The 139,146-nt window shown below is 49.9% G+C and overlaps 7 protein-coding genes across 20 annotated transcripts in view; 6 read left to right on the top strand and 1 right to left on the bottom strand.

The window, feature by feature from the left end:
- Positions 1 to 9,694: 9,694 nt before the first annotated feature.
- Positions 9,695 to 51,896, top strand: Acsf2 (acyl-CoA synthetase family member 2). Its single transcript, XM_032912820.1, has 16 exons — positions 9,695 to 9,958; positions 36,846 to 37,041; positions 37,303 to 37,431; positions 37,657 to 37,710; positions 38,439 to 38,557; positions 38,679 to 38,844; positions 39,417 to 39,512; positions 39,656 to 39,813; positions 40,073 to 40,164; positions 41,287 to 41,363; positions 47,382 to 47,489; positions 48,641 to 48,792; positions 50,329 to 50,470; positions 51,051 to 51,161; positions 51,307 to 51,375; positions 51,734 to 51,896. Exons 1-16 carry the CDS (start codon positions 9,831 to 9,833, stop codon positions 51,782 to 51,784), a joined length of 1,848 nt encoding a protein of 615 aa, XP_032768711.1. The 5' UTR covers positions 9,695 to 9,830; the 3' UTR covers positions 51,785 to 51,896.
- Chad (chondroadherin) lies at positions 41,556 to 45,407 on the bottom strand. The gene is made up of 4 exons (XM_032912821.1): positions 44,497 to 45,407; positions 42,696 to 42,859; positions 42,313 to 42,458; positions 41,556 to 42,085 (listed from the first exon to the last, which is right to left on the bottom strand). The coding sequence occupies exons 1-3, from the start codon at positions 45,394 to 45,396 to the stop codon at positions 42,317 to 42,319; spliced, it is 1,206 nt and encodes a 401-aa protein (XP_032768712.1). The 5' UTR covers positions 45,397 to 45,407; the 3' UTR covers positions 41,556 to 42,085; positions 42,313 to 42,316.
- A 6,055-nt stretch (positions 51,897 to 57,951) lies between the features above and the next one.
- Positions 57,952 to 65,180, top strand: Rsad1 (radical S-adenosyl methionine domain containing 1). 2 transcript variants are annotated; one of them, XM_032913332.1, is made up of 9 exons: positions 57,952 to 58,177; positions 58,564 to 58,697; positions 58,802 to 59,006; positions 61,970 to 62,335; positions 62,576 to 62,639; positions 63,050 to 63,197; positions 63,400 to 63,454; positions 64,069 to 64,172; positions 64,406 to 65,180. In XM_032913332.1, the coding sequence occupies exons 1-9, from the start codon at positions 58,043 to 58,045 to the stop codon at positions 64,521 to 64,523; spliced, it is 1,329 nt and encodes a 442-aa protein (XP_032769223.1). In that variant the 5' UTR covers positions 57,952 to 58,042; the 3' UTR covers positions 64,524 to 65,180. The 2 variants fall into 2 exon arrangements, with proteins under 2 accessions (XP_032769223.1, XP_032769222.1); XM_032913331.1 differs by lacking the exons at positions 64,069 to 64,172; positions 64,406 to 65,180 and adding an exon at positions 63,628 to 63,859 and having other exon boundaries at positions 63,400 to 63,494.
- Positions 65,181 to 85,580: 20,400 nt separating this feature from the next.
- On the top strand, positions 85,581 to 106,137 carry Mycbpap (MYCBP associated protein). Its single transcript, XM_032913956.1, is given in 20 exon segments — positions 85,581 to 85,660; positions 92,428 to 92,525; positions 92,527 to 92,556; positions 93,158 to 93,317; positions 93,425 to 93,528; positions 94,113 to 94,296; positions 94,530 to 94,645; positions 95,064 to 95,205; positions 96,764 to 96,879; positions 96,965 to 97,080; positions 97,475 to 97,586; positions 98,517 to 98,706; positions 99,054 to 99,241; positions 100,273 to 100,419; positions 101,047 to 101,433; positions 101,858 to 101,979; positions 103,300 to 103,412; positions 103,854 to 103,999; positions 104,180 to 104,350; positions 105,961 to 106,137. Coding segments are annotated over 20 exon segments (2,787 nt in total). The 5' UTR covers positions 85,581 to 85,617; the 3' UTR covers positions 106,063 to 106,137.
- A 1,261-nt stretch (positions 106,138 to 107,398) lies between these two features.
- Positions 107,399 to 117,492, top strand: Epn3 (epsin 3). Its single transcript, XM_032913315.1, has 10 exons — positions 107,399 to 107,687; positions 110,665 to 111,344; positions 112,196 to 112,314; positions 113,031 to 113,111; positions 113,304 to 113,432; positions 114,226 to 114,313; positions 114,732 to 115,001; positions 115,127 to 115,243; positions 115,336 to 115,569; positions 115,660 to 117,492. Exons 2-10 carry the CDS (start codon positions 110,804 to 110,806, stop codon positions 115,986 to 115,988), a joined length of 1,908 nt encoding a protein of 635 aa, XP_032769206.1. The 5' UTR covers positions 107,399 to 107,687; positions 110,665 to 110,803; the 3' UTR covers positions 115,989 to 117,492.
- A 4,911-nt stretch (positions 117,493 to 122,403) lies between these two features.
- Positions 122,404 to 129,118, top strand: Spata20 (spermatogenesis associated 20). The gene is made up of 15 exons (XM_032912507.1): positions 122,404 to 122,594; positions 122,694 to 122,758; positions 122,869 to 123,023; positions 123,098 to 123,241; positions 123,355 to 123,556; positions 123,923 to 124,053; positions 124,141 to 124,245; positions 124,461 to 124,535; positions 124,626 to 124,835; positions 124,918 to 125,110; positions 125,328 to 125,496; positions 125,751 to 125,962; positions 126,975 to 127,174; positions 128,544 to 128,624; positions 128,797 to 129,118. Exons 1-15 carry the CDS (start codon positions 122,470 to 122,472, stop codon positions 128,965 to 128,967), a joined length of 2,238 nt encoding a protein of 745 aa, XP_032768398.1. The 5' UTR covers positions 122,404 to 122,469; the 3' UTR covers positions 128,968 to 129,118.
- Positions 129,119 to 133,829: 4,711 nt separating this feature from the next.
- The window catches only part of Cacna1g (calcium voltage-gated channel subunit alpha1 G), a 67,941-nt gene continuing 62,624 nt past the window's right edge, over positions 133,830 to 139,146 (top strand). For 10 of the 13 annotated variants that reach the window (XM_032913258.1, XM_032913261.1, XM_032913260.1 and 7 more), the window contains exon 1: positions 133,831 to 134,578. In XM_032913258.1, coding sequence (XP_032769149.1) covers positions 134,337 to 134,578 — 242 coding nt within the window. In that variant the 5' untranslated portion in view covers positions 133,831 to 134,336. Of the gene's footprint in view, positions 134,579 to 139,146 lie in introns of all 13 variants that reach the window. The other 3 variants (XM_032913255.1, XM_032913254.1, XM_032913256.1) reach the window with 1 other exon arrangement.

A 139,146-nucleotide genomic window follows, 5' to 3' on the forward strand; every position in this document is an offset into this window, starting at 1 on the left:
ACTGATGCTCTGGTTACTGGCCATAGGACCTGGGTGAGATAAGGCCAACCAGACCAGTCAACGTTCTGGCAGGCAGCACACATCCGGCTCCGTGAATTACGTGAATTACGATAAAGGAAAAACAAAGGAGAGGACAGGAAGATGGGAGGGGATACCAGGAAGGGAGGGGATGTCCTGGGAGAGTGGGAGGGAAAACAAGGGCGAGTAGGACTCAGATACAGTGTAAACATGCGTGAAATTATCAAAGAAGAAAGACAAAATTTTTAAGAAAAAAAAAGAAGCGGAGAGAAAACCAGATGCTTGACCGTGACCTTTGGCCCGCCCACTTCTATGTGCATGTGCACATATATGAACATACACACACCACGCAAACACAAAACACCAGCCTGGGAGAGCTTGTGTTTTCTTCAGCTGTCAAGGAAAACGAGACTTCGCAAGTGGCTGCCAACAGAACCACTACTCCCTGGGAGTTCATTGCTATTGAACGAACTGTGATTCAAATGAATTCTGATTGTGAAAAAACCCAGATGTGTCTGTTTTCTGGCAGAACACGTGAACAGCAGTGGCTCACATATGAGATCCTAGCAGCCTGGAGGCTGGGGTGAGCTGTGAATTTGAGGTTAGGTCACGCTGCGTAGTAAACCAAACCAACTGGGGCTTCACAAAAACCTGTCTCAAAGAAACTGAACAAAAAAACAAAAACCAGGGCTGGAGCAATGGCTCAGGGCTTAAGCATCCTGACTGCTTTTCCAGAAAACCTGGGTTTGATTCCCAGCACCCAGATGGTGGCTCTTGACCACTTCCAGGGGATCTGCCCTCTTCTGGCCTCCAGGGCACCAAGCACTCACAAAATACTGGCACAGATAAAAATAAAATAATAAAAAAATAAAATAAAAGCAAAAACACCCCACATTGAACCAAACTGAACGTTCTTCATCTTTCCAATCAGCAACCTTATAAACAACATTCCACCCAGCCCCATCCCTCGCCAATAACAAGTTTTCTCTACCTGATCATAAGATCTGGGCAGACTGACTGGTTGTGGAGAGTTGGAGAGGGGAGATTAGTGGGGTTTATTGCAATTGTGGTTGTTTGTTTGTTTGTTTGTTTTGAGACAGGTTTTTTGTAGCCCAGGCTACCCTCCAACACTGTAGCCGAGGATGTCCTTAAACTGATCCTCTTGCCTTCATCTTCCAAGTGCTAGGTTTACAGGCCAAACATCATGGAGAGTCATGTGTTGCAGATCTGTTGTGCTATCTTTTGCTCTTTTAATAACCGTTTGGGACCAGGCATGATGGCACCCGCCCTTGATCTCAGCATTTGGGATGCAGAGGCAGGTGGACCTCTGTGAGTTTGAGATTTACATAGTGAAGTCTAGGTGAACCAAGGCTACATAGTAAGACCCTGTCTTAGAAAAAAAAAGACAAAACAAAACAAAACCCAAGCAGCACAACAAACAAACAATTAAAAAATGTATTTTGTTGCCTGCCTCTGAGTCTGATCTAACATCCTTTAAACTTTCCAGAAAAATCTTTGAAATGAATTCAGACCACTCCTACCTCTCATTACCCCAGAAGTTAAGAAAAATCTCTGAAACCCATAGCTGTTCCCAGTCCTGTGCTGTAACCTGCTGTTCCCACTAATGCCTGTGGCGATGCCCTAATTTATAATTTCCACTTACTCAGTGTCTGCACTTTGCTGTAACCCCCATCACGCCCCTTCAAAGGATGTGCCAAAAGCCTTAAACCTTTATTTATGACCTTCTGTTTGGTAACATATATTTGGTTTATTTTTGAGATAGTATTCTATAGCTTGATATATAACTGAGACTGGCCCTGAACTCACAGAGACACTCCTGCCTCTGCCTCAGAGGTATGCACCACCCCCCTCAGCAAAATGTTATTCCAAGCAACCCCGAATCCATGCTCCCAGGCCATGGTAACTCGAGTTTGGCTCAGAATAAACTCTCTCTTATTCCCCATGAGGTAAGAGCTGAGCTTTTATATAAACGGGTTCTAAGATTTTTACTATGCCAGGTTCTTTTTAACTTTTTTTTTTCGGAGCTGGGGACCGAACCCAGGGCCTTGTGCTTGCTAGGCAAGTACTCTACCACTGAGCTAAATCCCCAACCCCTCAGGTTCTTTTTAAAAACAGGCTAATTCACTTTCGTTTTTTCCCTCATATAAAAATCCCGCGTTGTTGCAGGATATTTGATCACACTGTGAACCCCGAGATTGTTTATTTACTGAAGAAAAAAAAACAACTTTCTGGCTGTGGTGTGGCTTGGCCCCTAGCACACTCTTTAATCCCTCTGGCTGGAATGCAGACACACCCTTAGTCCACCATTAATCCCAAACAATGAGGGTAAAGTTAGTTTGTAGATGAAAGCAGCCCTGTTTGAAAGTGATGTCTAACTGAGCAGCAAATAAAGTTAGACATCAAATTAGAGAAAGATTTGGCAGAATAGGATCTGCCCGGCTCTCAGGGGAAGAGGGGAAAGGGAGCTACTTGAGGGGCAGTGCAGAGAGGTGGGGGAAGGGAGAAAGGAGGTAGATTTACTGGGACAGTTATAGAGAGACAGGTTGCAGAGAAAGTACAAGCTAGACACAGGTGAAGACAGAACAAGCCAGAGAACGAGAAGGACCCAGATGATTAGAACACATTGTCAGAGTTAGTTTGAGGCCAAGCAGAGCAATTCAGAGAGGCCAAGAGAGGCCAGATTGAATCAGTTAGAGGAGAGAGGAGTTTTGAACTATAACAGCGGAGTTGAACAAGCCAGCCAGAGATCAGAAAGAACAAGACGCTTATTCAGCAGTAAGTCTCATACTCTAAAAGCATTCTAGGTCTAGATAAGATTGTATGGAGGCTAGAGTCACTTCCAGGACTAGGCCTAGGTTAGCAATCTGAGGTAGTAAACCTCAGAGACAACAATTACATCAGGTGAATAAAAGTTACATATAGGGCTGGAGAGATGGCTCAGTGGTTAAGAGCACTGACTGCTCTTCCAGAGGTCCTGAGTTCAATTCCCAGCAACTACATGGTGGCTCACAACCAACTGTAATGAGATCTGATGCCCTCTTCTGGTGTGTCTGAAGACAGCTACAGTGTATCTATATATAATAAATAAATAAATCTTTTTTAAAAAAAGTTACATATATACTATATGGGCCCGGTGCTGGTGGCACATGCCTTTAATCCCAGCACTGGGGAGCAGAGGCAGGTGGGTCTCTGTGAGTTCAAGGCCAGCCTGAACTCAAATCAAGTTCTAGAATAGCCGGGGCTACACAGAAGAATCCTGCTTTGGAAAACAAAACAAAAAATCCTATGTAGTGTCCATAGCTAGAGCCTGGGTCCTCTGCACAGAGGCTCTGGTGTGGGTTTTCACATCATGGTTGGCTATTTCCTAAGAGGGAGACTTAGTGAACAGAGTATTTTCCCAGAGGTCAGGGGTCAAATAGCTGTAGGTTTCAGAGATGCATCAAAGGTGGCCTTGGTGAAGTTACCCAGGGTAGCCCTGCATCCCTGGCTGATGTGTAGCCATCATCAACACCAGCCAGTGGGAGCAGCTTCCTAGTTGGTATCTTAGTTAGGGTTTCTATTGCTCCGGAGAGATACCCATTCTCATAAAGGAAAACATTTAATTGGGGCTGGCTTACTGTTCAGGGGTTTAGTCACTATCATCACGGCAGGAAGCATGACAGCGTCCAGGTGCTGGCCCAGTAGCAGAGCATCTGGACCCACGAGATGCAGAAAGTTACTGAGACGCACCTACTCCGACAGGAACACACCTGCTAATAGCATCACTCCTTATGAGCCCATGGGGACCATTTCCTTTCAAACCACCACAGTGGGCATGGGGGCAATGACAATGTCCATGCCTTACCTCTGAGAGCAGGGATGTGGCACACCAGCACAGAACCAGAGCAGCCTGTCACTTTTGCATGGGGCAGCATGGAGTTTGCCAATCTTGTTCCCCAAGTTGCTTCTCTACAGTGGAAAGGTTGGCAAGAAAATAGCGTGGCAGTGGCTACCTCCTTGGAGCACTTTTTTTTTTTTTTAAGATTTATTTATTTATTTATTTTATTTATGAATACACTGTAGCTGTCCTCAGGCACACCAGAAGAGGGCATCAGATCCCCATTACAGATGGTTGTGAGCCACCATGTGGTTGCTGGGAACTGAACTCAGGACCTCTGGAAAAGCAGTCAGTGCTCTTAACGTCTCAGCCATCTTTCAAGCCCCTAGAAGCTCATTCTCAAGGGATGAAACCTGGAAAAAGTCCAAAACCTCAGATTCCTGGATGGTCAGGAATCTCCTCCAGGGATTCGATCTTCGTGTCCTTAACCAGGAACCTTGACTGGTGAGGGGGTCCAGCCCTTAACCTTTCATACAGTATCTGTCCTTTCATGCCTGCTTTACTTCAGCTAGCATTTCTTCAAGGTTTTCCTGCACTTTAGAAAGTGTCAGAATGTCCTCTCCTTTCTTTTCTTTCTTATTTATTTATTCATTTATTTATTTGAGACAGGGCCTCTCTACAGAGCCCTGGCTGTCTTGGAACTATGTAGACCAGGCTGGCCTTGAACTCACAGAGATCCATCTACCTCTGCCTTCTGAGTGCTGGATTAAATGTGTACACCACTACATCCAGCCTGTCCTTTCTTTTTAAGGCTGGATAGTATTGTATATGACTAATAAAATAGCACGTGATTATTTCACCTTTTATAAGCTCCTGCCTTTGCTATTGTGAGTAACTCTGTGAGGAACCTTAGTATTCGGAGTGTAGGTCTGAGCCACTATTCTTGGCTTCATCTAAACTGTTTTGTTTTTTTTTAAATTTCTCTTTATTGTGTGTGTCATTTGATTTGTATGTGAGTATAGCCATTTGTACTCATGTGATAGTCAGAGGACCATTTCCAGGTGGTTCTCACTCTCCGCTTTATTGAGTTCCTAATTGCCCTAATTGCAGACTTGTGCCTGAGGTACTAGCCTGTACAGCTCTGGGCTAGGTTAGCTGGTGGAAACTCTGTTCTGGCACTGGGATCCCACTCCAGGCCAGCTGGCTGAGCTTCTGGGAGAATCTCCTTCCTTCACCTTCTCTCTTGCCTTAGGAGTGCTGTGGTTACTGATATATGCCACCACCTCTTACCCTCTCCCCTAAACCCCAACCCCTTTGGATTTTTGAAGACAAGATTTCTCTGTGTAGCTCGTGTTGACCTGGAGCTCACTCTGTAGACTAGGCTGGCTTTGAACTCGGAGATCTGCCTGCCGCTGTCTCCCCAGTGTTAGGATTAAAGGTGTGTGCCCCCACCTGCCTGGTCTGCATCTTACTTTTTCCGTGTGGTTTCCTGGATGGTCCCTGGTCTAACATCAGGCTTTGCCCAGGAAGTGGGTTTTTTTAATGTTTAGAGCTATCTTTTTTACCTCATCAGAAATTTTATTTGAGATATGGCAAGTTTCAGGCTGGCTAAGTATACACAGAGAACACTGTCTCAAAGCTTACTGTGTAGGCCAGCCTGCATCTGCCTGAGTTGGGTCTTTTTGATTTTGGTTTTCTGAGACAGGATTTCTCAGTGTAACCAGCCTTCCCTGACTGTCCAGAACTTTGTAGACCAGGCTGACTTTGAACTCACAAAGATTCTCCTTTCCCTTTCTACTGCTGGGATTAAAGACATGAGCCTCCATGCTCTGCCCATTTGAATGATTTTAATACCTTGGCTTCATCTCTATTTAATCTGAGTGTTTATTTTTTAAAAAAGGTTTATTTATTTCATGGATGTGAGTACACTCTCACTTTCTTCAGACACACCAGAAGAGGGCATCAGATCCCATTACAGATGGTTGTAAGCCACCATGTGGTTGCTGGGAATTGAACTCAGGACCTCTGGAAGAGCAGTCAGCGCTCTTAACCACTGAGCCATCTCTCAAGTAAATTCTACTTCTTAGTGGGTCTTTTGTTACCAATAGGTTTGTCCCTAGAGAAATATAAATGCCTACCCCTCTCCTTTTAAGGTTCTAATCCTTCTTGGATTGGGTTCCTTCAAAGTCTGCATTAGAGGACCAATAACTTTATTGAACTGTCTTACAAGCAAGGATGAGGGGGTGCTTGTGGAAAGATGAGTGACTCCCCCTCAAAGTTATCAGGATACAGAGTCTCCACTCAACTTGCACAGAGCTCCTACCAGTTAACCGACAGTCTGGCACCTCAGACACATGACTGCAATTCAAGCAAGATTCCACATAAATGGAGGAGTGGGTGGAATCTAAGTGGGGATCTTATGACTCTCTACACCCATCCCTTCTCTTTGGCAAACTCCAGAGTCTCATGTCAAAAAGTCTGATCTGATGAAGGTGGTGCCTCTTTACTCAGAAGGCTGCGCCCTGCAGCACCCTCTACTAATACCTTTGTCGTCGTTGTCATTGTTGTTGTTGTCATTGTCATCGTCATTGTTGTTGTTTTAACATTCCAGCTGGGTGGTGGCGGCACTTACCTTTAATCCCAACACTTGGAAAGTGGAGGCAGGAGGATCTCTATGAGTTCGACGCCAGTCTGGTTTATAAATCCAGTTCCAGGACAGCAAGGGCTCCACAGAGAAACCCTGTGTCAAAAAGAACCAAAACCCAAAACAAATCCAAGTCTAAAGCCACATTCTTTTCCTTTATGCACTATGACCTGCAGATGGGATCCATTCATTTATTTATTCATTTATTTATGAGACAGGGTCTCATCGTGTGGCCCTTGCTGGCCTGAGACTCACTATGTAGACCATGCTGGCCTGGAACTCACAGAGATCTGCCTGCCTCTGCCTCTAGGAGCGAGATGACAGATATGCGCCACCACACCCAGCCTTATTTATCTACTGAAACTAAGTCTTAGAATGTACTCCAGGTTGGCCTGGAACTGGCAAGGGATTCTGCCTATATGTGCAGCCGATGTCTTAGTTCATTCTATTTTACTTATCGTTATAGTTTAGCTGTTTTTTTTTTTTTTACTATTATCATTATTAATGTTGCTGTGTGTGTATGTACGGTGCTGGGCATTGAACATAGGGCTTTCAAGATGCCAGACTAGTCCTCTATCATTTTCACTCCCCCCCGCCCTCAGTTTTTCAAGGCATGATTTCTCTGTGTAGACCAGTCTGGCCTTGAACTCAGAGACCTGCCTGAAAGGTGGGTGCCGCCATGTCCAGCTAACCTTTTATTTTGAGACAGCATCTTTCTAAATTGACTGGGCAGGCCTTGACATTTTAACCTTCATGCTTCAATCTCTCTAGAGTAGCTGGTATTATCTATACCACCAGGCCCACAACACACAATTTATAAGAATATTGGCCTCTACCTCCTTCCTTCTCCTCCTCCACCGTCCCCTTTATCATTTCAACTAATCCAGCAGACCAATTCAACTAATCAGTCAATTTCCAAGGCCAGTAGCACTATACTCATTTCACTGTGATTATAATTTTTGGACACAGGAGAGCATGTTGGTAGACTTATAATCTCAACACTTTGGAGCAGGAGGCAGGAGGATCAGGTGCTCAAGACCAACAATAGGGGTTGGAGAGATGGCTCAGTGGTTAAGAGCACTGACTGCTCTTCCAGAGGTCCTGAGTTCAATTCCCAGCAACCACATGGTGGTTCATAACCATCTGTCATGGCGATCTGATGCCCTCTTCTGGTGTGTCTGAAGACAGCAAGGGTGTACTCACATAAAATAAATAAATAAATCTTAAAAAAAAAAAAAAGAAAGAGGGTTGGGGATTTAGCTCAGTGGTAGAGCGCTTGACAAGCAAACTATTGTTACTAAGTAACAATAGTTACTTAGTAAGTTTGAAGCCAGCATGATACCTTGTCTCAAGACAATAGCAACAGTAGGAGCCCTGGAGACGGCTCAGAGGGTAAAGGTGCTTCCTGATGGCCTGAGTTTAATCCCTGGACCCACAGTGGAGGGAGGTATCGACTTCAACAAGTTGCCTTCTGATCCCCATGTGTGCATGTACAGTGTGCATGGGCTAATCACATAAAATTGGCTGTGGTGATGCAATTTTGTAATTCCACAAGACAAAAAGAAGGCAGGAGGATCACAGTTCAAGGTCATCCTCCGATTTATTTCAGGTCAGCCTGAGCTATATGAGACCCTGTCTCAAAAAAAAAAAAAATGCTACTGATGTTGACATTAACAGCCCCTTTCTCTGTCTGCCTCTTTTTCTCCTCAGGCTGGTCACAGACTCCCTGTCCTGGTTGGGATCACAGGTATTTGACACCATGCCTGCCTATGAGTCCATTTCTGAATCAGAGAAACAAGGGGAAGGGGATAAGGCTTCCCCAGACTAGCCTATAGTACAGGCAGAATGACTCATCTTCCCCCTCCCTAGAAACTCACTAGTCAGGAAGAAGAAGGGTCCTGGGGACCAGAATGTGCCCTTCATTTTGCCAGGGCAATTATTTATCCAGAAGGGGTCAATGATTTGTCCAGGGTCATCTACCAAGCTTTCCAGGCAGGGTTTGGATCCTGAACTTGGTAAACCAATCAGCACCCCTCATCCCCTGGGCCTGGCCTTCTCAAACCGCTCTATAAATTTGATTTGATGGCATCATGCCATCTCCAGGCCAGCTTTTCAAAGTCTCTCCTCTTGCTCTCCAACGGAACACAGATTCTCTCCAAAAAGCTACCAGAGAGATCTCTGGTCACTCCGGAGATCAAAGAGGGAGTAGCTTGCATTACTCCTGACCCTAGCTGAACCAGAATAAGGCAAAGGTTCACTAGGCCAACCTCCACCCTCGGCCAACTGATCCTCCCGCCTGGCTTTATTCATTCTGAGGCAAGAGGGAGGGGCGGGGGAGGGGGGGCAGCCACTCTGCCACAGCCTTTCTTCTCTTCTTGCCCAGGACCACAGATCGTTCAGGACAACGTGGAACTAGAAGGTGCCAATCTTTGGTTACCCAGGGCTCAGACCTAGAAATGAGCAGTCACCTCTTCTAGATCCTCCTTGAATTACTTACTAAATACATTCCAGAAGGCACAGCTAGAGGGTCGAGTCACAAAGTCTGGGTCCTTTGGAGCCTAGGGGAGCAACTGAGGAAATTGTGTTTTCAGGCCCCAAGCTAGGGCAGAAAGAAGGAAGGTAGAATATCACCTTATGTTGTCTACCTGGTACTCTTCTCGGAGTGTGGGGAAAGATGCCGCAGGAGACGTGAGGTTGAGCTAAAGCTGACTCTTAGCCTCTGGCCGAACTAGCTCCTCGGTCCTCCGCCCCTGAGTACAGAGAGGCTCATCCATCAGACTCGTAGGTCCTTACTGCCTCTCCTCTCCCCAGAGGCTCTCTGTTCCAGCTGGCAGGCCTCAGGGGCGCTAGGGGCCAGTTCCTTTGGCCTGTAGCTCACCACCGGGGACAATTCCCACGTGACTTAAGCGCTTCTGGGCACGTGGGACCAACCAGTCCCGGCATTGTCATCTGGCTCTATGTAGATTGTTGATTGGTTTCCCGTTTATGAAACTCCTAGGCCCTCCAAACTTAAGAGTGATGGTTGCAGGAAAACCCTATATTGTGCTGCAGAACGGGTTTTGGGAGCCCCGGTTGGGGGGAGGGAGGACGGGGCGGTACTTCGAGGGCGGGCTCGAAGGGCTGCGGTTCCCACGCAAAGGTGGCCAGGACCGAGTCGCCACTTCCCGGCCTCTTCTCGCCCCGCCCCGCCCCGCCCCGCCCCGCGGGGACCCAGTCCTCCTCACCCCATAGGCAGAGCGACCCTCCCGCCTCCCTGCCCGCTTCTTCTTCGCCCCCGCCCGTTCGCTTTCAAAGTTTACTCCGGGTTGGGACCCGCGGCGGAAGCGAACCATGGCTGTCTACCTCGGGATGCTGCGTCTCGGGAGGCTGTGTGTCGCGAGCCTGGGGGCGCGGGGGCCCCGGACGCCGCTCTCTCGACCTTGGCCGAACTTGAAGTTGCAGGGTGTCCGCGCTCTCAGGTACTCCGAGCTGCTCTCCGAAAAGAGAGGGGGCTGGGCAGTCCGGAGAAGGGAACTTGGGAGTTGTGCAGAGTTTGGCAGGGACTGACCCCACTCTGGGTGGCCCTCACACAATCTACCCTACCACCTAGGCAAAGGGAAAAGCCCGGCCTGCCTGAGGTCTGGGGCTGCTGCTGGTAGCTACAGCCTGAGTTCAACTTCTAGTTCAGAATTCTGTATGCGTCCCATGTGGTGTACAGGGCCAGGAGTGTAGGCTTTTAACAGTGCACCCGAGGAATAGAGCTCAAGACTGCTGGTACACTCTCTCAGCTGTATTCACTTCCGTGGAAAAACTTGGGGACTGTTTGGGGGTCTTCAGGGCACTGAGTATAGCAGATCCTTCCCCCCTTTGTTTCCTTTTTCCTTCCTTCCTTCCTTCCTTCCTTCCTTCCTTCCTTCCTTCCCTCCTTCCTTCCTCCCGCTTCTCCTGAGTCTCCTTCTCCTCCCCTTCTATTTTTTGAGACAGGGTTCTTTTTGTGTAGCTGTGGCTGTCCTGAAAATCGCTCTGTACACCAGGCTGCCCTTGAAATCACAGAGATCCGCCTGCCTCTGCCTTCTGAGTGCTGGGACTAAAGGCTCGCACCACCACCTCCCGGCTTCCCTGGGCCGGTTTTCATCTGTCTTCAGCGCAAGGTCTGGGGAGGGGGTTGGCAGGAGAGAGTTGACTGAATACAGATAATATGGCCAGACACTGAGGGAACTGCTGGTGATTGCTGTGGAAAGGCCAAGCTGGGAGAGCTGGCTGTGCAAACAGGTGAATGGTGGTGTCACCCGCGGGATAAACATCGCACATCCTGCTCTACCACACAGTGTGGCAAGCTACTAAGCCTGTTGTCCATGTTATGCGGGCAGGCTGGGGGTGTGGAAAGGAGTGGTGGAGGCACAGTGGAAAGAGGAATATAGCTCTGAAAACCAGGTTTAAAAGATACTGCTAAAGCCAACCGTGGTGCTGCGTACCTTCAAGACAGAGGCAGGGTCTCTGAGTTCAAGGCCAGCCTGAACTATGGAGTAAGCCAGGGCTACACAGAGAAACCCTGTGCAGCCAATAAAAAGACACCCCTGAGAAGAAGTTGGACAGGCAAGTTGGCAAGTTGGAAGATGTCTTTTTGGCTGGAACTCTGAGATTACAGCCTTCTGAAAACTAGGAAACAATCGTATGTGTGTGTGTGTGTGTGTGTGTGTGTGTGTGTGTGTGTGTGTGTGACAGAGACAGAGAGAAAATCTTGCTGAATTAGCATTCTAGCACTGATACACGTGCTCAACCCCTGTGAAGTGCTTTAACATCCCTTTTCCTCATTTCCTGAGGAGACCTAGGGGCTCATGGCTGGGTGTCCACGCATTAGTGTTTTGAGCGCAGGTGAAGGCAACTGGTAAATGTGTTTTCCTCCATCTATCTCTACCTTACTAGTTTGAGGTAGGGTCTTTGACTGAACCTGGGGCCCATTGATGCTGTTAGGATGCCTAGCCAGTGAGTTCTAGAGATCTCTCTTCTCTGTCCCCCAACCCCTAGCACTGAGAAGTTACAGGTGGCTGAGCCACTGTGCCTGCCCTTTGTGTGAGTGCAGGGGATTCGAACTCTGTCCCTTCTCACTGTACAGCAGTCCCTTTACTGATTGAGCCATCTCCCAAGCCCCAACATTCTTTTTTTTTTTTTTTTTTTTTTTTGGAGCTGGGGACCGAACCCAGGGCCTTACACTTGCTAGGCAATCGCTCTACCACTGAGCTAAATCCCCACCCCCCCCCCAACATTCTTGATCTTTGACATTTTCCTGTGTAAACAAAGCAGGTCACTTACTTGCCTCAGGCCTGTGACCTCTGAGGGTTTCAGTGTCAGGCCTCAGAGAAACTGTCCAGGAGAGACCCATTTATCAAGAGAAAAAAAAACTTCTTCCCATTCCTCTTCTGTTTACATCCTTCCTTGCTGACTTTCATCCTTCCAAACTAAGTATCTGGTTTGTCCCCTAGTCTCCCCTGCAGCAGCCTCCCTCTCAGGCATCTCAAATATTCAGCACACATCTCTGAGGACATTGACTGTGTCAAGCACCTAGGCCCATAGGACTCAGACCTGAACTGGTGGGAGGATGCAGGGAATCAAGGGGGAGCACTTGATGGTGCTCCAGGCATGGTGGTGTGGGAAGCTGATGTCCTCCACTCTCTCTGACTAGCTTACAGGCAGGCTTTGCTGCTGCCCACACCCCAGGTCCATATTTGAGTTTTCCTTATGTTTGTGAGGTCTCGGTGTGCAACCCAGGCTGACCTGCCACTTGAAGCTATCAATCTTCCTGTCTCAGCCTCTGAAGCCATGAAATTACAGGCGTGTATCGCCATGCCTGGCTCAGGTTGCTGTTTTTGCTGAACAGGAAAGAACAAGAACTTGAAGCTAGCTTGTCTTGAGATACAACCCTGGCTCCTCTACACCGACTTGATGACCAAGGGGCATGTTACCTAATCTCTGAGTGTGGTTACTTTGTTGCTAATGAATTCTTACCTGGTAGCTTTCTGTGGGTGGAGAGGCAGAAGCTATTAGCTGGTTCCGTTTGAGGAAGGGCTGACCCCATTTAGCGAAGATTTAGACTTGATCTGAGCCTTAGCAATCCCATCAAAGGGCGGTTGTATTGAACCAGCGCCCATTCCTGACTCCAACCCCAACTACTGACAACTGGGTCTCTGTACAATGGCTTCAACAGGGAGCCTGCAGCATGGGTACCTGAACCCTAAGTATTTCAGACTTTAGAAATGTCTCCCATTAGCTGGGGGGGGGGCAGCAGTAGTGGTGGTGAGGGGGTTGGCATGTGTCTTTCAGTCCATCACTCGGAAGGCAGAGGCAGATGGATCTTTGAGTTCAAGGCCAGCCTAGTCTACAGAGCAAGTTCCAGGACAGCCAGGGCTGTTACTCATTGAAAGCCTGTCTCGAAAAAAGAATAAAACCCACCACCACCACCACCACCACCAAAATAATAACAACAAAAAAAAGAAGAAAAAAAAAAGAAAGAAAGAAAGGTCTCCCACCAACAACTTCCTCATTATCTCCCTTCTCTCCTTCTCTTCTTTCTTTCTCTCCTTTTTTATTTCTTTGGTGGTACCAGGAATCAAACTCAGAATCTTGTTATGCAAATGACCCCCTCTGCTCAATTGTTGTGTAGGAAGAGTTTGTTACACTCAACTAGAAACCCCCATGTGCCTTCTCTTTGTACTCACAAAGGCACATCTGCCCGCCATTCCCTTTGGATGCCAAAAGTGGGCGTTGCACCAACGGAGTCCTGAGCTCAAACTCTTTATATGGCGGTTCTTATGTCTAAGTCATTCTTTGTAGTTTGTTTCCTTCATGGGCCGTAGGTTCGTCCCTTCAGGGAGGTTATATTGAGTGATCATAGGACTTTATGGTGTAATTACACATGGAAATTGCACAGATCTTAAATGTATTGCTAAGTGAGTTTTAATGGCTTGTTCTGCATTGCTATAACCGAACGCCAGAGAACAGAACAATTTGTAGGCTTCCCTTTGGAGTTCATTTGACTGGAAGTTCTGAAGCGTAGGAGTCCAAGGGCACAGTGCCAGCATGTGCTTGGCACTGGAGAGGGCCGTCCTGCCGGGTCATGACATGGCTCAGAGCGTCATGTGGTAAGACCTAGAAAACATGCCAGGGAGAGCTATTCCAAAGCAGAGTTAGCCCTCTATCACCTATTACTCCACAAAATCATGGATGGGTCACTCCATTCCCAAGTACAGAGGTCTCACGATCCAAAGGTTTCATTCACATTAATATGTGAATTCAGAGAGTTATTTAAACCATACACACTTAATCTCATCACTCAGTTTCCAAAGTTACTTTTTTTCCCCCTCAAGACTTTTTTCTTTCTTTCTTTTTTTTCTTTTCTTTTTCTTCGGAGCTGGGGACCGAACCCAGGGCCTTGCGCTTGCTAGGCAAGTGCTCTACCACTGAGCTAAATCCCCAACCCCAAGACTTTTTTCTTTCTCCCTCCTTTTCATCTTCTTTTCCTTCCTTTCTTTGTGGTCTTATTTATTTTATTTAATAATTTCTAAAAATTAACTTTTATGCACAGGGATATCTTTCCTTTCTGTATACCTGTGCACCGCAGGCTTGCCTGGTGTCCTCAGAGGCTAGAAGGCATCACATCCTCTGGAACTAGAATTCAAGATGGTTGTGAGCCATGGCGTGGGTGCTGGGAACTGAACCCAAGTCTTCTGGAAGAGCAGTCAGTGCTTTTAACTGTTCCAACCTCTCTTTAGCTCCTTGTTATTTTAGTTTTTGAGATGGTATCTCAATATGTTGCCCAGAGAGACCTCAGACACAGCAATCCTCCAGTCTCAACCCCCCCAATGCTGGCATCACAGTATGGGCTGCCACACCCAACTCTATCTTTTATTTCTTCCTTCTTGTTTATATGGGTTCCTTTTCTTTACTTAAATACTTGACAAGAACAGTTTAAGGGAGATTGATGTTGGCTCATGGTTTGAGGTCAAAGTCCATCATCACAGGGAAGGCCTGGTGGCAAGATGACTGGCTCTGATGACCGACCGGAGTATAAGGCATCATACGTGAGGTTGGTGTAATATGACAAGTTGTCGTATTGTGTTCACAGTCAGGAGAAAAATGAACGCCACCCTCAGAGCGTTTGCTCCTTTCTGTGCAGTCTGGAACCCCAGCCTGTGGGATGGTGCCACTCCCGTTCGAGTAGCTTTTCTTCCCTCCAAACCTCTTTGAAAACACCTTCGAAAATGCACTCAAGTCTGTGATTCTAAATCCAGTAGAGGGTACCATGATGAACTATCATAGTGTGTGTGTGAGAGAGAGACACACAGAGAGAGAGAGAGACAGACAGACAGACAGAGAGAGAGAGACAGAGGGGGGGGAGAGAAAGAGAGAGAGACAGAGACAGAGAGACTGAGAGAGAGAGACAGAGACAGAGACAGACAGAGAGAGAGAGAATGTGTGTGCGACAGAAAGAGAGAGAGACTGAGAGGGAGAGAATGAGAATGTGTGTGTGACAGAGAGAGAGAGAGAGAGAGAGAGAGAGAGAGAGCTTGCACACGTCACACAAGTATTCAGCCTCAGGTCTAAGTTGTTTTTGTTTTTGTTTTTTTTCCTTTTAAACATTTTCAGAAATATTTACTTGTGTGCATTTGTCCATACAACTTCTTACAATCTTCCACCATGTGGGTCCCAGGGATTGAACCCCGGTCCTCCTCAGGCTTGGCCTAAAGGACCATAAGCTGCTGAGTCACCTCACTGGCACCACCACCGAGGACTAATTTTAGGGAGAAGGGGTTGTACTGGTTTGTTTAATTTCTTTACTGAGGCAGGGCCTCCTTCTGTAGCCCAGGATAGTCTCAAACTCATAACACTCCCCCTGCCTCAGCTCAAATGCTGAATTTAATATGAATTATCACGGTGACAAGGGTTTTGGGGTAGTCAAGGTCTCACTCTGTAGCAAGGCTGGTCAAGAACTCTGTAGACCAGGTTATCCTAACACTTATGACACTCATCCTGCCCCACTGTGAGTTTGAGGTTAACCTCGGCTACATATTAAGTGTAGTGGGATTTTACATGTACAACACCACACTTGCTCTCTGAGGTCCTTTTAAAAACATCACGTTAGCCTGGTGGTTGTGGCTGTGGTGCACACCTTTAATTCCAGGACTTGGGAGGCAGGGGCAAGTGGATCTCTGAGTGTGAGGCCAGCCTGATCTACAGAGCAAGTTCTAGGACAGCCAGGACTACACTAAGAAACCCTGTCTCAAAAAAAAAAAAAAAAAAAAAGCCAACAAAGTAAAAATACCATGTTATCTCTGTGCTCTTAATGACCGCTGTTTAAATGGCTGTGGGTTAAGAAAATGACCACTTATTAATGCTTTTATTTTAGATTTTATTTGTCACAAGCACATACTGGCTTTTTGGAATAGTAATTGTAGCTGGTGCCAGTGAATCACCATATGTGCAGAAGATAAACAGCAGAGCTTTGTGGCTGGGGATGTAGCCCAATGGTTAGTGCTCATCAAGGCTGCTCGAGGCCCTGGGTTCTGTCCCCAGCACATAATAATAAAACTAAGATTGTAACTTTGCTTCAGGATAAGGCAGGTGATATGCACTACCAAATTAGTATGAGAAAAAGCCACGCATTGGCAGAACATGCTGCAGTTCCAACGATTGGGATATGGAGGCGAGAAGTCTGTGTAACAGTGGGTTTGCAAGTTCAATCCCAGTGTCCAGGGTTATTCCTTCCTGCCGACCTACTACATAGGCAATCACTAGTGTCTAAAAGTTAGAGCCACAAGCCTCCCAAGGGTGCAGATGGCTGGTGGCAGATAGGCTGAGGGAGTGATGTCTTGGGACAATATATCTCAGGGTGGTTTGCAAGGGAGACGGGAGGGAAGAGGCTGACCTTGAGTGCCTTGACCGTGTCAGCAAGATTCCCCATCTTTTCATTACTTTAGGTACCCTAATAAGAAGGCATTAAGCCTTTTTTAAGACTTTTTTTCTTTTTTGAGGCAGGGTCTGACTAGCCCAGGCTGACCCAGAACTTATCATGTAGCCCAGGTTAGCCCCAAACTCACAGTGATCTTCTTCCCTCCACCTGCTGAGAACAGGAGTCACAGGCAGGAGCAACCATACTTTGCTTTAGTACTTTTTTAAAAAAAAATTCTTTGTTTCTTTTTTCCCCCCTTTGACTCTTTGTTTGTTCATTATAACTCACCCTTCTCTCACTCCACTAGTCCAGGTCACTTACAGCTGCCTTCCTTTTTCACTCCGCAAGCCCAACTCATAGGGTCGGGCAGTTCTAACCACTAAGAATCCTTAAAGGGCCAGGCGCACCAGATAAATCACACTGCACACACACTTAAGATTAAAATAAATATCTTAAAAAAAAAAAAAAAGCAGGCTAGTTGCTGGAGAGATGCTCAGTAGTTAAGAGCACTTGCTGCTTTTACAGAGGACCCAGGTTTAGTTCCCAGCACCTACATGGTGGCTCCCATCCATATGTAACTCCGGGTGCAGGGGCATCCAAAGCCTTCTCTGGCCTCCATGGGCACATGGGCACACACGGTACACATACACATGGTACACATATTAAGGCGACCTGCTCAGATCCACTATTTTAGCTTTGCTCTGTTTTGTTTTCTCCCTGCAATATTTTTATTTTGTTAAAATGTAGGGCATCAAGTTGTCATTTTCACATCTTTAATGTTTTCAGGGCACGTGTTAACTACACACAATAACTGGGTTTCGTTATGGTGTTTCCATACATGGGCACATGTCAATCGCATACGCCCCACAGTACCTCTCATCCTCCTCGCACTCCCAAGAGTGGGAGTGCATCATGGGGTACACGGGGAGAGGGTTGCACTTGGATGAATTACGTTAGGGTTGTAATCACAGGAGCATAGACACCTTGCCAGTGGCTATACCACTATAGAAAGTGCTTCCCCCATCAACTGTTAACTTTGCGTAAGTCTCCGGGCGTGGGGGGAGTGTTCATGAGCCCCTCCTCTGCCTACCACGGGATGTGCTGGAATCATAGCTGCTGTGAGCCCTGGGAACTGAGCATTTCCTATGCCTTCTCTGTCTTCCCAGCAGTCTTCCCACCTCTGCACCTGAGATGGTTCCTGAACCTTGAACGGATGTTCCATCCGCTGTCACTTATCCCCTGCACTTTGACCAGTTATAAATCTCCACACTCTGCTGACCACGGCAGGAAGAGGCTTCTGTGACCAAAGCTGTTGGCGCAGCCCACTGTCCTGTAGTTATTCAGAAGGCACATAATGATCTGGGTTTCATGGAGACAGGCTCTCACTGTAACCCAGGGTGGCCTCAAATTCACTCTGTAGTTGAGGATGACCTTGAACACCGGACGCTCCCACCTCCCTTCCCAAATGCTGAGTTTTCGGGCGTGAGCCACCATGCCTGGTACTTGCTGGCCTTTATCCTAGCTATGGTTTACATTTTCCTTTTCTTTTTTCCTTTTGATACTTTACTTTTAATTATGCACTCGGGGGCTGGGGGGGCGGGGAGGTTCATGTGTGCAAGCACAGGCTCCCTCCACAGCCAGAAGAGGACGCTGGGTTGGATGGAACTGGAATTACCAGCAGCTATGAGCTCCTTGATATCGGTGCCGAGAACCAAATTCCGTTAGAGCCGTATTTGCTCTTAACCATCGAGCCATCTCTGACAGCCCTGTGATGCATTAGGGGATTATTGCTGTTCAAATCACCCTGGCGGCTGTACGTGTTTCTTGCTACCTGCTCCAATGTTCTTAGTTCCCAAATGAAAGACGCATACACGCAGCCTTCTATTTTAATGTGCCCTGAGCAGCTCAATGGTGAGGCCCTTCCCAAACCTACATGTGACTAGCATACTCTCCCTTCTGATATTCCTGAATTATTTCTTATTAAAACCTATTCCACCCTGGCCACCCCAGACCCAGGCTTGCGACCTTCCTGGGTCACCATCCCCAACTCTTACCTGTTGGCTGTCTGTCTGTCCTGAATTTCTCAGCCTTGGCCCTTCTCCTTTCCATCATGGGTCTCCTTCTTCCTCGGTCCCCTTGCCCGAGAATTCAAAAGTCCCGCCTCTGCCTTTCTGTCCAGCTATTAACCGCTGGCAACTTTATTTACCAATCAGAAGCAACTAGAGACAGGAACCGTCGGTGTCTTACGCACAGATTCGCGTGCAATTTAGGGAACTGGCAGCCCTGTGTGTTTCTTATTTAAGAAACAAACAAAAGTCAGCTGATTGGTGGTGTCATACTCCTTTTAAATCAAGCACTTGGGAAGCAGAGGCAGGTGCCCCAAACTGAAAAATCGCAGAAGCATCATCTTCTAAACTTAAGTCAACTATTGGAAAGCATCGCGCCGGCCTCCAGCAAAGTTTTTAAAATGCAATTGAAAGCAATTCAAGTTTGAGGCCAGCCTGGTCTACAGAGCTAGTTCCAGACAGCCAGGGCTGCCACACAGAGAAACCCTGTCAAAGCCCTCCCCGATCATATTTATGCTGGTTGTGATAGTGCATGCTTTTAGTCCCAGCACTTGGGAGGCAGAAGCAGGCAGATCTGAGTTCGAGGCTAGCCTAGTTTACATAGAGAGTTCCAGCATTGCCAGGGCTACGTACGTAGTGTGACGCTGTCTCAAAAAGTGGATTAATTAGTAACTAAAAATAAGTTAATCACGTTTGTGATGTATGTGCCTTGTCATGAATGTGGAGGTCAGAGGGCAACGTGTGGGAGTTGGTTTTATCTGTGTTTAGGGATCGATCTCAGGTCTCAGGCCTGAGCTAGCTAGTTCACTGGCCTAGCAACAGATACCAGTGAAGAGAAGGGACAAAGGTCAGTGTTAGTTCATGACTTGGGTTTCATTGGCAATTTCTTTTGATTGCTGGCATCTGGTGTGATACTTTCCAATAGTTGACTTAAGTTTGGGAGACACTTCTGCGATTCTTAGGTTTTGGGTACCTGGCATCAGCCCTGCCCATCTTGCCTCTCTAGTGTTTCTGAAAAGATTAAGAGGCCTGGCCCAGGGTCTGGGGCACTTCAAGCTTCCCAACAGGGTCCATCTGCTGACCTCTGGTTCAACTTCCAAGAACCATAGCCAATAAATACCTTTTCGGGAAGCAAAACAAGAGGCTTCTCCTCATGGGCCCGCTCGCTTGGACCTTATCAACATCCCTGCTCCGTGGCTTCACCGAGCCCAGTTCTGCTGTGGTTGTGTCTGACCCAGACAAAACAGTAATCCTGCAGGCATCAGTGGATAAGATGGCTGCTCTTCCTAAGGACCCTGGTTCAATTCCCAGTACCCATCTTCAGGGAGATCACAGGATCTCTGGCACTTCTAGTCTCTGACAGGCACATATCCACATAGCTATATGTAATTAAAACTAAAACAGGAAGTCGCCAGAAAATGGCTTCTGTGCCTGTGTTCTTACAGAAATTTATTTATTTTATTTAAATATTTATTAATTTATTTTATGTATATGCGTACACTGTCTCTGTCTTCAGACACACCAGAAGAGGGCATCAGATCCCATTACAGATGGTTGGGAGCCACCATGTGGTTGCTGGGAATTGAACTCAGGACCTCTGGGAGAGCAGTCAGTGCTCTTAACCGCTGAGCCATCTCTCCAGCCCCCTATTTATTTATTTTAAAAAAGAGGAATCCTGGGGTTGGGGATTTAGCTCAGTGGTAGAGCACTTGCCTAGGAAGCGCAAGGCCTTGGGTTCGGTCCCCAGCTCCAAAAAAAAAGAACCAAAAAAAAAAAAAAAAAAAAAAAAAGGAGGAATCCTTTGTGTTGAAGGTGATGATTGCTAGCCCTACCTTTAGCTGCCCTCTCCAAAATGTGATGAAGCCGCAGAACCTGGAGCTGGGAGCTGTAAAGACAGATTGCAAAGGTGGGAGGGAGAAGGTGAGCTGGCACGGGAGGACAGGAGAGTGAGCTGAGACACTGAGTCAAGTGGCCACAAGCGGATGAAAGGACTTATGTGCTTGAGGGCAGACAGGTTCCCTATGGGGGAGCGCTATGGGGAACTCCTGCGGGGAGGTCTTTAAGGTGGAGGTTTCCACCCTTTCAAGGGGCTCTATCTATAGCTAGGCCCCTAGGGGAGGCTGTGGATGAGCTGCAGCAGAGAGCAATCTTCCAGAAGCAAGCCTCTTACTGGTTTTTGCTTTTAAACATAGGGATAAGGTTCCATTTAAGAGGTTTTAAATATAATTTTGGCATTACACTTACCTGCAAATTCACACATGGGCTCCACGGCACCTGTCTGAAGGTCAGAGGACACCTTGTGGAAATCAGTTCTTTCCTTCCACTATTTGGGTCCTGGGGCTCTAACACAGGCATAACAGTAAGCACCACACACATGCTGAGCCATCTCACTGTCCCCTAATATAATATATGGAGGATATAAGACAGAATACATGCATGCACACGTGTGTGTGTGTGTGTGTGTTTGTGCTTGTGCATGCATGCACACACACACACACACACACACACGCATGATGCATGCATGTCTATATATCATGTGTTTGTCTGGTGCTTTGGAGGCCAGAAGAGAGCATCAGATCTCCAGGGACTGCAGTTACATGTGGTTACAAGCCACACAGAGCTGTCTCTCCAACCCCCCACCCCCAAGATATATTTTTATAATTATTTATTGAATTTATTTTATTTAATGTGTGAGCACTTTACTGCATGTACACTCACATGCCAGAAGAGGGCATAAGATGGCCTTATAGATGGTTGGGAGCCACCATGTGGTTGCTGGGACTTGAACTCAGGACCTTTGGAAGAGCAGCCAGTGCTTTTAACCTCTGAACCATCTCTCCAACACACACACACACACACACACACACACACACACACACACACAGAGAGACAAGATATTTACTACAAACTTTAAGCACAAGAGTTAAGAGAGAGGAGCTCAGAAGGGAAGCAAGACACACCCTAGAGTATTGGAGTGAACTTCTCAAAGAATTACTTTGTTGCCGTTTGAGATAGTGTATCAGATAGCATTGGCTGACCTCAAACTCACTGTGTCTTCGAGGATAGTCTTGAACTCCTAATCTTGGTGTCTGCACTTCTCTTTTTATTTCCAAAGAGTGTTCCTTTATGTAGCCCAGGCATGACCTCAAACTTCCTCATTCTCTTGCCTCTGCCTCCTGAATGCTGGGATTACTGGCACGTGCAGCTCAGTGCTTCTTGATCAGCAGTTCACTTCCCTTCTCTAATTCCCAGGAGCTCTCAGTGCTAGGGCAGAGGGATGCTAAAGGGGCATTTCACAGTCCGCATGGCTCCTGCACCCATTGTCTTCTGGAATTCTACCAATCTGCGCTCCGCTCCATTCTCTGCAGCCCAGCCACTGCTCTGCACCATCCAGTGTTCTCGATCGTGTGTTTTCTTTAGAATGTTTTAGAATATTTTATGTGCATTGCTGTTTTGACTGCATGTATATCTGTGTGAGGGGCTTGGATCTCCTGGAACAGGAGTTACAGATGGTTGTGAGCTGCCATGTGGGTGCTGGGAATTGAACTCAGGTACTCGAGAAGAGCGGTCAGTGCTCTTAACCGCTGAGCCGTCCCTCCAGCCCTGTCAGTCTTGGTTTTATTAATTAATTTTATTAATCTTCTAGTGGGGGAGCTTTGTTTAGGCTTTTTTTTTTTTACCCACCCCTGTGCTAAGCGCGAAAGCCTAGCAGGAGCTCCACCCCTGCCCTCCATCCTAAGACTTCTGTCTTTACTGTTGCTTTTTGCTTTGTTCTATTTTTATTTTGTGAGTGTTTTGCTTACATGTGTGTATATGCGGGACTTACATGCCTAGGGAAGCTAGAAAGGCATGTCATGTCAGCAGGAACTGGATTTACAGAGGGTTGTCAGCTGCCTTGTGGGTATTGAGAACCGAACTTCGGCCCTCTGTGGGAGAACAGTAAGTGCCATTAACACCCGAACCATTCCTCTGTCCTGGAACTCACTCTGTAGACCAGGCTGGCTTCGAACTTAGAGATCTACCTGCCTCTGCCTCCCAAGGGCTGGGATTGTTTGTTTGTTTGTCTGTCTGTCTGTCTGCTTGTTTGTTTTGAGGCAGGGTCTCAGAACCAGAACCATCCCCACCCCCAACCCTGGTTGACCTTGAACTCAATATGGAGTCAAGGATGACCTAGAACTTCTGATGTTTCCTCTACCTTCCAAGTGCTGGGATTAGAGATGTGGACCCACCGCCAGCAATAAAACACAGGGCTTCATGCTTGGCAAGCGCACCATCAACTGAGCCATGCTAATGAGCTCTTGAGGGTTTAGCCAATAAGCTTCCCTCCCCAGACATTCCTCCCTGCTAAAGGTGTTTAGTCTCCGCCCTGAGAAATTGGTACACTATGCATCGATTTCCATGATGAACAACCAATAAACAGTCTGGAACCCAGGTCTGTATCTTTCATCTACCACTGCCATGGGGAGCATGGTGCAGGTCTCCGCCTACAGAGCCAGCCGCTGCTTAATTCTCCCATAGCAGGCCTCTCTGCGCTCCCAGCCAAGCTAAGGACCCTCATCAGTGAGCTAAGCTAGAGCCCCCTCCCCAGCCCCCGAGGGCCTGTGAACCCTTGACACAGCAGTGACTGGGGGCCTGGAAGCCAGGAAATACCAGCTTCTGCTTTCTCAAGTCTCAGACTGTGCTTTCCCCATCCTCCCCTCCCCCACCCCCCCTCCACCCCCTCCATCCATCCCCCCACCCCCACCCCACCCCCCCCCCGAACAGTGTCTCGGCACTTCCTTGAAGCCCAGCACCCACCTGGTGTTGCGGGATAAACACAGTCAAGCTCCCCGAGTTTAGCCTCCTGATTGGCCAGGCAGAACGCAGATTCACTGTAGTCCGTCTCTGATCTATTTTGGGATGAGCCAGCCATCTTACTGATTGCTCACGGTCAGAAGGAACACGCTGATACTGGGACCTAAATCAGTGTGTTCACGCTATCAGTAAGATGGCTGGCTTGTCCACTTGAACTGCTGTGAACTCTCTATTACAAGAATGCTTTTAAAAAAAAAAGATTTATTTTATTTTATATGTATGAGCGTTTTGATCCCGTGTACGTATGTCTATGTGTGTACCATGCGGATACTTGGTGCCTGAGGTCAGAAGAGGAAATCACATTCCCTGGAACTGGAGTTATGGGTGGGTGGTCGTGAACCAACACCTGGGTGCTGGGAACTGAATCCAGGCAGGGTGCAAGGAAAGTGCTTTTTAAAAAGTGACTTATTTATTTTTATTTTATGCGCATTAGTATTTTGCCTGTGCATGTGTATCTGCTTGAGGGTGTCAGATCCCCTGGAAATGGAATTACAAACAGTTGTGAGCTGCCATGTGGGTGCTGGGAACTGAACTCAGGACCTCTGGAAGAGCAACCAGTGCTCTTAACCACTGAGCCATCTCTCAAACCCTATGTGTGGCTGCTTGCAGAGGCCAGAAGAGGGTGTCAGAACCGGGAGCTGTCTGAAATGGATGCTGGGAAGCAAACTCCAGTCCTTTGGGAGGGCAGCAAGTGCTCTCTACCAGCAGAGCAAGATCCCCAGTCTCCCGCTTATCACTTTTCATTAAGGGGAATCATTTATTCCTCAAGTTGCCTTCAAGTCTCTCTATTGACTTTCTTAGAAATTGCATCATGAAGCTGGTCATCTGGGTGGATTCTCATTTCTCTCTGGAGTGTTGTTCTAGTCTTACGTTTGGGACTAAGGCTTGGTATCTGGGAAACCTTATCCTAACAACAAGCAGTGTGTCCCGGGCTGTTCTCAGTCCTCTTCCTGCAGAATGCATATCTGTATATGACACTGCAGGGTGAAGTCACCCTGCAGAGAGCACACAAACTTCTGTCTCTTATCGGAACCTCTGGAAGCAGACAATTAATATGTTTAGAAAAGGACTTCTTTTGTAAAGGAATTTCTAATTTATTTTTTTCAGGACAGGGTTTCTTTGTGTAGCCCTGGCTGTCCTGGAACTCGCTCTGTAGACCAAGCTGGCCTCCAATTTGCAGAGATCCACCTGCCTCTGCCTTCCAAATGCTGGGACTAAAGGCGTGGGACATCACCACCCTGCCTTGGATCCTCTAATCTAGAAATCACTAACAGACGGTGTTTTCCTGGCTTACTTGGCACTGTTTACTGATGTGTATACATACTTTACACAAAAGTAATGCTTGCTGCTTTAAAGATATACTTAATTATTTTATATATATGAGTACACTGTAGCTGCCTTCACACACCAGAAGGGGGCATTGGATCCCATTACAGATGGTTGTGAGCCGTCCGTGTGGTTGCTGGGAATTGAACTCAGGACCTCTGGAAGAGCAGTCAGTGCTCTTAACCACTGAGACGTCTCTCCAGCCCCTGCTTACTGCCTTAAAAAAAAAAAAAAAAAAGCAAATAGACCCAGCAACGTGCTGTCTAGTTTACTGGTTATGACCGTATCAGCAGTAGCTTCATCCTTACAAGTTTTGTTCTTTTTTTGGTTTGGTTTGGTTTGGTTTGGTTTCCGAGACAGGGTTTCTCTGTGTAGTCTTGGCTGTCTTGGAACTCTCTTTGTAGACCAGGCTGGCCTCAAACGCAGAGATCCTCCTGCCTCTGCCTCCTGAATGCTGGAAGGACCTCATGGGCCACCACTGCCCAGCTTCTACAAGAATTTTTTTTTTAAGAACTTTATATTAAAGTATACCAAAGACCTAGAAAAGTATGCTTTTAAATGTTTTTTTCATTTATTATCTCTGTGTGGAGGGGGCCATCTGAGTGCCAGGTCACATGTGTGGTGGTCAGAAGACAGCTTTGTGGTACTGGTTCTCTCCTACCTTTAAGTGGGTTTGGGGTATTGAATTCAGGATTGTCAGGCTTCTAGAGGCTTCTAGAGGAGTGCTCTTACCCACTGAGCCGTCCTGCTGGCCCCAGAGTTTGGGTTTTTTTGTTTTTTGTTTTTTTATGTGCTTATTGGAGACCAAGCGGGGCCTTGCACATGTAGGCAAGTGCTGCACTGTCATTCCTTCTGTGGCCCTTTACATTTTTCTCCCATTTTTGTTGTTGTTGCTGTTGTTATTGTTTTGAGATAGGATATCATATAGTCAAGGCTGGCCTCAAACTCACTGGGCAGCCAAGGATGGCCTTGAACCCCTGATCCTCCTATCTCTGGTGTCTCTATATGGACTACACAGGAGTTTCAGGCCATCCTGAGTTAGGTTGAAAGACCAAGAAAGGGAGAGAGGGAGAGATAGAAGAAAAGAAGGAGGGAGTCAGAGAGGGAGGGAGGGAGGGAGGGAGAACTGGTCGGGAACTTCAGCTCTCCTGCCTCAGGCTCTCAAATAATTGGAACTTTTAGGATAGAAACACTAGCTCGAGTCACTCTGACAGGCTATGTTCACGTGGCCGTCTTTGTTGGGACATGAGGGCTGGGATGGTGAGCGAATGTCTTGGCCATCTTTGGAGTTGGGACATGAGGGTTGGGACGGTGAGCGGTGTCTTGGTGACTAAGCATTCCTGGCCGTGGTGCTGCTCTGCTCTTCACCCACAGCCCTAGGAGGAAGCAAAATGGACTGTGGATAGCAAGAGAGAACCCATCTGATTTCTACAAAGCAGTAGGTTGATAGCGCATGCAAAAGCCGGATGGACTGCATGCTTTGCCTTCAGACAAGATGGGAAGGAAAGGCCGACACCCAAAGGCTGTCCTCTGATCTCCACAGGTCACATGTGCACTGTAACACAAGCATCTGTAGAGCCGTGTGTGCAAGTGCACGAGCGTGCACACACACAAAAACACACACATTTTGTAGCCTCTCTCTCTCTCTCTCTCTCTCTCTCTCTCACTCTCACACACACACACACACACACACACACACACACACACATTTTGTAGCCTCTCTACCTTTGAAACAGTATCTTGTCTGTGACTTGTCCTGCCTCAGGCCCTGGGCTTCTGTAGGTACTGAGGTAAGCAAGCGCCAGGAAGAGAAGGAGGCAGGCGCCAAGTGAAAGTGCCAGGCTTCCCTGTAGGCTGAAGTCAATGGGCTTTACCAAAAGTGACTTCTAAATACCTCTTACCAGATGATAGGTGTGTACCACCACTACCACACTGTCCCCACCCCTGTCTTTCACCCGTCCTTCTTTCCTAACCTCCTCTTCCTTTTAAACCCCAGCCCTCTGCAGGAACAGGAAACACTCTTAACTCCTGAGACATCTCTCCAGCATTTCTTTGTATTTAATTTTACTTGCCTTTGTTTTTAATTTTGTTCGTGTGGAGATGGGATCTTGTTGTGTAGCCCAGGGTGGCCTCAAACTCTAGATGCCTTCAGTATATTGGAATTACAGCCTCACCATGCCTTAGTGAATATCTGTCTGTCTGTCTGTCTATCTACCTACCCATCTGTGAGGTGCTGGGGCTCAAACCTAGACCTTTGCACACGTACTAAGCCAGTGCTTTACCACTGAGTTAAAACACAAGTCTTTGTTTTTGTTTCTTGAGTACAGGGTTGGACTATGAACCCCAGGTTGTCCCTGAATTCACTATGTAGCCCAGGCTGGCCGAGAGCTCAAGTTAGGCCCTGAGTTATGTTTATTAAAGAGACTTTGTGGGCTGGAGAGGTGGCTCCATGGTTAAGAGCACTGACTGTTCTCCCAGAGGTCCTGAGTTCAATTCCCAGCATCCACATGGTGGCTCACAACCATCTGTAATGGGAATACGATGCCCTGGTGTGTCTGAAGACAGCAACAGTGTCTGTTATACAATAAATAAATAAGTTTTTTTTTTTTTAAAGAGAGATTTTGTGACAGAGTCTCTTGTATCAAATTTGGTGCATAGCTGAGGATGACCTTGAACCCCTGGCTTCTACTTCCTGGGTGCTGGGATTGCAGGCAGGCACCACCACGCCCAGCTAGGTTTTGGTGACTTCTGAATTCCGTTGTTCAAAGGGTTTCTAAGGAATTTTTTCACTAAATGAGGTCAGAGGGTGGCTCCATAGATCACAGAATCTATGGGTTCCTTGCTATACAAGATCACAAGAGAGTCTTTTTTACGCGTTTTTACTGCTAACAAGGTAATAACCTTGTTTGCTAGAGCCATGGAGAGCAATCTACAGCAGCCACGACAGAGATAAGGTTACATTCAAAGGTCGCACTTCCTTTCATTCCGTGCATGGATTTTGTTGCCTTACCATTCTTACTTCAAATATCTCTACAAAAAACTGAATATTTTCTTCACACGAGCTATCTACACTATACCATCCCCCACTCCACCCCCACCCCCAAGACAGAGTTTCTCCACGTAGCTTTGGCTATCCTGGACTGCTCTGTAGACCAGATTGTAATGTTTTGTTAACTGTGCTGAAAATGTCAGCTTCTAGCCAGGGAGAGTTTTCAGCCACACTCCTGGATGCCATGCCCCCTTTTCTTCCCATGATCCTTTCTTTTCCCAGTCTTCCCAGCCTGCCTCACTCCCTTCCACCTCCCGAGTTCTGAGACTAAGACACACTGCTACACCTGATTCGGAAGTCTCTTGTTTATCATTATCTTTTATAAGATTCATTCAGATTATCTGGTTTGGTCATTCTGTTCTTTGCTGTCCTCCCTATGTGAGCAATAAGTCACCACAGATCTTTTTTTTTTCACTGTTAAATGATCATTTGGACAGTTCCATTCTGGAGGTGGCACAGCTATCAATCTTCAGTGTAGGGATTGACAGAGCCCAGTAGCTTGGCCATCATTTCCAGTGTCAAGATGTCTGTGAGCTCAGACTTAGGCATATTTCCAGGCCAGTGGTTAAGTCCAATGAGTCACTAAGGAAGACTTGAAGGAAACAGAACATGCGGAGACGGAAGTACAGGCTGTGTTCTTAACCACAGTCAAAGTCTGCCACCCATGTAGCAATTCACAGCAAATTAATTACTCAATAAGCATTCACCCTTCCCTCCCGTTCTGGGGAGCTAACCCCAGTCTTCATGAAAGTCAGGCAAATACTCTACAGTAAGCCACATCTTCTTTGGTAATTGTTAGAATACTTAATGTATCAGTGTTTCTTCCTCTTCTTTTGCTTTTGAGATTTTATTTAATTTTACTTTATGCATTTAGATACCTCACCTGCATAGATATGCGTGCACCATCAGAGGCCAGAAGAGAGCATTCGATGCTTTGGGCTGGTGTTGTAGACAGATAGTTATCAGCCACTCTGTCGGGGCTGGGAATTGAACCTGAGGACTCTGTGCTCTTGTCAGTAAGCCATTTCTACAACCCCTTGTTTCTGTTTTTTTTAGAAGTTTCTGGAATTTTTTTTCAAATGCTATTTATTTATTTATTTATTTATTTATTTATTTATTTATTTATTTATTTTGTGACACACACAGCCCTGGCTGTCCTGGAACTTGCTTTCAAGACCAGTCTGGACTGGAACTCACGGAGATCGATTGGCCTGCCTCTCTGCCTCTGCTGGGATTAAAGACATTCCACCCGAAGTCAGTTTTGAGAGTCAGTTTTTTGTTTTGTTTGTTTGAGATGGGATCTCATTCTGTAGGCCAGGTTGGCACGGTAATCCTCCTGCCTCCGCTTCCTCCCAAGTGCCAGGATTCCAGCGTAGTCCCATCGCTCCCAGCCTTCTCAAGTGTTTTTTTTTTTCTTTTCTCCCCCCCCACCCCGGGCTGAGGGCAACCCAGGGCCTTGCGCTTCCCTAGGCAAACGCTCTACCACTGAGCTAAATCCCCAACCCCTCTCAAGTGTTTTCTGTCTGCAGTTGGTTGGTTGGTTCTTCAGTGAAGAGGCCAAGGTCACAAAGAGCTGGCTGTCGCTTCCCTGAAGGCATGCACCACACCATGTAGTCTGACGACACACGTCCTGTGTTCACACCTCATCTTGCCCAAACATGACAGTTCTGTTTGGACCAAGCTCCAAGATCATTTCTACAGGAACTTAGAGAAATTCCTCTAAGCTCTTGGCTCCTTCCCTCCTTCCCTCCCCCATCCCCTCCGCCGTCCTTCTCTCACGTCCTCCTCCCTTCCTTCCTTCTTTCTTTTTTCCCTCCTTCCCTCCTTCCTACACTTGGGTTTGAACTTAGGGCCTTACACATGCTAGGCAAATGCTCTACCAATGAACTGCATCTCCCCACCTCTCGCCTTTCTTCTTCCTGCCAGGAAGACCTCCCCAGCCTACCTCACACCGGTCCTCTGGAAGAGCAGCCTGTGCTCTTAATTGCGGAACCATCTTTCTAGCCTTCTCTCTCTTTCCTCCTCCTTCTAATAGGATCCCACATAGCTCTCCCGTGCTGGCTTCAAACTCACTAAGTAGCCAAGGACTCTTGTGCTTCCCCCTCCTGGGTTCATGTCACTATGCCTGGATTATACGGTGCTGGAGATTGAACTCGGGATTTTGTGTCTGCTGAGCAATTACTCTCCCAACTGAGCCACAGCCCCCCTGCCCCATAGTTCTTTACTTTTGCGGCCATATAGCATTCTGGTGCATAGAAGGAGCACCACACTTTGCTCAGCTGTTCCTCTGTTGCTGAGTAATTGGTAGAAGCAGCCTGACTATTGTGAGTAATACAGCCATAAATTGTTCATGTCTAAGTTTTCACTCTGTCAAAGAACCAAGGTAGGGACGGAGGAAGGCTCAGCAGTTAAGATCACTTACTGTTGTGGCAGACCTGGGTTCGACTCCCAGCACCCACATGGCAGCTCACAGCCATCTGTAACTCTAGTTTCAGGGGATCTGACGCCCTCTTCTGGCTTCCTTGGGTACTGAGCATACACGTGGTGTCCATGTAGATATCCATTGTTCCATTTTACCAATAAAGACTTGGGAGCCAGATATGGGGTGTATGTAAGCCTGCTAGCTCAGAGAGGCAGAGAACGCATCCATCTGACCTTCCCCCTCAGCTGACTTCCCAGAACAAATCCCCTCTCATTGGCACAAAAAACTATCCTTCAAACTGAATGTCCCTCCCTTCTACTTCCTGTGTGTCTTTCTACCCATACTCCTGACTCCTCCTTACCCTGCATATTTTTTTTTTCTTAATCTCACATTCACTTCCTGCCAACTGGTTGCCTGCTCAGCTTCTTACCCTATGGGTGACTTTATTTAATCCTGTCTACAGTATCCAAGCAGAGAGCTCTTGCATTAAAGGTGTGTCCTAAGCTGAGCCATACTACAACTAAAAACAGATTTTTCCAGGAAATAACCCAGTGAGATCAAATATCCTGCCACACTCAGATACTTTTTCAAAAAAGTAAAAAATAACAAAAAAAAAAAACCATTATAGCAATGTTGTTTTAATATCTTTTTCTTTTAAATGAACGGGGCAGGATCTCACGAAGCCTAGGAAAGCCTTGACTTCTGAACCTCTGCTTTTATCTCCTCGGTTCTGGGATTATAGGCCTGAGCCACCAGGTCCTGTTTCTGTGATCTCTGCTGATCAAACCCCGGGTTTCGAGCCTGTTGAGCAAATATTTCACCCACAGGGCCACATCCTTAGCTCTGTGGCTTAAACTTCTCAACAACCTGTTTTCATTCCTAAGATGCTGTTAAATGAGTGGCAGGCTGGGTAGAGGAGGCTGGCTGGGTAAACAGAGAGGGGCTACCCAAGGGAGAACAGAGAACAAAAAGCTAACCGAGCATTCCCAAGTGGACCGGAGTGGAACTGTGGAAAGAGATTAGTTAACACTGGGTTATGCGAGGTTACTCTCCACTCCCACCCTTAGGAATCAAACTCAAAGCCTTCTACATGCAAACTCTCATACTATGGCACTTCCTGCACACTGCCTCAAAGGTCACCTGTGTGTTTGTGTGCGTGCGTGTGTGTGTGTGTGTGTGTGTGTGTGTGTGTGTGTGCGTGTGTGGTGTGTTTATAAGGATGAAGACAGGTGGGCTTCATTATGATTCAGACTGAAACAGACCTGTTTAGGAAATAGGCTATTATCTCATTTTTTTTTCTGGCTTTTTAATTTTCCAGGCAAACAGTTGAGTTTTATTTGATAAGTGAAAGCTTTAGACAGGTTCTCCTGCAATTTCTCATGGGGGTGGGGTAGGGCGGGGTGTGAGTGCCTGTTGGGGTTTATGCCTGTGGTGGGAGGTCAACTTAAGTGTCTTAAATTGCTTTCTACCTTATTGTGTGTGTGTGTGTGTGTGTGTGTGTGTGTGAACAAAGCTTGTGGGAGTCATCTCTCCTTCCAACTCAGGTCATAGGGCTTGGGAGCAAGAGCCTTTACCTCCTGAGCCATCTCCTCTTTACGGAATCTGGGGCTTGTGGGTTTGGCTCGCTGGACCGACTCCTTTCCCTGAGAGCTGCAGGCATCGGCCACAGCGCCAGCTTTTGACATGGGTACCAAAGACCAAATCCAGGTCCTCACGGTTGACTGGCAAGGACCTCATCGATAGCAGTCTCCACCATCCCAACCTCCTGTCATTTTTACTGAGCAATCTCAGCACTTGATTTGAGGGTTGGAGGTGGGGGAGGAATTTACAAGTAGAACTATTAGGTCACGTGATGATTCTATATGCATCACCTTTGGAAGGACAACACACAATTTTCCACAATGGTGGAACAAAAGCTTTTACACTCTTGCCAGAAATGGAGGAGGATTCCAATTTCTGCATAGCCTCATGACCCTTAGGGTCACTTACTCCGATTCTGTGTTTTCCCTTCTATCCTCTTAGTACAAATGGACTAGTACCTCATCATAATAGCATGCATATGTTTACATGCCCACACAGACGAACATGTTTATGCTGTAGGTTTATACTTGATCATATGTACATATATACATACATACACACACACATATATATACACATATATATATACACATATATATATGTGTATATATATGTGCATGTAGTGGCCAGATGACCTCAAGTATCATTCCCCCCAGCTCTAGCTGCTTTGGCTTTTAAGACAGAGCCTTTCATTGGCCTGCTTGCTGTTCTCTGGCTAGTAGTGAGTCAGGAATCCTCCTGCCCCACACCCCCACACCCCCTCTAGAATAATGTTTTTCTGGTTTTGTTTTGCTTCGTTACTATTGGCTTTGGTTATTTTGAGACAAGTTCCTCTGTATATCCTTGGCTGTACTGGAACTCAATCTGTAGACCAGGCTGGCCTTGAACTCACAACCAGCCAGCCACCTGTGTCTGCCTCCTGGGTGCTGGATTAAAGGCATGCACCAGCCTTTTACATAGGTTCTAAGGCTCAAACTGGGGTCGTCATGCTTGTGTGGTAACCAGTTTTCTGATCGAGCGGTCTTCCTAGCCCCTCAAAGAGAGTAGTAGTTTTAATTTGCATGTTATATGCCTGTTGAAAAGATGTGTGTTTAGATGCTTTGCTTTGCTCCCACCCCCCCTCCAGTGCTGAGAATTGAACCTGGGGCCTTACATATATCAAGCAAATGGTTTTCCACTGAGCTGGGGCCCTAGGCCCCGATGTCTATGTTCAGTTGGTTGTTTGCTGGGGTATTTCCTATGTTCCAGACACTTAGTCTACACATGAAGTGTGAATGCATGAGTTGCCAACATGGAGAAAAGTCAAGAGAATGTTGTTTTTTCTTTAGCTTCCTTGTTCTCTTATGAAAACACCGACTCTCTAAGGGCACCTTTAGTAGAGGCTTGGCTTTGTCTCTTGATCCTTCACAGCACCTACTTGGCTCCAGTCCCACCTGACTGCAGAGAGCCTTGGGTCTTGCACTCCCCAACTGAAGCGACATTGTTACTTTTCTTATTATTTGAGATAGATTGATGGGCAGTCCTCCGACTCTATCAGCTTCTCCCATCCTCATTAGGAAAGACACATTTCTATTAAGAGCCACCCCCGCCACACACACACACATTCTTCTAAAGAACATAAAAAGAAAGAACCAGTTGCGCTTTGGGGCCAGGTGTTCAGGGTGTGTGCAGAGAAGTAAAATTGCTCAGGCCCTTGACTTGTCTAAATGACTGGGGTGGTTCCTCTCTTTATGAGCAAATTATACTGGTATGAGTTTCTAGAACTCTTTTTTAAAAAACATTTTATTTATTTATTATGTTGTATGAGCTTTTTTTTTTTTTTTTTGGTCTGTGCTTAACCTCTTTGTACCACATGCATGCAATTCTTGCAGCGGCCAGAAGAGGGCGTTTTTTTTTTTTTTTTTTTTCCCCTCTGGAACTGGAGATAATCTGTTATGCGCAGAGTTGCAAATTGAACCCTGGAACTTCGGAAAGGGCAGCCACATGCTTTTAAATGCTGAGCCATCTCTCCGGCCCTGAGTTTCTAGAACTCTTAACGCTGGAGAAACTGCTTTTTTTTTTTTTTTTTTTTTTTTGTAACTTGAGTATTTCTTATTTACATTTCGAGTGTTATTCCCTTTCCCGGTTTCTGGGTAAACATCCCCCTAATCCCCCGCCCCTTCTTTATAGGTGTTCCCCTCCCCATCCTCCCCCATTGCCGCCCTCCCCGAAACAATCTAGTTCACTGGGGTTCAGTCTTAGCAGGACCCAGGGCTTCCCTTCCACTGGTGCTCTTACTAGGATATTCATTGCTACCTATGAGGTCAGAGTCCAGGGTCAGTCCATGTATAGTCTTTAGGTAGTGGCTTAGTCCCTGGAAGCTCTGGTTGCTTGGCATTGTTGTTCATAAGGGTCTCTTTGAGCCCTTGAGCTCTTCCAGTTCTTTCTCTGATTCCTTCAACGGGGTCCTATTCTCAGTTCAGTGGTTTGCTGCTGGCATTCGCCTCTGTATTTGCTGTATTCTGGCTGTGTCTCTCAGGAGAGATCTACATCCGGCTCCTGTCGGCCTGCACTTCTTTTTGCTTCATTCATCTTGTCTAATTGGGTGGCTGTATATGTATGGGCCACATGTGGGGCAGGCTCTGAATGGGTGTTCCTTCTTTGTCTGTTTTAATCTTTGCCTCTCTATTCCCTGCCAAGGGTATTCTTGTTCCCCTTTTAAAGAAGGAGTGAAGCATTCACATTTTGATCATCCGTCTTGAGTTTCATTTGTTCTAAGCATCTAGGGTAATTCAAGCATTTGGGCTAATAGCCACTTATCAATGAGTGCATACCATGTGTGTTTTTTTCTGTGATTGGGTTACCTCACTCAGGATGATATTTTCCAGTTCCAACCATTTGCCCTACAATTTCATAAAGTCATTGTTTTTGATAGCTGAGTAATATTCCATTGTGTAGATGTACCACATTTTCTGTATCCATTCCTCTGTTGAAGGGCATCTGGGTTCTTTCCAGCTTCTGGCTATTATAAATAAGGCTGCGATGAACATAGTGGAGCACGTGACTTTTTTATATGTTGGGGCATCTTTTGGGTATATGCCCAAGAGAGGTATAGCTGGATCCTCAGGCAGTTCAATGTCCAATTTTCTGAGGAATCTCCAGACTGATTTCCAGAATGGTTGTACCAGTCTGCAATCCCACCAACAATGGAGGAGTGTTCCTCTTTCTCCACATCCTCGCCAGCATTTGTTGTCACCTGAGTTTTTGATCTTAGCCATTCTCACTGGTGTGAGGTGACTCTTCTTAACACTGCCCTACCTTCCTGTGTCACTTGGTAGAAGTACATAGATCGGACTTGAGATGAATACAAAGAAAGGGCAGGCAGGGGGTTGGGGATTTAGCTCAGTGGTAGAGCGCTTGCCTAGGAAGCGCAAGGCCCTGGGTTTGGTCCCCAGCTCCGAAAAAAAAAAAAAAAAAAAAAAAAAAAAAAAAAAAAAAAAGGGCAGGCAGAGCAGGCCTGACAGTAACACTCGGCAGTTGTGCTGGCTTCCACTAACAACTTAGGTGTTCCCCGTCCTTTCTGGCCCTTGGTATCTCTGCTAATCACCTTGAGAATGGGGGATCATGATTCTTACCTGTCTTGCATGGTCGTCTTGTTACATAGTAACTGGAGCTGGCCACATGTAGCTCAGGCTGGCCTTCTCTCCTCAGCCTTCCAGCTGCTGAGATTGCAGGTGCGTGCCAAAAGAAACCGTTTCCTGAGGGTGATGGAAAGGAGGTGGAGTTTCTTTTCCAGGGATAGTCTGAGTTGGCATAAGACATCCTGACTGGGGCACCAGCTGCTCTTCTGCCATCGTATGGTGCTTGAGGTCACCATACCGTCTAAGTACTGTGGTCCTTTCTGGACGCAGTAGCCTCTGCTTTGCCACAGCATCTTAAAGTGAAGGCCTGGGGCTCTGCCAGTGGAGTGTGGGACTCTCTTCCAGGCACATAGTTGTGGTTTTTTTTTTAAAAACATTTATTCATTTTATTTATATGAGCACACAATAGCTGTCTTCAGACACACCGGAACAAGGTATTGGATCCCATTACGGATGGTTGTGAGCCACCATGTGGTTGCGGGGAACTGAACTCAGGACCTCTGGAAGAGCAGTCAGTGCTCCTAACCACTGAGCCATCTCTCCAGCCCCGAGGCACACAGTTCTTACTCAGACCTTTCAGCAGTCTTCCCTAGTGCCACCATCTGGTCCCTAAACCTCTTGCCTAGTATGTCTTTGGACTTCTGACCCAGAAGAGATCAACTGGCCCACCGGGAAGCTGAGAAACCCAAAACCCTGGACCCAGCTCTGGGTCCAACCATGGGCTTCACTGGTTTCCTAGGAAGAACCACAGCAATTGTCAGCCTCAGGGAGGCAGGGGCTGGGGCACAGGGGCGGTGTCTCTGCATCGGCTTCTCCAGTCACCTCTGGGCACCTCATCATTTCCAGGAAGGTGCAGGAGGCCCCTTGGCCCCAGCTTAGGATGGCCTTGTCCCCAGCCTGCTGCTTGAGGGTTAAGGTCGTGATTAGGAAAGGAGTGTAGGGCTGGAGAGATGGCTCAGTGGTTAAGAGCACTGACTGCTCTTCCAGAGGTCCTGAGTTCAAATCCCAGCAACCACATGGTGGCTCACAACCATCTGTAATGAGATCTGATGCCCTCTTCTGGTGCGTCTGAAGACAGCTACAGTGTACTTACATATAATAAATAAATAAATCTTTAAAAAAAAAAAAAGGAAAGGAGTGTAAGAGAGGACAGTCTAAGTTGACAAGATCTGGGGAGATCAGGCTCCAGCAGAGGATGAAACTGGATGTGCTGGTGCATGCCTGTCACCCTAGAGGGTCAGGGACATCCCTGCTAAATCATAGTGAATTCAAGACCAGCCTGCTGGTGTACAGTAGAAGTCTCTCTCTCTCTCTCTCTCTCTCTCTCTCTCTCTCTCTCTCTCTCTCTCACACACACACACACACACACACACACACACCTAAAGAAAACCTGTCAGTCCTCAACTACCAACGTATTGTAAACAACTGGACTCCTAATTAGCCAAGTTGGCCAGTTGTTGGTACCAGGCTGGGCAGTCCATGGTTCCTCTCTCTCTCCACAGTTCTGGAATGGTGGACTGTACCAACCCCTTGCCCATCGGCGGCCTCAGCTACATCCAGGGCCACACTGACTCCCATCTTGTGAACAAAACTGTGGGCGAATGCCTTGACGCCACGGCGCAGAGGTTCCCCAACAGAGAGGCTTTGGTTATCCTCCATGAAAACATCAGGCTGAACTTTGCACAGCTCAAGGAGGAGGTGAGTACTGACCCTGAACCTTCAAAGAGCGACTGCTGGTTCCTGGATGCTGTAGTTGAGTAGAGCTGGGACCCCATCGTGGGCATTAGGAGACAGAGGCAGAAGCAATCTGCATACCTCCCGTCCCAGTACTTCCTGGAATATGTGTTTACTGTGTCCCCACGTTCACTGCACTGAATCCACCAAGGCCTGGCAATCTTTGTTCCTGGTCCCTCCCTGCTTCTCTTTACCTCACCCGCCGTCCCCTTATGTTTGTACCAGGTGGACAGAGCCGCTTCTGGTCTTCTGAGTATTGGTCTCCGAAAAGGTGACCGGCTGGGTATGTGGGGACCCAACTCCTATGCGTGGGTGCTCATTCAGCTGGCCACTGCCCAAGCAGGCATCATCCTGGTAAGAAGGGGTTTACCTGGCAGGACTGGGTATGGGGAGGGGTGTCATTCAAGGGGAACCTTTTCCATATAGAACTAAACCAGTTCTGTCTGGCTTTGGGCTTGGTGGTGCCGTCGTCCCTGGCTCACCAAAGAGCCCTAGCTACACTCAGTAGGCACTCGTACTGCCTCACCCCTTCTGAGGGGAGTTGTAAGAGTGTAGAGCATATTCTCTCTGTTCCCCTAGGTGTCTGTGAACCCAGCCTACCAGGCCTCAGAACTGGAATATGTCCTCAGAAAGGTACCACTTGCTCCTGGCGGATTTCTTTCTTTGTTTTGTTTTTTTAAAGATATATATGAGTAGACTGTAGCTGTCTTCAGACACACCAGAAGATGGCATCAGATCCCATTACAGATGGTTGGGAGCCACCATGTGGTTGCTGGGATTTGAACTCAGGACCTCTGGAGGAGCAGTCGGTGCTCTTAACCACTGAGCCATCTTTCCAGCCGGGAGAGGGTCATTTCAGATGCTGTTTTATGGAGGTTAATTGGATGAGAAAGGGCCTGCTCAGGGGGTAGCATTGTGGAATGTCTTTCCTCAAGCTTCGTATGTTTGGAAGGAGGTCTTAGCTCCAGAGAGGGTCAGTCATAGGCTGATATGAGTGTCGTGGGTGGAGTGTGTATGTCAGGATAGTTTGTGTGTGTATGAATATATGTGTCTAGGAGTGTGTGTGTGTGTGTGTGCGTGTGTGTGTGTGTGCGTGTGTGTGTGTGTGTGTGTGATTATATGTGTCTAGAGGTATGGTGTATATGTTTTTAGACTGGTGTGTGTGTGTGTGTGTGTGTGTGTGTGTGTGCGTTGGATGGGGTGCACGTGAGTGCATCGGAGGCAGTGGTGTGTGTTGTGTTGCTACGTGGGTGTGTCAGGATAGCTATTCAGATATGTAAGAAAGAAAACAGCGGACTACTGAGGGCTTCTAAGTCTGGGGCTTCCTGCTGACCACAGGGAGGGGACGTCTTCTCTCACAGGTAGGCTGCAAAGGTATTGTGTTCCCTAAACAATTCAAGACCCAGCAGTACTACAACATCCTGAAGCAGGTCTGTCCTGAGCTAGAAAAGGCCCAGCCAGGGGCCTTGAAGAGTGAGAGGTAAGTCTTGGTTTGGTGGAATATCATGTGACATCTCAGACTCTCGCCTCCTTTCCGGGGTGGAGCTGATGTCTTCCTGGGCTGTCCTTTAGACATTCGTCACCGTCTTTCTGTCACCTAGGCTCCCAGACCTGACTACAGTCATCTCAGTGGATGCTCCTTTGCCGGGGACCCTGCTCCTGGATGAAGTGGTGGCAGCCGGTGGCAAGGAACAGAACCTAGCCCAGCTGCGGTACCACCAGGAGTTCTTGTCCTGTTATGACCCCATCAACATCCAGTTTACCTCGGTAGGACAACAGTCTCCAGTTCCAACCTGTACCTTGCCATGAGGCCCCTCCCAGGGATGAGGGAGATGGCAGAAAGATGAGAGCAGCCCTCTCTCCTCACTGCTGACCTGGAGCCCTCCTTCTGCCTCAGAAAATTAGCAAAATTAGCGGCTGGTGTGTTGGGGTTTCTTGTTTGGTTTTGTTTGGTGTGGTCACATCTCCCATCTAGGTCCTCATAGAAAGCTCACTAATAAGAATAGAGAGAGAGAGAGAGAGAGAGAGAGAGAGAGAGAGAGAGAGAGAGAGAGACAGATCCTAAACCCAGTCAGTGGTAGAGCCCTTTGTGCCAGCTTATATGACATGTAAACCGGATGAAGAAGGTATTGTGCTCTCTTCTGGATGCTAACATGTGGCCCTGCACAGCTCATTGTGCATAAACAAAAGGAGGAAATGGATTCAGGACAACCATATCCTACTCTTCTGACTCCGCCCCCAGCACCGCCCCCACCCACCCACCCCAGCCCGGAGTGTGGCCAAGGATGGAAAGGAAACACGGAGAAAAAGGACAAGCTGGCACTTACTTATTTTCTTAGGGGACAACTGGAAACCCCAAGGGGGCCACTCTTTCCCACCACAACATCGTAAACAACTCCAACCTGATTGGCCAGCGTCTGAAGATGCCCGCGAAGGTGAGGTTGGGATGGGCCCTCGTGAGGTTTCTATAGGCTGCGGGGGAACAGCTGGGCAAGGACTGAGACAGCTTGCCGGGCTCCCCCTGCTGGCTGGGAGAACTGTCTCCACGATAGACGCAGACTCCTGTCTCCATCTCTAGACTGCAGAGGAGTTGCGCGTGGTCCTGCCCTGCCCCCTGTACCACTGCCTGGGCTCCGTGGGGGGCACAATGGTGTCTGTGGTGCATGGTGCCACCCTCCTCCTGTCTTCTCCAAGCTTCAATGGCAAGAAGGCACTGGAAGCCATCAGCAGAGAGAAGTGGGCATTGGTGCACAAGCCACCTGTGGGCTGATAAAACCCTTCAAATCCTCACTCCCGGACCCACCCTCCTTTTCTGAGATGCTTCCTTCCTCCAGCCAGGAGACCTGGGGTGGGTGGGAGTGGGTTCTAGAGGATCAGGTCCCCCCCTTGAGCTTCTGTTCCCCACAATTTTGGCCCTCACTGAGAGTTCATAAGGGGTGGGAAGAAAGGGGTCCTTTCACTTCTACACCTAATTTTGTGTCCTTCTTTTGTGCAGAGGCACCCTCCTATACGGCACACCCACAATGTTTGTGGATATTCTGAATCAGCCAGACTTCTCCAGTTACGATTTCACGACCATACGTGGAGGTGAGGTTCCGTCAAAGGCAGAAAGGCTTGGGGAAGGTCGGTTTCCACAGCCCCGGTGAAGCCAGGTTTTTATAGAGGAGGTAGGAAAGACACTGTAGAAATATAGGTGGGAGGGACAATTCTCAGGTGTCCCCTAATGCTGGGCCAATCTCAGCTTTTATGTGTTTTACCAGTGCACAGGGTCTCTCCCCTTTGCATGAGTCTAAGTGAAATGGGTCTAGCAACCCTTAGGAATAGAGAAATGTGTTAACTTCTCTCTCTCTCTCTCTCTCTCTCTCTCTCTCTCTCTCTCTCTCTCTCTCTCTCTCCCCTGTGTCCCTCTGTCTCTCTGCCTTTCTCTGTCTCTCTCTGTGTGTCTGTCTCTATCTCTGTCCTTCTTTCTGTCTCTGTGTCTCTGGCTGGCTGTCTGGCTGTCTCTCTCTTCCCCCCTCTCTGTGTCTCTGTCTGTCTGCCTTTATCTATCTCTCTCTGTGTCTCTGTCTCTATCTCTGTCCTTCTTTCTGTCTCTGTGTCTCTGTCTGGCTGGCTCTCTCTTCCCCCCTCTCTGTGTCTCTGTCTGTCTGCCTTTCTTTTTTTCCGGAGCTGGGGACCCGAACCCAGGGCCTTGATGCTTCCTAGGCAGCGCTCTACCACTGAGCTAAATCCCCAACCCTGTCTGCCTTTCTCTATCTCTTTCTGTGTCTCTGTCTCTATCTCTGTCCCTCTCTGTGTCTGTCTCTGTGTCTGTCTCTGTCTATCTGTCTGTCTCTTCCCCCTCTCTGTGTCCCTCTGTCTCTGTGTCTCTGTCTGCCTTTCTCTGTCTGTCTGTGTCTGTCTCTGTCTGTCTGTCTGTCTGTCTGTCTGTCTCTCTCTCTCTGTGTGTGTGTGTGTGTGTGTGTGTGTGTGTGTGTGTGTGTGTGTGTGGTACTGAGGATTGAACCTAGAGCCTCCTGAATGTTAGGCAAGTGTCCCCAGCCTTCCTGTTTTTGAGACAGGCTCTCACTCAGCTATCCAAGTTGTCCTGGAACTCACTCTGTATCCCAGTCAGACTTTGAACTTGTAATCCTTCCTACCTCAGCCTCCCAAATAGCTGGCATTACAGGCTTCTACCATCAATCCCATCAGCCCCTCTTCCTGATCCAGGTGTGATTGCTGGGTCCCTGGCACCCCCGGAATTGATTCGAGCCATCATCAGCAAGATGAACATGAAGGAGCTGGTGGTGAGTGGTCATTAGGGCCCCACGGTCCAGCTGGGAACTCGCCAGGCCGGTAGTGAGTAGGGACTGACAAGCCAGGCCAAAGGGGAACCTCTAGCTCACTCTCTGCTCCAGGAAGCAGAGGTAAATCAAGATGGTGTGAGTTATTACCTAACACATGCTGCAGGGGTAGGGAGAGGTGAGAGGAGAACGATGTACACACAGACATTTATGTTTATAGAAATCCGGGACAGAAATACAGCATGGAAAGGTATGCAGCCAAGTACTACTGGTATCCTGTTAGCACGCCCTGGCAGGCAGGGATTGGCACAGTTGGGGCATGAGCCTGAAATTCTTTCTGGCAATCAGGGTGGGTCAAGGGCTTGATGTTTGTTTCCAAATGGCAGGGGAGCAGGGAATTGAGGAAGGTGGTAATAATGTGGTCATCCCGATGACCACTGGTTAGCTCCGATGGAAAGATGGACAGAGGTTCTATAATAGCTTCTCTGAGAGGAGCCATGGCAGATCCCAGGCACAGTGGCTGGGGAGGAGTTCTGTATCCTCCCTAGGACCCCACTGGGTGGAACCGGGGTGGCTATAGGGAGTCCAGTGCCCCCTGCCAGGATGTACCTAGATGTGGGGTAGCTCTGCATCCACAGAGGCTGTAGGAGAAGGTGCGGATGGTAGGGGGAATGTCAGTAGTCTCTCCAGCGGAAAGCAGTCACCAGGACTGGCTGGATCAGGACCTGCAGTGAGGAAAGATGGGGATTAGGACTCCAATTACCCAGAGGCATCAAAGGGAACCAGGGACATCCTAGGCCAAGCCCTTGGAGAGGACACCCAGTCCTCCCTTCCTTTTCTTGTAAGAGGCTCCGATTGCCCCTCCAGAGGTGGTGTCATAGGGTCTAGCACCCCATCTGGAAATGGGGCAGCACCAAAGGCAGACGGTGGTGGCCTCCCTACCCGGCCCTACCTGTTTAATGGCGGCCAGCTTTCTTGGACCTCTTGGTGGGGGATTTGCAGCTGCGGAGGGCATCCGTGTCACGAATACGCTGACCCTTGAACTTGGCTGGTGAAGAGCAGGTAGCATCCGGTCGAGAAGTCTTGGCTTCCAACCACCTACAGAGACAAAGAGTTGCTGGGCTTGGAGAAGCTGGGTGGGAGGGCTTGGGAAAGGGACAATGACCAGGATGGATAGACTATTGGCCCTAGAAGAATCTGGAGTTGTGAGAGAATGGAGCCACTCAGTACCTGCCTGACCTGCTAGGTAGCTGACTAGGATGTATGTCCAGGCTGTTTATCGCAGGACCATCATGTGGAGGACAAACTGGGGGTTATATGGAGGAATAGTCTCACCGTCGAAGGCCACGGAGCTGGCATGTGCATTTCCATGGGTTGTTGGTGAGAGTGAGGGTCTCCAGGTTGTCAAAGGGGAAGGTGGAGGGCAATTGGTTCAGGCGACTGTTCTCCAGATGGACATGCTTCAGTGTGGTCACACCCGCGAAGGCAGCATCTGAGAACTGGAGGGGGGGAAGGGAGGCAGAAGTGAGCACCTCAATCCCAGTCTCCAGGCTCTCCTGGCTCTCTTCTCAGACGACCAGGATCTTTCCCTGGACACAAGCACCAGCTTTGTTGAGGAGCCACAATTTTCCAAGCAGTTTTCTGAATGATGTAATCCACAACACCTCTTTTGAGAGGGAAGGGGTCCTTTCCAATGTGTAAATGGAAAAAGTTCAGTCCTTTGGCCAGGGTCACCTCGCTTGTAAACAGTAGCTGCAAACCGCACCCTGTCCCCCACCTCCTAGGCAGCACCCTCCCTGCACAAACACTGGGTCTGGGGAGCAGCCAGAGCTTGGCTCTGAGAGCCCAGGCAGGCACACAGTAAACCTGGTCAGTGTTTGGTGGGATGGCCAGTGGATACAGACTCCCCACATCCCCAGGGTCTCAGGATTTCCCCCAATCCTGTCTTCATTGCTCTTCTGCCCTCTGCTAGATGCTATTTGTGGAGCCACCTCGGTGGGGACTTTGGCCAGGATGGAAGGCTCCAGAGGAAATGTATTGGTGCCTTCACCTGAGCCCTGGTGTCAGTGTCTCTGGCCCCCTCATTCTAATGCTGTTCTACTGCCCACAATTTTGGCACCAGGGTGGTCCACTTTCAGCTTGAGTGAGGCCAGGCTAAAGAAGATCCACCCAGAAGTCTCCATCTACCCAGACAGAGGTTGGCCTCTGCCCTAGGTTCCATATCTGTGACCTCTCTCAGACCAGATCGGTAGGGATGTGACGTTCTCTACAAACAAAACTGTACTCCACCTTGCTATGGTCTCTGCTCAAACCTTCTGGCTGAAACTGTGTACCGGGGTGATTTTCTAGTTCCCAGAAAAGGATTCTGCTCCCGTACAGCCCCCACCAGGCTAGACTGGGCACCCCAGGGGAGGAAGGACTGAGGGGTTGGGGATCTGGTGACTGGGGAAAGCAAGAGTCAACAAACTATCTGAGACAGTCAGTCTGTGCCCAGAGGAGACACTTGGGGGCTGTGCCAAGGATCACATGTGTTCATTCACGGGCTGCACGAGCACCAAGCCAGCAATTTGGTGAAGCCTTTGGTCTCCGCGTCTTGGTTTCCCTACTCATAAAGTTGAGTGTGTTTGGACCCACAGAGGGAATGGGGGAGGGGCATCCATCAGGGTCTCCGAGGGCGTGGAAGAATTCTCCTTAAGGTACTTGCTCCCCAACTCTTCCTCCAGCCCCTCATTTTACCTTAGCGCCACAGGCCAGCACCCACCGGGAACAGGGTCTCTTTGTGTTCTCTCAGCTTCTGGAAGGTGCCTCAGTAGACAAACCTTCCTTTATGGGATGGCAGGCTTAATGGAGACTGGGGAAATGGCAAAGGAGGGGTGGGAACCCCAGCAGGAAGAGGTATCTGCTGTTCACTGTGGGGTTTGGGGCAGATGCCTCCCAGAGGCCATTTGCGGGCCCAGAACAGTCCATCTCTTATAAGGAGAGAGCACTGCTGAGAAGCAACCACCAGGTGAGGGTGGGAGGGATGGGGAGGAGGTGTGTCAAAAGCAAGGAGTCCAGGAGGAGGGAATGCTGTCCCTATGTGGTACTAGTATGGCAACCCAGAAGGAGCCGTGAGAACTGCCGCCAGGGCACCTACCTTCTCCAGGTTGGTGTTATCCAGCCAGAGGGTCTCCAGGTATCTGCCAAAGGACTGGAAGGCATTGTCGGGGATGCTCTTCAGAGGGTTGTGGGACAGCTTCAGCTCCTCCACCACCCGAAGTTTGCTCAGGGCCGCTGAGGGGTAGCTAGACAGCTGGTTCCTGTCCAGGTGAAACTTGGCTAGGTTCTCCACATCATCCAGGGACCCAGGGTGCAGGGAAGTGAGGGCATTTTCTGACAGGTAGAGCCAGCGCAGGTCCTTGGCACCCTGGAAGGCTCCTGCACGCAGCTCTCGGATTTTGTTGTTGTTGAGCTGCAAGATGAAGAGGTTGACCAGAGGGGAGAGCAGCCCCCGGGGCAGTTCCGACACCTTGTTGTGGTCTAGATAGAGGTAAGTGAGTTCAGTCAGGTCATCGAAGGCTCCAGCGCGCAGCACCCGGATGTCATTGTGGGACAGGTACAGGTAGATGAGCTGCTTCAGGCCTCGGAAGGCGCCAGCGGCCACCTCGCGGATGTTACAGTGCTGCAGGTGCAGCGAGACCAGGTTCGGCACGGTCCGGAACGAGTTGGCAGCCAGCACCGGGAAGTTGTTGCGCTGCAGGTTGAGCAGTTTGGTAGTCTCTGATACCTTGGGGATCTTCTGCAGCCCCACCTTGTCACAGATGACATGCTGCAGATCACCGTGGCAGTGACAGTTTTGGGGGCAGGCGGCCAGCGCAGGCAGGAGGATAGCAAGGAAGACCAGACTGAGTAAGAGTACTCGGGCCATGATCAGGACGCCTTGAGCCGGGGCTGGGGGGCTAAGGCAGCGACAAGTCCTGACTCTCGGGTCTCCCGGCCCATTTATAGGGCAGCCTTGACCGCAGTTGGCAGCGGAGCCAGCTACTACGTGGAGCATCGAAGCCACTGATTTAACCCCCTCCCGCCCGGAGATGCGCCCCTGTCCTTGATGGCTGGGGGGCTCTTTTCACAGCAGGCGACCATATGTAGAGTTGAGGACCCTTCCCCTGAACCCCAACCCCTTCACTCCGGTTTGCAAACGTTATGCTGCACCTTTCCCTACCCTCCTCTATCTGGGCCAACACCCCGAGGTGGGGGGGAACGATGATAGGTGTGTCGAAGGGCCTCTGAATTTCCACTGGGCAGAGGGAGGTGTTCCCAGAACTTATTTATTTGCTCAACTTTGAGTCTCTACGTCCTCCTCCCCCACACGCCCTTGGCAGACAGGTCACCCTGGACTCCAGGAGGGAGGAAGTGGGGCCCGACGGCCGGATGCGTCTCACCGCGGTTGGCCAGCCGGCGGCGCTTTAATGGGGCTGTTGTGCCGCGCAGGCGGAGCGTGAGAGCTGCTGTGGGTTGGGCTCCCGCTTTTGGGTAAACCTTCCTGGGTTCATCCCAAGGAGGTGGGGGGAGGGGGCTGGTTGATGATGCTAGCTGACAGTTGCCTCTAACCCTTCTCCTAGCCCGTGGCGCCAAGCCTTTAAGAGGTCCTGGTTGTGGGCTTATCCACGACCCCTCTCTTAGCTCTGGGCTTCTATTCCGTCCTTTGCACTCTCGTTCCCTTTTCTAGGGCTGAAGGCTACACAGAAATGAGGGAACTGTTGTGTGTAGGGAGTGAACCACAGGGCTGGCAACACACCTGGAGACCACAGGCCGCTGAACAAGTCTGGTTGCGCAGTCTCCTTAATCTCCCCCAAATATCCTCATCTCCGGATCCTCCCCTCACCAGTGGTTAGGACCCACCCCTAAGAGGGGGGTCTCAGAGTGGCAGCCTAGTGGCGCCAATGTGTACTTGGCAGAGGCCAAGCTGGGCAAGGACCCCAGGACTGTGTGAGCTAGTGGGAGGTGGGGTGCTGGCTACAGGCGACCAGCCCTGGGTAGCCAGATGCTGGGTTATGGGCAGCCCCGCCCTAGTAGACCGGGCTTACATTTACTCACCAGCCAGCCATAGTGTCTGGAGTTCTGTGGAGAAGGGAGGGTGAGCAGGCAGGTTACAGCTTTGGCCCAGGATGAGTTCTGGGTTGCCTCAACTATGCCAGAACCACACCACTTGATGGTGTGCAGGAATGGAGGCCACCAACAGAGACCTGGTAGAGGACAAGATATCAACCTTCTCATGACACCCAATACATAGTTGTGGGGTTTGGTCTTCAAGCCTGTACTTTTCTAAGCCCCCCTTACTCCTCGCCTCTAGAATGGGGTTTGTGGGGGTCATTCTTGGCCTAGAATATTCTCTGGTGGTATTTAGGCTGGCTGTTAGTTTTTCTGTTGCACAGGATGTTCTAACCACTGAGGTTGCAGGTGTGTGTGTGTGTGTGTGTGTGTGTGTGTGTGTGTGCACACGCGTGTTCATGGGCCTTTTAAATCCATGCTGTGGCTGTATTTTTGTTTTGATGAAAATAAACGCACAGGAAAGTCTCCAGAGCTTGCGGGGCGCCCACCCTAAGGCCAGGCACTTGTCCCAGGTTGGAGGGGAGTGGTGTCTGTGTGTCTGTACCACTCCCAGCTCCATCGTAAGCCAGGCTGCCTTTCTCATCAAGTTTATGGGGCCTTTGGCTAGGAAGAGAGGGACGGAGGCTGTTGTGGCCTGAAATCAAGAAGGTAGGACCTGGAGGTGGAGAGAAGAGCTCTGGGTGCAAGTGATGCCAGAAGCCACGGGCTTCACAGGGGAGCGTCGGAACCCTGGGCAGGAGAGAGTGGCTTCTATTTTCGATTTTGTTCCAGACCAGGGGTCCCCCGCAGAGAGCTGCACTTCTGGCTTCTGACCTCTGGCTCTTGTCCCCTCGCTTACCTCAGTTCTCACCGTTCAGCTACCTAGGGTGGGTCACCACAGCCCTTCTCTGTCCCCTGCTTCCCTCCAAGCCGTCTTTTTGGCCCCTCTAGGTTGTTTATGGAACCACAGAGAACAGTCCCGTGACCTTCATGAACTTTCCCGAGGACACCCTGGAGCAGAAGGCTGGAAGTGTAGGCAGAATTATGCCTCACACGGAGGTGAGCCCCTGACGGATGCCCTCAGAGCCCCCTCTCACCACGTGAGGGCTTTCCGGCAGACATCCAAACAGCTCACTCAGATATAGAGGGCCCCAGCGATGGGGGCTTGCTGGACCTGGCCCGGCTCTGTGGGCTGAAGCAGGAAGAGCCGGAGAGGGAGCGCTGGGACAGCAGCTCTGAGCAGCCGCCAGCCGAACCTCTCCGTAGCCACCCTTCCTGTCTGAGGTGTGTTTTTGCCAAGCCCACTGTCTGTCTTGGGCAGCCAGACCAGTCTCAAAAAGGAGCCAGAACAGACGGAGGTTTTTTTCCCCTGATGTAGCTTTCTTCCTGCAGGCCTCTGCCTCTCACTCTTCTTTTGTCTGAGCATGACCTCCTCTTTTCCCAAGATGTGTGTCCCTTGAAGGTCCCTTACACTTCAAACGCCTCAGTCTCAGGCTCCTAGCTGTGACTCCTCTCTGGCCCCGACCATGTAACTTTATTCAGATATCACTGAGTTTCCCTGCCTCTCGGGGGTACCTTGGAGAATGCCCACACACTGGTTCTCCACTGCTTCTCAGCCACCCTCTTTGAGATGCACCCTGAGGTTTGTCCGGGAGACATCCTTCTTCCCATCCCCCCATGGAAGTACCCAGACCCATCCTCCCTTGGCACATTGGTCGTGGCTCTTCGTCTGCTAGAATTTCGGGTTCTCCCTCTCCTGATCACGTGGCACCGCCATGCGGTCATCTTCAGGTTCTACATTGCCTTATGGGAAAAGAGGGGAGACGGTGGCCTTCCCTTCTACATGGCTTATAATTCAGCATGTGGCATGCCCCTCTTCAGGCCTCCTTCAAGGAGGCTCACTACCCGGCCCTGTCCTCAGTACCCTGTGTAAAAGTACAGCCAGGGCAGGAATTTAAAAGGCAAGCAGCGCCCCCTCCATATACCCTCCCCGTGGTTCAGACCCAGTGTGGGTCTCTTCTTGACAACGGATCTGCTCTAGCCTCCCTTTCCTTTCCCGGGACTGAGATGAGTAGAACCAGCGGCTTCATTTCGTTAGAGGGTGAGGGGAAGAAAGAAAAGCAACCCCTCCGCCCCACCCCGATCTCCAAGGAACCTGTTCCCCAAAGCAAGAGAGCAGGAGGCTCAAGCTGAACACTGACCTGTCCCAGGCCCAGATCGTGAACATGGAGACCGGGGAGCTGACCAAGCTGAACATGCCTGGAGAGCTGTGCATCCGAGGGTACTGCGTCATGCAGGGCTACTGGGGCGAGCCACAGAAGACCTTCGAAACGGTTGGGCAAGACAGATGGTATCGGACAGGGTGAGCTACCGAGATGATGTGGACGCTGGCTACCAAGTGGGGACGGGGTTCTAAGGCTGAGTTAGGAAAACTCAACTAGCACATGGAGGAAGTGAGAGCTCACAGGATCCCTCCCTCTCCCCTCAACTCCCCCTACTAAAGACTTGGTTTCCAAAATTTGCTTGGAGGTGAGGCTTAGTAGTGGATCTAGATTTTGGGTGCCACATGGGGAACCATAGAGCCAATCCCCAGTGCCGGGACAGGGCGGGGAGCACCTCCAAGGCTCTCTGGAGATGTATCTTAGTTTCTAGTTCCTGGTCTACTGTGCATGAAGTACTGGGTTCAGTCTTCAGCACCACATAAACTGTATGTGCCTGAATGTATACTGAATGTGCCTGTCACCCCAGCACGTGGTAGAGAGGAGTTGAAGGATCAGGGGTTCAAGGTTATCTTTACCTGTATAGTGAGCTGAGAGCTAACCTGAGCTACGAGAGACCTTGTGTCCAATAATGGGGATAAATGGATTGTAGCTGCAGCTCGGTGGGTAGAGCACTGCTTGTCTAACATGCACGCAGCCCTGGGTTCTATCCCTAGGGTCTCATAGCCCTGGGGCATGGTGGTGCATGTGTTTGTAGTCACAGGGCTTGGGTGGAAGCAGGGTATTCCATGTCCAAGGTCACTTTCCTGAGACTGTCTCAAAACAAGCACCACCAACAAAATTTCCCTGAGTCAAAATGTGTGTCATGGGGGTGAACCTACTTCTCTCAGAGATAAGATTCCAGGGCAGCACACAGCATTTGCATCCCCAGAATCCGAACGGGTTTTCAGTGTGTTGTTTACTAATGAAAGCACCAGGACAGGACCGGCCAGAGCTCTTACCCTCTGAGTCAGTCAGCTCTCTGGTCCATACTTTACTTTTCTTTTCTTTTCTTTTCTTTTCTTTTCTTTCCTTTTCTCTTCTCCTTCCCACTCCCAGCTCAGAGCTGAGGACTGAACCCAAGGCCTTGTGCTTGCTAGGCAAGTGCTCAACCACTGAGCCAACCTCCGACCCATACCCGAGTCCTTGTGCACCTGCTGTGTGCCGTTGCGGTTTAGCTGAGGAAGGGCTTGCTTCTCCTTCCCACGTGTCTGGTGGAAGGAAACAGAATCTCAGACATCAAAAAAATCAAATGGGGTCACAGGAGAGGAAGTGGCTGTGGTGGAGAGAAAGGATTTTCTTAGTCCAGGGTCAGAGAAGGTCTCTGGAAACATCTGAACTGAGACCTAAATGATTCAAAAAGGAAGCCAGCCATAAAGGGGAGCCAATATATAAATAAGAAGACAGAGAGGATGTGACAGGTGCTACACTGATTTGTTTTTTTTTTTTTTTTCATCCTTCCAGTCTGCCATGTAGGCTCCAGAGGTATTTTTGTTCCTATTGGGACTCCTAGAGTCTAGAGCAGTGGGTGGCACATAATAGATGCTCAATAAACGATTCTGTGAGTGCGTGAACAAGAAAGCGAGTGGACTAGCCCAATAAAGCAGAGGTAGAAGCCACACCTGGCTTTCTTGTTACAGGGACATTGCCTCCATGGATGAGCAGGGCTTCTGCAGGATCGTGGGCCGATCGAAGGACATGATCATCCGCGGTGGTGAGAACATCTACCCTGCAGAGCTGGAGGACTTCTTCCACAAGCACCCACAGGTGCAGGAAGCACAGGTGAGGCCCCGAGAATCCAGTGATGCTCTAGCTTAGCTGAAGGGGTCTGCTGTGGTAAAACACCATGACGAAAAGCAACTTGGGGAGGAAAGGGTTTATTTCATCTCACACTTCTGCATCATAGTCCATCATCAAAGGGAAGTCGGGGCTGGAATTTAAGGCAGGAATCTGGAAGCAGGAACCAAAGGAGTGATTGAATACTGTCTTCTCCATAGTTTGCTTAGCCTGCTTTTTAAAATAACCCCCAGGACCACTAGCCCAGCACCACCCATAGTGAGCTATCTCTTCTCACATAAATCATCAATCAAGAAAATGTAGGCTTGCCCAAAGGCCAACCTGGTCGGGACATTTTCTCAGTTGAGGTTCTCTCTGTCCCAAATGACTTCAGCCTGTGTCTAGTTGACATTAAAAACTAGCCAGGCCAGCTTTTTTTTTTTTTTTTTTTTTTTTGGTTCTTTTTTTTTGGAGCTGGGATCGAACCAGGGCCTTGCTTCCTAGGCAAGCGCTCTACCACTGAGCTAAATCCCCAACCCCGCCAGGCCAGCTTTGATGTGTGGTATCTGTCTCTGACCTTGGATAGGTGGTTGGGGTGAAGGACGATCGGATGGGGGAGGAAGTCTGCGCTTGCATTCGGCTGAAGAGTGGAGAGACCACCACGGAGGAGGAGATCAAAGCTTTCTGCAAAGGAAAGGTGGGAACCCCAGGCGCCCTCATTCACTCACCTACCTCTCCCTGCCAGTCATCCTGGGTTGTGCTGCCCTGATGGATCCAACTCCCCAGCCAGGGGGAGCACTCTTTCTTTGCCCAGCCTCACGCTTTCCCTCTCTGGTCTGCAGATTTCCCATTTTAAGATTCCCCGATACATCGTGTTTGTGGAAGGCTATCCTCTCACTGTCTCAGGAAAGGTGTGTGAAGGGAGGAGACTGGGGAGGGGCAGGGCAGAGTGGGCGGGACAGTGTGGGGGCGGGGCGGGGCAGTGTGGGGAAGGGAGGGGTAGTGTGGGGAGGGGAGGGGAGGGGAGGGCAGTGTGGGGTCCTGTGGAGCTGGGTGCAGAAAGGCTAGGTGGTCCCACCAGTGTCTTCCTTAATGAGACAAAGAGCCTAGCAATAGGAGGACCCGGAAGTCACTTCTTCCTGATTTGCCCTGGGCTTTCTTAGGTTTAGTACTTGTCCCCCTCCCCCACTGTCCTTACCAGGCAAACCAAGGATGGTTAGTTACCATAGCACCACAGCGCAGACTCTCTCTCTCTCCTCTTTCTTCTAGGTCCAGAAATTCAAACTCCGAGAGCAGATGGAACAACATCTAAAACTGTGAAGCAAAGGAGGGTCCTCCCAGCCCTCCCAGAGCCCCTCAGTCCTCCCACACAAAGGAGGATCCTCCCAGACTTTCCCAGCCCTCTAACACAAAGGAGAGCCGTCCTAGCCCTCCCACACAAAGGATCCTCCCATACCCTTCCCAGCCCTCCCAGAACCTCTCTGTCCTTCCACACAAAGGAGGGTCCTGGGTCCTCCTCATGCCGCTTGTCATCTTTGCGACTTGGCATAAAGAATGTTCCCTGTTTGGCCAGTGTCTGGCTGCTGTGCTCTCTCTGTAGCTCCTGTGGGGATAGAGAAGGGAAGAGATAGGAGGACAGCCAGCTCCTTCACACCTAATCTCACAGCGTTTTGCTGTGCATTAATTACTTAATCTAAGCCCCACTCTGTCCTCTTGAAATTCCAAGCCACCCCCATTTTCTGTCTGCCTTTCTCTCTCTCTCTCTCTCTCTCTCTCTCTCTCTCTCTCTCTCTCTCTCTCTCTTTCTCTCTCTCTCTTTCTTTCTTTCTGTTTTTTGTTGTCTTCCCGTGAGACAGGACCTCACTCTGTACCCCTGGTTGTACAGGGTAGATCAGGCTGGTTTTGAACTCACAGAGTTCTCATTGCCTCTGCCTCTGGAGTGCTGGGATCAGTCCTTTGTGCTACCGTGCCTGGTGTTTGCATGCTTTACTCATTTGATCATTTTTTCTTCAAATCGTTGCGACAGATCAGTCCTGAAATAAGTGTTCGGTCTTGCTTCTTTGTTTCCCGAGGCTGGGAATCTGAAAGCCCCTCATGAATAGATAAGGACCTTCTCACTGGCCTACACTCCCGGCCCAATAATTATTGATTTTTTTTTTTAAATAACAGTTTTGAGTGCTGGAGAGGGGGCTCGGTGGTTGAGAGGACTGGCTGCTCTTCCAGAGGATTCGAGTTGGATTCTCAGCACTCTTTTTGGCAGCTCACAACTACCTTTGAGTCCACCCCCAGGGGATTGACGATCTCTTCTGGCCTTCGAGACCCCTCCCCCCAGCACGTGGTATATTCTTACATAGACGTATGCAAATAAATACAAATAAATCCGTAAACTAGCAGCCTTGTTGGACTGTAACTCACATCCTATCCAGTGCACCCATTTTAAAGTACATTCCCCACAGCACTTTAATTCGCATATATGTATAACAAGGACCAAAGCCAACTTTAATCATTGTCATCAATGCTGTCGCAGTCAGGTGGTGGTGGCCCACACCTTGAATCCCCAGCACTCAGGAGGAAGAGTTGGGAGGATCCCTGAGTTTGAGGCCAGCGTGGTCTACAGAGTGAATTCCAGGACAACCAGGGCTACACAAAGAAACCCTTTCTTGAAAACCAACAACAAAAACAAAACAAAAAATTGCCATCACCTCCTAAAGAGACGCTGAAGGGGCTGGAGAGATGGATCGGCGTCAAGAGCCTGCTCTTGGAGAGCTTGCTTCCCAGCACCCATATGGTGTTTCACAACCATCCATAATTCCAGTTCCAGGAGGTCCTGCTCCCTCTTCTGGCCTCTGGGGGTCACCTGATGTGTGCGCGCACACACCACACACACACACATACCACGCACGCACACGCACATGCACACGCATGCACGTGCACACACACAGAGGCAAAATACTGTATACATTAAACTATTCTTGTGTTTTGTTATGAGACAGTTTTAAATATTTCCCTGTGTAGCCCTGGCTATCCTGGAACTCACTCTGTAGACCAGGATGGTCTCAAACTCAGAGATCCACCTACCTCTGCCTCCTGATCACTGGGATAAAATGTGTGTAGACCTTCACCCAGCTCCTTTAAACTTTTTTTTTTTTTAAAGATTTATTTATTTTATGTGTATGGATGTTCTGCCTGAACATATGTTCATGCACCTCATGCCTGCCAGGCGCTCTCAGAGGTTAAAAGGAAGTGGTAGATATTCTGGAATGGTTCTGGACTACCATGTAGGTGCTGGAAATCAGGTCCTCCTACAAAAGAGCGATAAGTACTCTTAATCACTTGAAAAAGAAGAAAAGAAAAGAAGAGAGAGAGAGAGAGAAGAGAGAGAGAAAGACAGGATTGTTCATACCTTCGAACCTAGTACTTGGGAGGCAGAGGCAGATGGGTCTCTGAATTTGAGGCCAGCCTTCATTGTCTACACAGCAATTCCAGGACAGCAAGGGCTACACAGGGAAACCTGTCTCAAAACCCAACGAAGCAAACAACAAACAACAGAACTAAACAAAGAACCCATAAAACAACAACAAAACCAACTCTGTGGTCTTGCTGGGTACAGTAGCGTCCAGCTCGTACTTCACTACTTGAAGACAGAAGCAAAGTGATCGCTGCAAGTTCAGGGCTAGCCTAGGCTACATAACTACTGGCGGTTTGAATATGCTTTACCCAGGAAGTGGCACTATTAGGAAGGTGTGGCCTTGTTAGAGTAGGTGTGGCTTTGTTGGAGGAGGTGTGTCACTATGGGGGCGGTCAATGAGACCCTCCTTTGAACCACATGGGAGCCAGTCTTCTCCTGGCTGCCCTTGCATGAAGATGTAGAACTCTCAGCTCCTCCTACACCAGGCCTGCCTGGATGCTACCATGCTCCCACCTTGATGATAATGGACTGAACCTCTGAACCCGTGAGCCAGCACCAGTTAAACATTGTTGTTTATAAGAGTTGCCTTGGTCATGGTGTCTTCTCACAGCAGTAAAACCCTAAGACAATGACCTTGTCTCAAAAAAAAAAAAAAAAAAAAAAAAAAAAAAAAAAAGATGACAAACGTCCAAAAAACAACAACCAACAAATGAAACCTTCTGTTTGTCACTCTCCATGTTTTTCAACCAATCCACTTTTTATTTTCTATAAGTTTTGATCAGTCAATCTTGGATTTCTCTAAGGAACAGGCCTTGCATCAAAAACAAAACAAAACTAAAACAAAAACAAAAACAAAACAAAAAACCCACAGCAATACAAAAGCAGAATGAGGGGCTGGAGAGATGGCTCAGTGGTTAAGAGCACTGACTGCTCTTCCAGAGGTCCTGAGTTCAATTCCCAGTGACCACATGGTGGCTCACAACCATCTGTAATGCCCTTTCCTGGTGTGTCTGACAGCGCGACAGTATACTCATATACATAGAATAAATAAATCTTTTTTAAAGAATAAATAAATCTTTTTTTAAAAAAGCAGAATGATTTAGGACATGGGAAGACTGGGTGAAGGTCGGTGCCTGCCAGTGAGTAGCCAATCTTCATGGCTCGTGACGGGTCACTTGTTCAAAAAGAATGGTGGCATTTGCATGATCTCAGGGTACAGCGTTCTGTCCTCTGATGCCCAGAAGTCAGCCGCTGGATACTTGACCAGGCCAAAATAGAGTCAAAGGCAAACTCCAGGCCCCAGGGAAATAACATTGACAACAGTGATCTCAGTTCATCGTGCCCACTACAGCAAACTGAGTAGTAGTAATAATATCAGTCATGGCCGGCATGGCGCAGGGAGAGCTGAGAGTTCTACATCTTTATTTGAAGGCTGCTATGAGGAGACTGGCTTCCAGGCAGCTAGGATGAGGTTCTTATAGCCCACACCCACAGTGACACAGCTACTCCCTGGGCCGAGCATATACAAAGCATCACACTTAGTGTCTACCTCTCTGTGGTTTGCACTCCTTTCTGCTTTAGAAGAATGCATAAAAAGAGAGCGGTGAGAGGGGTCAGAGGGTATAAGACATTTGTCATCAAGCTCGATGCCATGACTTTGATCTTTGGAACCCTCAAAGTAGAGGCAAGGAACTGAATCCTTTAGTTTGTCCTCCGATCTTCACATAAGCCCTGTAGTATGAGTGCCCATACACATGCACACACGTGTACACACAAATAAACAAATGAAAAAAATGCAAAAAACAAACCTCACAAATATTGGTAATAGCAAGCTGGTAGCTAAGGGATTTTTGACCTGCCATTTCTCAAGCCAGTTTTCCTCTCCCAACACTCTGTCTCCTGAGCCATGAGATCATTGGCAGGAGATGTAAGTCTCTTAGATCCAGCTGTCTGAAGTAGGTTTAGTTCGCACTGGCCTTCGTGGTCAGAGCATTCAGGAGTGTTATGTGAAGCATGTGTATTACTTACAGGCAGCAAGGAAGAGAAGGCCAGGATGCACTGAGGCTGCTGCCCTAGGCTTGGGAGAGCTGCCTGGTGTAGACTAAGTCTGCCTCACTCCAAGTGCAGCTGAAGGACAGGAAAATACCACTCCCTAAGTCGTATGCTTTAGGGCCACATACAAATGGGCTAACACACTGAAAAAATATCCTGCTTCTAGAGGGAACTAGAGGAGAGAGAGAGAGAGAGAGAGAGAGAGAGAGAGAGAGAGAGAGAGAGAGAGAGAGAGAGAGAGAGAGAGAGAGAGAGAGCGAGCGCTGGTTCCTCCTGAGTGCTGTATTCCCAACACCTTACTTTCTTGAGGAAGAACTGCTTTCCGACGACACCGTGTGACTCCCAAGCCCATGATCTTTCCCTTCTGAGGGACAGTTGCTCCAAGCCTCTCACATGTGTCCTGCCTCTCCTGCACACACCAGGTCTGCCACCTCTCTCTTCCATCGCATGCCAGGGACCGGCCTGACTCAGAGACCACACAGCCCACTCTCCCTGCCAAGCCAATCCCCAGTGGAATTCTTTTCTTTTTTTCTCTTTTCCCTCCCTTCCTTCCCTTTAAAAAATATTTATTTTATTTCATGTGTTTTGACTGCATATGTCTGCGCACCACGTGCATGCTGGAGGAAGTCGGGAGCTCTTACAGATGGTTGCGTGTGGGTGCTGGGCTCTCTGCAAGAGCAGACGGAGCTCTTACTGCTGAGCCATCTCTCTGCTCCCTCTTCCTTTTCCTTCTTGAAACACTGTCTCATGCAGTCAGGCCTGGATTACACGGCTGTTCTGCCACACGTGGCTTTTTTTTTTCTTTTTTTAAACAAAGTTTTATTTATATTTAAGTTTTTAGTTTGTAAACGTATGTGTTGTTCTGTCTGCCTGTACCCCTGCAGGCCAGAAGAGGGCATTAGATTGCTTTATAGATGGATGTGAGCCACCGTGTGGTTTCTGGGAGTTGAACTCAGGACCTCTGGAAGAGCAGTCAGTGCTCTTAACCACTGAGCCATCCCTCCAGCTTTAGGTTTTGCTGCTTCTTCTTCTTCTTCTTCTTCTTCTTCTTCTTCTTCTTCTTCTTCTTCTTCTTCTTCTTCTTCTTCTTCTTCTTCTTCTTCCTCTCTCTTCCTCTTCCTCTTCCTCTTCCTCTTCCTCTTCCTCTTCCTCTCTTCCTCTTCTTCTTCTTCTTCTTCTTCTTCTTCTTCTTCTTCTTCTTTTGTTTGTTTAAATGTAATTGGGTATTTTGCCTGCATGCATGTCTGTGCATTTAAGCCACAATTGTTTATTTTATTATTGTGTCTGTGTGTATTATGTGCACACATGAGTTGTCTAGGAGCCACCCATGGTGGCCAAGGGACCACTATGTGGAGCAAGGTTCTCTCCCACTACATAGTGGCTGTCCAGGGACCATTGAGCTTTGTCCAATCCTTGCTGAGCCATCATGTCTTCCCCCTCCTTTTGTTTCTTTGGGATAGGTTCTCACACTGTAGCCCAGGCTGGCTTGGAACTCCCACAATCCTCCTGTCTAGCCTCTGGAGTTCTAGTATGACAGGTGTGAGCCCCTGCCCCTGGCTTCCAACGATTTTCTGCTACTCTAATACCCAACCCATGAGCTTCCTTCCCGCTGACTCGCACTCTTCTATAGCCCCACCATCTCACAGCCAGTTAACTAATACCAAACTAACTGAATTAACTCTTGACTTGGTTAGTGTCTCCTCACCCAGTTAGACTGTGACCTGATTTTAGGCACCTACGTCGGCCTGGCTTTCAGATCTGAGCCAGATATACAACAATGTAAGCAACGGACTGAAAGAACTAAAAATTCTTGATGGGTCAAGAAAGTCGCTCTGGCACAGGTAGCTTATTGGCCGGGTCCGCCACACCATGTCCTTGGCAAAGGACAGACAGGCTGTGTCCTTGGGAACGAATAAACTGTGGGTGCAAAAGTGACCAGCAGGTGGCGCCGCAGACCCGAGGCCCAGGGCTCTCTAGCCACTCTGGGAGAGGCAATACGAGGTCACGCAGCCCCTCTGACTTCCGCCGGGGCGACCCACGCGGTCCAGCCCGGGGCACACCCTTGCTGGGCGCGCTGTTGAGGTCTCGCATCCCTACTTTCTGCCGCCTTGCACGTCATGGTTCCCTCCGGGGTCCGGACCCGTAGATGGGTAGCAGCGGCCAGGGCCGCCCAGAGGCGCCCCCGTGTGGATAGCCTGGGACAGCCTCCGAGTCCTGAGTCCGCGAGCACGCGCGCGGCGCTTTACGTGCACGTGAGTGGGCAGGGGAGCGCAGAAGGAAGCGGTGGCCGTGGCTGACATTTGTTCCGCTGATAGTCCACCTACACTGTATCCGTGCCCCAACATCACATCTGGCATAACATCTGTTCAGGTCCTAACCCACCGGAATAAGTGTTGGGCCAAAGACCTTGAGCCTGGAGCTCACTAGCTGGGTTATCCTTTGGAATCTGTTTTGTCTCACTGAAGTGGGCATAGTAATCTCTTCGCCATCTGCCCATGGGACGCAGAGTGGCTTAGTTGTCGCAGCCGCCCTCTGACCAACCTCAGAATGGGAACGGGGATGTGTGAGATAAACCCTGGAAGTGGCCTGGGCAGCCCAGAGCCCCGCCTTAGCTCATACACGCATCCCCTGTCCCCAGTGGCCTTATTGCGAGAAACGCTGCAGCTACTGCAACTTCAATAAGTACATCCCCCGCGGCGTGGACGAGGGGGCCGTGCGGAATTGCCTGGTGACTGAGGCAAGGACGCTGCTGCGGCTCAGCGGGGTGCAGAGGTCAGTACTGGGACAGTAGACAAGGTCTTGGGGTGAGAGGACACCACAGGAGAACGTCCCTGGGGGCTTTCCCCGGGTTTTATGTCTCTGTCCTCTTCCTCCAGGGTGGAGTCTGTGTTCTTTGGTGGGGGAACCCCGAGTCTGGCCAGTCCCCACACTGTAGCTGCTATCCTGGAGGCCGTGGCACAGGAAGTCTACCTGCCTGCAGATTCGGAAGTCACGTTGGAGGCCAACCCCACTTCAGCCCCAGGTCCCAGGCTGGCAGCTTTTGGAGCAGCAGGAGTGAACAGGTTGTCCATTGGTTTACAGGTGACCTATCTGACCCACCGTACCCCAGGGCTCCCAGATCCTAGGGTGGTATTGCGTCATTGGGGAAACATTTCTGGGTACAGGGTCTAGTAACACTTTTCTTTCTGTTTGTCTCTTGATATATTGGCCCATACACTTCCTGTGGCAGGCTTTGGCATTATTAATATTAATATTATTATTATTACCTTTGTTATTTTGAGGCAGGGTGCCCTATAGCTCAGGCTAGCCTCAGATTTGATATGCAGTCAAGGATGACCTTGAGCTCCTGACCCTTCTGCCTCCACCTTTAGGGTTTCAGGCATGTGCCACTGTGCCCAGTTTATACGGTAATAGAGATCAACCCCCAGGCATGTAGGCAAGCATTTCACTAATTGTTGTTGTTGTTGTTGTTGTTGTTATTCTGACTTTGAGACAGTAATTCACACTGTAGCTCAGACTGGCCTCATACTCATAGTAATCTCCCTGCCTCAGCCTTTCAACTCCTGGAATTACAAGCACAAGGCTAAGCTAGTTTAACCTTCTACAGTCCAGCCATTTAACGTAGGACCTGCCCCATAGGTGTGGATGGGGAGAGGGCAGTGGTTAAAGTGCTTACTGGGCAAGTGTTGAACTGACCGTTGGATCCTCAGCTCCCACACAAATGCTGTCTGGGTATGGCGGCCTGCCTGGAATCCCAGCACTTAGAGGCACAGAAAAAGGAATCCTCCCCTCACCTTGCTTAATGCTAGCTAGCCAGACTTAACCAATATCAACTGTGGTTTTGACCCAAGTGAGTAAAGTAGCAAGAATTTATGGAAGATGGGCTAGAGACCTGGCTCAGTGGTTAAGAGCACTGGCTGCTCTTCCAGAGGTTCTGAGTTCAATTTCCAGCAACCACATGGTGGCTCACAACAGTCTGTAATGGGATCTGGTACAGGAATGTATGCAGGCTGAATACTGTATATTTAATAAATAAATAAATCTATAAAAATTGAAGAAGATCCCCAATATCGACCTTGGGCTTCCACAAACACACATGTACTCATTCCCTCCTTCACACACACAGGAACACATATGCACACAGGCACACTTCACCTATTTAGACATGGAAGAAAGGAAGGAAAACAAACGGGGTGGGGCTTGTTCTATGATTGGAGACATGAAGCAGGCCGGCAGCGGGGCCATGGCATGGTAAATGCTACCTCTAGAGGAACCTACGAAGGCTTAGAGTACCGAGGGGAGCCCAGCCTGATGAAATCCTGGAAGCCTTCCTGGAGGAAATGATGTATGAGTGAGACAGAGCAGGTGTTTACCAGGTAAGGGGGTGTGGGAGGAAAAGGGCACAGGATGTGGAAGAACTTTGCATGTTTGGAAGAGAAACCGTGTGACTGGAGAGGCTGGAGACAAGGCTGCCAAACAGGACAAAAGCTGTCAGCTCCTGTGGGAGTTTGGGGTTCTCTCCATTGGCCATCCTCTGAAGGTGTGTTTATGAGTCAGGAGAACTCTAGGTTGACCTCTGTTGACCTCTGTTTCCTGATCCTGGATTGCCACCCCTGCCACCCCCATTCACCACAGTGCTTAGGGAGGAGCACTCCACCTAGGCTTTAGGATCCTAGAGTAGCACGCCTGGGTGTTCTTGCTCAAAACACTTCCTTTAAATCCCCACCTACCCTGTTTGGTTTTTTGAGACAGGGTTTCTCTGTGTAGGCCTGGCTGTCCTAGAACTCACTCTGTAGACTGGGCTGGCCTCGAACTCAGAGATCCATCTGCCTCTAACATCCCGAGTACTGGGAGTAAAGGCCTCATGGGACACCACCACCCAGCTTCTCTCTCTTTTTTATGACAAGGTCTTACCATCCACTCTGGCCTGAAACTGGTTATGTACTTCGAACATAAGGCAGCTTCGAACTCCTGATCCTCCTGCTTCCACCTCCCCAGATAATGGGATTACAGATGTGCACTACCACACCTGGCTTCTACTTATGAGGAAACATCAGATAACACTAAATGAAGAGACCTTTGGGTCTGGATGTGGTGGGCACACAGTTGTTCTCTCACTAGCTCAGGAGGCTGAGGCAGGAGGTTGACCATGAGTTCCAAACTGGCCTGAGCTCTTTACTGAGACCCTGTCTCAGAAGGAAGCAAGCAAGCCAGCCCTTGGGGAAACTGGCGGCTAGGCTTTGTTATACATAGGAAGGGACCCTTACCGAGCTTATAAGCTTGAGCTAATAAAAATGTTAAAAGGTAATTTAAAAAGATGGCTTCTTCGATAAAGGGACTTGCTGCCCAGCCTGATGACCTGAGTTCTATTCCCTGTCACAGCTTACATGATGGAAGGAAAGCGCCAACGCCTCCAACTTAACCTTTGACCTCTATATAATCGCCGTCGTGCACCCTCAATAATTAATAAAAATATACTATAAACATAATAAACACAAAATATGTTTGATTTTATAATAAATATTAAATATTTGCCTTTATAATAGATATAGTAAAATATTTTGTAATACATAAAATATTATAAATATGTTTATAATAAATATAAAATTATTAGCGAGGAAAAAGCCTGTTGGATTTAGAATCACCCACTTCTAAATTCCTGGTGTGACACTGCAGTTACTTACTGTCTCGGAACCTTAGCTTTCTCATCTGTCAATCTGATGGCTGAGCATTGTGGCACACGTCTCTCCTCCCAGCACTCAGCAGGCAGAGGCAGGATAACCCACAAGTTTGAGGCCAACCTGGGCTACTTGGTGAGTTCCAGTCTAGTCAACACTATAGTAAGACCCTGTCTCAAGAGGAAAGAAAACAAAAGAGAAGGTTTTAAGGGTTAAACGCACCCTTCGTTGAGGGGTAGCTCTCTGGGTCTGCCTGGACTCACTCCCCTCTGCCTGTTGTGTGTCCCTCACATCTGTGCCCTAAATAAGGCTGAATGTTGCCGCGTCCCTCTGGGACAGCATTTACACCAGACCCTCTCTCTCTAGTCCCTGGATGATGCGGAACTGCAGCTGCTGGGCCGGACTCACTCAGCTCTCGAAGCTTTGCAGACCCTGACGGAGGCCAGGCACCTTTTCCCTGGCAGAGTGTCGGTGGATTTGATGCTGGGGTTACCGGCACAAAAGGTGGAGCCATGGCTTCAACAGCTTCAGAAACTGCTGCGCCACTGTGACGACCACCTCTCCCTCTACCAGCTGACCCTGGAACGGGGCACCTCACTCTTTGCCCAGGTGCAGCAGGGTACCCTCCCGGCCCCCGACCCGGACTTGGCTGCTGAGATGTACCAGGAGGGCAGGACAGTCCTTCGTGATGCTGGCTTTCGCCAGTATGAGGTCTCCAACTTTGCACGGAATGTGAGTGCAGGGCTGATGACAGGCCGGGGTGGGGGGGGGTGGGCGGTGGAGTGGCATGGGGATGGTATACAGAATAAGAGGGCTGAGATATGACCAAGGAACTGAGGCCCTTTGAAGAGAAGGGTTCCTTTTGGGTGCTCTGAGACCTGAGGTGGTGAGAAATTTTAATCGGATGCCCAGGACCTAAACAGAAGCCAAAATCACCTACTTCTGTGCCGACGATTCCCATCTTCCCCACAGGGGGCGCTCAGTAATCACAACTGGACGTACTGGCAGTGCGGTCAGTACCTTGGCATTGGGCCTGGTGAGTCGATCGTGAACAACCGAAAGCATGATTCAGGAGAGGAACATTCTGGTTGTGTGAACTTGGGCTGCCCATTTAGCCACTCAGAGCCTGCATTTCCTCCTGCAAAATACACACGACCTCTCTGTAGAACTGTGGAATGCGAATTTTCAGGCCTTTGCAGCTGGGTGCCATGCTTCTTTCTGAGTCTGGCATGGGTGAGAAGCCCCTCGGGGACTTGTTACGACCCAGAGTGCTGGACCCTACCTCCAGGACTTCTTATGGGCAGGGCTGGAGTGGGACCTGAGGATTTACATTTAAAGTAGTTGCTTCAGGGACCACCCTTGGAAAGATCCCTGCTTTCAATCTGGTAATTCACCACCTTAGCTTCTATTAACGCGTGTGTGGTGGTTGTTTACTGCTATCCTCAGGAGCCCACGGACAATTTGTGCCCCAGGGAGCTGGAGGCCATACCCGGGAAGCACGGATCCAGACACTGGAGCCTGACAACTGGATGAAAGAGGTGATGCTCTTTGGTCATGGCACCCGGAAGTGCATCCCCCTGAGCGAGCTGGAGCTGTGAGTACCTGAGTACACAGGCTTCTTCCCCAGGGTCGCCAGCATCCTGGAAGCTCCTCCGTGTTCTTGTATCCTTGTTACCTGCTTTGCCCCTCCCTCTTTGTCCCCACCATGTGAGTTCTAAGCACACTATTACCCCCCAGCATTGGGTTTAAAGAATGTGAGGTCTCGTCTCTGAGGTCCCATGGTGATTCTCTTTCAGGCTGGAGGAGATTTTGGCTATGGGGCTGCGCACTGATGTGGGGGTCACTCACCAGGTAAGGGGCTGGGGGTTCTCAGATACTATTAGCTCCCCCTAAGAATTAATCAGTCGGGTTGGGGATTTAGCTCAGTGGTAGAGCGCTTGCCTAGGAAGCGCAAGGCCCTGGGTTGGTCCCCAGCTCCGGAAAAAAAAAAAAAAAAAAGAAAGAAACTTTAAAAAAAAAAAAAAAAGAATTAATCAGTCACTTCCCAGATCCCACGCCCTCCATCCTCTGGGTTGGCAGCTGGAAGGTAGACCTGACCAGCTGAAGTCTGGTGACAGAGGCAGTGGGCAGTGTTGTATAATGGTTAAAGATTGCACCTAGAGTTTCATGGTGCTCTATGCTGGACAGGTGCTCTACCGCTGAGCTATTATTCACCATGAAATCCAAATATGTGTGTGTGTGTGTGTGTGTGTGTGTGTGTGTGTGTGTGTGTGTGTGTGTGTGTGTGTGTGTGTGTGTGTGTGTGTGTGTGTGTACATGTGTGTGTGTGTGTTTTTGTGTGTGTGTGTGTGTGTGTGTGTGTGTGTGTGTGTGTGTGTGTGTGTGTGTGTGGTGCGTTTGGCCACTTCTGTATCCAGCTGCATGGCCCTCCACCAGCTCATTCCCCTGACTTTGCTGTTTCCTAGCATTGGCAGCAGTTTGAGCCCCAGATGACCCTGTGGGACGTGTTTGGAGCAAGCAGGGAGGTGGAGGAGCTGCTCGCACAGGGTTTGTTGCTGCTGGACCACAGGTATGTTGGGAGTATTGTGCAGAGGAGTCTTCCCAGTCCCTGAGGGTTCTTGACTACAGACTGGGGTACCAGAGGACAGCCATAATGTGTGTGCCACAATTAAGTGTGCCCCTCCTCTTCAAAGTGGTAGAAACAAGAAAGACTGGTACAGAAGGATGTGGGGTGCCAGCGGTGGGTAGGAATGGGCCTTCATGGTAAAGCGAGAGTCACATCCAGACCTCTCCGTTTTCTAGGGGTCTCCGGTGTTCCTGGGAGGGTCTAGCTGTGCTGGACTCCTTGTTATTGACCCTCCTGCCTCAACTCCAAGAGGCCTGGCAGCACAGGACTCCCTCACCTGAGTCAGGAGGATGACCAGACATTCCTGTATCATGGGACAACACCAGTGGACTCGGAGGGCTGGACCAGCATGATGGCATCAGCCTGTAGGTGCCGTCTCTGCTTTGAGGTGTTATTGCTTGCTTCTGTCACGCCCATGGGGATGGATGCGGTCAGTTGGGTGGAAGGCTATCAGTTCTGGGTACCGGTATTCCTCACGGCATCCCAGGAGTCATGGACTGTGTGTTCCCTGACTGGGATGTACTTACCACCACCCCCACTGGCTTTTGTCGGCTTTTTTGGACACCAAATAACAGAAAATCTTTCTACAGGGGATTGTACCTATCCCCCATTCTAAAGCAAAGCCCCAAGTTAGCTTCTATGATTCAGTAGAATTAAATCCCCTCCAGATCTCTTAAACAAGAGGAAACATAGGAACAAGATGTTTACAGAACCATTTGAGGGGCTAGAGAGATAGCTCAGTGGTGAGAACACTGTTTGCTCTTCAACAGGACCAGGGTTCAATTCCCAGCAGCCATGTGGCAGCTCACAGCCATCTGTAACTCCCATTCCAGAGGATCTGGTGCCCTCTTTTGACCTCTGTGTGTAACAGACACATATGTGGTGCATGGCTATTCATCCAGGCAAAATACATATACAATAAAAATAAATTAATCTAAAGAAAGATTCTTATTCAAGGCCATTTGTTGCACAGAAATGTATCCTGTACTCTGGGTATGCCTCATGGTTTCCTAAGGGTTGAATTCAGGATCAAAGTCTTAAAAATTATTTTAATTTTTATTATTTATTTGGTTTTTCAAGACAGGGTTTCTCTGTGTGACCTTGGCTGTCCTGGAACTCACTCTGTAGACTGGGCTGGTCTAGAACTCACAGAGATCTGCCTGCCTTTGCCTTTCCCGTGCAGGGATTAAAGGCTTGCACCAACACTACCCAGCTTTTAATTTTTAAAAGTGTGTGCGTGTGTGCGTGTGCGTGTGTGTGTGTGTGTGTGTGTGTGTGTGTGTGTTGGGACACGTGTGCATGGGGGCCAGAGGAGAGTGTTGGATCCTCTGGAGATGGAGTTAGAGGAATTCGAGCCATCTTATCTGAGCACCACACTCTGGTCCTCTGGAAGAGCAGGGAGCACTCTCAACTGCTAAGCTATTTCTCCAGCTCCTATTATTTTATTTCTGAGACAGTGCCATATGTGCCCGAGACTGCACACTCACTCTGTAGCTGAAGATAATGCTTAGCCTGTGATCCCTCTGCCGCCGTCCCCCAAGTTCTCCCAAGTGCTGAGGTCAGACGCATGCACCACACCCATTTTTCTGTGGCTCTGCACGTCATGCTCTGAGGCAAACATCACCAACTACATCTCCAGACCTATTAGGTTCAGTAATTTTTTAAAATTTAGCTGTATCTATTTTACTATATAAGTTTAAGTATTTTGTGTGCATCCTTGGTTGTACACAGCGTGTGTGTGCCTGATGGATTGCCTGGAACTGCAGTTGTAGATGTTTGTGAGCCATGATGTGGGTGCTGGGTATTGAATGTGGGTCCTCTGTCAGATCAAACAAGCGCCCTTAACTGTTGCGCCATCTCCAGCCCCGAGGGTTCAATACTGCACAGCTGCATTTCTGCACAGCTGCGCTTCTGCACAGCTGTTTCTGCACAGCTGCATCTTTCCTTTGAAATTAAGGAGCTCATCACCTGTGGCATGATACCTCGAGACCCAATGTCCCATCACCTGATAATCATTTGACTAGTGATTTAAGCACTTACTAGTGATTCTTTGCCAAATCACTTTTTAAATTTACATATGTATTTAAAGACTTATATATACAGTTGCTCTCTCTGCAAGTACACCTGCATGCTGGAAGAGGGCATCAGATCACCCTATAGATGGTCATGAGCCATCATGTGGGTGCTGGGAATTGAACTTTGGACTTCTGGAGGAGTAGACAGTGTTCTTGACCACTAAGCCATCTATCTCCCCAGCCTCAAACTTATGTATTTTATGCATATGAGTACCTTCTTGTATGTATGCCTGCATGACAAAAGAAGACGAAATCAGATTATAAATGGTTGTGAGCTGCCGTGAGGTTGCTGGGAATTGAACTCAGGATCTATAGAAGAGCAGTCAGTGCTCTTAACTGCTGATCCATCTCTCCGGCACAGCCAAATCATTTCTTAAATTGAGGATTTCAAAGTATTGGTTTCTGATTCGATTATTTCTTCCAAATCAATTACTTTCCATTTCCCTTATAAAAAAGAACTTTCCTCTGTTATTGTTACAATGCTAAGAATCAGACATATGGCCTTGCTCAAGCCAGACAACCTCCTTCTATGATAACAATCACAAACCTGTAAACCCCTAATCCTGTAACAGCACATCCCATCCCATAGTCCTTAGGCTGTCAGACTTCCTGGACATGGGAGGGCGGCTGTAATGAATACATCTCGACTAGCCGTGCCCCTGCTCTTCAAAGTGACATATTTCTTCCCAATAATGCAAGACCTTCCTTCTCCTCTCCTGCTACCTGTAGGGGACTCACAGACCTATAGGAAGGGACCCCCGCTCTACCTTGGGGAACTTGAATTCTCCTCAGATCCCCAGTCATGTTCTCTATGTGTCTGTGACACTGAGGGCTGAACACTCATCAGAGTCCACACTAAGCTGCTGCACGCTTGTGTGTCTGTAGCATTGACATTTCTTTTAAGAAATCCCTTTCCCCAAAAAGACAAACGAACGTATCTCCTCCTTGGGCCTCTTCCAGCCTTTCATTCTTGACTTGGAAATTGTAGGCCACACGTGCATGTGGGCGTGTTTACACGCTCCTCTGTGCTGGTGGTTTGTTTCATCGTGGTACGGCCTGCAACTCAGGACCTCCTGATGTAAGCAACCCTATGTCTCTGAGCTACATCCTCAGCCTAAAGCTCCTTAACTAATTCCTTATCTCGGCAAAGGGTGCCACGGTGCCAGAAGTGACTTAGTAACCCTGCACGTGGAAGCATGTTGGCTTCTAGTGGATGATGAAAGGTGGGGATCCCCCCACTGCTTAAGAGTAAGCGGATATACTTCCCATGTGCTGATGGGTGTGAATGCCAGTCCTTCTCTGACCCTGTGGTAATGTGGTAACTGTTACTTTATTCATGAACTAGTCATCTAGCACCAGTGGTCTGCGGGGCACCACGCTGGGCATGAACAGGGGAATAAGAACTGTCTGTGCCTTAGAGAGCTTGATGCCATGTTGACAGATGTTCAGAGAGATAAAGCGTTGTTGGTTAAGGTGTTACAGACCGCGATGGGAGTCTGGAGGGCACTAGATTTTGAGGGACTGAGAGGAAGAAAGAAGAGGAAATGTGTTTTTCTTACCAATTCTTGTACCCCTAGAGCTCTGGTGAGCCTAGGTTTGAGCAGCTGGTGGGTGGCTGGTGATGCCCCAGGGTACCCCTGCCCCAGCCTTTCCCTGATCTTGATATTCAAGAAGCTAGCACAGGGCTAGGGGAGGGGCTCTATCAGATAAACCTTGGCCACTCAGGTTTCTCCTAACTGCCAGGGCTTGTGCCACTTGAGATGTCTGGGCACTCCCTGCTGAGGCACCTTAGGGAGCCTGTGTAGGGGCTGGATGGGAGCCAGGGCCAGATCAGGGTGGCCCCAGTCACCTTCCTTGACTCAGCCTGGTCCCACCCTTTCCAAATGAATCAGAACCTCCTGGAGGTGGGGCCCAGGAACCTAGCCATTGACTGCTTCCTCAAGGCTCCAAAACCAGGCCCAATTTGGAAAGCCCTGAAGATCGTCTCTCCCCACCTTCCATTCTGGAGTGGAGACGAGAGGCCTAGAGCTACTTCCCGACACGGCAGTATGGGAGTGGGATCCTTCCACGGCTCGTTCACCAAACGGGTGATCTTCCATTTTGGGACATTGGTCTGTGTTTTTAGATGGGGTTTCATGTAACCCGGCCTTGAGTTCTGTGTAACTGAAGGTAACCTTAAACTTCTGATTCTGTTGCCTCCCAAGGGCTAGGATTTACAGTCATGTCCTACCATGCCTCGTCTCATACACTTAAAATAACTCTAGGCTCCATGTCATGCCTAATACACAATGAGTCTGTGTAAATAGGGCTGTGGAGATGGCTCAGTGGTGTATGCCATCAAGCCTGACCATCCTAGCCTGGTGCTCAGGACCTACAGGGTAGGAGAGAGCTGACTCCCGAAAATTGTTCTCTAACTTCCTCAAGAGTGCCATGGCGTGTGCAAATGCCCCCAGATAAATACGTGTAATTTTTAGAAGAGGGAGTGGCTGGGGCGGTGGCTCATGGGTGAAGAGCAGTTGCTACTTTTTTTTTTTTCTTTTTTTCTTTCTTTTTTTTTTTTTTTTTTTTTTGGAGCTGGGGACCAACCCAGGGCTTTGCGCTTGCTGGGCAAGTGCTCTACCGCTGAGCTAAATCCCCAACCCCACTAGTTGCTACTTTTACAGAGGACTTGGATTATGTTCCCAGCACTCACGCCATGGCTCCCTCCCCAAGTTCCAGGGATCTGACACTCTCTCCTGGCCTCTGCAGGCACCAGGCATGTATCTGGTACACATACAAGCAAGCAAGCACTCACACACATAAACTTTTTTTAAAGATAATTCTTTAAGTAATGATCAGGAAGAAACTATGTAGGTATTCAATACAGAAGCAATTCCCTACCCCTGAAAATTCCCCAGTGGGAATTTGTTAAGTCTGCAGATAATGGACCCACACAGATATACCACTCAAGCTCCTCACCTTTGAGCAGCTCTAATGATGAAATCTATTTAACTCCGGCCTCGCTCTGTGGCACCATTCATTTCCTGGGATAGAAACACATTTTCCTTGGCTTGATTCAGCCAAGAAAGCCATAGAGTGAAATGCCGGCCTTTCATAGCTACTCAGTGTTTGCTACGACTCCTTGGAGTATGGGGGAACCATAGAGAGCTGTGAAGGGGCATGAGACATGCCCAGCCCCAGTTGTACGAAGTGATGGGTGAACTACTGACCGTGTGTCTGTCTGCCGCAGGAACCTGCACAGATCACACAGACAGGCTGTTGTGACAATCTGGTCTCAGAGTGGAGCCACCGATGGGCAGAGGAGCTCAGCATGGGGATGGGCAGAAAGAGATTAACATTTGCTGTGCAGCTAGCATACTTTTCACATCGTGCAGCAAAATTGAGACTAAGTGGTCAGGTATAGTCTGTGGTGCAAACATTCAAAGATTAGCCATTTCTAGGCTGGGTGTGGTTGTGTGGCTCAATGGTAGCGTGCTTACCTAGCATGCACCATCCCCGAATCCCACATCCAGTACTGAGAGAAAGATTTACCACTGTTACGATGCTCTAGACAGGATGTAGCACAGGCATCAGAGGCTTGCAGGGCACTGATGTGATTGATCCCCCGGCACTGGTGAGCCTGCCAGGTGTCTAATGCCTGCAGTCCTTGCACTCAGGAAACGAAGGTGGAGTTCAAGGTCAGCTTCATCGACACAGTATTTTGGAGGACAGCCTGGGCTACGTGGGACCAAAACTCCAAAGTAAAACAGAACTGACTTTGTGACAATGTTGGATCTTCCTAAACTCTGGGCATCGGTCTCTCCATCGATTGGACTCTCTGATTTCCTTAACCAGAGTTATAGTGTGCCTTATATAAATAGTACACACACATAGTCTGTTTCCTAGAACCCAGCAGAAGACTCCCAGATCTCCAGATCTCCGGTCTTTTCTTTCTTCTCTTCCTATCTTCTTTTCCCTGAGGGGAATTTTTAAAGCCAACTTTTAAACCACTGTAGACAAGCAACACTGGAAACATTAGGCAGGATCGTAAATGGGGGATAAAAAACGCCACGGTAATGTTCACACCGTTTTTATCGCTCATGTTTCCTTCCTGTGCGTGTCCAGCACAAGCCATGGTTTTGCTGAGAACCCAGGCGCTGGTCTAATTTTGTACTGTGTCTCTTTCCGTTCTCATTTTTCACGAGCCGTCCCTCCCACTGAGCACCACAGTCCTCATCTTTCTCTTAATTGTTGAACAGTGCTTCAGTGAGTGGATTGTCTAATAATCATCGCCCTAATGTGAGTTGCTCATGTGGCCAGTCATGACGAGTAATGCCGTGACGTGTGTTTTTATGGCTGTCTGTGCTTCCTTCATGTGGAGTGTCTCCTCAGGTCGGTGCCACAGAAGGAGATAGCGGGGTTAAAGGGCATAAATGCTTTAACGACCATTGGTATGAATCACTATATTGTTTTCCAAAAAAAAAAAAAAAAAAACCCTTCTGCTAAAAAAAACCCCACACATCTCTTTTTCAACCACATAAAAGAAAAAAAAAATTGTACTACAGAAATTTCCACAACATCCGGACAGCAATCGTTTCAGACAGCTCGTGATGCATACATATAGATGTAGATGGAGAGATAAAAATAATTTCTTCACAAAAGGGATCATATTTCTATGCCAGTTTTGCACCCTGGTGTTTTTCTTTTCTTTTTTAAAACTCAACCTGTTCTGGGGGTTTCTCACTGGTTCTTTGCCTAGGTGCGTCTGGGTGCTGGAATGGCGGAGTGGGGTCGTTGCTGTAAGCCTGAAGCTGTACCGAGGCGTTTTATCTGAGTTCAGTCTGTTGAGGTGCAACAAGACCCAGTGAGAGACTGTGCCTCTTTCACAGAGTCACAGACTCTAAGAAACTGCCCAAGGTCACACGGCTAACCGGTGGTGGGGACTGCCGCTCCAGCCAGATTCCTTGTAGCCCTAAACAGATGCTCAGACTGAGTAGTGCAAGAACATATTTTAAGATGTTTGGTTCTTTTTAATTAGCTCTTTTATTGTGTCTTTTTTCTTTTTAAGTGAGAATCCTTTACTGGCCTTGCTTCTGAGTGCCTACAAGAGCCAGGACGGGAGGAGGAGGAGGAGAGCCAGGGAGGGGTGGTTTCCACAGCATCGACTTACACGAAGAACTGAACAGACAAGCACCAGGTCATCGTCGAGCTTCGGTGACAGCCTAGGACAAGGAAGGACAGATGGCGGGGAGTAGGGCATCATTAAAAAATGCATCCACCCCGAGCTGGGGGTCTTGGGGGGAAAAGGTCAGCTCCAAACCAAGAGGAATTGGAAGACAATTGGAAGGTGGACTCGACAGCAACTGGGATGAAAGGATCGCCCCCAAATCCCCTGTAGGATCCCCGTCCCCAGCCTCTCTGATTTGGTGGAAGGGGGCAGGTCTGGGGCTACCAATACTCAGACAGGGGCGGAGGCAATGCACAGGGGCGGATTCATGCTTGAGCCTTGTGTGTTGTTGTTGACTGCTACCTTTATCACCGCTTCCTCCTCCTCCTCCTCTTCCTCCTCTCTCTTCCTCCTCTCCTCCTCTTCCTCCTCCTCTCCCTCCTCCTCCTCTCCTCCTCCTCCTCCTCTTCCTCCTCCTCTTCCTCCTCCTCTTCCTCCTCCTCTTCCTTCTCCTCCTCTTCATTTTTCTTTATGTTTCTTTTCAATTATGTACATGTGTACATGTACATGTGTACGTGTATATGTGTACTGTATATGTGTACGTGTATGTGTGTACGTGTATATGAGTATGTACTCCTGATGCCCTTGGAGGACAGAAGCCTTAGATCTCCGGAGCTGGAGTTACAGGTAGCTGTGAGCCACCTGTTATGCGAGCTGGGAACCGAACTTGGGTCCTCAGCAAGAACAGCGTTTGCTCTTAACCGCCCGCCTCTGAAGCCTCCCGTCAGTTCCTTTTTGACGGTGTCCTTTTTGGCCTTAAGGAGTGCATCCTCAGGGAGTCCGAAAGGTGAACACCAAGTCCTCTTCCTTGTCCTTAATCTTGAAGGTTGCGTCGTGGAGAGCATGGCGGCAGACTGGTCTGCATCTTGACAAAGGTGTTTGGGGGTTATCCACAGTCTACCTTGTGCTGTCTGTTGAGTCTCCAGGCCATCCTACAGGACGGTGCTCTTGTTCCGCCTCAGTAAGAACACTTCTCTCTTACGTCTCTTCACTCTCCTCTGCTACTGAGGGCTTGTCCCTCATTGCCTCACTGAACACCTCGACGACACACATCGGAGACAGCCGCGTGAGTGGCTGTGTTTCTGGAAGTGAAAGAAAGGCGAAGAGAACGACAGAAGACCTGGGCCTTGGCAGCGGCTACTGGGATTGGATGTTTGGGGCTGTTGGTTTTGAGACAGGGTCTCATGCATTGGTTGTTGGTCTCGTGTATCCGGGTGTAGCATCCAACTAGCTGTGTGGCTGAGGATGGTCTTGGGTTTCTGATTCTTCTGTTCCCACCTCCCCAGTGCTGGGGTTATAGGCGTGGCCACCGTGCCTGATTTATGTGGTGCTACAGATCATCGGAACCCCAAGGCTGTGTATGCGCTAGACAAGCACACCATCTACTCAACTCCACCCTCAGCCCTAAGCTGTGCTTTCTTGATGAAGCTGGGCAGACAATGGCAGGCAGATAGATAATTGCAATTATATTAACTCTGCCTTGCTTGTCGGAAGTAGCGCTTCCAATATGCGACCAATATTGTGTTTGTTTGTTTAGAGGCAGAGCCTCACTGTGTTGCTTAGGCTGACATTAAACTCAAAATCCTCCCGCTTCTGCCTCCCATGAGCTGGAATTTATAGTCCTGCTCGTCTTGCTCAATGCCACCTTTTTATTCCTCATGCATTTTTACTCTTTTGGAAGGGAGTTTTCTAGAAATTTCAGCTATATTTATATAGTCAAGTCCATCTGTTGTTTCCTTGTGACTTTTTCTGCTAGGCTCAGGCCCATATGTCCACTCCAGCTCCCGCGGTATAGCAGTGTATAAGTGTCTCTGTCCTCCCAGGAAAGGCTACCGCTGATGGGTAGGTTCCCCTTGGGTCTGAATTCCCTTCTGTCTCCCACCTTTTTGACTGGGGAGGACTCTGTACTCTCTGCATTCTGGGTTTCCTAGCTGGTGAAGGCGTTTGACCAGCTTCACCACCCCCAACCCCCCAACCCCGTTCTCCAATTTGTCTATGCACATGGCGTGCACATAAGATGCACTTTCCTGCTGCTCCATCAGACCGCAAGACTCCAGCTCTCCAAATCTAGGAACATGGTTCTCTGCCGCTTCCCCACCCCACCCCACCCCTGAGAGCTCTGCTTAGACCTGATTCAGGGTCACAGGAAGCCAAGATCTTCAGTGGCTCCCAGAACCAGGCTAGTAGTAGTGAGGTCCATCAGCAGCCATGACTCCTGGGCTCCAGGAGCTTCTACCCTGTATCTTCTTGGTCAAAGCCAAGCACTCCAAATGGAGCAGCACTCCAGATCACTGCCTCCTTGGCAGTCCTGGCGGCGGGCACAGCCACACTCCTGGGAGGAGGCCAGTTACTTAGCAGCTGGGTCCTCTCAGTGAAGCTACTCATCTCGTCAGTCTGGATGTGCTCACCGCTGAAAGCAGGGATAGGGCCTTCCCACAAAGCTGTTGTGAGGATGACAATGATGGATGCGTGGGCCCAAAGAGCACAGAGCTGTTCCTTGTGTCAGCAGGCACGGCTCACGTGCGGAGGACATCGCTGTCAGTGCTTTCCTTGTTGGTACAGCTGTAAGGGAGAAAAGGGTTTACCTCTGCTGCCCTGAGGTTTGTGGGCTGGGGCTGGGAATTAAACTGCCATACGGTGGATTATTAGAAGGAATGCAAAGGAATCGCAGCTGAGTGTAGCGCAGGAGAATGCATAAGGACCTGGAGGCCGGAAGACACAGCATTGAACTGGACAAACAAAAGTAAATCAGGAAAATGTCCCAAGGCAAAGGGGCATGGGTTGGAAGGATGAGCTGGGTGGGGTTAGGACGGCGAGCTGGAGGAGGTTTGTACAAGTTTCCTTGGGCCTCACAGTCCCATCCTAGACAGTGAGAATGGCGCTGCCCTTCTGGAACAAAGGGGACATTTTTCAAATAAGATTATCCTTTAAAGATAAGGTCTCATTATATAGCCTTGAGTGGCCTTGAAGGTTCCATCCCCCTGCCTCAGTCTCTAGAGTTGGGATTGCAGGTCTGTGTCTCTATACCTGGCTCACACAGGACTCCCATGTGCTGAGGCCGAGCCTCAGGACGCATGCGTGCAAGCTAGACAAACATTCTACCACTGAGCGACCTCCCCTAAGCCCTCACCTGCGACTTTTAAGAACAGGGAAGGTCAAAGTGCTCTTCTTGCACCTGCTGTTTCTCAAAGGCCTTTAGATTAAAATAGTCAAGATGCCAGAGCAGTAGATTTGGGGCAGCATGGTAATAACTTATTCACTGTACAGTGAGCGTGCTAGTCCTCGGGAATGCGGCCCTACTGCTGGGATTCCTGACGTCTGACAACACACAGTTCTGACAACACGCGGTTCCCTGTCGCCAGGGAGCCCAGGGCTCCTGGAAAATTTTTCTTCCTGGCTCGGTGGAGAACTTGTTGTCTCCTGGGTAGCTAAGAGGGCGTGTGCTACCAGGTGACCTGCAGGCCTAGGGCACCCGCCTGTGTGACTGACTCCTCATGTGCAAACTCCTTCCCTTCCCCCAACAGGTCTGACAGAAATGGCCCGATTTTTCAAGTGGCAGATCTAGCCAGTCAGGAACCACCCCCATCTGCCTCCCAGACCCCTGATACCTAAGGTGCCCTAGGACATACCTTTCCTTTACCCAAACCTCTGCATTTTCTCTGTTCTGGTTCCCTTCTGAGACTTCAGGTCATTCTAACTCAGCCTGGGGCTGCCCTCAAACCTGACCAACTTACACATAGGCCTCAAGTGCTTTGCTGAACTTTCTTGTAATTGAGACCCCAGGGAGAAGCCAGAATCCTGAGGCTTGGCAGCACTGAGGTGGGTGTGGTCTCAGCTTTTGGTCATTAAGGAAGTCACCATGGAAACTCCCCCTTTTCCAGCCTCCTTCAGATTAATAATAATGTACAGTAGGGACCGGAGAGATGGCTGTGTCAAGAGTACGTACTGCTCTTCCAGAGGGCCTGAGTTCTTCTGTTCCCAGCATCCACATCAGGTAACTCACAACTGCCTGTAAGTCCAGCTCCAGGGAAATCTGACACACTCTCCTGGACTCTATAGGTACCTGCACTCACATGCACACGCCCCACTCCAAAACATCATTTAAGACAAATAAAAAGGAGGTGACCAAGATAGGTAGGAGTTTGAGGCAGCTTAGACTACATGGAGAATACCAGGACAGTCAGGGCAGCACAGGGAAACCTTGTCCTGAAAACAAAAACAGAAGCAAGGGTTGTGGCTATAGCTTAGAACACAGCCATGTATGGAAACACAGAATAAATGCTCGAGGGAACATGAGGAAACCAGACCTGACACATGCTACTGGACAAGGCACCATGGAGTGGCTGCCATGGGGAGCAGTCTTGCAGGTCCTTGGAGAGTTAAGTGTAAGGCTAGGGATGTGGCTCAGTTCACAGAATACAAACCTATTATGCCTGGAGCCCTGGGTTCAAACTCCGGCACCTGTAATCCAAACTCTGGGGAGGTGCAGACAGAAGGAGCAGACGTTCAAGGTCATTTATAGCCACATAATGAGTTCAAGGCCAGCCTATGCTACGTTTGAGAACTTATCTCAAAATGAATGAATGAATGAATGAATGAATGAATGAATGAGAGAGTGAAGTCAAACTTATAGTTACCATACAAACTAGCAATTTTATTTCTGGTTGTATACCCAAGAGGAAGAAAACATAGGTTCACACAATGGCTTGTGTACAAATGTTCACAGCAGTATTAATAGCCACGCTCATCAACAGATGACTGGGTAAATAATAAAATGTAGTGTATTCATACAATGGAATACCGTTCAACAGTAAAGAGAGATTTAAAAGGGAGGAAGAGAGGATGAGTCAGCCAGGAGAAGCACTTGCCACCAAGCCTGATAACCCGAGTTCAAACCTCGGTAGAAGAGAAAACTAGCTCCTGCAAGTTGTCCTTTCACCTCCTCATGTGGCTGTGGAGTGTATACACACACACACAAACACACACACACACACCCACATACACACAAACACACATACACACAATACACACACAAACACACACACACAACACACACACACACATACACACAAACACACATACACACATACACACACACACAAACACACACACACACACACACACACACAAACACATACACACAAACACACATACACACACATACACACACACACACATACACACATACACACACAAACACACAAACACACATACACACACACACACACACACACACATACACACACACACACACACACACATACACACACACACACACACACACACACACATACACACATACACACTCACATACACACACATACACACACACAAACACACACACACACACATGCACACACACACACACTCTCACCCTAAATGCAATTTAAAAATAGAAACATGAGGTACATACTTTGGGGAAGGACCTTGAGCACATCACAAATACATAAAAGGTTACACATTGTGCAATTTCATACATGTCCAGAATAGCCATATTTGCAGAGCCAAAAAGCGTGGTGGCAGGAATAGGGAATGACTAACAGGTATAAGGTTTCTTCTAAGGTGATGGGAATGTTCTAGGATTGGACAGTGGTAAGGATTGTACAGCCTTGTGAATGAACTTAAAAAACACCAAACCATACATTAAAAATGATGCGTTCTATGTCATATAAAAGGTAAACATCAATCTGACAGGGTATGGCCCTGAGATATTATTTTATCATTTTTAAACGTACTTATATGTTTTATGTGTATGGGTGTTTTGCCTGCATATATGTCTATGCTGCAGGTGCACCTGATGCCCTTGGAAGCCAGAAGAGGGTGTCAGATTCCCTGGAACTGGATAAAGATGGTGTAAGTTGCCATGTTGGTGCTGGGAATTGAACCTGGGTCCTTTGGAAGAGCAGCCAGTGCTCTTAACCACTGAGCCATCTCTCCAGCCCCTTATTATTTTTTTAAAGATCTATTCACTTTTGATTTTTATGTGCATGTGTGAGCCTGCATGAGCTGTGTGCTGTGTGTGTGCAGGAGCAGAGGAAGCCAGGGGGAGGACTCCGATCCCCTGGAAGTGAAGTTACAGGCTGTTGTGAGCTGTCACGAGGTTGCTGGGCACCAGGTCCTCTGTAACACCAGTCTGTGCTCTTAAATGCTGAGCCATCTCTCCAAGCCTTAGATTATTTTATCTTATTTATCTGGAGACAGGGGCCATGTGGCCCAAGCTGGCCTCAAACTGGTTATGTAGTTAAGAATGACCGTGAAATCCTGATTCTTCTGTCGACACCTTCCAGATTCAGAGCTCACAGGCCCAGTTTCTTATGATAGTTCTTTTTTTTTTTTTTTTTTTTGGTTCTTTTTTTTTTTTGTCCGCTGGGGACCTAACCCAGGGCCTTGCGGTCTGGAGTGGTTACCAAATTGTCCCCAAAGCCCCCTTATGATAGTTCCCGTTACTCCATAGGAAGAACCTATTGTGCCTCACCTAACAACCAGAGGTCAGAGGTCTGGAGTGGTTAACGCAAATTGTCGACAAAGTCGTGTTCCTCCCAGGGGCTCTAGGAAGAACCTATTGTAGCCTATTTCAACCTCAATCTGTGGCTTTTTCTGGCTCTGGGCCGTGACAGTGTTCTGGCCTCGCCCTAGGACCCTCTCTGACCCTGGCTCTTCTCCCACCCTCTTTAGTGAGTTTCTGCTTAAAGGGGTCAATGGATAATCTGAGATAATCTTCAGATCTCAAGATTCTTAATCATATCCGACAAGTCCCTTTGACCATATAAGGGACACATTTCACAGTTTCCTGTAATTACAACCGGCACATCTCTGGGACGTCTACCAAGCTGCTTAAAAGAGAAGTTATCTAGTGGATTTGAGTGTTCTGGGCCTTCACTGTAATCCCTTTCATCTGCCCAGGCTTTAGATCCTTCTGTATGACACTTTTTTTCCTCCTTGAATTGATCCTGGAAAATCGATGTAGAAAGTACTGAGCCCACACGGTAAGAGATAGTGTAGCACTCAGAAGAGGCACTGAGTCAGGCGCACAGACAGGAAGAGACTCGCGTCTAACGCTTTTATTGTTTTGATTTTTTATTAATATTTACTTATTTATTTTGAAACAGGGTCTCACTATGTAGGTCAGGCCGGCCTGGAACTCACAGAGATCCACCTGCCTCTACCTTCCAGGTTACTGGGATTACAGGTGGATGGCTCTATGCCTGGCTAATTTTTTTTTTTAATTTCTGAAAAATACATTTTATAAATTACATTTAGTGTGTGTGTGTATGTGTGTGTGTGGGTATATATGAGTGTGTATGAGTGTGTGTGTGGTGTGTATATGTGTATGTGTGTGTATGAGTGTATGTGTGTGTATGTGTGTATATGTGTGTGTATGAGTGTATGTGTGTGTGGTGTGAATGAGTATATATGTGTATGCGTGTGTATATTGCGTGCATGCATGCGTGTATGTATGTGTGTGTGAGTGTGTATGAGTGTGTGTGTGTGGTGTGTGTATGTGTGCGTGTGTAGTGTGTGTGTGTGTGTGTGTGTATGAGTGTGTGTGAGTGTGTGTATGTGTGTGAGTGTGTGTGTGTGGTATGAATGAGTGTATATGTGTATGTGTGTATGTATGTGTGTGTGCACGCATGCGTGTGTGTGTGTGTGCATGGGTGTGTGTGTATGTGTGTGGTGTGAATGAGTGTATATGTGTATGTGTGGTATGTGTGTACATGCATGCATGTGTGTGTGTGTGTCGTGACTTTACCCACTAAGCCATCTCAGGTTTTTTATTTATTTACTCTTGAGACAGGGTCTCATGTAGCCCAGGCCAGTCGCAAGCTCAGTACATAGCAGAGAATGACGACACTGAGATTACAGGCACACCAGCTTTACAGGGCGTTGGGAGTGGAGCCAGGACTTCATGCGTTCTGGGCAAGCATTCCACCAACCCCCAGCCCCAAATTAATGATGCCTCTTTTTATTTTCCTTTCAGTACTGGAGATAGAACTTAGAGCCTAGTGCATGCTACGCAAACACTCTAACCTAGAAGGATTTCAGAGATTTTCATTCAGTTCCTCCTCCCACAGTAAACCCAGCCTTTCACTTCCAGAAAAATGTGCTCCTGGTACATCCAGGAGTCTCTTCAGGTACCTGATAACCTAGAGGATAGAGCCCCCAAGAGGAGCCTGCTCCCACAGCCTGGATGTGTCCTCAGCACACAGTCCTGTGACTAGAACCGGAGGGTGGGAGGTGGGACAGAAAGGCTGTTTTTTGGTGTTTTTTTGTTTGTTTGTTTTTTGTGGATACCCTTGGCACAGAGCCCCAGAACTTGGTGTCCACTCGTCTGGGCCATGTCCTCCACAGCAGCCAAGGCTGGAGTTCTGTTTGCCTAGAGCACTCTTGTTCTTAGAAACGTCTTAGTAAGAATCTCCCATAATCACTCCAGTGTGACTTATAAAGGTTTCGCCTTGGGCACTAGTGCTCTGGAGGAGAGAGCTCTCCCAGTTCCACAGATGCTGGGGTTGGGGGGGAGCTACCACAGAGCATGGCGATGTCTCTCTGAGCCCCTCTCCCCCTGCCCTACCCATCACCGTAGTCTTTGTGTGCCATCCCATCCCAAGAACAGGGTACACTGGATTGCAAAGCAAAGCATCCTCCTCATGGAAGAAGATGGAATCTAAGTGATAAGAGTTCAGAACTGGGCTGTGAGGGTGGGATAGAAGGTGACAGCAGCCTTGTGGGAGACAATGTCCCCGCCCTGGATATGGCAGCCCAGGTCAGGGCAAAGCAACACACAAGCACAGGCTTTGCTCCAGATTGTCCGGGAGCCTCATGTTTACTCTTGGTGGCCCCTGAAAAGAATTGAGGAGGAATCCCGGTGTGGTGGCACTCATCTGTAGTCCTAGTCCTGAAGAAGCTAAGCCAGAGACGTGAGGTTTGAGACTAGCCTGGGCTACAAGGGAAGTTCCAAATCATCCCGGAGCCACATAGTAAGACCCTGACTCAAGGAATTGAAAAGAAAGGTGGGGAGGAAGAGTTTGAGGCTAGGGGAATTGGTCTGCGTGTTGCCTCTGACGACAGAGTGAGTCTACTCTGGAAACCGTATCCAGCTCGCTTCAGGGCTGAGAATAACGTAAGGTGTCACTGAGCATCAGCGAAGCAAGGGTACGGTAAGGAGACAGTGGCCTGATGTCAACTTTAATAAGGGTGGCAACCAGATGGGAGGCCAGCTGCGGAGAACAAATGAGCTTTGTGTGTGGGCGGCCAGATGTAGGGAGGCGTGGGCATAACCAGGCAGTGGGGCCAATGTCTTTAGAGGCGCAAAAGAAGTGGGAAGCCAGAGGGCGAGCCATCTGTGAAAGGCTTGAGGTCACGTGACCCTGTCTCCAGCTTCGGGAGGCGACTGTCCCCTGAGAAATTAATGACACAGTTGGGTGGGCTTTTATCCAGGGAGGCTGTTTAACCTCTGGAAAGGGTAGCTGACAAAATACTTTACGCTTTGCCGGGCGAAGCGGGCCCTTACATCACAGCTTCTGTAAGCAGCCCAGCCGCCAGCTGCTCTTCCCTGGGCTGGAGGGCACTGCTCAGGGTTGGCGCCTGGGAGGAGACTGAAGAAGCCTCACTGGCTAAATGATGCCCTGTGCCTTTAACCGGCACCTCCTCCCCTCCTTCTTCTGGTACCTGTTGTGTCATTGTCTGGAGTGCCTGCCGCCAATCCTGTCTACTGCCCTCCTACCTGGGTGGCCCACCTCAAACTCTGTGTCCTCTAATGCTCAGTCGCTCTCCTCCTGCAGGTCTCAAGATGTCTGCCGCACTTCCCAGCATGTACATTCTGTTTTTAGGACACCCAGTTCTAGCTCCAAGGCACACTGACCTTGTCCTACCCCCACCCAAGGGTACGTGAATGAGCTTCAGAGAAACCCTGTGGTTGAATGGGAAATAATGTGTGAAATTAAATATGGGGGCTAATGGGATGACTCAGAGGGGTGAAAGCCATTGTCACAGACCTGCAAGTTGTCCTCTGAACCTCCACACACGTGCTGTGGTACACTTGCCCACATACAAACATACACACAGGAAATAAATGAGCTGGGCGGTGTTGGCACATTGCTTTAATCCCAGCACACAGGAGGCTTCACAGCAGGATCTCTGAGTTGGAGCCCAGCCTGGTCTACAGAGCGAGTTCCAGAACAGCCAGGACTATACAGTGAAACCCTGTCTTGAGTATGAATCAATCAATAAACGGGATAAAATGTTAAAAATAAAGCTGGACGGTGTTGGTGAACACCTTTAATCCCAGCACTCAGGAGGCAGAGGCAGGTGGATCTCTGTTAGTTTGAGGCTAGCCTGGGGTACAGAGTGAGTTCCAGGACAGCCAAGGCTACACAGTGAAACCCTGTCTTGAAAAACCAAACCGAACCAAAACTTAAAAATAAACAAAAAAACGTTCAAGTGAATGAGTTAAACAAACAAGCAAAAAAAAAAAAAAAAAAAAAAAACCAACAACAACAAAATGGTTCCTAATGCTCTTTTGCTATACTCATGGATAGGTACTTAGTCCCACTGTCATCAGGGAGGCTTCCTCTGGAGGCTGACGAGCCTGAGTGCAGAGACACCCAGGCAAACGTTATGTGGAGAGAGAGCCTGGTTGGAGGTCTCCATCAGGTCTCTTCCATCAGAGCTCAGGGAAAACCTGGGACAGAGGGAGAGAAGGAATTGTGGGAGTTGAGCCCGGGGAAGCATGACCCTCAGAATTATCTAAGCAGGGCTAGTGGGGCCTCACAGAGACTGGAGTGGGTCTGTGCTAGGTTCTCTGCATATGTTATATTTGTTGGCTTGGGTTTGGTTTTTTTTTCGGTGGGGGGGGGAACTCTTGACAGTGGGAGCGTCTCTGACTCCTTTGCTTGCTCTTGGGACCCCTTTCCTCTTACTGGGTTGCCTCACCCAGCCTTGGTGTCTGGTATTATTGTTTCTTCTTGTGCCATGTTTGGTTGATGTCCCTGGATGGTCTGAGGAGGAGAGAGAGGGGAGAAGTTGATCTGGTGGAAAGGGGGGTGGGAGGGACTGGGAGGGATGGAGGGAGGGGACGCTATACAGTTGGAATGTATGGTAGGAGGGATGAATAATAAAAAAAAAAAAACAAGAAAAGATAATCTACGAAGCAAGTTCAGAATCAACCAAATAAACTTAAAAACTTTAATCTAAATAAATAAATATGCAGATGAATGCGTAATCAAAATGTGGTATCTGATGGAACTTTGTTCAGACATGAAAAGGAAGGAACCATTTATTAGTCAAAACCAAATCAAAGAGCCTGTGGTTTACACACAATATCCAGAATAGGCCAACCATATTGTCAGTGTGTAGTTGCTAGGGTCTGGAAGAGAAGGGAATGGGTGGCGGGTACATGCTTTCTTCTGGAGAGTGAGACTATTTTGGAACCAGATGTAGTGGTGGTCACTAAATGCAGCCAAGCTATGCAGGTTAAAGTGGCAAACTGTAATGTCACCCCTGTTCAGTCACATTAAAGAAAATCAAATGCACATTGCACATGCAGAGTTTTAACTTTGACCAGATTCTCAGAAAGTTAAGAAGTTCTGGTCTGGTCCAACACTTTCCTGAGGCACAGAGACAGGAAGACCCAGAGGGGAGGGCGAACCCTTGGGCTGCTGGCTGAGCCAGCCAAGTTGCCTACCTGCTTGACCAAGCACCCTGCCTTCCCTTGTCCTTGATCCCACTGAGGTGTCCCAACTAGGCTACCCACACGTTGGGTCACTCCACAAACTTTAAAGGCCTTCTGGAAGCTAGGTGAAGATTGGAGTTACAGGAATGTTTGTCTTTCCCTTGTGGACTCCTAAGCATCAAGAGAGCAGGAGGAGGCATTTCTTACCTTTCCCCATTTTACATAAGAGCTCCTGAAGTAATGGTGTATTCCTTGGGAGTGAATGGTCCCATCTCTCTTGAAGAGCTTGTTATTCACTCGGAAGGAGAGGACTCAGCTGGTTGTGTCTGAGGAATGTTCTTCATCCAAAGTACATTCTGGGTTGGCCTAGACTGTTAGATCCATAAGAATTTGAGGTGCTCTTAGCTGACATGTTCATATTTTTGAAAGTTATTCTTTTTAAGATAGGTAGGGTTACACTATGTTACCTAGGCTGGAACTCACTGTATAGCCTAGGGTGGCCTCAAATTCAATACTCTTTTGCATCTTGCTTGACGGTGTTATTCCACACATGCAGCCCTGCTAAAGTTTGTCTTTAACTGAGGAGTAATAATTGTGTATATTTATAGGGTACAACGTGATGTTTTGACACCCTCCCCTTTAATCCTTCATTAGCTTTACAGAAAAGCGTTATGAGTACCCCCCACCACTAAGACCCATTCTCAGAAATGCCTGTTGGTTCCTGTCCACTCTGGTTCTTACAGATTAACTGCACAATAAAGATAGTTAGGAGTGCACAAATCCTCCCTTCTACATCACTCCCTAGTCCCAAGTTATGAGAAAAAGACACACACGGAAGAGTGTTTGCCAGAAATGCTGACCAGAGCAAAAACCATGTACCAGTCACTTTAACCAACCCAGACACTTCCGTTGTTTTTGGCTCCTTTTCTTTCTTTTCCTCTTTGTTTTTGACAGGATTTTCTGTAGCCCAGGCTGGTCTAAAATCCACTGTGTAGCTGAGGATGACCTTGAACTGATCCTTCTGCGTTTACCTCCCAAGTGGGGGAGGTTCTGTCTTCTTTAGATCCACACTAGTCTACAGTTCTCACCGCCTGAGCATGAGATAAGATGTAGAACACACCACATTCCAGAAGGGCTATCTTTAAAAAAAAAAAAAAAACCCAAAACACAAACATTGCACAATTGAATTGACCACCTTCCTGGTACCTACATGCATGCCTTCCCTTGAAAAACCATGTGGGTTGAGGAATAGCTTGGTGGCCAAACACTTGCCTAGAGTGTACAAGGCCCTGAGTTCAATTTCCCGTGTTGGAAAACAAAAAAAAAGCATCCTTTACCCAAGCTTGGAGATGCAGTATATCTGTAGGCTCATTGTTTGAGAGTTAGAGATTCAAGGATCTGATTAACCTCGGCCTCAGCTGTAGCAGTAAAGTTAGAAGATAACACAGGTTAAAAGAAATGTCTTTAAAAAGAAAAAGAGAAAAAAAACCATAAGACTTCTTTGGGGAGGTTGTCATATAGGTCACCATTGAGTCTGCCATTTTGCTGCTAGAAGTTCTTTCTTCTCCATTACTCAGTCTTTCATTCATAGACCGACCCCCCCCCCATTTTCTACAGAAGCAGTAAATCCACCATTGTAACCCGCCCCCCGGAGGGCACAGGTGACAGAGTATCTCCCTGGTGTGTCCTACATGCCTTCTAAGTGTCCCTGAAGTGAACTGAACTGGAGATGTTGTGAGGATGAAGGGGAGCTTCTGGTGCTTGCGTCCAAGGAGGAGGCTGCCCTTGGAACATGTGTCCATCATGGGGAGCTAGGTCCAGAGGAGTTTTTGTAGTAGACTCTAGAGAGGGGCCCAATTTCAGAAACCAACCTGATTCTTAAATGCTTTTGAGCTCTGATAAAAATGAATGTATGAGTGAATGAATGGATGGATGAATCAGTAAAAAAATTAAAGTGAATACGTTTAGAAACTTGAGCTAACAGGAAAGTACATCTTCACTGAGAACCAAAGGCAGCATGTATATGAGAAGACCCCAAATATGAGAAACGTTTGGCTGGCCTAGGAAGTGAAGCCCCAAAGGCTAATAAGTGGGCAGGGCAGATGGCAGGCCCGTGGGGCGGAGTCTAGGGCACTTAAACTAGGAGAAGTGGTCAATGCATGGTCAGCCGGGTGTGAGATGGGGGTGCCAGAAGCCTGAAGGCTGGTCAGCAAGCGGTGACCCAGGGCAGAAACATCTGGGGAGTCTGGGAGACAGAAACTACTGTCACCATTCCAGCCACTCAGCCTCGGCCAGCTCCGACAGTTACCCTGTCGGGCCCAACTGATGACGCCTTGGCGCTCTCTAGCGCCTCATGTGACGTCAAGAGGCCGACGGGGTTTGTATCGGGGGTCTGCGCGCAAGCCTGAGGAGCCGCTTGCGGCGCGGGGACGCATCCTGATGAAGAAGGCTAATGACAGGCAGTCCCCGCCCAAGTTGCTCGGTGGGTGCGCGCCCTCGCGCGGGGCGCTGGTTGCTATAGACGCTACGGCGGCCGCTAGCTGGAGGGATCGCGGTGGGCTGCCAAGCTGAGCAGTAATCTTGGGGGCGGAGAGCGCAGGGCCACGCTGGTAACCCAGGGCGGCACCATGAAGGCTCTCAAGAAGGAATCCCGTGTCAAAATGCCAACCAGCAAATTCTTGGAGGTCTCGGAGAACGTCAAAGGTTGGCCCTGAAGGCCTTGGGTGCTAAGGCAAAACACACTACAGGGATGTTTGAGCTGGGATTAGGATGCTACAGATGCCAGGGAGGGTCTGGAGCTTTGGAGTACAAGACACAGGAAGAAATCTCAGAAGGGAGTGCTCTGGTATTTGGTGGTAATAATATGGCAAGTTTTGAGGGCCTAACAGAGGAGCTTCAGGGGTCAGTGGCAGGGGACAGCCTTGGACAGGAAGAGTAAGAGACCTCCAACTCAAATTAGGGTGGCGCAGGTGAGGGACTCCCTGGAGGAGATGCCCAAGAACCAGGGAGCACCTGCTGAGGTTCTTGGGAATTGAGGCAGGGGTCACCTAAGAGTAGAGGAAAACCCACAAGTCAAAATAACACCAAAAACTCTTAACTCCATTGGTTTCAGAGTGCTATTTCTTTTTTACCACTTGGCCTTTCTTGCCTCGTGACAGATACCCAGTTTATCATGGACTCCTGCTCCCTTTTTAAAAAATTTCCTGCTGGGGGTGGAGCCCAGCGGCCCACCCCCACCCCACCCTCTGTGTATACTCAGCAAGCATTCTGTTTTTATTTATGGAGGTCTGTCATATGTGGACACTGGTAGACACATAGGTATCAGTATTGTGCTTTCAATCCTCAGGAACCACAATCAAGACCCGGAGGACTACTAAAACACTTAGAAAAGCAAATCTGGATGCCTGTGGAAGTCATAGGTGCTCAGAGCTTCTGCCTTAGGCCTTGGTTGGTAGACTTAGAGGGAAGTGTTTTCTGAAGCAGATGGCTTGTGTGGCAGATTAAAGCAAAAGATAAATAAAAGACAAAAGGAAGGGCTTGCTTTTCTGGGCTCGGAAAGCCCTGTGAATTCATGGATCAATTACTCTAGGATCCAGAGAATTCAGTGCAGGTGGGCAGCGGCTGGACCATGAAACGACTTCCCGTGCAAAGTCAGAAAGCCTTGGTGAGTGACCTTGCAGGCCCGGAGGGGACCCAGCCTCCTAGGCCTGGTGCAGCACAGTGAAGGGAGAGGCTGGCGTAGAGTCAGAATCCCCTGGTAAGGCCCGGAGAACTAACAAGACTCTAGTTTTTTTTGTTTTTTTTTTTTGAATTTAGCTTTCTTTTATGTCTCTTCATAGCATAAAAAGCTGGTGCTGTTTCATGACATACTTTTAATAGTTAAGAGAGGAGAGAGAGAGAGAGAGAGAGAGAGAGAGAGAGAGAGAGAGAGAGAGAGAGAGAAACCGGCTCCCTTTCCCAAGGGCAGCCAAGGGCTCTCCTGGCCACTGCCTCACGCTCACCTACTTTCAGGGCGATCTTAATCAGATTTGAACTTTTGCTGTAAACAGATCAAGGAAGGATTTTTCGCCCAGTGTTTGTTTTTAATAAGGCAAGGATTCCGTTTGTTAAATAGGCTTTGAGTTAAAAGCCTACACCAGAGTGAGGAGGAAAAAAATTATTAAAGCATTTAGCATGCAAGGTCCCTTGGACATTTTAGACGCTTCCAGTGTCATGCGCCTGCCTCTCCAATGTCACGTGCCCAGTCCGCGAGCATGATCGTGTAGCCTTGTGCTGTGTGTCGCTGAGTCTCTGATGTGTGAGCTTTATAGAGGCAAGTAAATGTGTCTAGAAACCTGTTTAAGAGGCCTGAACGCCGAGTCCGGTGCCTCTCCTTGACCTTGTTACTAAGCTACAAGTCACATCAGATGCCCCCCCAAGACACTAAGGATAGCTCTGCTCCTCCTGCCTCGCTTCCCCCAGCTCAACCCTGAAGTCTGTTTCCCAAAGACTTTGAGCAGCACTGAAGAAGAATGACATTTGTGTAAGAAGTAGAAAAAAATCAGATCCCATCTCTACTCTGTCTGACTCCCCCTCTTCCTGACCCCCTTAACAACTCCTCTTGCCTTAGCTCTAAGTGTTGCCTGACTGTCCCATTCAAAGGGGCTGTATCTGACCCCCTCGGCTATCAGGACAGAGAAATAGCAGCTCTGTGGTTCACCAACAGCCATGCTTAACTTGGGTTTCCAGAACAAAGCACATGGGCCTCAGGTTCAGTGTGACCCTCCTTTACCTGGTGTGGTACTCCAGGACGCCCAGAACGGCCCTCGGCCCTCGGACTGGTCCTTCTTGCCTGGTCTGCCTTCAGTCTGTTTATCTCAGTCTCTGGTTGGATCATTTTGAAATGCCACTGAACTAAGGATCAGATGCCTGACCTGGACTTCATTTCATATCCATTAGGAAGAAGGAAGATTTTATATATATGTGTGTGTGTATATATATGTGTATATATGTATATATATATGTATATATATATATATATATACTCTGACATGAAATTAATGATATATATTTATATATATACTTTTTATTGTTGAAAGTGAAAACTTTTGTGTATATATATATATTTTATTGTTTGAAAACTTTTTTCTGTGTGTGTATATATATACTTTTTATTGTTTGAAAATGAAACATATATATGTATATATACACAAAAATGGTGCTCAGTGAATTATCTCCAACAAGAATTTAACGATATACATAAATGCATATATATAGGTATACATACACACACACACACACACACACACACACACACACACACACACACATTTTGTTATTGTTCTGTTTTGGGACAAAGTCTCAAAGCCACCATGCTGTTTTCCGTCATCTGAATCAGCAGCCTCCCCAGCAAGCTTCCCGGGCCATCACACTACCCAGCTGCCATATTCAGCCTTGCTCATGCTACCACCTTACCTGTAACCCCACTGTTTGCAGGTCCCACCTCCACAAAGCATCTGTCTCCTTCCAGCTCCTCCAGGCTTGAATAGACTACAGCTATATCCTGAGGACTTTCTTTAGGGTCTTCAACTCTGTGATTTGGCATGGTGAACTGAAAAACTGAGAAAGCTGAGGCAGGAGACTTGCCGTGAGTGTGAGGCAAGCCAGATCTAGATAGTGAGTTCCAAGACAGCCTGGGCTAGAAAGAGGCCTTGTCTCAGAAGAAAGCAAAACAACAAAGGAAGGAACTTGTTGGATAGTCTCAAGGATGGACCTCACTTTAAAATGCATGTGTAGGTTTAATGAATATTTAGTTAATCAAACACATACCATCCCCCGGCGGTGCAGCATGGCTAGAGTGACAACATTTATAATGATGTGCTCAAGGTAGTTCAAACTGCAGGCCAGAGCTATCAAGGGCTCCTTTAGTCTCAACCAGTCAGGGTCTGTGTTGCTCCTTGAGCATGGTGGGAACTTTGGCCCCAGCCATCTTCAGCAATGTTGAATGTTTGTGTATTTATGTATCTTCCAGTAATTCTATACCCATCAATGCAAAACACATCTGGAGCTGTTTAGTCCCTAGGGACCATGTAGACCAACCAAGGTGATGGGCAGAAGAAACAAATGTCCTGGAAGGCATAAATATCTCTCTCTCTCTCTCTCTCTCTCTCTCTCTCTCTCTCTCTCTCTCTCATTCTCTGTGTAGCCATGGCTGTCCTGGAACTTGCTCTGTAGATTAGGCTGGTTTTAAACTCACAAAGATCTGTCTGGCTCTGTCTCCTGAGTGCAGGGATTAAAGGCGTGCACCGCCACTACCCTACATGAAAACATTTTTAAAAGCAGATCTTCGTCTGGGCTGCCACCAGCTTTGATGTTTGTATAGGAAGGGAGAGAAGTAAAAAAAAAAAAAAAAAAAATCAGAACCCATGCCCCTCTAGATGGGGGCCAGTAATGTTAGCACTCAAGAGGCTGAGGCAGGAGGATGACAAATTGCAGGCCACCCTGGGCTTCAATAGGAAGAAAGAAAGCTAAATCAAAACCCAAGGCTGCCAGGTGTGGCAGAAGATCAGACCGAAATGGGGTCAGACTGCTCAGCTCTGCGTGTGTCTCTGTGTGTGCCCTTTGTGCAGAGACGTCCCCGAGCTGCTTCTATGGAGGATGGATTTAGAGTTATGTTTGGAACGATTCTTCTCCATTAAAAAAAAAAAAAAAAAAAAAAAAACACCTGCAATGTAGACATTTCCTTAAAAAAAAAAAAAATACGGTTTGATTGTATAAACCAAAGCCCCTGCCTTGATGTGGCAATGGCGTGTTCTCTTAAAGATTAGAGTACTTTGAGAAGCACTAGATAAAACCAGCATGTTGTTCTAAACACCCTGGCAGCTGTGATTAAGTTCTCCTTTGATTGTTTTGTATAGATGTTTACATCAAACCCTTCTCAACCAGAGGAGGAAAAGATGAAATTACTAAGCAGAGAAATGAAGTATACATCTGAAAGAGACGAGACACCTCTTTGGAGGCAGACAGAATGTGTCCTGGTGAAAGGGCCCATGGCTGCCGCTTATATAGCATAAACTCTCATCTCTGCATTTTTCTACAAGGCATGAGCCACGTCTGGCATTTCTGGCTGCAGTAGACTCTTAAATAACCTTGTCCACAATCTTGGCCCCCTAGGCTGTACCCCAGCCCTGACACTGCCCTTGGGAGAGGCTGAAACCTCCAACCCGGATCGCTGAGCTCTCCCTTGGTGACATGACTCCCTCCTCCTGCCTTTCGGCTTCCCACCCCCACCTCACTCCACACCAGTGATTTCACAGTGCATGCTTTGAGTTCCAGAGGCTCTCCCTTCTCTGTCCACTCCAGGCCTCTCTACACTGTTCCCTCTGAAAAGTTCAGTTCTTTGTGAGGGTTCTCTCTTCCTCTTCCACTCTCAGTAGGAATATCACCTCTTTAAGGAATCTCTCACAACCACCCTTTAGGCAGGGTTGGGGTCCCTGAGGGCCCAGCTATTGTCCCAAACTCAGTCTGCCTGACCTTTTCATATCCTGTGGCTGTTTTCTCTCCAACTGACACTGCTTTCTCAGGACCTCACTTGGGAAGACTGGTTGGCCTGATTTCACTATATAGTCCAGGCTAGCCTGAAACAGAAATTATCCTGCCTCTGCTTCCCAAGTGTTAGGATTAAAGGTGTCTTTCTTTCTTTTCAGAGAGATTTATGTATATGAATGCAGAGGGTATCGGATCCCCTGGAATTGGTGTTATGAATGGTTTTGAGCTGACATGAAGTTGTTAGAAATTGAAACCCAGCTCCTCTGCGAGAATAACAAGTTCCCCAAACTAAGTTTTAAAGCAGTGGCAGAGGCAAGTGGCTTTCTGTGAGTTCAGGGCCATCTTGGTCTATACAGCAAGTTTTAGGCTAGCCAGGATGACATAGTGAGATCCTGTCTCAACAAGATTAAGAAGAAAAAGTCTAAGCCATGCATGTAGTGGCACACACCTGTAACTGCCATACTTGAGGGATGGAGTTAGGAAGGTAATCAAGGTTATCCTGGGCTGCATAGTGAATCTGAGGCTAGCCTGGGCTACATCAAAACCTTATCTCAGAAAAAAAAATTCAAAACTAGCCAGGTGGTGATGGCAGCATACTTTAAATCCAGCCCTTGGGAGGCAGAAACAGGAAGATCTCTGAGTTTGAGGCCAGCCTCGTCTACAAAGTGAGCCCCAGGATAGCCTGGGCTACACAGAGAAAGCCTGTTTAGAAAACAAAATCAAAATAAAGTAGGACTGCATATGTTGGAGCACACCTTTAGGTCTAACACTCAGAGGCAAGTGGACCTCTATGTGTTGAAGGGAGCATAGTCTGCATTGTGAGTTCAAGGCCAGCCAGGACAATGTGGGAGGCTTTGTCTCAATTCACTTCCTCACCCCAAAAACTCCACAAAAGTAAAAATTAGACGAAAGAGATCTGATGTCTTCATCGGGAAGGCTAAGGAAACATGTCGTCTAGTTTCCCTAATCCATCGGGCACCACAATCTCAGGTCTCAGGTGTTTGTTTTATATATTTTCTAGTTCAGCCCAGTGATAAGGATGCTGTATTTGTATGACTATGCTAGAAGATTGTGCAGATAACATTGACATACTAGTTGGGAGCAATTCTTTTAGTCCAGCTTCTTTTTGTTAAGTGGAAGGCAGGGCCAGAGACGTGAAGCAATGGATGCAAGGTTGCCTAATTCAAAAATGCCGCAGCATGAAACGGATTACGTTTCTATTTTGGTTCTGACTGTAGGCTTTTGATCAGTATGGAAATCCAGGGGGAGTCGGTAGGAGAGAAGTCCCATCACTTTGGACCCGGGGGACAGCCTCTGCTGTTCTGTTCTATCCAGGTGGCTGTCCTGGCCCCTCCCCCCAAGAACCAAGGTCTCACTACTGTTTGCTGTGTTGTTAGGAATTGCACCCAGGGCGTCACTAACCCACACATGCTTGCTAGGCAAGCACTCTACCACTGAGCTGCATCCTGAGCCCTCAGTGTATCTTGTTTGTGTATTAAGATATGCAGAGGGCTGGAGAGATGGCTCAGTGGTTAAGAGCACCGACCTGCTCTTCCAGAGGTCCTGAGTTCAATTCCCAGCAACCACATGGTGGCTCACAACCATCCCTCTTCTGGTGTGTCTGAAGACAGCTACAGTGTATTCATATAAATAAAATAAATCTTTTAAAAAAAAAAAGATATGCAGAGAGCTCTTGGGACATAGCTCTTTACCTCTCTCCAGAAAAGAAGCGGGCAAAGGCACCTGAACAGCCCACCCCCCCCATCCAGGAAGAGCCTGAGCCTGTCAGCAATGTCTTACAAGGAGATGACATTCTTGCCTTTGGCCATCAAAAAGGAAGACTTGACAAAGGTAAGACCAAGGCCAAGGATCTCTTAGAGCACCCAGCCATGTTCACGGTTCACCCCGCCACTGGCTTCCTAATCCCAAGGAGTCACTAATACCATGTCAGGAAAAAAAATACACCAAATATAAATTTTTTCACTTTAGCATCTGAAGGAATTCACGGGAAGTTAGGTTTTCATATTTCTGAGATTTTATGAGAGCCACAAAATAGTGAGATACTTTGGGGCAAGTGCCATCAGGCCCATTCCACAGATGGGCAAGTAAGTCCAAGCATCACAGATAGAAATGAGCGCGAGGCTGCTGAACTCCAACCCTTCCCCTTACCTGTCATTTGCTCTTACTTAATCTGTCTGGACATGTCAGGTGTCATTTTTCCCCCTCCAGGTTACTCCTAAATCTCAGGTCTGTCACACAGACATTTCCAGAACAGGATGTATGGATGGAGCTGGGGAAGCCGACTAGTCAGCCCTCAGGAATTCTGCCAAGAACAGAGATGTGTGTGTGCGCGCGTGTGTGTGTGTGTGTACGTGTGTGTGTGTGTGTGTGTGTGTGTGTGTTCTTCCTCTTCTCCCCAGGTAGCATTCTCCTCAGCTTTGTTTCGTTTTAGCAACACATTCCTCAGTTTGAAGAAACAGGAGAAAAGCCTGTGGTTACACAGAAGTTTATCATCCGTAAGCTCAAACCGAAAGATTCTTGCAAAAGGGTCTACCACTTGGTAGCACATCCTGCTAATCCAGATGCCGCCACAAAGCCTCTGGACTACTCTGGTATGGGTTCTGTGGGCTTTGCATTCTTGGATGGGTCTCCAGCCAATAGTTGCTCTGTGTGTGACTCACAACCTCTGGGTCTCCATCCTTCTCTCCCTGCCTGCCAGGTCCTCGGGACACCTTCTTAAGTAGTGACCAGATCCTCCCTCACCAGATCCTGGGGAGTCTTCGGGACTTTAAAAGAATCGCAGTTGCTCGGGGAAACACCCAGGTTTGTTTGCACAGAGCTAAGTGGCTGAGAGACGTTGCTGAAGCCATAGAGTCAAAGGGGCGTGTGTGGAGATGGGGGCCCAGGGGTAGGGTTTTAGAGCTAGTTGGACTCTGGGCCTGGATGATAAGGGACTCTTTGGGAGGCAGTTGCAAGTCACAGAAGCCAGTTGCTGATAGACAGCTTTAGCTCAAGTGGGGATTTCCTAGAAGGAACTCAGAGCCTGCCTTGTGAAACTCAAATAGCAAAGCAGACCTCAGCTCCTCATGCCCCTTCTCTGGAGACTGGATTGCTGAGGTACATGCTGGAGGGAGATGTCCCCCAATTCTGCCTCAGAGCCTTCACTTCTGTTAGGCAGGGCACTAAGGGCCCTGCTCACTTACTCAGGAGGAAGTCATCAATTGTGGAGAAGATGGCTACACCCTAAGGGAGGCTGAGCTCTCTGGGCAGAGGGGACTGTCAGCATTCCTCAGGCCCTGGTTTGTTTTCTGTCACTTGTCACCCTCTGGTCCTGAACAGGAGGGATCCTTAGAGCAGGACAAAACCCAGGACCTGGGTCAGCACCTCCTCTACCTTGCTTTTTCCAGCTGGCTAAACTGATCAATATCCAGCCCTGCCTGATGACCCTCATCTCAGCTAAAGAAGAGCCGAAGCCGAAGTCCCCAAAGGAGGAGAAGAGGCCTCCATGGGCCCCACCTCTTCAGCACAACTTCCTCAAGAACTGGAGACGGCACATCACCTTGCGGAAGAAGCAACAGGAAGTTCTCAGCGGTAAGCTGAGCTGACTAGGGACCTGCCAGGCCCCCATCTGTCACCGAGGCTCGTCTGTGCCTTCTGTGTCTTCTCTCTCACCCGCCCCGCAGCCCGGACTTACACTGACTAACATGAAGCTTCTGGGTTTCAGGCTTCAGTGTGTTCTGAAAGGAGCCCGGGAGTGGACCGCCCAATTCAGTGTGCTTTGTGATTGGTGCAGCGATCACAGTCTCCCTTCTCTCCCTCTCTAGAGCACCTGAAGAAGCCAGCAAGTGAGCTGTTGATGAACAGTGCGGAGGGCTACAGAAAGATCCAGGAAGAGCGAGAGGCCATTGACCGTGCACTTCCTACCCAGCATGACAGAAAAGTGAGGAAGAGCGGGAGAGAGGAGTGTGGGTGGGGAACAGCTCACATGGTGAGCTGTACGGGAGGAAATCACCTTTTCCTTACCAAGCATTGTTAAGCCCTGGGATTCTTTATTTCATGTTCCACGACTGCCCACTTTAATAACTCAGCCTCTGGTGGTCTCTGGTATTTGGTTTATCATAAGAGTCCTAATGTTTGTCTCCTAAAGGTTTATACTCCAACCTTTGGTCCAACCAAGGTTTTGGTACATCCATGAGTGCCTGGGCTGGGCCCCATCTTTCTGTCTTCTTGAGAACTAGAATATTGTTGAATGCCTCACTCTTCCGCCAGTGGGTCCGAGTGGATGTCCCAGTGAGTCTCTGACTGTGGTGCTGAGGGGGTGACCTCACTGCTCTGTCCTTCCTCATCTTGACTTTAAGGCGATTAATTGTTTCTGGTGCCCGCTGGAATACCTGGGTGACGAGAAGTCAGGTCTTCTCATGTCCAAGAAGAAAAAGCAGCGTGGTCTGGTGGAACCCATCACACACATCAGGAAGCCCTTCTCTATCCAAATGGAGACTGGTGAGAAGCAGGGCTATAGGCTTACACTTTTCAAAACTTACTTTAATTAAGCAAGTAATTAAGCCTATCAGAGGAAGTAGGAAGGAAAGGTTAATAAGGTAAAAGAGGGTGTGGACCCTCCTTTAGAAATAGTTCTTTGGAGCGAATACAATCTGCCTTGTCAAGATATCAGAGGTTCAGTCCACACACATCAGCAGTAGCTTTATCCACTCGAAAACACCATTCACAGATCAGCAATGTCAATTCTATCCAAAGGATACAGAGAGGCTCTGAGGCAAGAAGCCACCGGAACACCACCGGAAGTCCTTTGGTGGTGTTTCTATGAAGTCATGACAGATGATGACCAGCAAAGAGTGGCAAGGTGAACCAATACCACACAGTGTCATCCATTGTCTGTCTGCTGGGTTATATTTACACCCCTCCCAAGTATCACGTGTTCTCTCAAGCATCCACTCTAGCAAAACATTATGTGTCCTTTTCCCAGGCTGCTTCCAGAAAAACACCATATGTCTGTTCTCAGCAAAACATCCTCACATGTGTCTGCTTCAGCAGAACTTCCTCTCCAGAACACAGTTTCCAGAAAAGCAGCACAGGAAAAACATCACATGATAAACTGTGTCTCCAAAGAAACGAGAAATTTCCACTTCAAGGGCCCAAATCTACTAGCTTCTTGTGCCTGGTGCTGGAGGCAGGGTAGTGTGGTGGTGGTCAGCATGACTCCGTCCCAAATCCTGGTTCACTCAGCTTTGAGCAAATCTCAGAGTTTACCTGGGTTCTAGTTAGTACCTCAGTGAAACTGAGAGAAGTAACAAGGGAGGCTGGGTAGCTAGAATCCTGGGCATAGGGCTTTCACCAGCCCCATGCCCCTACTGAGTCCCTGGAACATGACTTAGTCTGTATAGAAATGAGCTGACAGTATAGACCAGATTGGGGAGAAAATTTTACTTTAGTAGTCATTTTTATGTTGATTGCATATTTGGAATAATAGTCTTCATATATGGAGTTCAATAAACTATGCTAAAATGAATCTCACCTAGAGCCGTTTGACCATTTCAACACGCATCTAGAAAATTTGCAAGGACACACATGGCTTGCATTTGTGGTTTACATTATACTCCCATGGGAAAGCCACACTTTAGAGCCTGCCAGTCTGCTGCTTGGAACCACACGCCAGTCATGTTGGCTTTCTGAATTTCTGTGAGGCATTTGGCCCCCAGTGTCCTTGATTTTATAGCATAAGGATGGCGAGAGGGTTAAGGGAGACAGTATTTGCATTAAGGGGTTCTGGCTCCTGGCTACGACTCAATAGACAGTAGTTGCTGTTGTTACCGTATGCCAAAGGTCTGGCCGTGTAGTAGTGATTTTGTGGGATTCCTATGTAGCATTGCTAGGGGGGTACAGAGCCAGACAACTGAAGTGGAGCTGCCCCTCAGAAACTGTCCATTCCCCAGTCCCTCTCAGAAGTGCTGTCGGGATTGGTGTTCTCAGGACCCTTGGGCAAGCGTGGAAAGGCGGCATGAAGGCAGCCTGTGCTAAGGCTCTCCTAACTCCCCTCTAGGATTACCAGTGCAGAAGGATGCTTGGTACCGCTACACCTGGGACCGGAGTCTGTTTCTCATCTACCGACGCAAGGAGCTACAGAATATCATGGCAGAGCTGGATTTCAGCCAGCAGGTTGCTAGTGCCTTCATACCCGATCCTGAGGTGCCTTAGGTGATACCTGGCAGTCAGCTCATATTCCCCTCTCTCCTCCTCTTAGGATATCGATGGCCTGGAGGTGGTGGGCCATGGGAAACCCTTCTCATCTGTCACAGTGGAAGAACCTTTGCCACTTGAAAAGAGCCAGAAGAGCTCCTCGGAAGACACGGTATTTCTGTAAGTCTGAGCCCCAGCGGGAGAGGCCGGGGAGCCTGCTGCCCTTATCCCCACTAGAGTCAGAGGGCGGGCTTTCCTCTCTGAAATCAAAATCAGGGTGGCTTCATCTCAGCCTGGCCAGCAGCTTGCCCCCCCCTTTCCTCTAGCCTATTGCAATATCTCTGCCAGCTGTCTGCTGCCATATTCTTTGTCCCCACCATTGGGTCTAGTGGGGATTACCCAGACATTGCTATGCTACTTAATGTCCCCTCCCACCTAGAGCCCTCCACGACTATACATAGAGAATAGCCCCAGGGGAGACTTTGAGGAGCCCCAGCGAGACTGATTGAATCTCACAGCCCAAGTGCTGTGCCTTCTTAGCGCACAGTAAAGTAAATGATGGCTTTTCTTACAGAGACTCATTGACCAGCCTCTCCGACATGGTCCCTATGCCTATTCTCGGCCCTTCGCTGCTGTTCTGTGGGAAGCCAGCTTGCTGGATCAGAGGCAGTAACCCAGAGGACAAGGTAAACTGCCTTTTCAGCCTCACACACTTGCATGGGTGTGGCCCCAAGGTGACCGAGACAGTCACAAGGAGGCCACAGTTTCTGATTTGTGTTTTTATCTGATCGCACATTCCACACGCCTGAAAATGGTAAGGGCAGCACTAACTCAAGCGGAAGTGAGATCACAAGGCTTAAAAGATCATTGGCTGAGCAGTAGTAACGCACACCTTGAATTCCAACACTAGGGAGGCAGAGGCAGGAGGGCCCTGTGAGTTGGAGGCCAGCCTGATCTACAGAGTGAGTTCCAGGACAGCCAGGGCTACACACACAACCCACCCCACCCTATCTTGAAAAATCATGTATGTGTATGTAATATGTGTGTGTACAGTCATGTGGGTATGTCCAAATATGTATGAGCACGTGTGGGTGCTAGTGCACATGCACTTCTGTGAACATATATGTGTAGGCCTAAGGTTGAATAGGATGTCTTCCTCTTTCCCTTTCTATCTGAGTAGGGTCTTTCACTGAACCTAGAGCTAATGTTTGGGCAAGTCTAGTGAGCCAGCTTGCTCTGGGGATTCTGTCTCCATCTCCTGTGTGCAGGGGTTGCAGGCAGACTGTCACACTCAACTAGCTTCTGGAGATCAGATCTCCAACCAGTCTTTGGGCTTGCAAATGAACCTCTGAGTCATTGCTCCAATAACCAGTTCTAGAACATTCTTCAGATGCTGAGGAGCAGAAATGAACACCGGGTGTAAAATATTTCTCTTCTTAGTATTGATGATAAGCTCAGAGACAATTGTCAGGAGAGTCTGACACCACTTAAGGTGACTAAGCCCAGAGGACCAGAGTGAACAGTGGACTGTGAGAGAAGTCACAGGAAATGGGGTGAGTTGGTCACCCCAGGGGAAGACCTCTAGCCAAGACACTGCTTAGACCTTCCTCCCACAGAAAAACATTGGAATTGGTGTCCGCCTGACATTTGAAACCCTTGAGGGGGAGAAAACATCTTCAGAACTGACTGTGGTCAATAACGGCACTGTGGCCATTTGGTATGACTGGAGAAGGCGGCCCCAGCAGGATTTTTTCCAAGACTTAAAGCAACACAGGACACAGAGATTTTACTTTAACAACCGGGAAGGTACCCCGAACCTATCCTCCTTACCGCTCAGTGGCTGGGGCACCTCCATGTTTAGTTAGTACCTTCCAGCCCATCCCCCTCTCCTCTCACGTGTGTGATCTGCTAGTTTGTTGAACACTAGAGTGCCAAGAGGGCATGGCCTCAGGGAGCACAGACCCTGGTGTGGGTGACCAGCCATCCACTGATTGACGGGGACTTCCCCAGCTCTAGCACTCAAAAAACACACATACCTGGAAACCTTATGGTCCTGAGAAACCAGGACGCTGGTCACTAGATGTGGGCTACAACCAGACTGGCAGCTCAGCTGACTTCTGTTTCACAGCAGCCTCTGCCTCTGTCTCTCCCAGGTGTGATTCTGCCCGGGGAAACCAAACACTTTACCTTCTTCTTCAAGTCTCTGAATGCTGGCATCTTCATGGAATCATGGGAGTTTGGGACCCATCCTACGCTCCTGGGAGGTGCGGCCCTTCAGGTCACCCTCCATGCCATCTCACTGACCCAGGACATTTTTATGGATGAGAGGAAGTTGTTGGAGGTAAGAGACTTAAGACGAGAGGACAGAGGAACCCTCTGGGGCGGATGATGTGTACTCTGAGGTGGAGTCTCTTACCTTAAGAGGTAACTTTTCTCACCACACAAACTGAAAGCTACTCTTGCTTAGCAAATGCCACCCAGGCCTTTATGATGTAGAAGATGGGAGGGCAGGACAGCGAGTGACTGGAGTGACTGTACCTTGCAGTGCCCAGTTAGAAGTGAAGGAAGTGAGCCTTGGGTGTCCCAAGTGGAGTTTCACACCAGGGCTAGGAGTCCAGGGCAAACCCAGAGACTTTACAGAGGAGCCCGATCTTATTCACTGCTGTCTGCTACTGAGCAGTGGTGTGGGGCTGACCTGGCCAGACTTCTAAGCCAGAGTCAATGATTTCAATGACCAGCCTCACTTCCCTTTACCACAAGCAGCTCCCGGGAGAGTGCGAGGTGAGACCTGGGGGTTCTTTGTCCCCTTTCAGTCTCAGTGTGGCTCTCTTGGGCCACGTTTTGTGGGACTCTGTGCAAAGCTGGACTTTTGTGTGGGACCCTACACACATCTGCCTGTCTCAGCCTGGGGACTTGGCCAGGGCCAATCAGATTGTAACTTTGATTAAGGTGGGTGGGATTCACTGTATTTGCCGACTCTAGGACCCATGTATAGAAGGTCTGGGTTTCTATGACACTCACTGTATGACCAGGCCAGAGAAAATTTTACTACCATTCTTAATGGTTCTTAAACTATGTACTCTGTGTGTATCCCTTCTTCCAATGGGGGATTGGAGGCTCCAGATTCAGTGTAGGGGTGGCTTTTGGGACTGGCCTCTTCGGGATGCCTTTACCTCTTTGAGGGGAACACAGAAGTTTGGAGAGACCTAGAGATTTTTGAGTCTTGAAATATTAGGTGTCTGGGTAAACCAGAGGGACTAACACCTAGGCAGGAACCCAGACCCTAAGCAACAGTGTTCCGACTCCCTCCTTGAGGATACGTGGGCAGTTGAGAGCCCTGGCTGCCACCTTGCACCGTCTTTCCTTTCCCAGAGTAAGCTGGCTGCTCATGAGGCTGTCACCATTGCTCAGAGCGTGCTGCAGGACATACTGAGGGGCGTGTCTACTCCAGAGCGTGCACCATCCCCAGTGGATGCCTATCTCACCGAGGAGGACTTGTTCCACTACAGGAATCCTAGGGTATGGGCTGGCCCGTGCACTCCGGGGAACCGGTAGTAGGCAAACCCTTACTCACTGGAGGCTGTGATAAGCATCTTCCATGAGTGATTCACCTCCTCACAGGAATCCTAAGAGATAAAAAGTGTGATTTACATCCATATTTTTTTCCTAATAAAGTCCCAGAGAAGTTAAGGAATGTGCCCAAGATAGTTTATAAGTGGGTGGATGCTTAGTGGAACCAGAGTACCACGTGCTTCCTCATTTAAACCTAGCCTTTCTTAGAAAGCCCAGATGCACATGCAAGCACGCTGACGAACACACACACACACACACACACACACACACACACACACAGACACACACACAGACACACACACACACAGACACACACACAGAGAGAGAGAGAGAGAGAGAGAGAGAGAGAGAAAGAGAGAGAGAGAGAGAGAGAGAGAAAGAGAGAGAGAGAGAGAGAGAGAGATTGAGATTGAGATTGAGATGCAGGTTGAAGAGGAAGTAGGAGCTCCTTTGTCCTCCACTGGTGGCTTCTCCTCTGCCTCTTAGTCAGTGTCTTCAAGACAAAGGGAGAAGTCACAGTGACTGGCATGGGTTTCGGGATGCTTCCTCTCACTTGTATCTCCTTGGCTGCAGTTGCATTACCAGCATCGAGTGGTGCAAAACTTGCACCAGCTGTGGCAACAGTACACGGAGGCCAAGGCATCCCAGGAGGAAGCCCTCAACCTCAAAACTCCGACAGTGCCGTTACTGTTGGTTGAGAAGCCCCCAGATCACAGCAGGACCCCGGCCTCAGAGTACCCACAACTGCAACCTCATCAGGAGATGGACACCCTCAAGGATCCTAAAAATCCCCTCCTGCCTCAGAAGACTGGCATCAGCACCAAGAGTATGCAACGGAAGAGCATCATGGAGGAGATTCTGGTGGAGGAGGGTCCGGACAGGGAGAACACCAGGAGCCCCAGGGTTCTGGAAAACCTTCCCCCGCCTAAATGGAACCTGTGCCTAGAGGACTTCAGACAGGTGCCCCTGCGACTCTTCAGGGGTTGGTAGAGAATGTCTCTGAGTATGCTGCTTCTCCTGGGAGCCAGTCGGGCAGGCTTCAACTCACCCCCTTGACCCAGGAGGCATATAGATAAAACCTCAGGCCCAGGAAAAGCAATCTCTTGGGTCAAAACCTTTAAAGTTTTTGTTGTTGTTGTTTTGTTTTGTTTTGTTTTGTTTTGTTTAACAAGGGGCTTCTGTGAAAACCGTAAAGAGCAAAATTCATGGGAATAGATTTCTGACGGAGGTCACAGGCTCCCATAGAAGGCATCTTCTGTAGACTCCATTGCTTCTGGTTCCAGGCCCTGTGCCATGTAGTCAGGCCCATTGCTTAGAGAACACGTGGACCCTTGGAGTCTTGGTGCAGAATGGTTGACCATGGCATCCCATGACCCCTTACTAGGCAGTGATGACCTTCCCTGAGGAGCTCCAGAGAGAGGATGCTCTCATCCAGCTCAACAAGGCAGCGATGGAGCTGTGCCAGGAGCAGAAGCCACTGCAGTCCGACCTCCTGTACCAGATGTGGTAGGTACCTTCTAGGAGACCACCCCGTATCTCCTTCCCTTGGTAGCACCTGGCCAGGGGTGGTGGTGGTGTGGGTGTTCCAGGACTCCTGAGGCTCTGCAACCCTTGAGTTCAGGATGCTAAGAAACATCGTGAGCATCCCATATTCTAGAAGCTGCCACAGCAGTGCGACAGCTAGCTGCCAGTTGCTTCTCTGGGGAGGCATCCGCAGCAGTACAAATACTTTGTCTTTTCCCCCTCTTCCCCTTGTCTTGTTCCTTCTCAATGAGCAGAAGAATGGGGGTGGGGTGGGATGGAAGAAAGCAAGACATTAAGGAGAGAGGGAGCCTCACAAAAAGCTTAACTTCTTTGTGGTCACCTGCCCACTGTGTGTTTGGGACTTGTGTGGATACATTTTTGCAAGGCCCAGACACAGTCTCCTGAGGCACATGCCAGGAATCACATGCAAGGTTCAGCCCTTTCCAAGGAGCTGGACCCAAGTCTAGCCATCTCTCCAAGTTGGAATTTAGACTCTAAAGCAAAACTAAATTCATCCAGGCCTTGTTGTGGTTTGCCCTGAAGTTATCTGTATTTTGATGCTAATTCCACTGCCCCAAAGACAGCTGCCTAGTCACATACTCAGGACTCAGGTGACTTCAGCAGAACCTTCTCCCCATTAAATTTGTAAAATACAGGTGAGGGGCAGGTACAGGATAGAAGGAGGCCTGTCATTGGAGGAGAAGGAAGGTTGGGCAGGAGAGAAGTTTGAAGGAAGAGGAGGAGACTGGAAAAAAAAGGAGGGAGAGGGTGAGAAGCCACAGCAGGTGACATTAAGATTTTGCTCTGTGTATCTACAGGTTGTTATTAATGTTTTTAAGGGATGGATATGTATTGGGCTTTGTATGTTTAGGTGGGCAATTATATCTTATCAATTGGGCCAAAGGTTATTGTGTTGTGTGTTCTTTCATGTGTAGATTTGAGTGTAATGGAGTGTGGGGCAGCTGGTCTGGGCCGCCATGGAGTTGGGATGTGTGCTTCTGGCAAGATATCCAGCAGATATCTTGGGGCACTGAGGTGCTGGACCTGAGTGGGGATAAAAGACAACTATACTTTTTCTTATTTTTTATATTTTACAACAACAAGGCCTCTTCATAATAGTCCTAGATCTTGTCTCTTTACCACAGGGAAACCAGATTACAAACTGAACGCTAGCTGATCATGACATGGCGTTCTTGTGGTAGTTCCAGGCACTAGAGTCTTTAAAGGGGGGCATCTGAGCCTTTGATGGATCAAGGACAAAGGAAGAGTGATGGCTTTTCTCCAATGTGTCTTTTCCACTAGTTTGCAGCTGTGGCGAGATGTGATTGACAGCCTCGTTAGCCAGTCCCTGTGGCTAAGAAGTCTTCTAGGCCTGCCTGAGAAGGAGACGGTTTATTTGGATATTCCAGACGAAGGTCAGACATTGTGAGGTCTCACCTCTGTGCAGCCTTTCCTAGGCTCTGCCCTGATGGCAGTAGTACTTTGGCTGTTTGTCCGCTTATAGTAGGTACTTGACTGAGCTCATGGCGGTGGGGATCATCCATCCTTCTGTGTGCGGGATGTGAGACTCGGATCTGACCTTGGTGCAGTCTCCTCATTTAGCCCCAGAGACTTTAAATATAGTGGAGCTGGGACTGGGCTGTCTGTGACCCTTGTCTCACAGCTTTTGTGCACCAAGTCCAGGAGGGCTTGAGAAAGTTCTCCTCTTCCCTTAGCTCTTTCTGCTCTCAGAGAACCCTTTACAGGGATTCTCTTAAAGCCCCCAAGAGCAACAGTTTTCCTCATCTTCCAGCATAGGCCCGTGGTGTAGGCTAGGCATAGGCTTTAGGCATGCCTCCCATTTGCCCCCCTCTTAGGTCAAAAATCCCCTCCAGTCACAGAGGTGAAGGTGACATCCGGGAAACTTGGAAAGGAGGATCGGAGAGGGGGTGCCCAGGAGAAGAAACAACTGAGTGCCAGAGACAAAGAGGAAAAAAAGGGTTCCAAGACACCATTGAAAGAGGTTATATAGTGGTGTGGTCTGCCCGCTGGATGGGGCTGTGGGAGGGAGTCATGGGAAGGGGGTAGTTGTTCCAGCACAAGGCACAGCTCTCCAGGAGAGCCGCTGGGGGGTGGGGGGGCGGAGCATCAGATCTTCCTCAGAAGTCATCGAGATAATGTGTTTCCCCACTTCTCCTAGCAGGACCGCCTGAATAGCAAAAAACAGAAGGTAAAAGATGACAAGAAAGTGGTGAAGTCCACAAGCCGGGACAGGCTGCTCTCGGAAGACCCTCCCGCTGACAGCTCGGCAACCTCCCAGGAGCCCATCGACCCCCTCGTCATGGAGAAATATACCCAGCGGCTGTACTCTGAGGTGAAAGGAAGACGGGGCAGCCATACCTCCCAGCTCTCACACCTGTTTCAATCATTTCTCTATATTCCACCAAAGAGTGCCTGCTTTTATCAGAGAGAGATAGACAGAGACAGAGACAGAGAGAGTTGGCCAAAGAAGGGCTCCTTAAACAGAGCAAGCAGCTGAGGCAGAAGAGGGAGCGGGCCAGCAGAATGGCAAGGAAGAGAAGCAACAGACAGGGCATTGCAGTGAGTGGTCAAGAGCAACTGCTGGCCCATGGAGTTTTCTCTGAGTGACCCTGGAAGTCATGCAGAATTCTGCACTGAGAGCAATAGGGTCTGACTTAGGCTCTAGCTGGCATTTGGAGAACAGACTCCTGGGAAGAGAAGAGGGGTGAAGTCTTTCCCTTCCTAAAGCTGCGTGTACCTCCCCTCAGGTATACACTGGCAGATGTATTTGTGGGGAGAATGCCAAGTAGGATTGCCTTAGTCCTCTTTCTGTTGCTATAACAAAATACAGCAGACCAGGTGACTTGTAAGGAAAGCTTATTTTGTTTGCGTTTTTTTTTTTTTTTTTTTTCTTTTTCGGAGCTGGGGACTGAACCCAGGGCCTTGCGCATGCTAGGCAAGCACTCTACCACTGAGCTAAATCCCCAACCCCAGGAAAGCTTATTTTGGCTCGCAGCTCTGCAAGCCAGAAAGCCCGGGAGTGGGGCTCCGGTGAGAGCCTTGTGTTGCTTCAACTCATGGTGGAAATATAACAAAAGGTAACTGGGCATGGGTGAAAGGCACAAGAAAGGAAGAGTCATGGGTTCTGACAACCGCCAGGACTCATGGTTGTGAACATATTAAGTGATCTGTGAGGAAAGGATGCTCATGATTCAAACACCTCTTTAAGGTCCCCAGACTCATCAGCACTCACACTGGGAGCAGATTTTCACATGAGCTCTGGAAGGGGCCCATATCCACCCAAAGGATAGCGAGTGTGAATCTGCTGAGAAGACGTAGTCATGATCTGGTCTTGAGCAGTGGGTCCATAGAGCTGCCTGCAGGTCGTCTCGGTCTCTGTTACTATGGTTTTTCTGAGGTGTGGGGGATGTCTAACAAAAGCATGCTCAGTTTGTCAGCAAATCTAACAGGGATGTCTCATCTTTCACGGATAAGGCATTTGTGGATCTGGGTTTACGTTACTGTACACTGTGGGACCACCACACAGGTCTCATTTGACCAGAAGTTCTGTTTGATGCTGCCGGTGACATCATTGCGCTTTCTGATGGCTGACGGGGCCTAGAAAGTAATTATAGGCCTTTGGGGACTCTCTCAGTCTATGATACTAAGAGCCAATTTTCTTAGGCTATGTGGTCTAGCTGCAGTGGAGGGCTCAGTCTTGGAAGCTTCAGTCTGTTGATCTACAATCTTAAAGGAAGGAGAGTTGGTTTCCGGAAAACCAATACAGCACTGAGACTGAGCCCAGGCCCACTCCAGATCAGAAAACAATTACATGCAGCAGCAGAACACTGAACAACTTTGGCCTTTCTCTCTCCATCTCTTCCCTCTTAGCAGGACATCATGATACATTGGTGCCTGCTACAGAGCAAACCTTGGCCTCTGATGTCTGTCTCCTTCTTCCAGGTCTATGGGCTGCTGGACAACCTGGTGATAGACATGATGGACCTAGCAGATGAGCTCGGCTCCGAAAAGAATGTTGAAGAGCCTTTACGTTTTTGTACCTGATTCTTGGGCCCAAGCTTCCTCCTGGAAAGGTGGTTTGAAAAAAAGTCAATAAAGAATCTTTAGGTGTCAACCATTTCCATTGTGCCTCTGGGAATGCTGGATCTCAGGTGCGTCAGGTGATGGTCTAGTTCCTCCTGTGCCCCACCTGTCCACATGTATGGGTCTCAGAGCCACTCACACGTAGAGAGGTGATGATTAAATGACAAGCAGAAGAGCCAGTGGGTGGCAGGGCGAGGAATGAAGTCAGGTGACAGGACAGATGGCCTTTGTAGCAGTTCCCTGCCTCAGGCCTACACTTTCAGGGTCGTGCTTCCTGCAGCCAACTCAAGTGAGACTAGCAAGAGAAGCAGAGCTGCCGGGACCTGGCTGTCTGAGGTCTTTTGCTTCAGCACCCTCCACATCCTTCAGGATGGCAAGGACAGCATTTGCCAAGGTTTTTAAACCCTGGAGGAACTGGGGCTGAGCTCGCACCCACCCCAGGTCTGAAGAAAACCAAACTAAAGCACATCTATTTGCAGTGCTCCAAGAAACTCCCACAAGTACAATTTTCCTCTCCCCATTCATTCCCTTTTGGGACCCTTGTTCTAAGTCAGAAGTTAATATTTGAGGCTCTGGTCTGCTTAGATCCCTTCCTCCGGTCAAACTGTGAGGCCAAACTGCAATGGGGGTTGGGGGGGAAGAGGCACAACGTTTCCAAACAAAAAGGGCCTGAAGATTCCCTGCTCCTTCCTGGAACAAAGGCATGTGGGACTGTGGAGTAGGTGAAGGGTAACAGCAGGGAAAAAGAATGCACTGCCTGCTTAGATCATCCTGGGGTTTGTTGTAACAACTGCAAACAACTGCTAGGCTGAGGGTCTCTGGGAGCAATGGAGGAGTAAGGGCAGCCAGTAGCTTGGGAGTAACCAGAAGCCAGAATTCAGACTGAGGTCCTGAGCTTTCAGCACTTTGCAGGTGAGATAGGGAAGGAGGTTCAGGGCAGGCATGATCCTCCCAGAGTAGGAGAGGCAGAGTCCTCAGGCCCCCTGGAGAGGCTGGGGAAAGCCAGCTTCCAGCTAAAGACCAGCCCCAGGGAATGTTCTGTCTTCTACTTTAATGTCCTCCTGACTTGGAGGGTTAGGGCTGGTATGAGTACTGGAGTGGCCTCCACTCCCACCCTCTCCTACTTCTAGCTGAGGTAGGGGAAAGGTTAACTCACTGCAGGGTGGGTGTGGATGAGCTCCAACTCTGTACCCCCTGGGGTCACCGGCTGGCAAACAGGCCAGCCTCCTCCCCTGAAGGCACCGCCCGGCAGACTGCAGGAAGGGGTTAAACACGCCCGCCCGCCCATCATCCTGTGTCCTGTTACTGCTGAGGCAGACCTGCCTGGCCAGCTGAGCAACTTTCCTCCCGAGAGTGCTGGCCGGCAGGAGTCGAAGAGGCAGCCGCCAGAGGCTGAGCTGCAAACCGCTGGGGGACCCTGCGGTCCTTCAGAGAGCTCTGTGCCTCTCGGTCGAGGGTGGGGCTCCCGGGACCAGGGTCTATGGTGGATGGCTCTGGAGCTGCTCCTGAAGCGGTGCCATCCCCCTACAAGTCAGAGGGTCACTGCAGAGGCTGCTGGGGCTGGGGCGAGGGAGCCCACTCTGGAGGTAAGCTCCCTCCCGCGCCGCGGTGGCGCCCTGCATGAAGGCGGGGGCTAGCGTGGGCTTAGGACTTAGTCTCTTTCCCAACCTTTAGAGGGAGTAAGGCAAGGCTGTGAAGGCACCTGGAGGCTTCTAACCTGCAACTTCTCTACCTTCCTATCCCCCAGAAAAGGGACGCAGGGCCACCTGGAGATTCCTGGTAGCATTTCTCTCAGATCCTGGCATATCTCTGTATTTGCACCTTTAACCTCAGAATGACCCTTTAGTCCACTGCTCCCCAGGACACAGCCAACTCAGGTCTGATGAAGCCCCAGCCTAGGACTAGCTAATATCCAGTCCCCTATTCCCTCTAGCAGCAGGAAGGACACTGCCACTCCTCCATTGCTTACTCTGGACCTGATGGGGACAGAGGATGGGGAGGGGCGCTGGCTGATGGGGTGCACACATACTTTGGCAAATTCGTGCATGTGATTGGTTCTTTCCGTCTCTCTGAACCTCCACCCTGGGGATGCCATCTGCTTCCTCAGTGCTGACTTTTAGGAATCTCTCCATCCCCCACCCTGGCACCCTTCTGGATTTGTGTCCTGAGAAATCCCACTGCTCCAAATCTCTCTGGGAACCTGCGTGTAGGTGGGAGTCTATACTCTGTGCCCGTTCCCCGCTCCCAGACCACTCCTCTGCTAGTAACCTCCTGCCTTCTTTCCACCTCTGAAGCAGCCTCCCCAGGTCCTGGCTGCTTCTCAGTGTCCTTCCCTCCACCTGGCAGGGTCTGGCTCAAGGTCACTGCAGTAATTCCATACCGGCTGCCCAGGGCTGCCGCTGCCGCACTGCCTTATCGACAGCTGGGTTTGTGTTTCACTCCTTTTTATCCCTGGGCATATTGTGTTCAATAAAACCTTCTGCTTGTAACACCACTGGCAGGGCTCCCAGCCGCGCCTGCCTCCTGCCTTCCTTCCCTCCCAAGTTAGGCTTCATGCATGCTCTGGGACCTCACCCTGGTGTTCTTCCTCCTTAGTGTGTCCCTACTGGGTTAAACTCCATGAGAGTCTATGAATGGCCAGGGTGGAGTCTCAGGCATCTCCCTGTGTATTCTTCCCCCAGCTCTAGCAAAGGTGTGTCCACACTGTCCACCTTGCTCCTAGAAGAAAAACCCAGGTAGGGCCGTGGAACCTACACAAACGGTCCCTTTTCCATGGAGGCTGCTTGTATCCACCCTGGCGAAGTAGGAAGGCCTAGGAAGCCAGGCCCAGGTAGGGCTCTGGTGGAGTCTGATCTGACTGGTTCTGCCAATTCCAGCGGCCAGCAGGGAGGAGCGAGCACACCAGGGCGGGCTTCGTGCACAATTATTCCCCATCTTGACTCTGCCACTGCCAGCCCGCCCTCCCACTGGGGAGGTGAACACAGGCCTGAGTCATTAACGAGGGGGAGGGCAGGAGTTTAACAAGTTGTGGTTGTGGCATTCCCACAGAAGGCCAGCTGGACAGAAAGACGGAAGGTAGGCAACGCTGTGGGCCAGTGGGGATCCAGTTTCCACACAATCTCATCCTTCCTTTGGCTCAAGATTGGGACCTGCGAAGACTTGTGGGTACTTTGAACTGAGTTGATCTTTCACTCGTGTGTGCTGTAAAGACAAACAACCTATATCCCTCCTCCACTCAGGAGGCTGGGACAGCCAAGGCCCAACAGGGTAGGGGCTGGAGGGTGATCTGGGCAGGGTATTATATGGGTATAATCTGGGCAGGCTGACAGGACGTGAGGAGGTCGTGGAGAAAGGGGAGTCTATGCTGATCCAGCTTCTCTCTCTCTCTCTCTCTCTCTCTCTCTCTCTCTCTCTCTCTGTGTGTGTGTGTGTGTGTGTGTGTACATGTATTCATGTGCAAAACTCTATTAGTGCCATGTGATGGCAGAGGGCTCCCACTTGGGTTTCTGGTAAGCACACCCTCTCTCTCCAGGGGGGCTCTTCTCCACTTTCTGACACTGTGAAGAGACATGTGACTGATCCTCCTTCTGAGTCTGCCTCCATTGGCTATCAGAGGTCTTCTGTAGCCTAAGGTCTCAGTTTGCTTGGACTGCCCCTGCCCTCAGGGAACTTCCATTCTGCCTGAAAAGGCGGTTCTGAGACAAGTAATTAGATGAATTAATTAGCAAACAAGGTGACACTGACAATAAGTATTGAATTAGTCTCGAGGAGACCTAGGTGTTGTCAAGGCTCGGCCCTGCCACCTACATGGCCTGTGTGTGTGCCAGCAGGGGGTGGCTGAGTCTCTGGAGAGAAGCGGCCTTCAAGGCATGCTCCTTCCCGGGCTGTCTGATCAGGCCACACTCCTGGCCTTGCTGGTCCCCTCCATCTTGATTTTCCTATTGTACCTCTCCCCGAGTGCCGCCTCCTTTAGGAGGTATCCCAGTTTGTCCCTTGCTTGTGCCTTATTGTTCCTGAGCATCTGTGTCCTGTCTCTAGGATGTGGGTGTTCCACAGGCAGATCGTGGGGGTCAGAAAGGACCCCCAGGACATGAGTGTTGAATGAATTAAATTATGAAAGGTGACCATCTGAGGAAAAAAAGGATGAAGGGCTAAACTGGAAAAGCTGTAGCACACATGGAGGGGGAGACAAGTAGACGTGGGAGGGAGAGTGACAGTCCTAGTGTCACTCTATGGTCCTCGAAGTCACACATTCAGACCTTCAGGTGGAGGGAGGAGTGCCGCTACTTAGCAGCTCTGTGATCTGGGGGCATCGCTGACAGATCATCTGAGTCCCACTGTCCCCATATGTGGCTAGAGAGAGGGGTTGATGTCTTGGTCTGGTGGTTGTATAAGATGAGCATGGCAAACAGTGTCCATTGATTGGATCATGAGTGCAATACGAGAAACAAAAGTTGGCCAAAAGCTGTCCCTGGTAGCAAGGACACTCTGGCTGTGCCATGCTTGACAGAGTAGACAGTAAGGAAGCCGCTGACCCTGAATTCTAGACCCTCTCTTTTGCAGCCCCATGTGGAATCCAAGGACACAGCCGCCCTGCTGAAAGCAAGGCGGCCCATCCTTCGAGACCGTGACTTCAAGACGGTGGCGCTCGGCCCTCTACCTCCGACGGGGGCGGGGGCCGCCCACCTCCAAGTCCCCAACTATGACAACCTCTGCGCTCCGACGCCAGGTGAAGAACATTGTTCACAACTACTCTGAGGCCGAGATCAAGGTCCGTGAAGCCACCAGCAATGACCCCTGGGGCCCACCCAGTTCGCTCATGTCAGAGATTGCTGACCTGACCTTCAACACAGTGGCCTTTGCCGAGGTTATGGGTATGGTGTGGCGGCGGCTCAACGACAGCGGTAAGAACTGGCGGCATGTATACAAGGCTCTGACACTGTTGGACTACCTGCTCAAGACGGGCTCGGAGCGAGTGGCACACCAGTGCCGTGAGAACCTCTACACCATCCAGACTCTCAAGGACTTCCAGTATATTGACCGCGATGGCAAGGACCAAGGCGTCAATGTTCGTGAGAAGGTCAAACAGGTGATGGCCCTTCTCAAGGACGAGGAGCGCCTGCGACAAGAGCGAACCCATGCTCTCAAGACCAAAGAGCGAATGGCTCTGGAAGGCATGGGCATTGGCAGCGGGCAGCTGGGCTTCAGCCGCAGATCTCGGGGCTCCCCGTCTTCTTACACATGTGAGTAGGCCCTGACGGGATGGCTTGGAGAGCGTGGTGGTGGTGGTAGGCCAGCTGTAGTCATGACTCTGCAACCAGGAGCCGCGAGATAGTTCCTTACCTCAAAAGGCGATTGGATCCATTCAGATAAATAATGTAATGTGAAAAGCTGTGGAGAGGGTGGCTTGGAGGTCAAAATGCAGGCTCTGGAGTTGCATACCATTCATTCTGTTCCTTCCAAGCCGAGTGGCTTGGGCAACCAGCTCCGTAGAGATACACCTCCCTCCCTATATTGTGTGATCTGAGGAATGAATGAGAGACAACCTGAATGCCCTTGACCTTTCTACTCAGAGACCCGACGTTCTGTAAACCCCTGCCACTCGAGGGAACTGTCCTTGAAAACAAGGGTGGCCGATGTTGAAACCTTTGTCCTGATGGCTCCCCAAAAGAGGCCTTTGTGACCTGAGGAACAACAGAAAGGCTCTCCTTCCATAAAGCCCATGATGGCCTGCTTGGGGCTCCGAGGCTATGATTTTGTTTGATTAGTAGATCCCTTCCTCCTGATCCCTGTGGCCCCAAACAGGCTAGGGTCCTATTGGAACTGCTCAAGAGCTGAAGTCAGAGACCTGCATTAAGTCCTGACTTGGGACTATTGCCAGGTCCCCTGCGATGGTGTCTACTCCTTGTCAAGGTGGCCCTGGCATCTAGCAGTGCAGTGGAAAAGTCCACAAAGGGGTGTCCAGTGTACTGCCTGGCTCACGAGTGCCTGAAAAGCCACTCTCCTCTGGCTCACCCTGCGAGCCCCAGCTTCCCAGCAGGCAGAGAGGGGAGCGTGGGTGCTGGTGTGCTCACAGACCCCACCCTTCTTGCAGCTGCATCCTCGTCCCCGCGCTATGCCTCAGACCTGGAGCAGGCCCGGCCCCAGACTTCTGGAGAAGAGGAGCTGCAGCTACAGCTGGCCTTGGCCATGAGCCGTGAAGAGGCTGAAAAGGTGAGATCTGAGACTGTCCAGGGCACCTATGGAGGAAGGAAAGGGGGCTGGTGTCCACTAGCCTCCATTTGGGCTCTCCACCCTGGACCTGGAGACCCACTCTAGCTCCCAGGACAGCACAGAGCCTGTTGGTGTTCTTGGTCTGTCCCAGTCAGAGACCCAACCTTTGGTGTTCTCAAGCAGGACCCCGAAAGGGCGGTGTGTAGTTGGGGGGTCTATGGTGTATCTTAGGGGCCTGCTATCTCTTGGTTTGGGAGAAGTGTGGGCTGACGACACCTTCTGAGAAAACACTGTGTCGATTGCTCCTTCCCGCCAGCCGTCTTTAGGAAGGACAGGGACAACACCTCTGATACCTCATCGTCCTTGCTATTACCTCGATGGATCCAGATAGAGCAGGCAGGGAACATGTATGTCTCTTACATGGATGGGCTATGGAAGTTCTCAGGGTACCCAGAAGAAAAAGATAGGTGAGACCTGAGACTGTACAGGGTGGCTGTTGAAGGAAGGAAAGCACTTCAGTGCTCACTAGCCTCCATTTGGGAGGCTGATTCTTAAGCTGCATTTCAGACCCAGGCAGGGAGACAGCCACCCTTTCAAAGCCCCTTGAGCAAGGGGCATTTCTGTCACCATGCCACGACTGGGCAGGACTGTGCTGGCACTCTAGCCCTCGGCTGAGAGCACTGTTCCGAGTTCACTCCTCTCTTCCTCCCTCACAGCCAGTCCCCCCAGCCTCCCACAGAGACGAGGACCTGCAGTTGCAGCTGGCTCTGAGCCTGAGCCGGCAAGAGCATGAGAAGGTAGTCGTAGAGAGGCCGAGTCACCTGGGCCATAGGTGCTGACCGTGATTTGGTGCTGGTGAAGGCATTGGTGGCAGTTCTAGGGGGCACTAATCACTTCTCTGCTGCTACTGCGCTCACCCGGGTACCTCCCACCTGCTCTCTGCTGACCCCAGTCAGCGGTTCCTTCATACCTTACCTGTCATTCTGCAGGGGGGAAGATCCTGGAAGGGAGATGATTCTCCAGTGGCCAATGGCGCGGAACCTGCTGGCCAACGTCGACGGGACAGAGAGCCTGAGAGAGAAGAGAGAAAGGAGGAGGAGAAGCTGAAAACCAGCCAGGTAGAGAGTGGGTTGGGGATTGGGGCTGCCCGGGCCTGGCATACCTGAGCTGGCACCTGCGCAGTGTGCAGAGCAGAGCACGGCAGGGGCTGGGGACTGAGCTGAAACAAAGGGCACGTCAGAGTCACAGTGGAGACTCCTTGGTCCACCTGCCACTTAGTGGCTTGGGACACTACTGGCCTCAGTTTCCCTTTTTGCACAGTAGGTGTTTTGGACAGTTCCAGCTCTCCCCTTGTAGAATCATATGGTGTTGTGAGTCTGGCCTAGGAGCTGGTTTAGCACATAATGCTAAAAATATCTCAAGTTCTCTGGGAAGGGGAGCAGGTGGCCACTGAAAACAAGACAGCCTTGCATGCTATTCATGCTGCCCCTGGGGTACTTCTCCATCCTTCTTCTCTGTGTCTGTGGTGGCCATTTTCTCTTGGGTACTAGCTAAGGAAAAAAGTCATCGAAAAAAAGATCTGTCTTGACTACCCCTTTCTGTTGGCCCGGGATTTATCCCAGCTCTGTCTCCCTGGCTATATAACTTCAGGCAAATCGCCTCCCCTATCTGGCCTTCAACTAGTTGGTTCATCTGTAAAATGAACTACCTCACAAGAGTGTTATGAAATGGGGCACTAGATGGATGAGGAAATGTTTTATAAATAGGAAATGCTGATCAGAGGTGAAGGGTCATTAAAAGACGCTTGTGGAATGAAGGAGGGGCATGAGCTGGCTCCTGGCCACAGGTCAGGCCTCCCCTCCCTTCAGGCCCCACCCACTTCTGAGCCATGGCTGCCTCTCCCCTCCACAGTCCTCCATCCTGGACTTGGCTGATGTCTTCGCACCTGCCCCGGCCCTGCCTTCCACACACTGCTCTGCTGACCCATGGGACATCCCAGGTGGGCATGCAGGGTTCCCAGATTGGCCCCTAAGAACCCTGCTTCCTCCCAGCCACTTGCTGGCAAACTACCTCCTCTCCATCACTTAGGATCACTGTGCTGCCTCTAGAATGGGATTTTTGAAGGAAGGGCCAGGGGAGCCCACCTGCAGATCTTAGTTCATGAGAGGCTCAGCAGAAGGCCAAGCTGCCCTCACTGGCTAGGCAAGCCCTGACTGAACCTACATTCCCAGGATTGCAGATCCAGGCTCCTGGCCTCGTTAAACATGGGCTTGAGAGTGCTGCTTCCTCAAGTCAGCATCCCACGTGTGAAGCGGGTACCACATCACCCAACCTGGTCTGGGCAAGTGGGAAGGCCCTTGAACGAAGGGTGGGGGAGGGTTGGGATAATAAATGTGCTATCTTTCTCTCCTTCCCAGGTCTCAGGCCGAACACAGAGCCAAGTGGCTCCTCTTGGGGACCCTCTGCAGACCCCTGGTCTCCAGTGCCCTCTGGGAATGCCCTGTCCCGAAGCCAGCCTTGGGATTTACTTCCTACTCTTTCTTCCTCTGAGCCCTGGGGCAGGACCCCAGTGCTGCCTTCTGGACCCCCCATCGCAGACCCCTGGGCACCAAGCTCCCCTACCCCAAAACTCCCCAGCACTGGAGTGGACCCTTGGGGGGCCTCTGTGGAGACGTCTAACACCTCTGGTAAGTGGAGGGCTTGGGGGGTAGGAAGCTGGGGACTTCCCTTTCCTCCAATCCAATGACAGTGAGACCATTTCCCAGACGCATCCTTATCCTTTCTTCTAGCTCACTCCCTTTCTTCTGGCTAGCTCTAGGTGGTGCCTCGCCCTTCGACCCATTTGCCAAACCTCTAGAATCCACAGAACCCATGGAGAGCCGGGACAGTGCCCAGGCCCTGCCCAAGGGGAAGTCCCCCAGCCCTGTGGGTGAGCAAGAGGCCGGGGAATACAGTTGCTTGGTCCAGGGGCGCCTCTGCCCTCTTCCTTCCTCACCGCTGAACTGATCAACTCTCTTCTAGAGCTAGACCCATTTGGAGACTCTAGCCCCAGTTGCAAACAAAATGGTGTGAAGGAGCCTGAAGCTCTTGACCTGGGTGTGCTAGGAGAGGCGCTAACGCAGCAGCCAGGAAAGGAAGCGCGCCCCTGCCGGACTCCAGAGTCCTTCCTGGGCCCCTCTGCCTCTTCTTTGGTCAACTTGGACTCACTAGTCAAGGCACCCCTGGCTGCAAGGACCCGGAACCCCTTCTTGACAGGTAGAACACCCTGGCCTGGTGTCTGGGACCCCACGGGGCTGCCCCTCTCCCGCCATTGCCAAGTCCCTATACTTTATCCTCTGTCCTCAGGTCTGAGTGCTCCGTCCCCCACTAATCCGTTTGGCGCAGGCGAACAGGGCAGGCCGACCCTGAATCAGATGCGCACCGGCTCCCCTGCGCTGGGCCTGCCGCCGGGAGGACCCGTCGGGGTGCCTTTGGGCTCTATGACCTACAGCGCCTCTATGCCCCTTCCGCTCAGCAGCGTGCCGGTCGGCGCGACCCTCCCCGCCTCGGTCAGCGTCTTCCCACAAGCGGGAGCCTTCGCCCCGCCGCCGGCGAGCCTGCCTCAGCCGTTGCTGCCCACGTCAGGCCCGGTGGGGCCATTACCCCCGCAGGCTGGCACTAATCCCTTCCTCTGAGACGCTTCAGCGCCTGCGCGCGAGGCCCCGCCTCCTCGAGGGCGGATCCTGCAAGTTGAGCATTGGATCTGTGGACCCCTGACAGATCCTGAAACCAAGCTAGGGACTGACTGCATCTTGGGATCGAGGACCACGCCCGCCTAATAAAGACTGGAATCTACGTCCTCAGCTCTTACGAATGGACTTTTTGAGGGGTGTGGCAGCTGGATCCGGACCCCAGCACCTATTATTACCTGCTGAGACAGAAACTCCTTGACCGTCTGAGGGAGTCCTCTTAACCCCCATTCCCCTCTCCTGTTGGCCTGGTGCCCTCCTTCTACTCTCCCATTCATTCAGGCATTCGTCCATCACACGCGAAATATTCCTAAAGTAAGGGGTGACAACATTTGCTCATTCTTTGACGCGCTATGCACCTTAGGCAGAGAATTTCACCCAATCATATTGCAAGGAACCTCGACGTTAACTTCAGCGTTTGTAAGGCCCTACCTATGCTGAATATGCAGTGCTTGTCCAAAACTGGGTTAAGAATTTCAAAACAGAGTTGATAAATCTGGCGACACATAAGGGTGATCCCAGCATTTAAGGGGGTAGAGGTAAGAGGATCCTGAGTTCAAGGCCAGCCTGGGCTCAATATATATTTTTTTAAAGATAAGGCAGAAGAATAATAAACTAAAGGTCCAAACTTCCCAGGTAAGGTAGCACAGGCCTTTCTTACTACTCCTGTTTAATGGCCAACGGAGGCTTTCAAGAGGTACAGTGACATGTTCTAAGTCACAAAGCTGGAGTAACATGGGTCTGGGATTCAGAGTCAGACAGTACGGCTCCCTGGGGAGGATCAAGTTTAATTCAGCAAACACTGACTAGGCTGTCTTGGACAAAAAGCTGGGTTCACCCAGGATGACTGAACCCACACCTTCCAGGAGCTAGGAAGACAGAACGGTAGTAGACAAGCCAGTAGCACTGAATATAGTTGTGGCACAGCCAGCCACGGGAAATATCTTATGTCTGACTGAATCATCTTAAATTCAACTCTGCCCCTGTCCCTTTCCTGAGGGCTGAAAAGACCAACCTTGGCCATCAGAAGTCTGGATCTCTGTGGGGTTATTGCAGGGTTTAGGAAACCAAATGCAGACAGCACCTGGACTTCTGCCTTGAGGGTTACCATGGCTACCCATGTGTGCTCAGGACCCAGGATCTGACCTGGCAGACAGCCTAGTCTGGCTTTGCTCTCTTTGGGGTCACCATGAGCATGTGGACTTCCTCAGCCTGAAGCACCATAGCTGGGGAGAGGTGGCCCAGTGTCACTGTCCTTCCTAGGTACATGGGCAGGAACTGTTGTGGTTGTACGGGGCGAGGCAGCCACAGGGCTGCTGCAGGTAGGAGGGGCAAGAGCAGCTGCTTAAAAGCTGGGCCTGCCAAACTCTGCTCCAGGGCTGAACTTAATGATAATCGCTTGGTAATGAGTGGTTAGTCGCTCTTGAGTAAAAGACTTCACCTCTCTGTGTCTATGCCTCTGTTTCCTTCTTTGCAAGAGTTCCTTCCTTGTTGGGTTGCTACATGGATGCTCCCATGACGGTTGAGCATCCATCCCTGTCTGCCCTCTGCTCCACCGAAACCCGGAAGGTTCAATACTCCTTGGCCCCAGGGCTCTGCTGCCCCATACCTCTGCCCCTCCTCCCCCGAGCCCCGAAGAACAGGTTGGTGGCCTTGCTTCCTGAAGTTATAAGGCTTACCTTCCTCCCAAGACTGGCACTCTGTTCTGCCCTGTCTGGGGCAACCACTCCCCATTCCCAGCATGCTTTCCTCATGGCTCAGCTCTCACCCCAGTTCCATATTAACTCCCTGATCCCGGATCTCTCATCCATCTCCATCCATGTCTGCCATCACCCCAAACCCTTGGCACTCGCGACAGGGCTCTCTGTCTCCCCTGGGAACTGCTTTCCTGGCACTAGAACATGTCCTTTTTTTTTTTTTTTTTTTTAAGATTTATTTATTTATTTCATATGTGGGTACACTGTTGCTGTCTTCAGACACACCAGGAGAGGGCATCAGATCCCATTACAGATGGTTGTGAGCCACCATGTGGTTGCTGGGAATTGAACTCAGGACCTCTGGAAGAGCAGTCAGTGCTCTTAACCACTGAGCCATCTCTCCAGCCCTAGAACATGTCTTATAGGGCAAACCTAACCCCCAAGCCTGTTGCCCTTATCCTCAGATTCAGTGTTAGGAACCTCATCTGTCTTCTAGGCCTTCAATTCACTTTCTTCCAGGCAGATCCTGCTTGCCAACATACAGCCTCCTTGGCTTCATCTTTCTCAAAATCAAAGCCATTGTTTCCTTCTTTCCCGTTTCTCAATGGTGGGCTGCCTGTTCTCAGCTTGGTGTCGCTAGGACTACACTCACCAGGTCCAGCCCAGGGTCTGCTAAAGCCAGAGAACATTTAACTTCTCTGTAGGCACTTCATTGTGGTGTGTGTGTGTGTGTGTGTGTGTGTGTGTGTGTGTGTGTGTGTGTATGTGGTCTGTGGGTGGAGTTTAGGGGACAACTTCACATGTCATTCCTCAGGTACCTTTCACATTTTGAGACAGGGTTTATTTTTTCGTTTTAACATTTCATTATTTTATGCACATTGGTGTTGTGCCTGCATATGTTCGAGCACTACATGCATGAGTTACAGTTGTGAGCCACCATTGGCCGGGGGCGGGATTTAATGAATCCTCTGGAAGAACAATCAGCCCTCTCAACCAGCAGACCATCTCTGTAGCCCAAGAAAAGATTTCCTCTTGTCATGGAAGTTTGCCAGGTAGACCAAGCTAGAAGGCCACTGAACTCCAGGCATCTGGTCTACCTCTGCCTCCTGCCTCATCACTGCTGCGGTTACGCTGTTGCTTTTGTTTTCTGTAGGTTTGTGGGGATGGAACTCGAGACCTCACATTCATGAAATGAGCACTTTTATTGACTGAGTCCATCCTTCCCCCCGACCCCCTTATTTTAGATGAGGTCTTTCTTTGCAGCTCAAGTTGACCTTGAACTCGTGCTCTTTCAGTCTCAGCCTCTAGCCCCGTATCTCCTTAGCTCAGCACCGAGATGTACAGGTATGCGCCACCATGCCTAGCTGCTCTTAAGATCCCTGTAGCTCTGCTTCTAAGATGCTACAGTGTCTGAATTCATGCATGGGTCCTGCCTGCCTATGTTGTCATGATTCAAGGAGTATGGGCCTGAGCTCTCTTCTCTCAATATGCTGCTTTGTCAAAAGCTCTCCACATAGAAAATCCTTTTCTCTTTCCCAACAGCCTCCCTTCTGTTCATCAAGCCCTTACACCTTCCATTCTGCATGGACATCTCAAAGGTATTCAGACCAACCGGCCCAAAAAAGACCGCTGGACCTCCTACGGCTCCATTTTCTTCAGAGCAAGGCCTTACCCTTTTATGTTGACTGACACCCCTCTCTGCAGTTTTACCCCTATCCCCCAGTAAGACAGGAGGCTCGCTGTCTCTCCTGTGTGCTGCCATGACCCCTTCGTTAAACCTGCTTCCATTCTTTCCCCCTTTCCAGACCTAAGAGGCTACTATCCTGATTAAAATGGTCTGGGCAGCAGTGGCGCACACCTTTGATCCCAGCACTTGGGAGACAGAGACAGTAGATCTCTGTGAGTTCAAGGCCTGGTCTGCAGAGCAGGTTCCAGGACAGCCAGGGCTACACAGAGAAACCCTGTCTTGGAGGAGGGAGAGGGGCCAAAAATAAACAAACAAACAAACAAACAATACACCAGGCAGGCAAGGTCCTCAGCAGCCTCCTCCCTATGTCATTAGGAGCTCTCCTGCTGAGGCATGTGTAGCATGTATAAGGCCCTGGATTGCATCCCCAGCAATGCCTCCTCCTCAGAGTTCACCCCCTGCCCCAGACCTAGTCCTGCCCACTCCTCTAACTTCCCTGGCCAGCTAGTTTTATGTCAACTTGACACAAGCTAGACTGATTTGGAAGCAGGGAGCTTAGCTGAGAAAATGTGTCCTCATTAGACTGACTTGTGGGCAAGCCTGGGATACATTTTCTTCACTGATGATTGATGTTTGAGGGTGATCAGTGCCTGCCACCCCTGGGTTGGTGGTCCTATGTACTAGAAGGCAGGCTGAGCAAGACATGGAGAGCATTCCTCCATGGCTTCTGCTGCAGTTCCTGCCTTGAATTTCAGCCCCGACTTCCCCTTTGATGATGGACACAGGACTGTGATGTGGAAGTATAAGGTGAAATAAACTCCTTTCTCCCCAAGTTGCTTTTTGGTCATCGTGTTTCATCGCGGCAATAGCAAGCCACGCCAGCTCCTATCCACATTCATTAGCTATCCTTTCACTCTACCCTCCAGCTGTGCTAGCCTTCTACTGTTCTTCAGTCCCAACTCCCTCACCTGCTACAGGACCTTTACACATGCTGTTCCTTCTGCTGCTTCTCTCACTTCCTGCAAGTTCTCTCTCATTCTTTATAGCTACCCCTCAAATAGAACTTCCTATGCAGAGCTTTTCCCCCATGTCCCTTTTACAGGATCAAGTCTCTTGCTAGATTATACCCGTTCACGGTACTTGTCACAGTGTGTAGACAATTCCCTAGCTGTGAGTAAAGGGTAGGGAGGAGCATATTGGTGTTCAATGCTTGGCATAGTAGTAGACAGCAGAGGACACTAGACACTGGCTGAGTAAGATGAATGAACCAAGCAAATAGAGCATGAAGTAAGGACACATTGGCTCAGTGTCATCATTCAGAAGGCTTCCTGGAGTGGGTGGGTTCTAAGGAGGGCCTTGAGAGCGGTAGGCTGAATCAAGCAAATCCTGGCTGAGCAAATCCTTCAACGGGAGCCTCATTTCCCGCTTGTAAAAGGGAAAAGAGCTAGGCGAAAGTATTGGATGCTGTGAGGGTCCCTCTTCTTGCCAGCACTTTAAATGGAACCCAGTTTATTTTGCTCGAATTTTAGGCGCTGAGACGGTTGGATCTTCAAAGGCACGGCAGTATTTCCGCGCTCTACCGCCGAGCGGCGCTCGGAGACCAGCCACAGGGCCAGAGACTTGGCGAAGACCCGGCTCCGGGTCCGCCCTTTGAAGCCTATAGCCCGATTTGGAGCAGTCATACTGAGAGTGTGGGACTGTCTGGGCCCCAACCTCCGGTCACCCCACTGTGGGGTTGGGCCCTCCCGCTAGCGGCAGGTATGGGCTAGTCACTACAATATGCCTGGCGCCTGCGGGGGGTTGGGGGGGGTGTCTTTCAGGCACGATGCCATGTCTGCTCGGATCCCCCTGCATGAAGGCTCCTTTTCTTCCCCCTCCCTTCTTATCTGCTGCAGTATTGCCAGATCAGGCTAGCTCTTTGACTACCTTAACACTACCTCTGGAAAGACTTTCTAGAATGACGTGTTGTCCACAGACCCCTCTCTTGAAGCACCTTGCATCCTGTCAGAGTCTCATGTTGCTGCACTGGCCTGTTATTATTTAGCTGAGTTCCCAGGTTGAACTCCTTAAGACAGGCCTATTTGATTCTGAGTGTTCCCCCTTTCCCTCTTCTTCTTCTTCTTCTTCTTCTTCTTCTTCTTCTTCTTCTTCTTCTTCTTCTTCTTCTTCTTCTTCTTCTTCTTCTTCTTCTTCTTCTTCTTCCTCTTCTTCTTCCTTCTTCCTTCCCCTCCTCCTCCCCTCCTCCTCCTCCCCCCTCCTCCTCCCCCTCCTCCTCCTCCTTCCCCCTCCTCTTCCTCCCCCTCCCCCCCCTCCTCCTCCTCCCCCCTCTTTCCTCCTTCCTTCTCCCCCTCCCCCTCTCCCTCCTCCTCCTCCTCCTCCTTCTTCTTCCCCCACCCTCCTCTTTCTCATCTCTCTTCCCCCTTTCCCTCTCTCTCCCCTCCCGTGTGTGTGTGTGTGTGTGTGTGTGTGTATCACAAGACTTGGTCCTTCAGAGTGCTCCATTTGGAGCTCTTGGCTAAGTAGTTCCTGCCTACTTCTGGCTGTTCCTCACCTGGTCCAGTCCTGGACCCAATTCCTTTTGATCTATCTAGACACTGGCAGTAGCCACTCCCTTTCCAGGTTACCCTCATGCATACTAGGGATGCCTGCAGTGCAACCAATCCAGGGAGGGGCCCTCCATGGGTGATAGAACAGAGCTGGATGGACCATTCTACTCATTATGACCCTCTCTGACCTCACAGATACCCTTCCTACCGCCAAGTCCGAGAAGCTGGGGGAGACTAACCTGGCAGGGAGCCCCCAATGAGCCACCATTCCCCACCACCCCCAAAACATAAGGGGGAGCACAAAGGCCACGGTCTCCCCCGTGGTTCAGAAAGGTGGGCTGGACTGGGAGTGGAAATCTTTGAGTTTGGGTGGTCGTTAAGCTGATTTGGGAAGGTAAAGGGGAAGTGGTCTTCATTTGTGTGACCTATCTGCCCACATTAGGGGCAGCTCCTCCCGGGACAAGGACCGAAGTGCTTCAGTTAGTAATTCTGTGCCCATGCCTGCTGGGGGAAAGGCGAGTCGGACTAACTGTCCCCCACCTCCACCTCAGAAGACTGCCAATCGACTGATCAATGAGAAGTCTCCATACCTCTTACAACATGCCCACAACCCGGTGGATTGGTGAGCACTATCCCAGGGTTTCCCTTGAAGCATCTGGGGTCCCTAATCTTCCAAGACTCCCTAGGCTACTGAGTGACGTCTTCTTCATGTTGGGTCTAGGTACCCCTGGGGACAGGAAGCCTTCGACAAGGCCAAAAAAGAAAACAAACCAATTTTTCTCTCAGGTATACACTCACTGTTCCCGGGATGGGGTTTGGGGACAGGCAGGGGGTTGGGGTGAGTCCTTTGGGTCCCGGGGTCCTCTTTCTGCCCTCCTGTCCCTTTTCTATCCTAGTGGGGTACTCCACCTGTCACTGGTGCCACATGATGGAGGAAGAATCCTTCCAGAATGAAGAGATAGGGCACCTGCTCAACGAGAACTTCGTCTCCGTGATGGTGGACAGAGAGGAGAGGCCAGACGTGGACAAAGTGTACATGACTTTTGTGCAGGTGAGACATCCCTGTGACGGTCTTGTCACACCTGAGCATGGCAGCTCCCCTGATCCTGGCCCTCCCTCTTTCAGGCCACCAGTAGTGGAGGAGGCTGGCCAATGAATGTGTGGCTGACCCCCAACCTCCAGCCATTTGTTGGGGGCACCTACTTCCCACCAGAGGATGGTTTGACTCGAGTTGGCTTCCGAACAGTGTTGATGAGAATCTGTGATCAGGTGGGTGGATGCCAGGGAGAAAAGGTACCAAAGTGCAGGCTGAGGGACCTCGGGGAGCCCCCCCACCCCACCCCGTGTGTACTGACCTCCACATGTGTTCTCACCTCCTCTAGTGGAAACAGAACAAGACCACCCTTCTGGAAAACAGCCAGCGTGTCACCACAGCCCTGCTGGCCCGATCTGAGATCAGCGTGGGTGACAGACAGCTTCCGCCCTCCGCTGCCACCATGAATAGCCGCTGCTTCCAGCAGTTGGATGAGGGATATGATGAGGAGTATGGTGGCTTTGCTGAGGCCCCTAAGTTTCCCACACCTGGTCAGTGACCTCTGGCCCTGCCCTATCTAATGACCATCTAACTTAGTTAAGTGACCCAGTGTCTTTGGTCGGTCTCTCTCTCTCTCTCTCTCTCTCTCTTTTTTTGGTTCTTTTTTTCGGAGCTGGGGACCGAACCCAGGGCCTTGCCCTTCCTAGGCAAGCGCTCTACCACTGAGCTAAATCCCCAATCCCATCTTTGGTCTCTCTTGTATGGCTGTGTTGCTCTCTGGTCCCCTGTGGGCCAATGGTATTCTGACCTCTGACTCAGACAATGGCCTGTGTCCTCTAAGTGGATGGTAGAAGTTCCCATCTTCCAATCTGACAGATACTGCCTGGCCTTCTCACCCTCTCCTTCCTGCTCCACAGTGATTCTGAACTTCCTGTTCTCCTATTGGCTCAGTCATCGGGTCACCCAGGATGGCTCCCGAGCTCAGCAGATGGCTTTGCACACCCTGAAGATGATGGCCAACGGAGGCATCCGGGATCATGTGGGGCAGGTGAGGGCAGGCCAGGTTCCCTGGAGGGGCAGCAGGCCTAGTAACAGAGACTGAGATCAGACTAACCTAACCTCCTGCCTGGCCCAGGGCTTTCACCGCTACTCCACGGACCGACAGTGGCACATTCCTCACTTTGAGAAGATGCTGTATGACCAGGCACAGCTCTCGGTGGTCTACTGCCATGCCTTCCAGGTGACTTTTGCCCCTAACCTTAACCCTGGCTGCCAATCCCAAGGTCTTCCAGGTAACTGTGACTTCCTCTTAATTTCAGTCCAGAATTCCTTCTCTCGCTCTAGACACCTGGGCTTCCCTACACCCCACCCACTTTCCTGGGAGAATATCCTCTATGAATCTGAGCCCCCACCTCCCCGCCAGTGACCTTAACTTACAACCTCCACCCCCCTCAGATCTCTGGCGATGAATTCTTCTCCGATGTTGCCAAAGGCATCCTGCAGTATGTGACCCGGAATCTGAGCCATCGGGTACGTGTGTCCACTGAGGCAGGCATACCTGGGTGCAGGAGGGCTTAAGGTCTTTAAGATGATGACTAGCTAACTCTCCTATCCTCACAGTCCGGAGGCTTCTACAGTGCAGAGGATGCTGATTCTCCCCCAGAGCGGGGCGTGAAGCCCCAAGAGGGTGCTTTGTATTTGTGGACAGTCAAAGAGGTTCAACAGCTGCTCCCAGAGCCGGTGGGGGGCGCCAGCGAGCCTCTGACTTCAGGCCAGCTCCTAATGAAGCATTACGGACTCAGTGAAGCAGGCAATATCAACCCCACTCAGGTGAGGACTTTTACAGACCCAGACAAGGACCCCAGGCCCACCAAGTACACGGGCTCCTTCTGACCACGGCTGTTTCCCTCAGGATGTCAACGGGGAGATGCATGGTCAGAATGTTCTGACCGTGCGGTACTCACTAGAGCTGACCGCCGCCCGCTATGGCCTGGAGGTGGAGGCTGTGAGGGCGTTGCTCAACACAGGGCTGGAGAAGCTCTTCCAGGCCCGGAAACATAGGCCGAAAGCACACCTGGACAACAAGATGCTGGCTGCCTGGAACGGTAGGGTGACCCTCTCTGAACCTTAATTCTACTGGCCACGCCCCTTCTGTCTCCCCCCTCCTTTCTTCATAGGCCTTTTCAATTTTGATTTAGAAACAAATAAATGGAGATTTAGAGAATAATTCACTTGGAGCCACCGGGTGGGGTGGAGTGGGGTGTGTTGCCCCAGAAGAGCTCTGGTTGACCTCTTAACACCTCTGACCTCTCATTCCTCCAGGCTTGATGGTGTCTGGCTTTGCCGTGGCGGGGTCTGTCCTAGGTATGGAAAAGTTAGTCACCCAGGCCACCAACGGTGCCAAATTCCTCAAGCGGCACATGTTTGATGTGTCCAGCGGCCGCCTGAAGAGGACATGCTATGCTGGCGCTGGAGGAACTGTGGAGCAAAGGTGGGAGGTGGGGGATGGGTAGACCAAGAGGCCGTTTCCTTGTGTGATTCTCGCCCTGTTCTGCCCTTTCAGTTGACTGATCAGTCACTACTCTGCTCCCTTAACACTCTTGGGCCCATTGGCTCTTTTGGGAAATAGGCTAATGTAGCCACAGGAGAAGTGGGTATTGAGGATTAACCGAAAGAAAGCACGAGAAGTTTCTTCTCTGCTTTCCTGGGCCTGTCCTCAGACTTCCTTCTCTCCTGTACCCTTAGCAATCCGCCATGCTGGGGTTTTCTGGAGGACTATGCCTTTGTGGTGCGGGGCCTGCTGGACCTGTATGAGGCCTCACAAGAGAGCTCTTGGCTTGAGTGGGCTCTGCGCCTGCAGGACATACAGGACAAACTCTTCTGGGACACCCACGGTGGTGGCTACTTCTGCAGTGAGGCTGAGCTGGGGACAGACCTGCCTCTTCGTTTGAAGGATGGTCAGTGCTGGCCTTGGGCCCTGGGTTCGGGCTGGCGGCAGGGCATTGCAGAGGAAAATACTTGTGTAGTGTTAGAGTAAACAGCTCACGTGGGGCTGCTGGCTTCATGTCTTTATTCTATGTGACTTTGGAGGTCTCCTGATACTTCTGAACCTGCTTTCTAATATACAAATGAGGGCTAGAAGCACTCAGAGTCCTCAGAGTTAATGGAGATGTCCTTGTAGTTTTCCTGTGAGCACGCAGGGGTATCCGAAATCCACAGATTTCATTTGTTAGGCAAGAATGACTTGGTCTCTGCCTGAAGGAAGCTTACATGTGGTGGAGATAGTGAGAAATGTTTCGTCACTAGAGCTTTGAGAATACAGTAAACCTGTGACAGGTGTCAGCCAAGAGGATCTGTGCTGTCGGGGAGGCACTTGGAAGAGATTTAGGCAGAGGAGACAGTTTAATGAGAGAGCCCTAGGGGTTAGGCTGAGTGTGGAAGACAGAGAGACCAGAGAGGAGGTGCAAATGCTGGGATAAGGAAGAGAAAGCTCAGGCCACTGAGAGGGTCTGACTTGCTCTGGCTTGGATGTAAGGCGGCCATTCTGACTGTTGTAGAGATGAACGGAAACTGGGAAATCAGGGTGACCCGTTAAGAGGATGCTGACTTTTAGGCTTGGAAGGTACTGTTGAAAGCAGCCAGGGGTAGCCCATGAGATGGGGGACAGGAAAGGATTGGGAGCTGTTCAGGCAGTAGGCCAGCAGGATGTGTGGAGGAAATAGAAGAGGGGAGGGATTTGGGTGATGCCTCTCTGGCCCTGGCAGTCGGTAGTTAGACAAAGGCATCAGCCGTGAGGTAGGGAACCTGGATACCCACGGCTTAGCAGGAGAGAGGGGCTTGTGAAAAAAAAAATCAGACCATATGAACTTCCTCATCTTATCCCTGGACCCCAAAACCCAGATTCAGTCTCAGACAGGGCCCTGAAGCCCAACGACTATCCCTTGTGTACCTCCTCCTATGCCCTTGCAGACCAGGATGGCGCAGAACCCAGTGCCAACTCCGTGTCGGCCCACAACCTCCTCCGGTTACACGGCTTAACCGGCCACAAGGATTGGATGGACAAGTGCGTGTGCCTGTTGACAGCCTTCTCGGAGCGCATGCGCCGAGTTCCAGTGGCCTTGCCTGAGATGGTCCGTGCCCTCTCAGCTCAACAGCAGACTCTGAAGCAGGTAGGGAGGAGGTAAAATGTGCACTGAGACCAGGCCAGGAGGGAGGCTGGTGATGGAACAAGCTATAGTAGCCATGAATGGAGCTCCAGGGCTGCCACCAACGCTCACTTATACGTATGCAGGGGTCTCCGCTCTGGGGAGTGGAGGTGTCTGTGGGAGGGTGGTGTCAGGGGAGACAGCCTGTGAGGGCTTGTCATTGGGCTGTTTGCATATAAAGGCAAAATGGAGAGGCTAAAAGATGGGTTCCTGATGGTCTGGCGGCTGGTGAAGTGTTTCTCTGTAAAGTTCTGCATGTCAACCTGATTATTTCTGTCCCTTTGTGGTTTATTGCTATGTCAACTCTTTTGTACACACACACACACACACACACACACACACACACACACACTCACGCACATACTTTTTCTGGTTTATGTGCTGGTATGGACTAGAGGATTTGCCTGTGAATATTTGTGTGTTCCTCTGTGGGTGTATGATTGCATATGTTTATATGTGTGATGTCTGCTATGTGTGCATGTAACTATGCCTATTTGTGTGTTGTGTGCCATGCAGTGTAGCAAGTCTTCTGGACACCCCGACCTGTATTTGTATGTCCACTGCAGTGTATGACATTGCCACTAATGTGCATTCCTGATGTGTGTGTGTGTGTCTGTGTGTGTGTCTGTGTGTGTGTCTCTGTGTGTGTGTGTCTCTGTGTGTGTGTGTGTGTCTGTGTGTGTGTGTGTGTGTGTGTGTTGTGTGTGTGTCTGTGTGTGTGTGTCTGTTTCTGTGTGTGTGTGTGTCTGTGTGTGTGTCTGTGTGTGTGTGTGTGTGTGTGTGTGTGTGTGTGTCTGTGTGCGTGTGTGTGTGTGTGTGGGTGTGTGTGTGTGTGTCTGTGTGTGTGTGTGTGTGTGTGTGTGTGTGTGTGTGTGTCTGTGTGTGTGTGTGTGTCTGTCTGTGTGTCTGTGTGTGTGTGTGTGTGTGTGTGTGTGTGTGTGTGTGTGTGTGTGTCTGTGTGTGTCTGTGTGTGTCTGTGTGTGTGTGTGTCTGTGTGTGTGTCTGTGTGTGTGTCTCTGTGTGTGTGTGTGTGTGTCTGTGTGTGTGTCTGTGTGTGTGTGTGTGTGTGTTGTGTGTGTCTGTGTGTGTGTGTGTGTGTGTGTGTGTGTGTGTGTGTGTGTGTGTCTGTGTGTGTCTGTGTGTGTGTCTGTGTGTGTGTGTTTTTGTGTGTTTGCACTTGTGGAGCTTTAAATCTGTTGAATCCTCCTGATAGCTGAGGTGAGTCTCTTCCCTTTTTAGGAATTCTGGGTGGGTGGAGGATGGGGAAGCTCTGGCAGGTTTGGGGACTAGCTTCTCTCTTCCTGACACTGGATGACTTTCCTATACTGGACAGATCGTGATCTGTGGAGACCCTCAGGCCAAGGACACCAAGGCCCTGCTGCAATGTGTCCACTCCATCTACATTCCTAATAAGGTGCCCACCCCTGCAACCTTGTGTTCACTCTCTACTTCCCTCATTGTGTCTCCCTACTCAGCTCCCCACATCCTTCCTTTTGGAGGTTTAGGGGATAGGTCACTTCCCGCTGGGCTCTGCAATGACCAGTACCCTGTCCCAGGTGACACTTTGTGCTCTGCCAATATCCCAGGTGCTCATTCTGGCTGATGGAGACCCATCAAGCTTCCTGTCCCGTCAGCTTCCCTTCCTGAGCAACCTTCGACGGGTAGAAGACCGGGCCACGGTCTACATATTTGAGAACCAAGCCTGCTCCATGCCTATCACGGATCCCTGTGAATTACGAAAGCTGCTACACCAATGACTGCCCAGAACTCTCCAAGCTGGGCCAGAGGCTATGCCAAATCTATAGCCACCCCTGGGAACCCTGCCTCCAGATGATCACAGCCATCGTTGTGGCTCCCCCATGGACACCTTACTCACCATGAAATAAACCTAACAGTGTCCCGTGGTGACTTCTCTTGTGAGGGCCTGCTAACAACCGCCTGGGACCAGCCTTTCCCATGAGAGTCCACAGGTGACTCTTTTCTCTCCTCTCCTTGCCCTGTCACCTTCCATCTGGTCACTAGACTAATCTTGCCTCTGTCCACGATTAGTCAGTTGTCCAAAACCAAGTATAAGAACCAGGGTAAGGACACGGTGTGTACCTAGCTCAGAAATGGTAAGGCCCTGCTAGGAAATGACCTGCCATCTTTTCCCTTGTCTCTTTGTTTAAAGCTAAGGAAGGGACAGGGGCTCAGTATAGACCTTAATATTTAGCAGAAAGATATGTAATTAACATTAATTAATGTTTCCATGCAATGTAGTATATGCTGTGGAAACCGCAAGTACCAGGACTAAGACTTTTCTTTGAGGTTCCCATCCAACCCCAGCATCACTTCAGGAGCTCACACTCTGCCTCTTCCTGCAGAATGGTCTGGGAAAGGGCTCTCTTGCATGTGGAACATCTGTTATGTTGGAAGTCCTTCCCCAGATCCATTTGACTCCTGCTACAGAGGAAGCTGGCACCTTCCTCCTGTCCTTTGAATGTTGGGAGATGCTCTTAAATCTCACCCTTGGCAGATGAATCTCCACAGACGACCCCACATAGCTGTCATCCAGGAAGGGTAGAGCTTGGAGAGATGCTTGGAATGAGAAGGTGCAGAACAATAGGGTTGTGAGGTTGCATAGAAACTGTCTTTTTGAGATCTACTGAGCCTGAGCATCCTGCTAACCTCCAAGTCAAACAACACAGATAGCCAGAGGAAGCTTCCAGAGAGACAAAGAAGAATGGATGGGTGGGGGTGGGGGTACTGCTAAGGAGATGTCAGTACAAGGGAGGAAGGGAGCAGAAAAGAGAACTGGAGACACGAGATTGTCACACATACACATCTATCCATGGTCACTGGGACCAGAGTTGTCTCAGTCTGGGCAGCAGGCCCTTGGTGCAAGCCACCAGCCCATCTGGAGGGGATTAGCACTCTGGCCAATGAGGTCAGCTGGCCTCTTTCTTACTGGAGCCCACTCAACCTTGCCAGCAAGTCAAAGACTGGACACGTGGAGCCTGGCTTGGGGGCAGCAGGAAGGGAAAGTACAGCATGGTGAGACACAGGTGGCCATTTTGGCAACCTTAACACTATATTTGGAACGGTCTGGGCAGTTCATGTAGCCCTCTTGCCTGTGGTCTCACCGACCCTCATGAATGAAATGGTGAAGCAGGGACCTTTAGCCTACTAGGGATGGCTGTTGGAGGGCCAGAGTTGGTAGGAGTCTAGCCTGACACCCCTCAGCGTACCAGGTTCTCCCTGGGACCTTCAGAATGACAACAAAGATCACTGAGGCTGCTGCTTGCCAGGAGGTGGAGACAGGGCTATGAGGGAGAGTGCATTTGGTGTTTTCCTCCACCTGCCTGCCTTTTGCATCTCTCATTTCCCTTCCACTATCAGTTGGGAACAGGGCTGTGATATCTTGTAAATAGATTCAGAAGAAGGGATTACTTCTCCCAGGTAGGCTGGGCTAACATGACCCTTACTGGATATGGAATTGATTTAAAAGTCCCACAACATCTCTTCCTCTTGGCAAGTGCCACTTTACCTTCCTCCTCTGTGTCCTCTCTCCTGTCAGCAGGACCGTATTGAAGCAGCTAGGGCCTAGGGTCTTCTTGATTTGGGGATTATTTATCATTTCATTTCCCTGAGCCCCAGATTCTTTAACTGAGAAAGGGAAATTTCATTCGATTCCCAGATATATAGAGGTGACCAAATGGAATGGTTGCAGCGACCCCAAGTAAAGAGTACCACAAATAGGTGATTTATTTTGTTAAGGGAACCAATAGTCAGCATGAGAGGGGCAAAAGCCAGAAGGCTGCAGGGGCCTGGAGGGGCTTGCTCAGCAAGGCACATCAAAGATTCTCCAGCAAACTCGAAAGAGAGTTTGGACCGTATAGGTCTAACTTGGTGGGAAAACAGAGGCACAAATAAAGGAATTTTTTTCCTTCCTCTCCCACTTCCTGGTCATTCATCTAAAAAACTGTTTTTTTTTTCACTACATGCCCACTATGTATCAAACACTAGGCTAGGACATGCAGCAGGGAACACAGCCTAGGGCAGAGAGAAGTCTGTGCTCATCACCCCTGCCCAGGCTTCGTACTGCGAGGTTTCCCACCTTCGACTGGCTCAGTACTGTCTTCAGTATCTCTGAACCCATCGGCCACTGCTAACGACCCCCCAGAAAGGAAGTCAGCAGGAAGGGGTGCCTTGGAGTACTGGGGTGCAAAGCTTCCTATCTTCTCTTGCCTTCGTCCTCCCTTCCCCAACTCAGGTAGCAGATAGGGTCCCCTGATGCCCTAGGCTGTCCTAGATGGCAGATTGTCCTAAGGTTGCAAATCCAAGGAAGTAGGTCTCGCTTTTTCCAGCTGGTGTCTGCCTGTCTCTTTTCTTGGTATGTTCCAGAACAGGGCAAGCCTGAGGATGAAGAGATGGACCACCCTGACCACTGGAGAACTGTGGGGCAGGGCAAGCCTCTGGTCTCACATAGTCCTCTGCTTTAGAGACTGGGTTATAAGAGTTCCTACCTCAGGCTGCCAACCCTAAGGCTTCAAGATGGTGGTCAGAAGAGCAAGTCCATGTGCTAGACTGAGGATACACAGGAGGGAGAGACGATGTCAGATTCTGAAAGCAAAGCCATAAATAGTTCCTCTATCCCAGAAAAGGACTCTGAGTTCAAGACTGGCGCCTCACACTCAGAATGAGAGCAGAGGCTCCCTCCAGGAGAAACAGGCACTTAGGGGATATGCTCATTAGCATGAACTGCAAACAGGACTGGCCTCATTTGCACAACTCAATGCTGGGATTTGGCAAAAGGGCCACCAGGAAGGTGACAGCACAGCAGCAGCTCTGCCCTCTTCACCCCATCTTGGCAACTGGCCAGAGTGGGAGCTGACGCGGCCCCAAACCCAAGTCATGGTGCCAGGAGGCCTCTGGAGGATGTGTGGGTGGTGCAACTTTTGTCAGGGAAGAACGCCTGGTAATCAGGGGCTGCAGGAGGTGATCCGGTCCATCCCTCGGCTTCTCTGCAGTGGCTTGTGCCATTCCTGAAGTCTACCAGGACTACGGATCCTGTCGTTCTGTCGTATACATCCTACGCAGATTGTAGAGACATTTTCCCTGCGTCTAACATAAACGCTTCCCTCCTCCTCCCCTCCCCATCATAGAACTCCAGTGGCGCTTGCAAGGCTCTCTGGCACCCACAGCCTTTGGAGACTGTAAGGGAAATAGAATCGACTGAGCCCCTGAACATAGTGAGATGAGGCTGGGCGACAACCAGGGTCTCCATTTGCGTGTGCCTGCCTGGGAGACACACAAGAGCCAGCACCACTCCCAGTACAGTGTGGAGTAACTCCAGGAAGAATCTCTCTCTCTCCGATACTTCTCTTAAGTCATATTGGGAATCAAGGGGAGAAACTGAGGCACAGAGTGGAGTTTTGCAGGATGAAGTTAGTAAAGCTCAGCTCTGTGTGTCATTCCTTCCAAACACTCGAGGCCCACAGTGGCCTTCGCAGGCTGCTCCCACGTTGGGGCTGCAGGTTATCCAGGCTCTGCAGTCTGGTGCCATGCCTGGAAGCTATGCTTTCCCCATGAAGCCCCTGAAGGGACTCTCTAACCTTCAGAGATCTCTAGAAGCAGACGATGCTCACACCATCAGTGAGAAGACCTCTGGGTTAGGGTTAGGCCGGGTCAACGTCTTAGAAGTGGACCAAGGATCTGGACCAGCAAACACTCCCAGACCACGCCCACCCCTACCTTTCTAGCCACGCCTACTCTTCCCAAACAGACCCCTTCCAGCCTGAAACACCTGACTCTTCTTCCCTTTCCCCAGTCTGACTCCCAGGTTCAAGCAGGGGGTAGGTTATTAAGCAGGTGGAGAGTCGGATTTAGCTGTGGGGTCCCGGTAACACCCCTAACTCCTGTGATTCCTGTCTCCCTTCTTTTCCAGTCCTGCTTAGACTAAGGTTCTGACTTCTGGCTGCTGTCCAATTTGAGGGTCCTGGACAAAAGATGTCAGAGGCCGGTTGGGCTACCCCAGGACTCCACGCCAAATACTTTGATTTCTCGAGGCTCCCTCCCAGGGGAGTCCCAAAGACCCCAGAGGCCAATAGGAAAGTGGGTTCGGTCTGGACAGTCGTCTGATTGGCCCCAGCCTTCGGGAGCGAACCCAGGGGCAAGAGGAGGGTAGAAAGGCGGTCCTGGTTTTGGGGTGGGAACCGGATTCCAGCTGTGGTTCTCTCCCCCGGTACCCCCTCCCGCACTGGCACGGCGGCCGACCAATGGAAGGGCGGCTCTGGACCGGTGATGCACGGCGATTGGCTGTGAGGTTGGCTGGGGAAAGGCGGGGCCGAGGCTTGAAGTTGGAGTGAGGGATCCAGCTGTGGTGTGCGCCGGGCTCCTCGCCGCCGCTTTCGCTCGTTCTCTCGCTCCGCGTCTCGGCCGGAGGAGGAGGCAGTGGCGCCGGCGACAGCTACGGCAACGGCAGCCACGGCGGCGGCGGCGGCAGCGGCGACATCTCCGCCTCCACCCCCGCCCGGGACGGCCCCCCACGGTCCCCCCGCCCCTCCCGGTCCTTTAGCCCGCCGAGGGGGGGAGGAAGGAGTCGGCCCCCACCCCCTCCAAACCCACCCCCAAAGAGATCCCTCCTCCCCTCCCCCCCCCCGCCGTCTCTGGCGCGGAGCCGGGACGATGCTGACCCCTTAGATCCTGCTCCAGCTGCGCTGAGGGAAGAGGGGGCGCCCCTCCCCGGACCCCCGCCCTCCATCGGGTGGCCCCTTTTTTTTCTCTTCCTCTCGGGGGCTGCTTCGCCGAAGGTAGCGCCTGTTCGGGCAACCGGAGCCTGGGCGCGAAGCGAAGAAGCCGGAACAAAGTGAGGGGAAGCCGGCCGGCTAGTCGGGGAGCCCCCGGGAACCCAGGGGAAGCGGGACTCTCGCCAGGCGGGGCTTCCCTGAGACCCGGCGCCCCGCGGGCAGCATGCCCCTGAGGGCAGGGGGAGCTGAGCTGAACTGGCCCTCCTGGGGGCTCAGCAAGCTCTCTAGAGCCCCCCACATGCTCCCCCACCGGGGTCCCCCGGTTGCGTGAGGACACCTCCTCTGAGGGGCTCCGCTCGCCCCTCTTCGGACCCCCCGGGGCCCCGGCTGGCCAGAGGATGGACGAGGAGGAGGATGGAGCGGGCGCCGAGGAGTCGGGACAGCCCCGTAGCTTCACGCAGCTCAACGACCTGTCCGGGGCCGGGGGCCGGCAGGGGCCGGGGTCGACGGAAAAGGACCCGGGCAGCGCGGACTCCGAGGCGGAGGGGCTGCCGTACCCGGCGCTAGCCCCGGTGGTTTTCTTCTACTTGAGCCAGGACAGCCGCCCGCGGAGCTGGTGTCTCCGCACGGTCTGTAACCCATATCCTTCGGGGCACCGCGATGGGCCGGACTAGGGGGGTCTACAGGGGGGCGGGCCGTGTCGCCAGAGGGGACCGAAAGCTAGGTGAGTTGGAGAAGTGAGCCTGGACTGTGAACAGTTGAGTGGGAGACTGCTAAGGAGGGGAGGGGGCGTCTGAGTAGAAGCGGAGACTGGTGGGTACCCCAGACGAGCCCCACCTCCGAATACACACACCTCAGTCTTCCTTGGGCGGGGGTGAGGGGTGGAGGGTTTAAATCCAAGCTAGGAAAAGAGAGGAGAGGTGACCCTCTGGCAAGCAGCTGGATGCTCTACAGATGTGGGCAGAGGAGGGTCGTCATCCTCCAGATGTGGGCAGCTTCAGGAGCCTGGGCTTTCTACTCCGCCAGCCCGCCCGCCGGCGGGTTAGCGAGCTGGGTTTGGTTTTCGAGTTTGGGGGCAGGGGTGGAGAGGAAGCTGCGGGGACGGAGGAGGGGAGACCGCAATCTCCTGGGGTTTCCTTATGCCCCCGCCCCAAAGTTTGCGGCGGATTCTAGGGTCCAGTCCCCCTACCTAGTCCTTAAGGCTGAGGTTTTTACTGACCTAGCGGGAAACAGGGGTGGGGGCAGGTCCTACCCCCCAACACCCTCCCAATCCGCGGGTTGGAGGCACAACAAGGAGATTTCGGCGGCGGCTGATGTCAGGGGTGCAGAATGAGAACAAGATGTGGTGAAGGGGGAGCTGTCTACCCCCAGAGCTGGACTGGAGCCCCTTTCAGAGAGAGCCCAATGCGGCCAGCGCCCTCCCCACCTCAATTCTTTATCTGATGTTGAGTGCTAAGGTTGGGTTGGGGAGTTTTGTGCTGGATTTTTTTCTAGTGTGGGGGGGTACTGACAAAAGCTCCGGCAAGTGGGGGATGGGATTAAGCTCGTCCACACTACGCCTCCCCTTTCACAAATCAGAGTGTTCCGGCTGATGGCAGACCAGGTATGGGAAACCGCAGTCGTCTGAAAGTGTTGGGGGGACCAGGAGACTGCCAGTGTGTTCATTAAGGAGGGCTGAGGTCGAGCTCCCCAAGCCTACTCTGTGGATGGGTTTTGGGAGCGCATGCCCAACATTCCAGGCAGATGAATTGTGATCCTCACCCTCACCTCTGCTTAGCCTGGCGTGGTCAGGGAACCCCTGGTCCTCTTAAAAACCCTTAGCATAAAGCACTCACTGGTTTGACTGACGCCCATCTCTGGGGTACCAGAAAGGTGGGGGCTGGCTGTATGGCTATCCCAGTGCTGATAGCCTCTTCTGATTCTCTTCCTCTAGCCCAGAGAATTCTCTGGGAGTCAGGCTGGGAGACCCCAGGTTTACCCTGTAGCCTTGGAGAGCCCAAGTCCGGCTCTGCTTTGGAGCACAGGGGCAGGGGAGAGCTTGATGCTGCCCTCTGCAGCCGCTGCCTCTAGTGCGCAAAGCAGGATATAGGCTGAGTCCCCCCACCCCCTGCTCCACACTCCTTGAGTCTTGAGAAGCTCCCCTCATCACCCCTCCCAATCCTTTGCCCCTAGAGCCTAGGGGCTCTGAGGACTGTGGTCTCCCTAACTGCTATCTTGAATTATGAGTCTCTGTCCCAAGGTCTCCTTCTCTGTGGCAGAGATGGAGATGAGAAAAGAAGCCCTCATCTCCACTCCTAACCACATTATGAATGGGAAACCCCTAGCAGTCCCTACCTTCTCCTTCTCAGGAGTCCTAGGGGTAACCTCTCCCTTCAAATACCCCCTAAAAACAGACCTCTGGCAAGCATCTCTTCCCACTTGTCCTATCTCCAGGTGGAGGATCTGGAGGTACTTTCCTGGAAGGAAATAAGTGACCAGGCTTGCACGAGGGAAAGAGGTGGGAGTCTGGTGTTAATCTTGAGATTGGGGGGCAGGCCCAATCTGGGGAGTCATGTGTGGTCCTGGGTGTGTAGCATCTATGTCCCTAAATCTAGACTAGCTAGTTGAATATGCCGAGAACAATTTCTTGGTAAAGGGGGCTACCGGGACTTTTACCCCCATTTTCCCATCCGACCCAAGTCACAAGGACAAGTGTATTTCCACCGCCAGAGAAGGACTCTGAACTGCCCCCTGAGCCTTAACCCTCTCCTTCCTCTCTTTTGGGTATCTATAAGACTTCTGTTGGCTTCAGGAGTTCCCAATGTAGGTCACGAAGACATTGGTCCTGAGGGGCCTGACAGGCTTCCCCTCCCCAATTAACTGAAGCAGTTAGTTAGCCTTTTTCTCGACATACTTTTCTCGGCCCCTTCCTCTTGCGGCCTCATTAAAAGGCCAGATTTCCTAGAGTGGAGATCTAGGTGTAGGTAGGATGTGTGTGTGTGTGTGTGTGTGTGTGTGTGTGTGTGTGTGTGTGTGTGTGTGTATGTTGTGAAGGGAAGAAGGAGGAAAGACAAAAGTCTATGTTCCTCTACTGGGGTGATCAGGGACATGGGCCCAACCAGCTCCCTGGCAAGCCACTGCTTCCCAGGTTACAGGGACCGCTGGCCTTTGCAGTGTGTTTCTTACAGTGTGAGGGCGTGCGTTTCCCCTCCCGGGAAGGAGTTCCTGAGCATTCCCTCTCGGGTTGTTGTGTCACATCTGGAAGTTTGTGTAGGAGTTTCTCCAAGCTCAGAGCCCAGCACAGCTTTTTCTCATTTGGAAATCACAGGCTGGCATTTGGGATGGAGGAGTGGGAGGGGGGCCAGAGAAGGAGAGGGGAGCCTGCCAGGAGTTGGGGGAAGGAGGGGCGGGGAGGCCTGAGAGACAGGAGTCCTAATGGCTTCCAGAAGTGAATGTGAGTGCGGGACTATGCGTCACTGTGTGTGTCCAAGTGTGTGTCTCTAGAAGGGAAGAGGCCCTAGGAATTCCTGTAGTCTCCCTTGCCATTGTCCCAGTGCCCCAAGGCTTCCGATTCTTCCCAAGGGAGGGTTCTCCATTGGGTCCCCAGAGGGGGGGGCATATAAGGGGGTTGCTTGAATCTCATATGTTCCCTCATCCGTCCCATTTCCAAACCCTCGACCATCCAGAGAAGGTTCTGGGGAGAAGAGCTGGGGCAGAGAACTGAGTAGAATTGGGGTGGGGGCAGAGGATCTTGGGTAATCTGTCCCAGATTCTCCTTTCTTCTGGGTCATATAGACTCCTCTGCACGTACTCTGTTCCACTGCTGGGGGACTCCCCATCACCCCTAGTGCCAGTTGGAGTCATTCCTGGGATTACCCCTCCACCCTGGCCCCCCTTCTGCTGCTCCCGCCCCAGCTCTCACCCCGCCCAGCCTGCCTTAGCTGGGATGGTGACAGACACACTGCTCACACACGCGCGCCCAGACACACACACACACACACACACACACACACACACACACACACACACACACACCACCCAGTCACAGAGTTTGAATCAGATTTCTGGCCTATTTCCCCTCCCAAAGATTCCAGTGGCCCTTTCTCATGTGTCTCTGTGTCTCCTGTCTCTGTCTCTGGGTGGGGCTGGCTGCCTTTCGGGCAGGCTTCAGTTTTCAGTTCATTTGGAACCCTCTTTCCCCACACACCCACACACCGGAGCTGGGGGCGCATAGGGAAACAGGGTAGTTAGTGGGATGGGGCCATTGTTGGGGATTCCCCTTTTCTGAAGAAAAATAAATGAGCACAGGCCCTCAAACTAAACCCCTGGACGTTTTCCGCCCTAGGGAGCATGAGATCCCATAGACTACCAATCTCTTGGTGGGGTGGGTGAAGCAAGGACCTGTGCCCCATCCCCCAACTCTTACTAGAAGGCCAGAATCCCTGGGTCCAGGCCAATTTCCTCCTCAGTTTTCCTTAGTCTCACATTTCCAGACTTCTGGGAGGGAGAGAGGCCTGCTTGCCGTCTGGGTTCACACCCTGGGCCCAGGGCCTTAGATTTCTAGTTGCCAATAATCTAGGCAAAAGCTCTATCTAGATAAAAACCTATGGAGAAGACTCATTTGTGGATATAACATGCTCTATTTCCCTCTCTTTCCCAGGAAAGAGAGGAGGGGGAGGGATGGTAGAGAGGTCTGCTTCTGCCATTCTCTCTTTCTCTGCTTTTGATGGTGGGTTGTGGGGAGGAGAAAGATCCTCCCCTCTCCTGCTCCCACCCTTTGGGATCCACTCCAGCCCGGACAGTCACCATAGCAACAGTAGACATGTGACCGCACAGGTCTCTCTTAGTCACTATGGCAACCAGTGTCCCCCGTTCCCTTGGTTACCATGGGGATCTGTCACATGGTTTTTCCCCCAACCTGATAACCTGTGGGTCTCCCTGCTTCTCTTTCCTTGCATAAGGACAAGAGAGCAATCTGGGCAAGGGGAGAGAATGTGTAAGGGGGTGGGGGGTGTCTCTTCAATTACCATGGCAACAAATCCACACCACCTGGTGACACATTCTCCTGTTGTTATGGCAACAGAAGAACATCACACAGTGACATACTGCCATGTTGCCAAGGAAACAAGCCCCACCCTGGGAAGGGTGAAAGATCCCCCCCTTTAGATATTCCTCTACTCAGGTTGTTCTAGATTTGCCTGTCCTTTCATACTTATCTACAGTGAAGGG

Source organism: Rattus rattus, chromosome 9 (genome assembly GCF_011064425.1).
Source record: "Rattus rattus isolate New Zealand chromosome 9, Rrattus_CSIRO_v1, whole genome shotgun sequence".
Classification (NCBI taxonomy): Eukaryota; Metazoa; Chordata; class Mammalia; order Rodentia; family Muridae; genus Rattus; species Rattus rattus.

Bases quoted from the DNA above. Each gene is read 5' to 3' on its own strand.
- Chad (XM_032912821.1), bottom strand. From the start codon at position 45,396: ATGCTCCACGTAGTAGCTGGCTCCGCTGCCAACTGCGGTCAAGGCTGC. The intron at 42,860-44,496 runs GTAGGTGCCCTG...CCCCCCCTCCAG, and splicing joins ATAACACCAACCTGGAGAAG to TTCTCAGATGCTGCCTTCGC. The intron at 42,459-42,695 runs GTGAGACTATTC...TTGTCTCTGTAG, and splicing joins CAGCTCCGTGGCCTTCGACG to GTGGTTGGAAGCCAAGACTT.
- Rsad1 (XM_032913332.1), top strand. From the start codon at position 58,043: ATGGTTCCCTCCGGGGTCCGGACCCGTAGATGGGTAGCAGCGGCCAGG. The intron at 62,640-63,049 runs GTGAGTCGATCG...TGCTATCCTCAG, and splicing joins GTACCTTGGCATTGGGCCTG to GAGCCCACGGACAATTTGTG. The intron at 63,198-63,399 runs GTGAGTACCTGA...ATTCTCTTTCAG, and splicing joins CCCCTGAGCGAGCTGGAGCT to GCTGGAGGAGATTTTGGCTA.
- Epn3 (XM_032913315.1), top strand. From the start codon at position 110,804: ATGACAACCTCTGCGCTCCGACGCCAGGTGAAGAACATTGTTCACAAC. The intron at 114,314-114,731 runs GTGGGCATGCAG...TCTCCTTCCCAG, and splicing joins TGACCCATGGGACATCCCAG to GTCTCAGGCCGAACACAGAG. The intron at 115,244-115,335 runs GTGAGCAAGAGG...ACTCTCTTCTAG, and splicing joins GAAGTCCCCCAGCCCTGTGG to AGCTAGACCCATTTGGAGAC.
- Acsf2 (XM_032912820.1), top strand. From the start codon at position 9,831: ATGGCTGTCTACCTCGGGATGCTGCGTCTCGGGAGGCTGTGTGTCGCG. The intron at 39,814-40,072 runs GTGGGCATTGGT...TCTTTTGTGCAG, and splicing joins GAAGCCATCAGCAGAGAGAA to AGGCACCCTCCTATACGGCA. The intron at 51,376-51,733 runs GTGTGTGAAGGG...TCTTTCTTCTAG, and splicing joins CTCTCACTGTCTCAGGAAAG to GTCCAGAAATTCAAACTCCG.
- Spata20 (XM_032912507.1), top strand. From the start codon at position 122,470: ATGCCTGCTGGGGGAAAGGCGAGTCGGACTAACTGTCCCCCACCTCCA. The intron at 125,111-125,327 runs GTAGGGTGACCC...TCATTCCTCCAG, and splicing joins GATGCTGGCTGCCTGGAACG to GCTTGATGGTGTCTGGCTTT. The intron at 128,625-128,796 runs GTGCCCACCCCT...CCAATATCCCAG, and splicing joins CCATCTACATTCCTAATAAG to GTGCTCATTCTGGCTGATGG.